This window comes from Trachurus japonicus, chromosome 12 (genome assembly GCF_045865225.1).
Source record: "Trachurus japonicus isolate A0001 chromosome 12, Traja_1.0".
Lineage (NCBI taxonomy): Eukaryota > Metazoa > Chordata > Actinopteri > Carangiformes > Carangidae > Trachurus > Trachurus japonicus.
Genome location: NC_140918.1, coordinates 11,238,246 through 11,359,931, shown reverse-complemented (window position 1 = coordinate 11,359,931; position 121,686 = coordinate 11,238,246). Strand labels below are relative to the sequence as shown.

General features: G+C 41.8%; 5 protein-coding genes and 3 non-coding genes across 9 annotated transcripts; 6 read left to right on the top strand and 2 right to left on the bottom strand.

Annotated features, from left to right (window-relative positions):
- Positions 1-19,655: 19,655 nt before the first annotated feature.
- On the bottom strand, positions 19,656-42,978 carry LOC146977158 (uncharacterized). Of its 2 annotated transcripts, XM_085793137.1 has the most exons (12): positions 42,567-42,978; positions 38,836-39,014; positions 28,865-28,977; positions 28,681-28,770; positions 28,446-28,566; positions 27,338-27,477; positions 26,976-27,178; positions 25,799-25,908; positions 25,553-25,694; positions 23,680-24,763; positions 23,203-23,628; positions 19,656-20,545 (listed from the first exon to the last, which is right to left on the bottom strand). In XM_085793137.1, exons 1-12 carry the CDS (start codon positions 42,623-42,625, stop codon positions 20,450-20,452), a joined length of 2,763 nt encoding a protein of 920 aa, XP_085649263.1. In that variant the 5' UTR covers positions 42,626-42,978; the 3' UTR covers positions 19,656-20,449. The 2 variants fall into 2 exon arrangements, with proteins under 2 accessions (XP_085649263.1, XP_085649262.1); XM_085793136.1 differs by having other exon boundaries at positions 23,203-24,763.
- A 2,610-nt stretch (positions 42,979-45,588) lies between these two features.
- LOC146977157 (small nucleolar RNA SNORD58) lies at positions 45,589-45,655 on the top strand. The gene has a single exon (XR_015037322.1). It is a non-coding gene; the product is annotated as a small nucleolar RNA SNORD58 (small nucleolar RNA).
- Positions 45,656-45,774: 119 nt separating this feature from the next.
- Positions 45,775-49,909, top strand: LOC146977154 (large ribosomal subunit protein uL22-like). The gene is made up of 4 exons (XM_085793135.1): positions 45,775-45,883; positions 46,676-46,774; positions 48,266-48,457; positions 49,828-49,909. The coding sequence occupies exons 1-4, from the start codon at positions 45,782-45,784 to the stop codon at positions 49,873-49,875; spliced, it is 441 nt and encodes a 146-aa protein (XP_085649261.1). The 5' UTR covers positions 45,775-45,781; the 3' UTR covers positions 49,876-49,909.
- On the top strand, positions 47,237-47,304 carry LOC146977156 (small nucleolar RNA SNORD58). Its single transcript, XR_015037319.1, has one exon. It is a non-coding gene; the product is annotated as a small nucleolar RNA SNORD58 (small nucleolar RNA).
- Positions 49,624-49,690, top strand: LOC146977155 (small nucleolar RNA SNORD58). The gene has a single exon (XR_015037313.1). It is a non-coding gene; the product is annotated as a small nucleolar RNA SNORD58 (small nucleolar RNA).
- A 3,353-nt stretch (positions 49,910-53,262) lies between the features above and the next one.
- Positions 53,263-56,870, bottom strand: LOC146977153 (betaine--homocysteine S-methyltransferase 1). The gene is made up of 8 exons (XM_085793134.1): positions 56,568-56,870; positions 56,220-56,352; positions 55,993-56,105; positions 55,586-55,777; positions 54,584-54,731; positions 53,980-54,162; positions 53,657-53,885; positions 53,263-53,567 (listed from the first exon to the last, which is right to left on the bottom strand). The coding sequence occupies exons 1-8, from the start codon at positions 56,667-56,669 to the stop codon at positions 53,387-53,389; spliced, it is 1,281 nt and encodes a 426-aa protein (XP_085649260.1). The 5' UTR covers positions 56,670-56,870; the 3' UTR covers positions 53,263-53,386.
- Positions 56,871-60,786: 3,916 nt separating this feature from the next.
- dmgdh (dimethylglycine dehydrogenase) lies at positions 60,787-80,434 on the top strand. The gene is made up of 16 exons (XM_085793132.1): positions 60,787-61,016; positions 61,580-61,748; positions 63,096-63,194; positions 63,290-63,454; positions 64,118-64,322; positions 71,860-72,108; positions 72,195-72,393; positions 73,554-73,723; positions 73,823-73,976; positions 75,884-76,049; positions 76,675-76,805; positions 77,866-78,083; positions 78,548-78,705; positions 78,799-78,858; positions 79,197-79,331; positions 80,110-80,434. Exons 1-16 carry the CDS (start codon positions 60,895-60,897, stop codon positions 80,320-80,322), a joined length of 2,613 nt encoding a protein of 870 aa, XP_085649258.1. The 5' UTR covers positions 60,787-60,894; the 3' UTR covers positions 80,323-80,434.
- A 2,477-nt stretch (positions 80,435-82,911) lies between these two features.
- arsb (arylsulfatase B) lies at positions 82,912-102,280 on the top strand. The gene is made up of 8 exons (XM_085793133.1): positions 82,912-83,342; positions 85,586-85,772; positions 86,451-86,641; positions 88,267-88,474; positions 92,242-92,494; positions 93,742-93,812; positions 100,018-100,149; positions 101,437-102,280. The coding sequence occupies exons 1-8, from the start codon at positions 83,061-83,063 to the stop codon at positions 101,700-101,702; spliced, it is 1,590 nt and encodes a 529-aa protein (XP_085649259.1). The 5' UTR covers positions 82,912-83,060; the 3' UTR covers positions 101,703-102,280.
- Positions 102,281-121,686: the final 19,406 nt, after the last annotated feature.

Sequence of the window (121,686 nt, the reverse complement as noted above, 5' to 3'; positions counted from 1 at the left end):
CAGCTGCTTAATGGTGTTCACCTGCACTTCCAGGTATTAACCTATGACCAAATAGATGGGTGCAGTCGAAACAATAGAGTCAGTATGATTTTTTTTTTTTTGCAGTTGAACTGTTGTGAAAACAGTTTGCTAATGTTTGCGGTGTAATATTGTCACAGTGACACAGAGACGTCTCTTCATGTTGCCAGTTTCTGTTTTAACTTTATTCACTCGGGTAGGCCACAGTTTCAGGTGGTTGTGTTCCACTTGTTTTTTCTATTTCTGTAGCCTACTACTTTACAATGCATGCAATTGGCAGATTTGTGATCCGAGTATCCAAGTAGTGAAATGGCACTGGGGGGGGAGGAGGGGTTGTTGCCACTACTTAAAAAAACCCTAGAGGAAACACTGCACATAATATTGTTTGCACTTGAAAAAAAGAAATAAATATTTAATTTTATTTAATTTATATTAACTTTTATAAGTTTTAGTTTTAGTTTCAATTTGTGGTAGAAGAAATGTATTTAAAGCTCATGCTTACATCATGCATGTAAATAGTTACAATAAAACATTTCAAAATGCATGTGCAACTCGGTTAAATAAAAGTCTGTTGGTCCAGTCATATTTTGTCATTGTAGCTTTCTTAAAATCTCGTCTCGATCTCGTGAGATGAGTGTATCGTCACACCCCTATATTTCATTATTAGTCCTTTTACATAGGTACCCAAGGAGCTGGGTGTTGATTACATGGGGCTGGTTCAATCAGAGCCAATCTAAGAAATATTGATTTCTGGGGGCTTTAAGAAAAGTGGTACTAATCTGGTCTCACCTGTGTTCAGTAACCTGAAAGTGAAGTGATATGTGTGTGTGTTGTTTGGGCAGTGAATCAGTTTGGTCTTGGGGGCATTATGCAGGGGCCCTTGAATGATTCAGGAGGCCCCTGAAGACCTGAGACTTGCCTACATATTTATTATGTCAAAGCTGTTGTTGAGCTATAGGTCTGGAAGCTTCTTGCCATATAGCTGCAGGGTTTGAGAAACTTGAGAGACTGCAGCATTAGTTGTTTCAGAAAAGCCCCCTTAAAAACAACATTTACGTTCAAGTGACCATAAGCTGTGGGAAATATGATTCTCATCTATTCAGAGTGAAGGAATCAGCAGTGCCCCAAAACCTATAGCAAAGTTGGATTCAAACTCTTAACACAAAAGTTTTACTGGATAAACCATAACACAACCAGCCTGTCGTTATGTTGAATGAAGACTAATCTTCTTGCCTCATTTATTTAAATCTTCTCAACTTTTTACATTTTTTCAGGCTTGATCCAACCAGACGTCAGCCACGGCTGTGCCAGATCACAAAACACTTTTATATTTGCCAGATGAACTTGGAAGCCACAGACAAATTTCACTTACATGCATTTTGCGGGATGTGCAGACAGATTATTACAGCTAGAAAACACAAACTATGAGCATGATCACTTTTTCCCATACAGAGCCAAAGAATGTGGTCTGATATCAGCTTTTGATCAGCACCGGGGGAACATTTCAGACCTGATTTTAAACAGTCTTATTCGTGCATAAACACGCTGTTTGTCAATGTAATGAGCTTATCTGTCTCTTTTTCTTCCCATTATTTTCCAGTTACAGTACCACCTGCTGCTCCTGCAGGCCAGCGTTATCAGCAGCCTCATTTCAGCACACTCGCTCCATGCTGTGTAAATGATTTAAGCCCCCGGTTGAAAATCTTTACTATTGTCTCATTTTACCCTGCAGACAGCGCAGCAGAAGCAAAGTAATGACTGAGCCTATTCACTCAGTATGGTGGTAACAGTAGGTGGGCTGCGAGAGGAAGACATTGACACACTCGACACATACACACACACACACGGCGCACACTCGCAACAACATACTGTCTTCTATAAGATAGAGCCATCTTCCAAAAACAGAGCTTGTGTTCATTGTTTAGGCATTTCACCTTCACTTTCACTGTATTGAATTTAAATCTAAAATGCTTATTATGGTAATAAGGTTCTCATCCTCTTTTCCACTGGGAGCATGAAGAGTACATTTCGTCAAAACTGCCCATTTACAGTAATACACCAGGATGCCGTCTTTAGGCCGGCTTCATGATGGCAACATCAGTCTTTGACACAAACATCTGCAGCAACTATTTGATGGATTGTTACCAGATTTTGTGCTGATATTCGTGATGCCCAGAGGATGAACCACATCCACAGTTACTCTAAAGATGCTCTGAGCTCACATGATTTTATATAAAGTTCCTTTGAAAGGATTGCTATGAAGTGCAGACATGCACTTTGGTCATCTACTGACTTTTCATAGAGCTCCATCATCAAGTGAAAATCCCTAGGCTAACCCTTATTGACCAAATACCTGCAAAATTAATGATTAGCCTATCGGTATGTCACTGTCTGTTATGCTCTAGCATTTTTAAAACACTGTGAACAGTATAAACAGTGCAATACTTGGACACTGAGGCTACATCCAAACTGAAGTTTTCATTTTAAAACAAAATGAAAATGTCTGATCTGGCGACCATTGGCTTTGCATAAGAAACAACCTCCACCAATCAGTACAACACACCTGAAAATGCATACAGACATACATAGATGACCATTCATCTGCGCTGGGTATGTGCTAAACTGTGAAAATGGAAAGCATTGTCTAGTCCGCATAAATGATTAGTTGCAGTTCCTACAAACGACGGAGAGCAAAAGCAGTTTTAGGACAACATGGTCAGAAACACTTGGAAAGCTTCATCCATGTTTCTTTTCGAGCAGTGAGTGTTGGCACCAGGTAAAGGGCACTATGTTATTGAAAAATTCATAATGTGATGTTTATGTACAAGCTGCAGTTTCACAGCAGGCCACAGTCGACCTTTAGACCTATTGGCAACAAACATGGATAAACTGGATTTTCTCTTCGCACATCAAACAGCTAAAGAATGCAAATTGAGAGTGAGATTGAGAGTGATTCATTTACATTTGATATCAATTGATATTACAATGAATTTTAAAGCCGATTTACACTGTTCTTTGCATTATGCTTCAAATATTTTAGTTGGTGATGAAATCCCTGCACAGCTAATTACATTTCCATCTGCTTCTGATATTTAATGCTAATTCGATAATGTTAGCATGCTAACAAATCTTCATGCACACACGGAGCTCAAACAGGAATTAATATTGTGCTAACTGCATATTCAGCTTATCGCTGAATATTTAAAGCTCATTAACATACTATTTCTGTCTTTTGTCCACAACACACGGTGTGACTGCAAATCTCCCAGCACTCAAGCTAAAGCGAGCTAATTTCAACTTTTGCAGTTTGTATTATTGTTTTTTGTTGTGCTGAATAAAGCCCATGTAGCATCCCTTGCAGCACAGTGCATCATATGTTATATACAATTCAGTTATCAGGGCATAAAGAATGCTTTAGGACTCCCATTAACATGATTTCTATGGATGGACTCTCTCCGCTCTGCTAAGATGGCTACTGCTGCTGATAATGACACTCGAGGCTCACTCCTGGGGATAATCAGACGCACACATGCACACACACACACACACATGCACAACACAAACCATAGTATCCTTTCACACTGGGCTCATTTACATTCTCATCAGTATGCATGAAATTTGTCACTGAACTTTAATACCCTAACTGCTGCATAATACACTTTAATGAGCATAAAAGTGAGCATGACAATTAAAACTCGCATTAATCACTAAACGCTGAGGGGTGGGGACGTTGGGATGAGATGAGAGAAGGAGGGAGGGAGGGAGGATACTGAGGACTGGGGGATAAAGAGCACTCCAGAGAGGAGGGCGGAGGGGGGAAGAGAAAAGAAATTGAAGTGAAGAGCGAAGAAAGGATGGTGCAAGTGGATGGCAAAGAAAGAAAGAAAGAAAGAAGCCCACTTTTTCCTTTATTTCTCACTTTCTCCCTTTGTTCCACTTTGAAAACTGACACGATGGATTGTTCACCAGAGATTCACTACATTTTCTTTTACACCTTCCTTCCCCCCTTCACACTCTTCCTGACACACATGATGATTTTGTGAGGTTATGAATATTCAGATGAAAGAAACAGAACTCCTTTGGATTTCTCGTTTCTCTGAGAAAAAGCAAACAAACAAAAAAACAACAGTGACAGGCTCAGCTGTAAATTTTATTCCCCCTCTTTTTTTTTTTCAAAATTTTGGGTCGTGTTGCATGTGATTCCATATTTTCGGTGCCAAGATAAGCAGTGCCGGCGGGCGTGCATGAAATCTTACTATCACAACCGAGTCGTGCAGATGTCTGCTTGTGCAAACACAAATATGGAAGATCACAAACAAGTGCTCACACACAGAAACCAGGGTTGGAAAAAAACCTACATTTACTTTAGCATTTCAGTTTCTATTTGATTGATTGAATAAACTTTATTAAAGCTGGTCGCAGCACATAAGAGGGAGGAAGAGGTTCACACAGAGGACATTCACCCCAGAACGAGTGCTTTTATTTTGACACAGTAAGAAGAGATCATCATCTGAACACCACTGCAGGAAACACATGAATACAAACACTGGTATTACACAACACAAAATAACCAACCACATTCAGACGACACACTGACCTGAGCATGAATTATATGCTGCCTACTAAAATGTTGTATAATTCATTGTGTCCTTAAAACATGTTAATTACACCAACTAAATACCAGGCTGTCCTAGAATTATGCCAGGACCTGACACATTCACACACGCACACACATACTGTATCTAGGCTTCACACACACATTTACACTACTGGATTATGTTAAAGGAAGGACAAAGAGGGTCAAACACTGTAAGAAATGTGTCAACGCTGCACCAGAAATGATGATTAGATTAGTGTGCGTGTGTGTGTGTGTGTGTGAGGAGGAGGAGGCATAATAAAATCTCCATCTGCATTTACATAAATCAGAGAGGCAGGTTTGTTGTCACCCAATTGAGGGGCCTGAGAGCAAGGCCCCGGGGCCCGTAGGGATTAGAAGACATGCAATTCAGGCATGTGTGTGTGTCTGTGTGTGTGTGTGTTTTTGCATGTGTGTATGTGTGTACACAAAAAACACATTTTTTGGTCACGGTACCCACAACTCATCATCTGTGCTGCAGACAGTCAATGTTTAAAACATATATTTTCTGGTCTCTGTTTATGTCTGTGTCTCCGTCCACCTGCTGTTATGCAGATTCCTCTCTCTCTCTCCCTCTCTCTACATCTCTCTCTTCCTCTTCTTCTTCCTCTTCTTTCTTCTCTGAAAAGAGATACAACTCCAAGCCATATGTGAAAACTAAATAAAGTATTTCAGGTTCATATCTCAGTTTATTCAACTCTATTCAACAAAGAAATTAAAAAGAAAAAATCATCTGGTGTTTTGAGAGTATCACACATGTCAAGTTTGCACTGGTTTATTCTGCCTGACACTGTCAAACACTGACAAAAGCTTTCCCCTTCTCCTCCTTTTTTGACTTTAATACGCTGCCAAACTGATAATCGCACACACAAATTAAGTAATTACAATGTTTCACGGTGTTAACTCCTCACCTGAGTGCTGTTTGACAAAGTTTAGCTTGAAGCAGCGCAGGCGGTGATTGAAGCAGGTTTACCCTGCAGTGCAACAAACCTGTACAAACTTGTACGCTCGACTCAACTCGACTCAACTCGACTCGACTCGACTCGATGCGGATACAGATACAGATACAGATACCAGCTGTTGATACCAGCTTCTCCTACACAGTCTCGCTGCCATCAGACCCGACGTTTCAGGATTTGCTGCATTCATTCATGTGAAGTCACAGCAGCTTGTTAGCCTGTGGACACTCTGATGTTATTCTTGCCGGCTGCCAAGTTATACCTCCTGCTGGACAAACCTTCAGGAGATCCAGATGTTTGAAGAGGACCCCAGCACCTGTCCACATGTGAGATGATTGGATGCAAAAAAAAAAAACACAAAATAAACCACATTCATCTAAATCATGCTGCTGTAGTTCATGCAGCGAGTGCTCTTAACATCTGCTGCTCCACATGCTTTATTATAAGCACGAGGTTAACCTTATTTAACTCCAATTCTCCCCCAGTTGGTTACATTAAGATAAGGATCTGAATATTTCCTCCACATCTGGGTAAAACAGGGGCAGACGAGGAGATGGAGGTGGGGGAAGAAAAACTGACCCAGAACCTCTGGGCATGTCACAGAGCAATTTAAATTAATTTGAGACTCAAATGTGTCTCTGAGCCCATCATTTAACTCTCATCATCATTTATGTTCTTTTCAATTACACAGAAGAGTTTAAACTGTTATTAAACCGCAACCTCCTCTCTAGAAAAGTTCATTGGAAAGTTTCAAAAAGAGTTTTTCCTGATCATTTTTTTTTCTTTTAGAAAATCGTCTCGTCTCAGTGTGAAGAAAGCCCCCCCCCCCCACCCTCTCTGAAGATTTCACCCCGGTCCTCAGAGGCCCCTCTACACCCACCACAGCCAAAGAACAGCGTGGGCGTTTAAATGCCCCGTCTGATCTGATCCAGTGGGTTTGCAGTTGGTGAAATTGATCCCTGTGGTGGATACACTGACAGGCCTGAGGAGCCGGTGTTCAAATGAATTAGGAAGAGGAGAAGAAGACGGCGGCGAGGGCTTTCTGTTTGTTCTGCCTCTAAATAATACAGCACAATGACAGCCAGCAAACAAAAGCATTTGTGTAGTGAAGAGAGATACCAGGGATAGGATATAACACAGAGGAATGCTTAAATTACAGATGAGAATAGACGCATCCTTTTTTTTTTTTCTTGTTATGTTGTGTGTTAGACGTTGATGGGTGGGGGAAACCAGCAGGGGCGGAGACAGCGACGACTGTGACCAGTTAAAGCACTTGAAACCTGGAGCACGGGGCTGAACGTGCTCCCACATGGACACAACTTATTTTATTATTAACTTTTTTTTCTTTTTTTTGTTGCACTTGATTGCATTGCTTCAGGGTGAAACAAAGAAACAAAAAAACAAATGGCACGCCACGTGACTGTATCTAAATTCCCTGAATGTGATTAAACATAAATGTGTAAAGTGTCGGCGGGGAGATTTGGCCCTGAATAATTGACAACGCTGTATTATATTGCTGTAGGAATTATTCTGCCTTAAAATGCTCATTTCATGATGCATGTGTTTTTTAACATTCATGCATCTGAGGAGTAATTGAAGGGCCTGCGCGCTGCTGAATATTTCATCTCCCTCCACCTCCTTTTCCCAAATTTTCACAGGCTGAACGATGGCTTTTGCACCCAAAAAAAGAAGGGTATGAATTTTTCAGGCATTTTAAATAATTAAGACCAAAGTGTTTGGGGCGGCAAAGCCCTGATAAACTAATCTGAGACGGAGGAGAGAGGCAGAAAAGGTCTGAGAGGGACATTAGAAATTTATTATTTTATCAGCAGCTATTTATTATTAACATAGAGAGATCCCATTAGCATTCATAGACAAAGGGACTCCAGGGAGGATGCCCTGTGGATTTCAAGGTGATACATTAAAACGGAGAAGTTAAAGGAGGGGTAGGTATCTGCTCCGGCCCCTGATCCGCACGTTGGTTAGCCGACATCTTTCAGTCGGCGCCGTCACAGGGATTTCTCGGGGTGGATTTTGTGAGCGGGTTTGGCAGATTTAGGACGTGAAAATTAATCATTCTGACTTCACAAAGTCACGTACCGAATGAATGCTTGATGTAAGAGTCTCACAAGAAATGCCGTTTCAGGGACATGGATAACAACTGAGGACGCTGAGGTCAATGTTCTTTAAGGGGGTTTAGGTTTGGCAGCTCCCTGCAAGAGGTTCACATTTGAATTCCAGTATGAACTGTAATTTAAAGCTGCTTTGATCCATATTTTTAAACATCATATAGCATCACGGCTCTGCGTCTGTCAGTCCACCACTTTGGTCCAGACTGAAATATCTCAGCAACTGCTGGATGATGGATTAGGGTGAAAATTTGTGCAGAAGTTCGTGCTCCTCGGAGGATAACTCCAACTCCAGCCAGACGTTTTCTTTAGGCTGACTTCTGTGGTTTTGGATGGATTCATGTACAATTTAGTCAACATTTACATGCCTTTGAATCATTATTGCACTATCATTATTGCTGCTAGAAATTCTGGGCCCATTAATACTCAGGAAACTTTTGGTTTTCTATAATGTCATATGTGAAAATATAGTGTAACAGTATTGATTTAGTAAGGGACAGTGCATTTTATTCTTCAGTATAGGACAATCTTGTATTATACGGGATGATCCAGTGTAATTATCACTTTATTCATCATGTGAAATCATGTTTTTGGCAATTCCTGTGTAATGACTGTGCTATGTCTATTCGCCACGCGGCCTCAGTGCTCTTTGAGGGAGACTGGGGCCAGTGTGAGGCCCATGCGTGTGGCCAAGCCCAAGGCTATGTATTGTTTTGATGTTTTGTGGCTCTGTTTTGATGCTGATATGAGTATTAGTTGGTTATATGGAGAATCATTTGTTACAGAAAGATTCTGGGGGCTACTGGGGTTTTTTGGGGGGCCCTACTGGGCTGTGGACCCCTTTCTCCCCTGTGCAACGGCCCTGTCTTCAGGACCAACAAACAGACTGTTTATTACTACAACAATGATCACACAGCCCCACCTGACCCTCACAAACTACTATTTTTTAACCCAAACCCACTTTCCAAAACTCTTGCGACGTCATTTATGCCAAACCCCAACCAGAGTTTGAGCATAAAGCTTTCAAATCATTAATTTTGTTGATTTTTCCAGCAGGGCTTTTTAGTGATTCTGGTGTTCACATACACATAGCCTATGTCACATGACTCCAAATAAATGACTTGTGGATACGCATACAACTATGGACACAAATTCACCTTGATAATCTAATAAGGTGATTAAAAACATATTACATAGTTGGATATTTGGTTAATTCCAGTTATAAACTCAAGATATAGCAATCATTTGAGCACTATTACATGACTGTTTCCCAATCAAACTTTCTAGGTTTTTTATCAAGCTGAATCTAAATGCTAAATAACTTATGAATCATAAACTTTTCTTGTCACATTTTGCTGCAGTGGTGAAGGTGGTGGGCTGTATAGTATTGGATGATGTTTCAGGGCGGGGGGTGGGGGTTGTACTCATGACCTCAGTAGTTTAAAGCTGCAGCCCTGAACACTAAATGAAGCACATTCACACACCTGAAGAAGACACCTGTCAAAACGTACAAAGACAGAGTAAAGTCAAGCGTGACCAGACAGAGAGATGTGTAAGACAAAAAAAAAAATCCAATATCTGTCTGTCTGCTTGATGTAAGAGAGCACCTGCATTGATGGGTGAAGGAGCCGACCCCCCCCTTCCTTTGTCAAATCGCACACGAGATGAAGAGAACGGCTGAGAGAAAAAGAAAGAGAGGAAGGGAGTGAAACCCCCGCCCCCCCACCACCTCAACCCCCGCATGGCCTTTATGAAAATCTCCTAAATTCAATCAGGATCTGCAAGTTTCATGAGCCGGCCGTCCTCCTCCTGAATTTCTTAACATGGTGTCAAAACAATCTCGGCGGTGACATGTGACACTCTGAGCGCTGAATCAGAAAATCAGCTATTCCAGACTGAAACCGTCTTCACTCTGTTATTAATCTGTTCTTATCTCACACCCTCACAGCCTCATGCGGTAACCTCTCCCTCTCACTCTGTGTCCAGCTCCAAAATCTCATTATACTTCATATTTGAGGGGGAAAATGTGACACCGTAGGATTGACTACTGCCGTGTGAGACTTGGAGAGAAATCCAGCAGAGAGAGAAAAAAAAAAAACAAGTCTAGGATGATGCCAGCAGCAGCTCTCAGAGTATGACTAACGCAGCGTGTTGCTTTGAGGTAAAAGCTAACAGTAGCATGATATAGGTGCTCACAAAGACAAATGGTGATTTCCATTATAACTCCCAAGTTGGATTTTCAGAGTTTGCAGTTGGCTACGTCATCGTAAAAAGTCGCAAAACAACTTGAAGGAACTTCAGTTTGCAATCCAAGATGGCTGCTTTCACAAGTAAACTATCACATACAATGTTGTTAGGGTTAGTTAAAGGTCCAGTGTGTGATGTGGCAAGGTTTATTGGCAATCTCATGAATATATTTGTGCAAATGTATAATCATTATGAAATAAAATTTGTAGCCTTATAATTATTCTTTTATATATAGCAGGGGTCTTGTTTTAGAGAGTGTCGCCATCTTGTGCCGCCATGTTTGTATGGTAGCCCGAATGGAAAATCCAAGAGGGCAAAAGGAAAGAAGAAGGAGGAGGAAAAAGCAGAGAGAGTGAGTTAGTAGTTAGTCGGTAGTGAGAGGTTTTTGAGTTATAAACCTGAAAGTTTCCAAATGTGTTTGTCCTTGGAGGCCACCGTCACTTTGCCTACGGGAGGGGTAAGCGTGAGCAAGAGTGAGCAAGTGAGCGCTGCAATCTAGAATCTGAAAGCTATAGATGTCACGGTTTTCCCCTCCATTTTACAGACTGGACCTTTAACAACGCTTACAACAACAATATCTAGCAAAAGGGCTGCTTTTCTGACTCGTTACCAACTTGTAATGATAATTTGGACGTGATCAACATTCTGTCAAACACACTAAAAGCTAACATGCTAATGAACAGAGAAATTGGCAGATTGTTAAAATCCATCCAGATCAGGATGTTAATTTTAAAGGGATAGTTCAACATTTTGGCAAATTGGCCCATTGCCATAATCGCTATAGTCATAGCAGGAGGTACCTTTAATTGTAGGTGTAAGCTATTTTCAGTACGGCGGAGCGCAGCAGCTGGCTGCTCAGAGCTACGCTATGGAGGCTAAGGGAATTTCTTGGTTTCCCTCATTAAACTCATCAAATTCAACATCCCAAAACTCCACAGCGCTTTTGTAGATATGACGGAACGATACGAAACGGAGCCGTTTTCGAGGTAAATACAGGGTAAATACGGAGACTGCTTGCTGAAAAACTGTCCCTGAACGCAACGCGCATCAGCGGTTTTGTATGAATTTACCTCGAAAACGGCTCCGTTTCGTATCGTTCCGTCATTATCTCATAGCGTGGTGGTTGTGCAGGTCACAACTTGTCTACAAAAGCGCTGTGGAGTTTTGGGATGTTGAATTTGATGAGTTTAATGAGGGAAACCAAGAAATTCCCTTAGCCTCCATAGCGTAGCTCTGAGCAGCCAGCTGCTGCGCTCCGCCGTACTGAAAATAGCTTACACCTACAATTAAAGGTAATGAACCTACTGCTATGACTATAGCGATTATGGCAATGGGCCAATTTGCCAAAATGTTGAACTATCCCTTTAAAATTAACATCCTGATCTGGATGGATTTTAACAATCTGCCAATCTGCTTTGTGGTGCTAGAGAATAAGTCAAGCTTGATCACAAAATGCTTCAAGGGGTTCATCCTCTGGGAACCTTGAATATTTTTTTTACATTATACTGTAAACATTCATCATACAAATAAGTGAAAATATTGACCTGCATGTTGTGTGAGCTAGAGTGAAAGAAATGGGATCAATTCAATCTTTAAATCTCTGGTGTGGTGTCAATCCTCTGGAAACCATGAGTGTTGAACTAAAAGGTCCAGTCCATCCAACAGATGCTATAGTAGGCTATTTCAGTCTTTGTACAATTTGAATCTGAAAACACACGAGCCAGTCGAGCCGAAAACAGGATGAGGAATACTAAATCTGAATCTGGACAAAAGTAGAAGAAACTCAATTTGATAGGCAAATGTTCCTGTTACCGTGACAACGTATATATGTTCTTCACTGGATGGGATATGGACAAGATTAACTGAGGACATTGGATTTCATGAAAATCACGATTTGCAATTATAATTTTGAGGAAACACGTTCACGACACATTAAAGGATTTACTTAAGCTCTTCTCTGCATGTTCAAAGAATCCATTTTCTTGTCTTTCAAAAAAAAAAAAAAAAAAAAAAAGGTCTGAAGACTCCTTCCTTTGACCTGTGCCGAGGATGCTGGGATATACGCCTGGAGTGGTGGAGCTCCTCTGTGACCAAATGCTCATCTCCTCTCTCATCCAAAAGAACCCATTAATATTTCAAATTAATGCAAATAACCTTAAATGATGAATAATTGCCCCATATCAAAATTCAATTACTGTTAAACACTGACGAATCACTGATTGAAAATTATGAATAATTTCTTTGACAGAATAAGTCCCACAAAAAAAAATGTGGCTCTTATCAAGAAGGGCTGAGCAGTAAAATGTGAGAACAAAAGGAGGATTTCACAATAAAAGCACACTGTCCTACAGACCCGTACCTTTGCATGTTAAATGTGTTTCATAGGAAGTATATTGTAGCTGGAATATTATTTGATTAAAGTTGGGAAATCTCAGTGTTGTATGTGTGTGCACCAGATATGTGACTGTATAAAAGAAACCACATGTGTTCACAAATCTGCAGATGCCAATAAGATTTGTACACGTGTAAAAATCTAAAGTATGGACCCAATAATCTGAATGTAAATGCACTTTTATGATGAGTGAAAACTGTAATAATATTGCTGCAATAATACCCCTCCAGTATGAACACTTCATCGTGGTAAATCTAATGTCTCTCGTAAGACAGAAGATCTTTTCATCGTTTTAATAGACAATTAAAACTTTTTAATGTTTTTCTCAGAAAAAAAGGGATGACTTTAAATCTAACGCAATGAAAAAAAAAAAACTGTGGAGCAGGTCTGTGTTGTACGGCACATTTATACATAAAGTGAGATTAATAAAATAGTCTTTCATTGTACAGACAATAGAATTAAAGAAGAATTACTTTTCCAATTTTCACAGAAAATCTGACAAAAAAATATTCATTAACTAATTTTACCGCTTCCAAGTTATTCCATCTTTATCTTCCAGGATTTTTTGATTCAGAATAATATTCCTTTATGTTTGGCTCTCAAACTTCAATCATGTTATTTTTTCCTCTTCATTTTCTTATCTCATCTCGTCCATATCGTCTTGTTTGCATTCTGCATTTATGGACCAATATCAATATTTCATATTCGTGGCACATTTCTTTTTCCTTATTTTTTGTACGTTTCCACATACATATTTATTTTTCATTCAAATGTGTTGCATTAATTTTTTATATATTCTCCACGAGTGTGCATATAGAGAGTGTGTGTGGGTGTGTATGAGTGTGTGTGTGGGTGGGTCAACACACCGCCAGGCCACTGGAGCATATTGAATTTTATTGATCCAACTCAGAAACTTTATATAAGGAAATTTGAGGAGGATATTCACAACATTGAGTTTTATATCTTCCCACTCTTTTTTTTACCATAATGTCTTCAGTCGTCTCTCTGTCACTGTGACCACAGTCAGTCGTGCAAAGAGTTGGTTACACAATGCAACTCTGTTCTCCGGTAACATAATGAACTTCCCAGCACCAGTCTGTTCTTTCCATTTGACACATGCTTGATAAATAATGCTGCACTGTGGATTACTGTGGCTTATATACAGTGTGTTGTGTGTGTTGTAGTGTGGCTGTTGGGTTCCTGTTGATGTGCAAACTTGAAACCACGTGTGCTTTCACACCTCAGCTCACCTGGCCTCTACATCTTCATCTTCCTCCTCTAGCTACTCAGAGAATAAACAGCTATAAACGATGAAAAAGGAAACAGGAAGTTCATTCACCGTCTTGATTTTATTGGACCAAACCTAAAACTGTTTTATGTTAGAAACTAGCTGCATGGTAGAATATCAAAATTGCTGTGGGGGTTTTGAATTGTATTCAAGGCCAGGGTCCACACTGCAGAGTTTCATCAGATTGCCCCCTCTGGATGGAAACATGAGGACATGCTGATATTATTCATCGTCCTCCACGCTGCAGTTTCTTGGAAACAGCTGATGTAACTGCTCAGTCAGTAGGTGCGTGTCATGTTTTTTTTGCCCTGCCTGTGAAAAAAGAATTTCCTCTTGGGGATATTACTCACTCAGCACAGTTAACCACAAGGCTGGACCTGCGGTGCAGGATCACAGTGATACGACAGCGCCATCTCCAGGTGGAGTCTGTGCAAAGAAAGGTTCACGATTTGGGTTTTTATCACAATGATAAAAGCTGCTCAGCAAGAATCAGAAGTTATTGTTATGTGGTGAGGACAAAGAAAGTGAAGATTTTATTATTGTTTAAGATTTATATACTGAATTAAAGGGAGACAGAAATAGAGAGGTATACGAAAAATATGTTTATTTTTCATATTTGGGCTGATAAACAGAGCGATATCACATAGTTATCATCACATAGTAATCTATATGTACTGTCTAGAGCTAAACTTCAGCTCTGTATACTACCTACTGCTGTAACATGTTATGTCAAAATGTCATAAGTATAAGAATGTTATATCAAAATGTAAAAAAGCAAAAAACAAAAGAAAATATTATGATATGATCTGTATACTACCTACTGCTGTAACATGTTATAAGTAAAAGAATGTTATGTCAAAATGTAAAAAAAAAAGAAGGCAAAAAGAAAAATTAAGATTTTTATTTTGATTTGATTTGATTTTTATTCTGTGGTAATGGGGGCGGGACTAGATAAGCTTTTGCTTCTCCCGCTTTCCCTTTCGGCCATGTGTATTGTATTATTTGAACTAAGACGAAGTGTGATGATGATGATTTAAATTGACATGCCCGAAATAAACAAATTGATTGATTGATTGATTGATAGTTTGATTTCAGTTTTATACCAAGAAACACCTGGGCCAAGGTACCAATGCTATATTGATAATTTTCATAGTTTAAAGCAGCTGATGAGGTTATTATTTATGAATACAATGAATACGTTCACATACAAGATGGCATTTCATGATAGTTAAATGTCTGATTGTCTGAATTGTTCTATAATGTGATGGACCTACATTAGTCCTCACTCTGATGTCACACTGGCTGCAGGTGAGAATTCATATTTTGACTTTCTTACCTGCAGGACTGTTTATGACCACATGGTGGCATCAAAGTGGCAATGTGGTGTTGGGTTGCAGAGTGGTCAGACTTTTTTCTGCCAGTGCCAGGTCAAATAATGTGGTGGAAGTTGTATTTAAAACTTTACTCAAGTAAAAGCAATAGTAAGCAATAGTAAGCAGTCAGTAAATAGTAAAGTTAAAGTAGCAGCAGAACAGTGTATTGGTCGTCTCGTCCATGTACTTGGTTGCAAGTAAACGTTGCTGCACATAAGTTAGGGTACAAATGTTTTATGAATGAAATGCACTCAATTCTGTTCTATGAGACTATTTGAATGTTAATACAGATGTTACTGCACATCATGAGTGGCATCCTATCAATATGTCTGCTTTTACTCAATATACAGTTTGTTTGATTGGTTTTCAACCCAGGGGTCGGGGCCCCAGCAAAGGGTCGCATGACAAAGGTCATGAGATGATAGATGGAAAAAGGAAACAAGAAAATCTGCTAAAAAGTTTTAATTTAAATTGAACCTATTCATCTGAAACACAGGCGACTTCTGGTAAATATTAACATAACTACAGGAAGTTCAAAGGTTCGTTTAAGTCGCTGCCATTTCTATCCCCCTCTGGTTTTATTTTTTACCTTCAGTCGTGTCCAATCTCTGTTGTTGGCTGAAGCTGAACTCTTCTGTCTGTAGCTTTTATGAACCAACTCCCAGAGCAGTCATTTGTTTTTAGAGCCGCTTCCTCCCTCCCTCCCTCCTCCATCTCTCCTTTTCTCACAAGCCGTCTTCCTCTCTTTCTCTTTCTTAATGCAGCATCAGATTCCTCGCGTGAGAACGTCGTATTGGGTCCGGTTGATTGTGATATTGGGTTACTTTATTTTTCTTGGTGTTTAATCCCTCATTCAGACGGACCAGTCAGCCTTTTCTTCAGGGACAGATAGGATTTCAGAGCTGGACTGAAGCGCTCTGTTTAAGAAAACAGCCAAAAAATACAGGTCTTAAGAATTATTTTCCAAAAGCAAAATAATAGTTTAGCATTGCATTAGGTGATTGCTCACTTGGACAGGATGGTTTTGTTGAGGGAAAAACCCGCTAAGCGCAACACAATCTGAGGACTCAAACAGGATGCATTAACCTCTGTGTTGACAAGGACCGGGTTTGTTGAATGGCTTCAGGCCACAAGAGAACAAGGGAGGGAAGGAAATCCCCTCTATTATTAATCAACTTTGATTTGGAAAGTAATCAATAGTCAACATCCTCAATAAGCACAGTGCTGTCATATAAAAAAAATGCTAAAGAATCAGCCATCAGGGCCACCAAAGAAGTTAGGAGCAACACTGATGAATAGCAGGGGTACCGGACTCAGGCCCCTAGGAGCCCAAAGAGTCTTCAGGGGCCCCACATGCAAAATGACCACAAAGGGACACAAAATAATTATGATAAGGTGCAAAATTATCTCAAAAAGACAACAAAAAAAGAGAGCACTGTTGCAAAATGACCACAGAGAGATGCAAAATAATCACAAGCAGACCCGACATGCACAAAGAGAGCCACAAAATGATCATGAAGAGATGCAAAATAATCAGAGACACAAAACACGACCACATGCAACGCGACCACGGAGCCGTGGAGCGATCGCAGATGACACAAAATGTCCTGGGAGACTCAGAACAACCACAGAGACATAAAATGTCCTTAAAAAAGAGAGACGCACAAAATGAGCAAGGAGGAGACACAAAACAACCACAGACACACAAAACAATACAAACCACAACAAAGACGCACTCATTCTCATCATAATCCTCATTTCTCACAACTCCTAGTATCAAAAATATTAAACTATTGCGATATTTTTTCGAATAACTCAAACTTAGAAAGAGTATAGCAGAACATCCATCACAATAACTTGCGCTGAAAACTCCCAGAGTACAAAAGTAGCTCTTGTTAAAGTCGCACTCCATCAAGTTTAGACACAAAAATCATGTAGAGGCGAGCCAGAGAAAACAGCTGTGTAAGCACTGCTCTCCTATGACACTGTTGGACTCAAAACGGACAGTGTTAGTGTTACTTTAAAAAGGGCCCCTGAGCCCCTTGGGACCCCGGGCCTGTGCAGAACAAGAACAACAGGAAAAACACCTGTTAATCCAAAACCCTGGGAGTGTTTGTTCATTATTCCAATGAGGTTAGGTTAGCCCGAGCGCTAACACACGTAAACACTTTCCATTCTAATTCAAAAGCCTGTTTTTCTTTTGGATAGACTTTACGTCCAATTAAAGACTCGAGTCCTGCACAGACTCAGAGACTCTGAGGAGGGCCGAGGGGGAATATGCTGTGTAAGGCCAGACAGAGGAGGAGGGGGGAGGAGGAAGGGAAGGAGGGGGGAGGAGGTTACGTAACGGCTTGTGGGAACACATATCTCAGAGGAGCGTTGATGTGGGAGCAGGAAGGCTGGAACAAAAACATTAAATGTGCCATCATGCCCGCAGATAACAATACAAGTCGGCACCGGAGCCGCTCGGTCCTTATTGGCTTTAACCTGATACCTGTTCACGTCTGAGGTCGGCAGATGACCCAGTTTGAAAACAAGCACACACTGTCCTCACACAAACCCCTCCAGGGGCAACAACAACTCATGTGGGAAATAATGCATAAGACCAACTGACGGGGATACAACTCTGTCTTTAATGGCAAAAAAAAAAAAAAAAAATTAAATAAATTAGACTTGTCCCCAGTGGTTATATTTTTGCACAGGGGGGGGATACAAAGCAGCTACAGATACAGAGGCAGAATAACATGGCAGTAAGTAAGTAATGTCCTACAGGTACAAATGCATAAATGTGCATGTTCTTACTTAATCAATGTGATGAACAAGAAACAAACAAAGCTCTTCTTTGATACAGCTGAGATGTATATGTGACAGTATACAGTAGGTTTTACAGGTCTCTCCCACATTAGGAATATAATGCTGCCATTACTCTTTCCAACATTATCATGCCACGAGTCCAACATATTGTGCAAAATCTAAGAGCTTTGCAAGGATAATAGTTTGCTCTTATATTTAACTACGATTTAGCATTTGGAAGCAGTGAACTAACAATTAATAAATGGTTTATAGGACACTATGATGTAGTTGTGAGCAGATATTAGGACACAGAAATAATAGCTCTACTGTGAAGCATCTGTAACAGTTTGTGTTACATTCGAACACAGATGTAATTATTTATTTTTAACATTAAATAAGTTATTTTTTGTTTAGCATGCCTTTTCAAGGTCAATAATGAACAGTAAAACTTAACATGTACAAAATATATATAGATATATAACTATTATATTATTATATTTATCATATAGGTACATATATAACATATTGCTTTATCAATCGTTCAGTAAAACACAGAAACAACATGTACAAATGATTCACTGGAAACATTATTGTTGCTGACAAATGCATTGAAAATTAATGCTTACATCTGTATACCTGCCTCAAACTAAGTCCCAATTACTTAAAAGAATGTTTAAGTAATAAATTGTTATTGGCTGATATACCCTGATGAGATTTTTTCAAACTCTCCAATATTGATTTTTGAGCAGCCCCAAGAATCCGGTATCAGTTTGCCAATGAAATACACGTTGTAGTTTTGTTCATGTGCATATTGTAATATTGTTAAAGGTCCCATTATTGTCTTTTTTTCTATATAAATCAGGGCTAGGTTTTATAGTAATACTGTGAAAATATCAAAGCTTCAGTCCACAGAGAAATGCACATAGGAAACTGGGCCTTAAAACAAGCCGTCAGGACTTCCTGTAACTTTGTGATGTCACAAAGCAGTCCCTCATCCAAAAATATATCTTCATATATATCAAAACGCAGGATAAGAGCCAAATGTGGGACCTTTAAATACAATTACAGCCATTTTATACTGTATAAAAGTATACAACAAAACCTTCATGGCAAGACTTACAGTTGGAGATCCGCTTACAACCACATCATAGTGTGTTAAAAACCTTTTATTTAATATTTATATACTTCTACTGTAGCAAACGCCAAATAGGTGGAAAAGGTTAAGTGTTACCGTTGGGATTTAAGTGTCTTGAAGTGAAATGTATTTTACAGTATTTTAACACTGCATTGTGTGCGTTTATATAATACAAAAAAAAGGAAAGAATAATTGTAGTTCATTTAAAGTAATTGGACACCTGCCAGATAATTGGCAGGTGTGAATGGTAACTGTGACTTTAAAAATGGTCACAATATGTCTCCAACAAAGCTGCGTCAGTGTCGGGAAACGATGTCATTGTTTGAGTAAAATCTAAATAAGCTGCTTTTACTATACAACCAAACGTTAGAGGGATCTTTGATTTTAAAGCCAAAGAAGCAACGAGTGATTTTTACACAAATACATAGAGAGACGTCTTAAGTCGTTGGCTCGCTTCATAATGTTTTCATAAAGATGGTAGCTTTTGAAAAGTTATCTAATATAGTATACCATTCAGTATAAAAGCTCCTTAGCTGCCTTTAATGAACACCATTTCCCATAAGCCAAGAGTCAGTTCAGACACATCTGTAACACGGTGCTCCTGCCCCCTGGAGATTAGGATCATATAAAACTTATCAGCGACAACAGCACTGATGTTTGGAAACAAACACAAAGCTGAAAAGGTGGTTCACAGTGACTTTAAGTGTTTTTGTTAACTGGACCTCGGGATGGGGCTTCACAGTTAGAGCGAGAAAATACAACGTGACTGGGAAAATAATTTAGTATATAGCCTACGTCTGGAACCTCAAGGAAACGGGGCTGATTTAAGTAAAGGCAACGTCTGTAGTACTCTTTGTTTAAAGTTTGTTTCAGTCTCTTGAAACCAACTGTTTTGTGGAGCTGATTCATCTTGAAACTCCAGGAACGTGATTCATTTCCTCGGGAAGGACAAATGAAAGAAACTCTGAATGATGGGCACGATGATACGACTTCAACTCTTCAACCACACTCATAAAAAAAAAGACTGCATATAAACTGGATATACATGGATATTCACAGGAAGCAGATGTTAAGATATGATCTGCGATGTTACAGTAGGCTCTGGTCCAGATTTCTTCTGTTCTCTACAGAAACATCCACTTTGTGTTAAACCCCCGTTGTTTCCTGCTTCCTCTCCGCTGACAGGACACTTCAGCTGTCGGTTACTTTCCATATACTGAATATATGTAAAAAGATCATTAAATAAAGTCGTTTGATAAATATTTCATGAGTCAAAACCTCAATAAAAAAAGAAAAGATGAAGACTGAGAGGTTTTTCAGTTTGAAATGTGAAGGTCCAAGGTTTCACTACATTGGTGAAATAATAATCACCTCTTATTTTGTCTGCAGGAATGAGCTCACAAGTGCTTTCTGAGTCACTGATGACCTCACACACACACAGATCAGTCCAGTCAATGTGTGTGTGCGGTGCTGAAGCAATTATGGTGCCGTGTTCCGGGAAAGGTTGATGCTCCCAGTAGGACGGGCCGGGAAGGCGAACGGGTCGATGGCGCCGTTCAGGGGAATTTTAGGAATCTGTGGAATAAGCAGTCGGAGAGGAGAGGCTGTGATTAGTTAATTAAAACCTTGAGCTGCTCCAGACCAGCCCCGTTTATCACTGTGGTCAAGTTAAAGCCACAACCCACACAGACATTCAATAAAAATGATGAATCAGCTTCATTTTTTCCTATCATCTAGTGTTTCAATCAATCAGACACAGTAAATCGGTGTCTGAAAATGTGCTGATTTATTGAAATTTTGCAGAAACTCCCAATAAACTAACACAATATGCAACGAACATCATATTGCAATTGTGACTTCAGTGTAAATGCTCATGTTAGTTTGTTATTCAAAAAATGCTGAAAAAAATGCTAAAAAAAAAAAAAAAACCTTTATCAAAAGAAAAAATTGCAGCCCCTATTTCACTTTTTACCCTCTACAACAGACCAATTTAAAATGCTTGGTTAACTTCAAGGTGCTATTTGAAAGTTTTTGCTAACATGGGAGTGTGCCTATGTTCCCACAGCCCTATGTTTCCTAAGCCCTATGTTCCCTCAGCCTTATGTTCCCTCATTTCTAAGTTTTTTTCTTTCCAAAATTAAGCCCAATGATCCCACATTTCCTTTATGAACAATTTGCATCAGATTTTATCCCCCATTTCTCCCAATCTGGTAGTCAATTACACCCAACCTATTAACCAGTAGCAGTTGACTACAGATGTAATGTAGCTTTTAGCTAAATCTGGGAACATAGGGCCCTGGGAACATAGGGCTGACCCCTTCCAACACCGCTACTCCAACATAGGGAGTGACGAACCCTTATACCGAAATTAAACTCACCTCCATGAGTTAGTGCAATTTAGACAACAAACTTCTACAGTAGTACAAATAGTGTTAGTAGTAGTAAACGAAGCATTATAAAGTTTGTACAGTAAGTACACCAGGAATTCCGGACAACAAAGAGAAACCTGGTTATTCATATCCCTGTTTACAAGATAAATGCCACTCTCCCGGTTTCTGACACTTGCAATCAATCCAAAAGTATGAACGGTTTGCCACCGCCATGTTTGTTTTGCTGATACGTCACTTGGCTGCGCCTATATAGTTACAGCTGTCAGAGACCGGGATAAGGCGTTTACATGCCACAGTATCAAATCTTCTTTAAGAGTTCTCCTGGTAGCAAAACTGGGTTTCTCAAAACTATCCTGGTTTCTGAAATCGGGATATGATGTTCACATGATGCACAAACACAAAAACGGGATACTCAAAAATCCGCTGACTTTATCCATACTGATCTTTTGTCTCGTAAATGCAACATGTCTGATCTTCTCCTCCTTGGGAGTTAAACTAATTAATCTCTCTCCTTCATTTTTCTTGTACAGTCTGTCTTTCGATCAAAGGACCAGATGTTTTCTAACAGCTGCTCATCTTTTGCACTCATGATTACATCCAGGGAGTTTCATTCTCATCCCAGCTATCAGTCCTTCAGTTGTGAAGTTAAAGGATAATTTCCATTTTTTACAACCTGGACCTTATTTCTAGCATAAAATAAGATCATTTTACTCACCCAGACAACTTTGGTGTCATTTGGAGTTGTTTTGACGAAATTAGCCCCAGTGGAGCGGCGCGTGTATCCGTATAATGCGAGAACACGGGGCACGCAATGCAGCCTCTAAATTACACATTATCCGCCGCAAAACTCGTTCATTTCGCCAATATTTAGTTATGATACACTAGTGCTATTCCCCTCCGAGCCCGTGTGGCATGTTATCAACATCCGGGGTCTCTAGGTTGACTACTAACCTCTTACCTGGATGATGTCATCTCCGACCGCTGCCCGGCACGGCTAACTTGCTACAGCTAATGCTATGGTTCGTTTCTGCGTGTTTCTGACTTGTCAGAACAAAATGAGCAGCTGGATGAAGTTCAGCTTCCACAGGCTTCCTCTCCGCAGCCTGGACTCACTAAAGCTCCGGCTAGTTGAGCTAAAAATGGACCTGAATGCCGAAGCAGAATGATTATTATCAGAATGAGCCGGGCAGCGGTCGGAGATGACATCATCCAGGTCAGAGGTCAGTAGGTCAACCTACAGACCCCAGATGTTGATAACATGCCACCACGGGCTCGGAGGGGAATAGCACTAGTGTATCATAACAAAATATTGGCGAAATGAACGAGTTTTGGGGCAGATAATGTGTCATTTAGAGGCTGCATTGCGTGCCCCGTGTTCTCGCATTATACGGATATACGCGGCTCTCCACTGGGGCTAATTTCATCAAAACAACTCCAAATGACACCAAAGTTGTCTGGGTGAGTAAAATGATCTTATTTTATGCTAGAAATAAGGTCCAGGTTGTAAAAAACGGAAATTATCCTTTAAGACAAGTCATTTTAGGACTGTTGAAGTAAAAAGTGTCAGTGTGTGTTTGCTGGATATACTGAGGTGGAGGAGAAGCTCTTCAAAACACGACAGGAACCACCCGGGGCCTTCACGATGTGTTTTCCAAGAGGAATCATAACCATCTGGACAAATAGCTGGGAAACACTCAGACCAGTGATCTTGAAATCTGAGCCAGACCTTCAGTTAATGAATACATTTTCAATTGTTTTTCTTCCCCCCCCACCCCCCTCTCTCTTTTCCTTTTCCTCACAATAAACCTGATTGTTTCTCACAGCAAAGCTCGATCATCTCACCTGAGCGTTGCCGTTCCAGCAGAAGAACGAAGACTGCAGCGACGACGACGAGTTCTCTGCGGGAAACTCCGACGGTCGAAACGTTCCCACGTCGGCGCCCACGTCTGTGCACATCGGCCCCTGGTTGATGACGCCCGGATGGGACAGGGCGAAGGTCGGAGCGTTTCTGGAGGCCCCGGCGCCATGTGCGCTGGGTCCCGTGGAGCACGCGGGCCCCAGGAGAGGCCCGTTGTGTCTGGTCAGAACGGGAGGAACGGCGTTCGGCATGTGACCTTCTCTGTTTTCATACATGCAGCTGCCAGATAATCGCTGTGTTTGCGGGTGGAACGGCTGAGCTGCTGAGTTCACGCTGCCTGGCGTGTGTGAGGAATGTGAAAGTGTGTGATGGTGAAAACTTTGTGGCAGCTGCTGTTGCTGTTGCTGTTGCTGTTGCTGTCGCTGTCCTTGTTGTTGTTGTTGTTGTTGCCGTTGCCACACTGGAGGGCCTCGAGGCTGTGGCCCCACGAAAGTCTGCTGTGAACCAGCGTGGTTTTGAGAATATTGCGCACTTTGGTTCATTAGCTCCAACCCAGATTGATGGCGGGTGTGAATATTGTCGCCGTTGTGTGTCGATGGAAGCCAAGGCTGATGTGTCACGCAGGATTGTGTTGAAAGCTCGTTACCACAGTGGTGACTGCCCCGGAGAGTCTTACGACACTGCGTGGGTGTTAGCGTGCTCGTCAACCTGTGAGAAACAACTTCAGCGGCACCTTTCAGCCCGGTCGGATTACCAACATCAACAAGAATATTTCCCAACTGAGCCTCGTCTCCAAATCCACTCCGGCTTGTTGTCGTTTCTGCTACTGGCTGCCACCGTGGCTCGCTAGTATTTGAAAACCCCGGATGCCCGGCTTGAGCGGATAAACTCCCAGAAACATGACGTCCAGTCTGATCTGAACTCTGGACCACAAACCCCCCGGTCTCTCTCCTCAGACACTCCTCCACATACGAGAACACATCATTAGCCAGGCTGCTGTTCAGCTCCCTCTCTACATCCTCCCTCTCTTTATTCATCCTGACCAGGGTGTGTTCCCAGTCCCTCAGCTCCATCTCCTCCACCTCCAGACCCTCTATCCCTCCGTCACTGAAATCCCCCAAAATCTGCTCCAAGGACTCGATCATGGCGTCTGATGTGAGGTCCATTGTTGTGACCGGGCTCTTCTGTGAAGTCTGCATCTGACCCGGCACACTGAGCAGAGCGTGGCTGTCCAGAAAAGCTTGCTCCAAGGCCGGCTGGAGTTGTTCACAATCGCCGGCGTCCTCCGTCTCGGAGAAGATGGGGAGCTGCGGGCCGGGCTTCTCCGACTGGGTGTAAATGGAGTGGTCCTGCCGGCTAAGGCATCCCAGGAGCGAGGCGGGGTCCAGGGGTTTCTCCGTCGTGGGCTCGGCGGGGCCCGGGGGGCCGGCGCCGGGGGGCCCGGGGAAGGAGAGAGAGACGTCGTACAGGACGCCTTCACCGGTGGCGAGGTTGAAGGGCAGCTGCTGCCTCCTCTGCCGCAAGTGTTCCTCACCTTCTTCATTTCTACCAAAAAACAGCAGAAATTCTTACAATTAAAAACAATTACTCCAAAAGTAACTCTAATTCTAACATAAAAAACTAGCACAATGTCTTGTAATAGAAAAAACTTGGCAAATTTAAGAAAACAAAGTTCATGGCTGCATTTTCTCACCAACAGTAAGATTTGCACTGCTTTAGCTAACAAGCTAATTAAGCTAACATTAGGTTGCTCACCTAGCATTGATTAAAAACATTTTGTCTGCCTAAAATGAGTCTTTAATGATGACTACATACATGCATACATCAGATAGCATCCAGGAAGGTTTTCACTAGATAATGGATGTGCTGGTTATAGACTACAACACATTACATGCCTGTTCACACACAAAGGTGGTTTTATGTGACTTATTTTGATTGAATTGTTGTTTTTTTACAGCTGTATCAGAGCGTACTGTTAATGCTAACACTGGGTTAGTTTATTTATGTTTTTACCTCTACTGTCTGCTTCACAATAAAAGCGTTCGCCTGGCAAAATATGGGCTGGCTTTTATTGTGAAGCAGCTCTCTAGGGGCATACAGTTTGTCTGGCTATACTGTAAACACACACACACACACACACACACACACACACACACACACACACACACACACGGTTGCTCATCATCTGCTGCTGTGTCTCTGACAAAGCAGTGTGTTTGCTGTTGCTGCTGTGAATTTGCCATTGCCGTGGTAACCCCAGGGTGTTATTGACAAAACAACCTGGCCTGAGATGTTAAATGAAGATAAAGACGGCAATGACGGTCGGACGCTTACGTGAGGGCTTTCTGGCGGGCGATGATGAAGTCCGGCCTCCCTCCCTTGAAGACGATCCTGGCCGAGGCCTGGACCCACAGCCAGTGTCCGGTTTTAGTCAACAGCCTGAAGAAGGAGAAGCCGCTGTCTCCGGTTTTAATCACTGAGGAGCGAGAGAGAGAGCAGGAGAAGATGAGACTGATGATAATAATACACAAGAGGCAAAAAAAACAAACAACTGAAGAAGATGCTGAGAGAGTAACTCACTCCTCAGGTGGTTGTCGGCGCAGTACATCATGTCGGCAGCGTGGATGAACTGATAACCAGACCCTGTTGTGACCAGCTCCACCTCGGTATAACCCAAAACCAGCTTCCCTCTGAAAAGACAAAAATACACAAAGGACAGATTGTTAGAGGAAGAAAAAAGTGGACTGGAGGAGGATAATATCAGTTTTTGAAAAAAGATGTATGTTAGAGAAACTTATTATGACATTACAAAAATACATTTCTGTTATATTAGGACTTTTTCCCCCACATAATTTCATGATCTATTCTCATCATATAACTTTTTTCCTTGAAATATTATATATTTTTTCGAAATACTTAACTTTTCTTGAAATATTATGACTTTATTCTCATAATATTAAAAAAAATCTTTTCTTGAAATATTAAGACTTTATCCCTATAATGTGACTATTCTTGTAATATTCTTTTTTTTTTCTCTTGGAATATTATGACTTTATTCTCATTTTTTTTCCCATAATGTGGTCCTAATATTCCATCATACATTTGATCTAATAAAATATAAATATTAAAGCAGAAGTAAGCGATATTTTTGTGTTAATATAAGTCTTAAATAGTTATATCTTCCGACAGCAATCACTTCTATAGAGTGTTTGGTCTGAAACACGGGTCTGTCAGTCACTCTGCTCTGCTCTGAGCCGAGGAGAAAACTTTTCTTGTATCCTACAAGTTTTATCCAATGAGGAGAGAGAACGGCATAAAGGGCTGTGTGTGCAGCCAAGGGATGCGCCTGAATGTGGTGACGTAGGGACGAGGACCAATAGATCCATGACGAGGGCGGGGGCTGCTAACTCCATCGGCTGACAAGAAGTTATGGTGCGTTCAAGGCAACCCGTAACTCGTGTTTTTCCGACCTGTGAAGTCGTACCAGTTCGATCTGGTGCGAGTTCACGGGTCAGAAGTTACGAGTGGCCGTTATAGTGACTTTCACAGGTAAAACAGGTCGGAAAAACACGAGTGGGTTGCCTGGAACGCTACAAAGTCGTAAGTCGTGACTTGAAGCTGTAATTTACGGTTTCAAAAGCCTGCCTGGAACGCAGCATTAGCCAAAACGACCGGATCGCTTACTTCTGCTTCAAAATCAAAATGGAATTGGAAGTTGCATTTTTCCTTTTTTTTATATTGGAAATAAAAGTCCTACCTGGTGTCTATGCCCACAGGAGCAAAGTCCAATCTGTGTTTGGTCTGGAAGATGAGGGTCTTGGTGCGGATCTCCATGACCGAAGGAGCCTGCACGGGCGTGGCGATGGCGAACAGAGCGAGCTGAGGAGGAGCCGCAGTCCCATCAGCCCCGGTGTTTCCCTGTAAATGCAGGTACTTCAGACGCCCGTTGAAGTTCAGAGCCTGGAGTGGAGCAGAGACAGTAAAGTTACAGGTCAGGTTTTTGGTTTTTTTGGTATGTATAATTACCACAAATACTAAAAAGTCTGCCTAAAGTGCAGTAATGTAATCTCTCAGTCGCTGCTAAAACTGCTGTGGACATAAGTGCGTCAATCACGTTACCAGGAATCCAGACGTGTTGTCCAGGAGGCAGCGCAGGCGACAGCAGAAGCTTCTTTCCAGGAAGGATGAGTTTTCTGGAGGGATGTACTGAGGCAGGAGGCTCTGAGAGCTGCTCAGAGATTTACCGCCAGTCTGCCCATCTGCAGACAGACAGCGTCCAACTTAAACCAAATCTAACACTGTCTGCAAGATTTCCTACACAGACACACAGACACTACATCATATAAAAAGGTCTAATCAAAGAGTAAAACTACCAACTACTGACATTTTTAACTGATTTCTGATTATTTTCTCAATAATAAAAATCATAATAATCAATAATTTATTTATATAGCATCTTTAATAGCACCAACCAGTTGCAAATCTACTGTATGCTACTAAACAATATACATAGAACACCAGTATAAATAAAAACAATTGAAAAAAGTAGAAACATACAATAAAATAATACAATAACAGCTAAAAAACTCGTATGTATAGTTTGTTCTTTATATTTTTATACTATATGTTGTTATTGTCGCTATGTGTAATGTAAAATGAAAAAAATTTTGGACACATGTGCAGACACACACGTAATCCTTATGCTCTATCTAGAGCTGGACTTCAATTTCTTCAACTCTACATACTGCCTAATGCTGCAACACATTATGTCAAAATGTCAAATGTTGAAAAAAAAAAAAAAAGTGAGAAATGTCATGTCAAAAAAAAAAAAAAATGTTATGTCAAATTGTTACATTTTGAAAATACTGGAAGAATGTTATGTCAAAAATGTAACATGCAGAAAAAATGAATATGTGAGTATTGGGGGCGGGACTAGATAAGCTTTTGCTTCTCCCGCTTTCCCTTTCGGTCATGTGTATTGTATTATTGGATTGAGATGATGTGTGATGATGATGACTAATTGACATGCCCGAAATGAACCAAATAAAAAAATAAAAAAATAAAAAAATAAATGCTGCTGTTGCACTGTCATTTCCCAGCTTGGGATCAATAAAGTATATCTATCTATCTATCTATCTATCTATCTATCTATCTATCTATCTAAAAGGACGATTAAAAAATAACATTAGAAGGTAGAGATTGATCAGTTTTATTGATGAGTGTTTACCCTCTGCTCTGACGTGTGTGTTGGTCTCACTGTGGTCGAAGGCGAAGTGCAGCTGACACTTGAACATCTCTCTGTCGTCCATGTGAACCAGATCAAACACGCTCTGGTGGACGACGTCCGACTGGCGACACAGAGAGGAAGAAGAGGAGGAGGAGGAGGAGTTTGTTGAACTTTTTCTAATAAACACAGTGAACACAGAAATGTCTTAACGCTGTGTTTAGCGTCAGAGTTTCACCTGATGGAAGCCCAGGAAGTCCTGGATGGTCGGGGACGTGTAGAAGACGGTGCCGTCTGTCGTAACGACCAGCACGAAGCCGTGAAGAGCCTGCAGACACACAGGAGGGCATAGGGAACACATGTACATGACTCCTACCAACACTGCTGCCCACACACTCCTCCTGTTTGTCCAGTTACTGCACCTGCAGCAGGAGATCTCCCTCTGAGAAGCTGACTCCGTCCAGAGACACCGACTGTCCGTTTCTGCCGTTTGCAGGGACGACGGGAGCGGACCTGGCATTTTTCTGGAGCGCCGCTGCAGCAAAGAAAAAGAAAAAGAAGCAAACTATTCAGTCAAGAGCCACTCATACACACAACACTGAGGTTCTGCACGGATTAACTAAGTATCAGTTCATCCAAATTACTAATAACATGTTTTGTTTTTGCAAAAACTGAGGTAAAAAACAAAAAACCACTGGATTTTTCCAGTCAACACATTACAAAAAGTGCCAATTTAAAACCTACAGTACCAACATCATACCAGCCATGAAAACCTACCCTGTGGCTACGTCTGGCATGTTAACAGTCATGTTTATTAATGTGGATCGTGCCTGAGAAATAAACAGATATAAAATGAGAGACCTGTCTGTACACGTTGCGGTGCTCCGGGAAACAAGAAACTCTTCTATTCATAGTGAACAAAGGCTCCGTCAGGTATCCAACACATGCATGTGCCCTTGCTCCGTCGCCACTAATGTTTCACTGGTTTATTTGTGGAACAGACTAAACACTGTGACATGAGAGCATGTGTTTCTTTACGCACAACAACATCTGCACGGTGGAAAAAGCCGGTGGTTTGTGCAGGAGAGAAACGTCCAGATTCAGAATCAGGTGCAAAATGAAGCGTTTAAATGTTGTATCTGCAGAAACGCCACAACCGGGAGCTGTGCAGACAGACAATCTCAGTTTTTTTCACTTTGTTCTAAAAAGACGTGATTTTTTTTTTAGCAAAATGTGGTGTAATCTAATCTGTGATCGTTGGCGTTCAGTCAGCAAAGCAATACCTCCTTTCCTTTCCCCTACAGTAATGACTCTGTGGCACGCCAACAAACTTCCCTCACCTCCCACCTCCTCCCTCACCCTTTTTTTTAAAACAAACCCACTGGATCTGCCTCTCGTCTCCACCCCGCAAACCCGAGGAATTTGCCCTGACGTCTCAGTCAAGAGCAGCTTTCGACAAACTCCGGCGACCGACTGAAATCCCAGAGTTTGTTATTATTTGATGAAACTGTGGCCAAACTCCGGAGGGGGGGGATCAGCGTGCTCAGATCGGTGTAAATACAGTACATCAGTGTGTCGTCGAGCGTTAAGCTCAGCACACACACACACAAACCGGACACGATGTGCAACATGCGAGGAAGACATGACAGACTAAACAGATGAGACACTTCTACCGAGGTCGACTTGTCTGTTTGATGAATGGTTGAACCTGAAGACGACCTCAGTCACAGTGAACGACACTCAAACAGCTAAATTTACTTTTACAGCTGACTGTTAACTGTATGCTGATGCTGTGTAGGCATAATGTTAACAATGTCCAACATCTTCCTGAGGCTGCATCTATTCATTATTTTCATCATTCATTTACTGTTTGTTTTCTATATCATGTCAGAAAATGTAAAGATAACATCCTCAAACAACCATGTTCAGTTTACTGTAATCTTTATATCTGAGAGGCTAGAAGCTGATTATTTTTCTATTAGTAGATCAATGGAGTAACTCTAATAACGTCTAGTTTTCTCTTGGTTAAAGAACATTTGTCTCTCTTGTTGAGAGGAAGCATCAGTTCCCTAAAAACCCGTTACACAAAGATAAGATCGCATGACACTCAATCCATCTTCAGCACACTGACACTAATTTCCAGAAAGCTCCAGAGAGGAGAAGATGGATGTTTTTTTTCTGCTTGTTTGAGATGGATGTTGAGTGTAAGAGGCGACGTGGCATCGACCATCTGTTGTCGGCTCCGAGGTGTGTGGTCTCTGCGAGGGGCCCCACGGGGTAGTCACAGTGCAAATACACTCAGAGTGCACTACAACACACATATACACACATTGTACATATACACATTATTATATACACTTTAAGATGACCTCAGTACAGTGCTGCAAAAAGACTCAAAAAAAGACATATTCTGATTTAAAGTAACAGGACTTTGTTACAAGCACAGGCTCTGCATTTAGAGTGATGCATACTAGTTTAAGTGTGCAAATATAATCTAGAAATAGTACATTAAAGGGATAGTTCACCCTAGAATGATATTTCGCTCATTATCTACTCACCCTCATGTTGACTAAGGGCTGGAAGAAGTTTCAGAGTCCACCGTCCCTTCTCTGAGTTACAGGGGGTCTTGGAGTAGCAGTGCATGTCCATATAACGGTTGCAAAGGGACACCAGAGCTCTTCGTAAAAAAACACACACCAAAAAACATCCAAATACCTCCATGATGCTCGTATGTAATGTCCGTCTTGTGCTGAAGCCCCAAATTGCGTAATTGTCCCGAAAAAAATTAAATAAGTCTATATTTTAAGCTTGTTTGTAGTCGAAGCTCCTCTTCCTGGTCTGTCCAAATCTCGCGTGATTTGCGCCGGCGTCAGTGCGGTTACTGCGAATCACGCGAGATTTGGACGGTCCAGGAAGAGGAGCTTCGAGAAGCTTCCGCTACAAACAAGCTTAAAATATAGACTTATTTAATTTTTTTCGGGACAATTACGCAATTTGGGGCTTCAGCACAAGACGGACATTACATACGAGCATCATGGAGGTATTTGGATGTTTTTTGGTGTGTGTTTTTTTACGAAGAGCTCTTTTACCCCCTGTAACTCAGAGAAGGGACGGTGGACTCTGAAACTTCTTCCAGCCCTTAGTCAACATGAGGGTGAGTAGATAATGAGCGAAATATCATTCTAGGGTGAACTATCCCTTTAAGTATCACAAGTACTCAATGCAGATGTGTCCAATCAACAATCTAAATTATTAAAAGATGCATTTTCATTATTATTTCTTGTAGGATTAAGTGGAGGCTGCTGGATTTACAATCATCTACTTTCATCTAGACTGATGTAAACAGCTGTTAATTGTAACATTTATGACCCGAGGACATGGACACTATCAAATTTGAAAGTCAGGAACTAAAATATAAAATCGAGACAAACTCCGTTCATGTCTGCTTTTGATTTTCAGCCTCTTAAAGAGACTTAAATGTGCGGAGATGAAGCAGCAGACGATGTGCTGCTGCGTCCAGGCCTCTCTCGGTATCTCTGCTGTGTTTATGACTCGGCGGCGCGCGCACAGATTTATCTCGCAGGAAAATGCAGCTGGAGGCCGGGAGTTAATGGCGGCCCTGACCTCGCCGCGACCTCCCTCACCCCTCGATGCAAACACAGGAAGCAGACGTGAACAATCAGCTCCACTGCCAAAACAAGACAAACCTGCCTCTGCCTCCCTCTGCCCCCGCCACCTGCCCCTTCACCCCTCCCCTTACTCTACCCCTCGGTGGCAGGCCAGGCGTCCTGAGCTGCTCAGACTCAGTTGCCGTGGTGACAAAAGTTCACCATGGTAACCCCCCCCACACCTGGTGATGGCGATGGCAGCAGCAGCAGCAGCATCACCTGGGACTCACTCAGAGCAGGAAGCAACACACAGGTTGTGCTGGGCGCTGACGGGTTTGTTGACACTGCTGCAGTTTGTGTGTGCACACATAAAGCCATTATTTAGAATAAACTATGTGAACTGATTGATGCATTCATGTAAACATCACTTTAATGTTGTGGTTGGTGAACACAGGGGTCAGTTCAATCACTTTGTGTGAATGAATGACATTTTTTATGCCATTTTTTATGAGATCATAGCACAACATTAAGTCATACAGGTGTTGCCTGTGGATTTGCAGGCAGCAGATGAGAGGAAGTCCATGTGGCACATCTTTATTTTATACGCTTCTTTCTTTTTTTTTATTTAGTTCACTGATTGTGATTAAGTTGTTTTTTTTTTAGTTTAGTTGAATAAGATATTCCCTGCCTTCAACTTTTTTTTGTCATTTTTTTTCTTCGAAACTAAATGTATATCCCTCATCCGCAAAACCTTCAATAAACCTTGCAAAAAAAAACAATTTTATGCTTTATGCTATTTTATTATTTCACTTCTTCAGCTATAGTTGTTAGAAAATGGGTGTCATAAGAGGTTTGGCCCAGTTGGGTGTTAGGGTTCTCATGCAGATACAGACAACCATCACTGAAACTAAAGAAAACGTATAGATAATTGGCATGTTTTTGAAGCTATAAAAGTTTTTTTATTTTTTTATTTAGGTATTTGCTTTGTCACGGACATCAGTGATTGTGTGTTTACTAGAAAGTGTGAGTTCAACTGAGTCTGTATGTTCAGATTCATCCAGTCCTCTGGATACATCCTTGTACCCAGATGTTCACCAGTTTAAAGGGATAGTTCAACATTTTGGCAAATTGGCCCATTGCCATAATCCCTATAGTCATAGCAGTAGGTTCGTTACTTTTATTTGTCGGTGCAAGCTATTTTTAGAACGGCAGAGCAGAGCCGCGAGCTGCTCAGAGCTACACTACGGATCATAATGAGACAGAGTTGTTTTCGAGGCAAATGCAGAGACTGGGAATAGGCCAAAATGTTGAACTATCCCTTTAACTACTCAGCACATTCATGCGCCACAGAGGATGAACTGGACAACGTCTCCCTGAACTTTTCTCCCCATGTCTGTTACAGGAATTAAAAACAGTGTTTGCAAAAGCCTTGTGGAAAAAGGAAGTAAAAGGAAGCGTCACATTTCAAAGCTATGATATCATTTGTCTGAATAAGAAATAAAGTCTTTGATATTCTTTTGTTTATCGCTCTCTCCAGGTGACACATAATGGCCGCCGCTGAAACTGTGTCATGTTTCGGAGTCAAACAAGAGATTTGTTTTCATCCCACACAACTTGAACCCAAACAAGGAACATCCCACAGCGCCAGCTCTTCCCTGTTTTTTGTTCCTGCTTCGTCACGTAAAATCTGAAATCAAAGCATCTGAACACGCTCCAATGATCAATAAGAAAAGAAAAGAAAAAAAGACATCAATGATCGCGTGAGGACCGTATCAAAGTCTGGTGTTATTCTTAAGGCTTTTGTCGGACATAAGGCCTCAACATCACTTCCACGATTCGGCCCTGAACAAACATCCTCCACAATCAGAGGAAGCTGCTGTGGGAGATTAGATGGAGAAGTCGCAGAGATTCAGGAGGCCACAGAGAGGTCTGTTCTCTGGAAACCACTCTCATCCTCTTATTGGTTTGTCCGTTAATGACTTCTATAATGGTCAAAGATCAATAAATACAAGAAAACATGGATAAAGTCAATTGTAGGTCATTGTAAGATGAGTGACGACGCAGGAATTTCAGAGCATTTCTCATTTTTAAAGCATAATAACCAGTTTTGTGCTGATACAAGAGCTTGTTGCTCCACTGAGGACGGACTGGAGGAGCTCAAAGACGAGAGTGAAGAACAAGTGAAGATGCTTCGTTGGGTTCACGGCTGCAGGCTCGGGTTATGTAACGTTAAATAAGACAACGGCGGTGTCGGTCTGGACGCACATCAAAGCGGAGAGGAGATAACGTGTTTGCGGCACGATGTGCGACAGCAGGTCTTCATCTGATTGGCCCTCAACCAGCTCGACTTCAACATTTTCACTCTCCTCGTTATCACGGACTCATCCTCCCCTCATCACCTCAGAGATCAGCTCGCTCTCTCGTTTTACGTTTCTTACACGTCTATTTTTTTTTTTATTGTTGGACAGTCTCGGCTCAGTCGTTGCCCGGTGAACCGAGCTGTGTGGGAAAATAAACAGCGGCAGAGTGTGAAGCTGCAGCGAGACGCCGTTCAAACGTCTCCATTCACAAACGCTCCTATCTCTCTGCACGGCCTCGTCAGGAGCCCTCATGTCGTGCGACTGTGCTTCAGAGCCTCTCTCCCTCCGCCCTCTGCAGCCCCCTTCTTCTCCATCAGCAGCAGCGATCGCAGAGATAGCACAGCCACAAAGAGAGAGGGAGAGGGAGAAAGAGAGAGAGAGAGAAAGGAAAGGCTTCGAGAAGTCTGGTGTAAAATCTGTGACCACAGCAGCAGCAGTTTGTTAAAAATGAACCAATATGGTATTGGTTTATTTCAGTAAAAGTGATTTGACTTAAGTCGACATATCTTTGTGAAGTCTGACCAGTAACCTGAGTGATGTCACAGCGAGGGCTTATCTCAGTTTGGGCTGCTGCCATGTTCACATCATATGGGATGGATGGTAGAGATGGGACAGACGCCCAGGTCAACGACCTGCAGTAACTTTTTTTTTTTTAGGTGGAAAAAAAAATAGTGCAGCAGCAGAAGAAAGAGAAGAAACTGTGTTTGCTCTGCAGATCCCAGGTCTGCGTTCTGCTTACATGTCAGATAATCGACGTGTCTGCAGAAAGAAATCATGAAGGAAGCTCCTTGGTAACTTAGGTCACCCCCATGTAGAGGCCTGATAATCAATCAATTCATTTCCTAGTGTATTTCCACAGTGTATAAATGCAGAGTTTGTCACATGAGGATTAAAACTGTGGTTGGTCAATAGAACAGGCTCCAGGTTTCAGGGTCTCTTGGATTTAGATGTTAATATAAATTTCAATTAACATCTGTCCCAGCGTTGCTGACTGACATTGAGATGTTTAACAGCCGTTATAATTAGAAAATCTGTATCTAATGCGTCACGACGCAGCTGGAAGGAGACGTTCAGAAGATGTTGGACTTGGACTGGATACTCAACTTATTGCAAAAACAAATGTGAGTGACTGAGACTTTTGCGGTGGCGTCTCCCAGGCTCTGGAACAATCTTCCCTTATTTATAAAGGCTGCTGAAAACATCCAGTAATTGAAGTCATTGCGAAAGAAAGACACACCTCTTCTCCTTGGCCTTTAACTCTTCAGTTGTGTTTGTGTATGGAACTGGAGCATGAATTAGGGATGTCACGATTATACATTTTCTTGGTGCGATTATTGTCAGATAAATAATCACAGTGTTACAATTATCACGATTACACTGCAAAAACTCAAAATCTTACCAAGAATATTTGTCTTATTTCTAGTCAAAACAAATCTCATTATACCTAAAATATGTATATTTATACATATACATACACATACATCGTTTATACATAAAAAAGTAGCTTGTTTTTAGACACTTTTTTACAGATTTTTCTACTTATTTCAAGTGGAAATTTGTTTGAAACATGTGAAAATTATCTAAAAGCAAGTTAATTTTTAGTGGAAAGAGATTCGTTTTGACTAGAAATGAGACATTTTGACAAGAAATAAGACAAATATTCTTGGAAAGATTTTGAGTTTTTGCAGTGTATTATGCATTTATCAATTTCACAACACTATGAATGTGTAAAATCAAAAAGAGTCTAAATATAATTACATTACTCATTGTTTACACTAAATATTTAATGTATCTATTGATATATGACCAATTATTAATCCCCCAGGGTAAGTGTTTGAAATAAATTGTCATCTATACCAAATGTTTACGTTTATTTTAATCGTTTTTTGTTTGACAGGCTAACATTTAATTTCCTACAATTCAGTGTTACGTTAGTTAAATGGACCAGTATCTAAGCATTTACCGTTATTTTGGTGCACCGATATGGTTCTGACATAGGCTAATCTTTTTCGGGAAGTGACGGTATTTAGGAATCTTTACGATAATTAATTGTGGCTTTTAATACCACGATTAAAGCAGATATCAGTGGAATGTTTTTGTTAATATAAGTCCTAAATAGTCCTATTTTCCGTCAGCAATCACTTACATGAAGTATTTCAGCCTAAACACGAGTCTCTCCGTCACTCTGCTCTGCTGTAACCCGAGGAGAAAATTTTCCTTGTGGGATACAAGTGTTATCCAATGAGGGGAGAGAACGGCATGAAGGGCTGTGTGTGCAGCCAAGGGATGCGCGTGAATGTGGTGACGTAGCACGAGGACCAATTGATGCCTGACAAGGGCGGGGGCTGCTAACTCATGGTGCGTTCAAGGAAACTCGTACTTTGTGTTTTTCCTTCCTGTGAAGTCATACCAGTTCGATCTGGTACGAGTTCACGGGTCGGAAGTTACGAGTGGCCGTTATAGGAAACTTTCACAGACAACAGGACGGTAAAAACACGAGCTACGGGTTACCTGGAACGCTACCAAGTCGTAGTTGTGACTTGAAGCTGTAACTTACGGTTTCAAAAGCCTGCCTTGAACACAGCATTAGCCGAAACGGCCGTGCCGATGATATCTGCTTTAATTGTGAAAACGAGTAATTGTGACATCCCTAGCTGAACTGTTTTAATTTGTTTAGATTGCATCGTCTGTTCAGGCATCAACAGCACTATGGTGTTTTTAAATGTCCTATACAAATAAATTTGACTTACTGACCTAAAATTGATAAAATTTCAACATCAGCCGTCGCCGGTGGTTGGTTAATTTCAGTCTCCTGACATCACAAACTAGTTTCAGTATCAATATTAATATGGCAAGGCAACGCAACTTCATAACATCATCCTCTGCTCTTAGACCCTCAGGGTGAGCAACAGAGGAGGGATGATGTCATCGACCAGCTGCACACCTACAGGAGACATTTAGGTTTATTTACATTGACTGTCAAGACTTTCTGATCTTTGCTGATCTAACAAAGTAAAGAGAGAAAGTTTCCCTTGTGGGCGTTCAGGGGTCACATTGTTCATATGTTCCACTGGTTGTTGTCCGAGGCTCAGTGTGTGTTTTTCCTCCTTCATCGACATCATTACTGATATGGATCAACAGCCACCATGACAACAAACAGTACATCCTCAGGCATACCATCACCGACAATTACATAACAGTATTGCACATACAGTATCCCATAACATAACACATACATACACTTTTCATAAATAACACATGCTAAAAGATCACCATAATAAAAGCACTATAAAAATGATTGCACAAACTTTGGCATCAAGCAACATTGTTAAAGGGATAGTTCAACATTTTGGCAAATTGGCCCATTGCCATAATCCCTATAGTTTTAGGAGTAGGTTCGTTACCTTTAATTGTCGGTGCAAGCTATTTTTAGAACGGCGAAGCAGAGCCGTGAGCTGCTCAGAGCTACGCTACGGAGGCTCATGGGATTTCTTGGTTTCCCTCATCAAACTCATCAAATACACAATCCAACAACTCCACAACGCTCTGGTGGACAAGTTGTGACCTGCACATTCACCACGCTATGAGATAATAACACAACGTTATGAGACAGCGTTGTTTTAGAGGTAAATTCATGAAAAACCGATGCACCTTCCCATCGGGAGCAGTTTTTCAGCAAGCAGTCTCTGTATTTGCCTCTAAAACAACTCTGTCTCGTACGTTCTGTTATTATCTCATAGCGTGGTGAATGTGCAGGTCACAACTTGTCCACGAGAGCGTTTTGGAGTTTATTGTGTATTTGATGAGTTTAATGAGGGAAACCTCTGGGCTTGCCTAAGAACAGTTTGTTCATAAATAAACTTCAAGGTGTGATAGTAACTTTTTCCCATCACCTTCATGGCCGTGCGCACCAGACGAACGAGTTTAGTTTTTAGTGTGTTTGCTTCTTTCCTCACAAAGAAAATCAACACAACTGTTTTCCCAGAGGTGCTCGGACTTTCAGCAAACAACGGCGGCTGCTCAGAGGCAGCGAGCGGCCCGAGCTCCACCGTTCAACTGTGTGTGTGTGTGTGTGTTTGTTTGATCAGCCTCAGAATAAGGACCTACTGTTCTCCAGGCTGCCTTGTCTCATGTTGCTCTGCCCTCAGCCTCCATCTGCCCCGGGGGCTCAGCTCTCCTGTTTCCCTCCCAGCAGGGACACGATTCATTACTCACAGTGTCGAGTTCCCGCTCCGACACTCAGAGCCACAGAAATGTCTGGAGCAGAGCTGCATGTTTGCACACTTGACTCACACTGTCCCACACATGCTGCTGCATATACTATCGCGCACTTTCAAAATTTTCCCACACATGTGACCTTTTAGTTACCACAGCTACGAGTGTGTAGGTGTGTGTTTGTGTGTGTTTTCATGAGACGTCACTGACCGTGGAAGTAACTCTGAACCTTGAGGTATCCCACACTGAGCCGCAGCACCGACAGCTTGTCCAGACGACCTCGGACGTCCTCGGAGAACGGCAGCAGGCCGGTCAGGCGGTCCAGCTCCATGTTCAGACGGTCCCGGTGCCGTTTGGACGGGTTGGTCTTCGCCGGTGGAGGCTTCGCACTAAAAAAAAAAAAAAACACACAAACAAGACATGGAAGTCAGGAAGAGGATTTATTAAAAAAAAAAAAAAGAAAAAAAACCACAACACACTCACTGTGCTTGACATCCTACAGAACACAGTGGAATTTCCATCTACAAGTTCAAGTGGGTGTTTGGGGTTCAAGGTGCATTTTTCACATCCTGTAAAGAGCGTCAGCGTGTGTGTGTGTGTGTGTGTGTGTGTGTGTGTGTGTGTGTGGGGGGGGGTTGCTCAGGAGACAGGGGTGTCTTACTGACACACTGACTGTTACTGTTCCTGAAAACGTAAGAGAAAGAAGAAAAAAATCCTGTGTTGAATCTCTAAGACACAATGTCCCCAATAAACCACATCAAACGAGGAGCTGAGACTCTGGCTCATACTTTTGTTATTACACGACTGGAAGAGTCAGCGGCGTAGCAGCACAAACACACAGGATGCAGCCTCGGCCGGGCCCCCTTCCTCTTTCTGATACATCCATCCTCACACTGCTCATGGTGGTGAACTTCAGAGGAAACACACAACCAACCAACCTGGAAATGTCATGGTTAAGCCATCATGGGAAGCTTTCACTACTTGAGGATTTCACAGCATCATACACTATTTCTGGGCGCCCACTCCTATGGATGGATGTTCACGTCAAAACCTTTTTCATGATGACTACACTAGAAACGACAACTTTCCAAGAAAGAACGCATTGGATGTACCAGCAATCGACAAAACATTTTATGTCACATTCAGTCTTGTGTCTTTATATCACAACCCTGTTCTTCATGGAAAAGTTTTTCAGAATAAAATGACTTCTAGTATAATATTCCTGCTGGATTTTCATATATTTTCATTTCCGATGCAGCATATGATCTGAGATTTAACTGAAGTCCATCAGTAGCTGCAAATTGGTTTCACTTTTTTTTACTGCTTATCTGATAGTGATGCATTTTGTTGCAGATGATAACAGTAAAGTAGTCATGTCTTATTCCATATGGGAAATGGAAATGGAAAAGTAGTAGTACAATAGTCCTGCTGTATTCTCATATATATTCATGTCTGATGCAGCAGATGATATGAAATGTAACTTAAGTCCTGCAGCAGCAAATTAGCTGACCTTTTTTTTTTTTTTACTGCTTGTCTGATATCAATGCATTTTGTTGCAGATGATAACAGCAAAGTAGCCATGCCTTATTTCACAGGGGAATATTATTTCTACCTCTAACCTTTGCCACTCTATTCTAAGCAGTAGGAGTATGAATGTCAAATGTAATCAGGCCTCCATGCTAACAGCAGCGACCCCCGACCCATTGCCCTTTGCTGTGTGTCATCTTCCCTCAGCTAACCTTCATCTTTCACTGTCTCTCCACAATAAAAGTCCTAAAAAGTAAAAGAAAATAGGAGCATAGGTGTCATCTTCTTATGCTCAAATGGTTTTCCACATGTGCTGGTCTGCCAGTCTGTAGCAACAACAATGAAAAAACTTTCAGCCTTAAGTTTAAAACACAAATCACAAGATTAGAAACGACAATAACTATTGAACATATTATAACATAACTGTGAGGACTGTGTGTCATGGCTTTCCATCAAACAATTGTGAAATCTCTCTCAAAACCACTGCTGTCAACATCATTGTGTTACTGAAGGAAACTTCAGAGGATCAGCAGAGTTATTAGGATTCATCCTCTGGGGGATTACTGTATAAACGTCTGTGTGTCATTTCATGTCAAAACCATCTGAGCGGCTGTTGAGATGTCGATGTTTCAGTCTGGACCAACGAGGAGATAGAAGATATCCGAAGTGGAACAAAACAAATCAGTCCAAATAAAGTCAAAAGTTACATCATTTACGCTTGAGACGGCATGTGTGTCTGTTGATCTTCCACTGGTACTACAAATTACCACAACAGTAATTCCTCTCCCCCAACGTGTCGGGACTTGTAAAGAAGGAGCCGAGAGCCGGCCCTCGCTGACAAAACACACAGATCCAAGACAAGAGAGGCATGGAGGGAGCGACACAGGCAGGAATGAAGGAGATTAAAGACGAGCAGAGAAGAAACAAAAGGATAAAAACTCGCAGCACCGGACCCACAAAAGTCAGCGGTTTCATTTTCAAAATGTAAGAAGTCGACTCTGGTTAGAACAAACACAGTTAAAGCAGTGTGTTTGGGAAAACAGTGACAGCAAAGATGCCTAAAGGTAGTAAACAGTTAAAGTTGGCGTATCCATGACAAATCCTGGAGATAAACAGTGTTTTACAAAGCTGCAGGAAACTGATCTGCAAAGTGCAAACTCTGTTGCTTACTGATCAATCAGTTTTAGCTTTTCAAGTGTGAATATCGTCTGTTTTCTTGTCTCCAATTAGGAAATAATGGATGAACAGAGCAAAAGAGAGAATCAATTAAGATTTTAAAAGTTGTTTTAAAGCTGAAAAGTCCCTAAAACATCATAATTTGATGCTATTCTTCACCTTACATGACATTATACAACTGAATATTTTTGGACTGTTGTGTGGGGATGCCACTGTGGGAAAATTTAGGGTAAAATAATTCAGATTTATTCATACACTGGGGCAGCTGTGGCCCAGGATGTAGTGTGGGTGGGTGCACTAATCTGAAGGTTGGTGGTTCCTTCAGCTTTCACTCATCAAACATTTGGACAAAGTCATGCTGGGAAACCTTTGCTACATCTCTAGAACTGAGTCAAACCTCCCCCTTATTGATCGTCACCTTCACTGTGGTATATAAGCAAAGTTTGACTTGGCTCTGGAGCCAGAAGTGTCTCAGCTGAGTCAGGTTACCTGTGCAGATTCATTGTGTGAAGTGGAAACGTGGCAACGCTACTCTTTCACACAGTGCCAAGAGGGTGACATGTGGTGGTGGGAGACACGAAGAGCGAGACTTGATGAGTTCATGTGTGAAAGTGTGGCCTAAAGCAGCTTATTGTTGTGGTGCTGAACACTAAAAGATGCAACCCAGCTTCAACACAGTGGATCTGCAGCATCAGTCACATCCCCACTGACTAAACTAGACAACATGGGGAGGCTGCAGAGGCTGCTGCACCATCCTCATGACTCCATTCAGCCATTAGATCTATGGACCAGGTGATGAGTCTGGAAAAGTGCATGTGAAAAAGTTTAATCTGCAGCTAATTTGTTTAAAATGCAAAAACTAACCCTAAAGTAAAAGGCTAATAATTGCATTTTATAGCCTAACATTGAATTCCTGAACTGTTTTATCTGATTTAGCTAAAATTATTTTCCTTTTCCGACCATTTTCTCACTATATTCAACAACATTTTTAAAATATATATTCCATTAATAATCTGAATCTGTAAAATAAACCTTACAATTAAAGTGATGTGACGCACTTTATTAAATGCATTTTTAAACTGACTCTGCACAGCCACCAGTCGCCTTAACCCCGCCCCCGCAGCTCCGGCCTGTTGTTAGGCTACAATGTACACCATGTCTTTGTCCTGCAGAAGGAAAAATATTAATTACAATAATAATAATAATAAAAAAAAACTCTTTAAAACATTTCCACTCACTTTTTCTGAACGGGCCTCCTCCTACTCTTCACCGCGTACACTCCACCGTTTCCCTGCATGATGGCGCTGAGGTTTTAGGACAAACTTTCCTCTTTCTTCCCTCTCACTTCTCAACAAAAACAAAAACTTTAAAAACCAAAGAGTTCGGGATTTCTTTCTTTTAAAAAACCTCCGGACAAGACACGCCCCACGAGTTTTCTCCCTCTTCTTTCTCCCTGTCTCTTCCAGGTTTCTTTCAGAGGTTGTACAGTTGTTTCAGCAGTTCCCTGTGGGTCCAGGCGACAGGTAATAGTCCAGGTGTGTGAGCTGCAGGTGAAGGTGAAGCAGCATTTTGCAGCTCGTGAGTCAGTCGCGTTGTCCTGAAGTGAAGGAAACTTTTTTTTTTCCGCGAGGGAAGTCGTGCAGCTCTCACACACACACCGCAGCCAGTCAGCCAGTCAGCCCCCTCCCTCTGTCCGCTCCTTCAGCCAATCAGCGCCTCCGTGACATCACCGCTTCCGTCTCACGCTCTGTGATTGGTCCAAAACATTCGCCTTTGTTTATCTTCCTCGTTCTCTTCTATAAAACTACTAGTGACTAGTGACACGCGCGCTGCAGGTGAGGATCTCTCGCGCAGATTTTAATTTAGAGGAAAAACTGCATATTAGTGTTGCGTCTTTTTTTTTTTTTTAATTATTATTTCTCGTTGTGTCTGTAAACTTTGACATGAAGCGGTCATGGCTTCAACCTTCACCCACCTGGGGGGGGGAAAAAAAGGAAAGAAAAATGTTACGCAACCCTGCATCGCCATCTAGTGGCGGCAGCAGTTATCGCAGGTTGGGACGAATAAACAGTGATGGAGGAAGCAAGTAGTGATTGATTTCACAGAATACTTTTTGAATAGCCTACGTAAACTACTAGTCAAAAGGTTGAACCCTTTTCTTTATCTTTATGCATTTCTACATTGTAAATTAAAACTGAAGACATCAAAACTATGAAGGAACACATGTGGAATGTAGAAAACACGTGAAAGTAGGATATGTTTTAGATTTTAGATTTTTCTAAGTAGCGACCTTTTGATTTGATGACAGCTTTGCACACTCTTAATTCTGTCCTCAGCTTCATGAGGTCGTCAAATAGATAGATAGATAGATAGATAGATAGATAGATAGATAGATAGATAGATAGATAGATAGATAGATAGATAGATTGATAGATTGATAGATTGATTGATTGTCTTTTATTGTCATTCAATTCAAAATAACCTGAATAAATAGGCCTAGATAAATCTAAAAGTAGAGATACTGAAAGGAAAGTGCTAAGTGCAGAATAAAAACATAGGTTGAAATATTGGTAGGTACAAATAAAATAGAAAATATTGCACAGGAGACAAAACCAGGACAGGATCAAAGGCCGGGAATAAAGGAGAGACCGGGAGTTCAGCAGTCCGATCTTGTTGGAAAAGAAGCTATTGCAGAATCTGGTGGTTGTGCACCTGATGCTGCGGTAGCTACTTCCTGCCAGAGCTGTTGGCTTTTTTGCCTTCACTCTGCGGTCCAACTCATCCCAAACCATAATTCCATGTGTTCCTTCATAGTTTTGATATCTTGAATCTACAATGTAGAAAGTCATTAAAACCATTGAATGGGAAGGTGTGTCCAAACCTTTGACAGGTAGCCTGTGTGTGTGTGTGTGTGTGTGTGTGTGTGTGTGTGTGTGTGTGTGTGTGTGTGTGTGTGTGTGTGTGTGTGTGTTTTGTTTTTTTTGTAATACTAGTATGTTAAAAGAGAAGTCCTGCAACTTTGGCGTGCCATAATTTTTAAATGTAAAGTTGACACAAAACAAACTGTAAGACGAAAACCATGGTTGATGAGAGCAGAAATGTTGTTGTTGTTATTGTTGTTGTTGTTGTTGTTGTTGTGAAAATGGGCGAGCTCGTGAAGATGCGAATTTACACAAAATGGTCACGAGTCAAAACGAGCGTCAAATCGCGTATCTCGCGTTTGGTCGCGCGTCAGAACTCGAGCGAAAAAAAAGCGTTGAAATAGACGAAGACGCGATGGTCCCGTCGCCCAAAAAAAATCGGGTGTATTGCGTCGCAAAAAAAAAAAAGTCGCGTCTACCGCGTCTCGCGCCTAATCGCGTCTGTTGGGAGACGATACGTGTTCATCCGCCGCTCGAAATAGTTCCCTACAGCTTCAGCCTCCAGTTAAATGCAGCTAAGTTAATGTGCTGGTGTTGTGTTCAGGTGTCGAGGGGGGAAATAGGACTGATGTAGCGTTCAGGTGCAGCCAGGTGAACCTCCTTAATGTATTGATGCTGGATCACGTAGGTGAAGATCTTGATAACGACATCATTATTGGAAATATTAGTGTTTTCTAAAACTCCCAGCTGCATGTGAACACAACCTGCTGATAGATAATCAATGGTTAATATTTGAATAATCAAATATAAGTCAATTAAAGCAGCAATAATTAAGTTTAAGTAGTTTTTTAAGTGGGGAAAAAAGTCCAAATTCTCTGATTACAGCTACTTAAATGTGAAAAAGAAGAGTTCCTGCACACATGGCCAACTTGCAGAATTTATTGTATTGCAACGTTTCGGTGCTAGACCCTTAGGTCAATACAATAAATTCTGCAAGTTGGCCATGTGTGCAGGAACTCTTCTTTTTCTAATTTGGACTTAATTGTCACCCTCCGACGCACCTGCCTAAGAAATAGATGTGCTAAGATTTTTGTTTTTTCCAGCTTCTTAAATGTGAATATTTCTAGTTTCTTTGTTCCTTTATGACAATTAACTGAGTCTCTCTTTGGTTTATGGTCCAAACAAGACATTTGAGGACAATGTCTGGTGGTTTAGGAAACACATTTTGACATTTTAAACATTTTATTGACCAAACAACTGTCCGATTAATCCTTTATATAATCAATAATGAGAATAATACATTAGTTGCAGCCCTGAAGTTGATCAGTGAAGTTTGAACTGAACGTGATAAATGAACTGATGTCACTTTGTGTGTGTGAGAGAGTGAAACCTGCTCAGGTGGCGATGATGACATCTTAGGACACCTTTGGATTAAAACATGAAAACACTCAACAAATCTGAGCCACCTGTCGATCACAGAGTGTGTGTGTGTGTGTGTACGTTCCTGTGTGTTAAATGTGTACATGCACTAACGTTTACCCCCCCACCCCCCCCACCAGAACACCCGTGAGACAGCCCAGGCCATCAAGGGCATGCACATCCGTAAGGCCAACAAGTACCTGAGGGACGTGGTCGTCAAGCACCAGTGCGTCCCGTTCCGCCGCTACAACGGAGGCGTCGGCCGCTGCGCTCAGGTCAGTGTCGCACCGAGAGATCGATCCACCGATGATTAGATTTCTTTGGTACTTATTACTCTTACTTGAATACATTTCCAAGACAAATTATTACTAGTTAATTTCTAGGAAGGCTGAAAAGTACTCGTTACTTTCAGGTCTTTTTCTAAAATCCTATTGAACACAAGCTGTTTGTCAAAGAAGGAAACCCTAACCCCTAAAAGCAGCACATCACTGCAGCTGCTTTCAAAGAGTTCATTCTCACAAACAAGAGTTAAAAGGTCTTTAAATTCATTTAGAAAAAATTATAGTAATTCATTGATGTGAAAAATAAGAAATTTACTCTTACTCTTCTTATTTTTACTTAAAGTAAATTTAAAAGCATGTACTTTTGGATACTTAAGTACCTTTTAAAAGCAAGTACTCTTTTACTCTTACTCGAGTAACATGTCGACTGAGCTACTTTTACTTGTAACAGAGTAAATTTTGACCAGTAGTATTTGTACTCTTACTCAAGTACTGGGGTCGAGTACTCTGTCCATCTCTGCCGATACCGATACTACTGTTGAATGAATGAATGAACCGTATAGTACCTTTACTTGCCATGTGAGTGAAGGAATCAGGCTTGACAATCATCAAACATCAACATTTAGCCTTGTTTAAAAAAAAAAAAAGGTAACACATTAACAGATATATGTACTTAATATTATTTATTAACAAATAACAAAGTGTACATTAGCAGCAAAAAGAAATGAAAACCACTAGCTGGCTGTAACTGTGTTGCTGTAACTGTGTTGCTGTTTGTGTCTTCAGGCCAAACAGTTCGGCTGGACTCAGGGTCGTTGGCCCAAGAAAAGCGCCGAGTTCCTTCTGCACATGCTGAAGAACGCCGAGAGCAACGCTGAGCTCAAGGTGAGTTCACTACAGAGAGTGAGTGTGTGTGAATAAGCTTTAAAGGGACAGTTCAACATTTTAGTCAGATTCTCCTCTCACCATAATCCCTATAGTCACAGCAGTAGGTTCATTATACCGTTAATTATTGGTGCATGTTTTGAGATCAGCGGGGCAGAGACGTGAGCTGCTCAGTGAATTAAACTCCACAACGCTCTGGACAAGTTGTGACCTGCACGTTCACCACGCTATGAGATAATCATGTAACATTAGAGACAGTTGTTAGAGGCAAATGCAGCCGGAACTACTTTCCAGACACGGCTGCTGGGCGGAGGGAGTTCAGAGTATTTGCTTCATGTGTCGTAATGTTACATAACTATAGGGATTATGGTGAGAGGAGAATCTGACAAAATGTTGAACTATCCCTTTAACTGCATGAACTCAGGTGTGTGTTGGTTGATCTCAGTGATTGAGCTGTACAGGTGGCAATGATGACATCTTAGGACACCTTTGGATTTAAAGATGAAAATAACTAAACGAATCTGAGCCACCTGTCGATCACTGAGTTATGACGTCACTAATGGAGTCGATGATTTACTATTGATTATTGTCATTGAAGAGTTGACGTTTGCCTGAAAACATATTGATAATCTATTGACCTGATCAGTATTTGATCTCAGGTAGAGCCGCAACGATTAATCTAACAATAACTGACTATTAAATGAATCGTCAACCATTTTGATAATCTAATAATCAGTTTGGGTAGTTAAGAAAAAGTCCAAATTCTCTGGTTTCAGCTTCTTAAATGTGAATATTTCTGGTTTCTTTGTTCCTTATGACAATAAACTGAGTCTCTCTTTGGTTTGTGGACAAAACAAGACATTTGAGGATGTCAACTGGTGGTTTGAGAAACACTGATTGACATTTTACAACATTTTATTGACCAAACTAATCAATTATTTGTTTTATCGATTAAACTGTTTGTTTAAATGATTAATCGATTAGTTGTTTGGTCAATAAAATGTTGAAAAATATCAATCTGTGTTTCCCAAATGACTTGTTTTGTCCACCAACCAAAGAGAGACTCAGTTTATTGTCATAAAGGAACAAAGAAACCAGAAATATTCACATTTAACAAGCTGAAACCAGAGAATTTTGACTTTTTTTTCCCCTTAAACTATCTAATCCTTAACTTATACAAACCAATTATTCTATAATCGAAAAAGTTTACGATCTATTGTTCAATTAATTGTTACAGCTCTAATCTCAGGTGTCATTTTGTCGCTACACTAAGGAAACTGATCAGCAGCTGATTGATTATTGACTTTTTGTTTAGTTTCCTGTTGAATCTAAAGACACTGGAACAGGAACTGATCAGTTGATGATTTTTTCTGTCCTGTTGATCAATAATCTCATCTATTTATCTGGAGTTAGTGAAGAGGAAGTGATGTCAGAGTGTGTGTCTATAACCCTGTGCTGTGATTGGCCGGCCGGCTGTCTGTCTGCCCTCAGGGTCTGGACGTGGACTCTCTGGTGATCGAACACATCCAGGTGAACAAGGCGCCCAAGATGCGGCGGCGTACGTACCGCGCCCACGGCCGCATCAACCCCTACATGAGCTCGCCCTGCCACATCGAGATGATCCTCACGGAGAAGGAGCAGATCGTCCCCAAGCCGGAGGAGGAGGTCGCTCAGAAGAAGAAGGTGGGTCACATGGTCACAGGGTCACATGGTCGGAGGGGGCGGGGCCAAGACGACACCTGACACTAGAGACGTCACGATTACAGGCGTTCTTAGTACAATTATTTCCAAAAATAATCAGTGTTAGAATTAATGTGCATTAACTTCACAACAATATGAATATGTAAAATCAAATGTAGTCAAAATATAATTACGTTACTAATTCTAAACACAATATATTAAGTATCAATTGATATATGACCAGTTATTAATCCTATACCTAATGTTTTTACGTTTATTTTAATCTTTTTTCTTACAAATGACGTGCAAACATTTCAATTCCTACCAATTCAGCGTGACGTTGGGTAAATTAACATTAATGTAATTTAACCCAGTTACTGTGTGTATATCAATCAATTTGTTTATTTCGGGCATGTCAATTTAAATCATCATCACACTTCATCTTAGTTCAAATAATGCACATGGCCGAAAGGGAAAGCGGGAGAAGCAAAATACAATACATATTTATTTATATAGCACATTTAAATGTACAACCCAGGTAGACCAAAGTGCTCTATATAATATATAAACACAAGTAAAACATAACAATAAAACTAAATTGGATACAGGTAATGTTATAGTAAAAACATGCAATAAAACAATAAAGCAGAAGTTAATATATATCTCAAACGTTACTAAAATGCTGATCCCTCAGGTGCTGATGGATATTGGATGTTTTTCCTCCTTTAGCTGCTACTTTTTCACAGCTGACGAGCCGCTCAAGCACTGTTGTGGAGCATTTTGGAAGTGTAATTTAAAGTGACAATCAATCATTGTCGTTATCAAAGCATCTGATATTGAAATTCTTGAATAGATGACTCTTTATTTAGTGAATAAAAAGTCAACAAATAGTCAAAAAATATATCGGATATCAGAGAAATAACCCATCAATTATCAGCAAATAGTGAAAACAAATGTAATGTACTCAACAGTCTTTTTAATCTGTCGATATAAGTTCAGACAATCTTTTATGGAAAGTTACAGTACTTAGGAATCTTTACGATAAATGAATTAATTTGCTGTTCTAATACTGTAATTAATTGTGAAACCAAGTAATCGTGACGTCCCAAAGTGTCTGAGTGTCAGTGAACGCACCGCGACTCCTCCACCTGTTGTTGTTGTTTCTGTGGCTGCAGTGATGACTTCTTAGGACACCTTTGGATTCACCATGAAAACAAACTCTAAACTCTGAGCAGCCTCACCTGTCCCCTCACCTGTTCCCTCACCTGTTCCCTCACCTGTTCCCTCATCTGTTCCCTCACCTGTTCCCTCACCTGTGTGATGATGATGATTGGATGATTGACAGCTGACCATCTGTGTGTTTGTCTCCTCAGGTGTCACAGAAGAAGCTGAAGAAGCAGAAGCTCATGGCTCGGGAGTAAAGATGACAATAAAACTGATGCTTGTTTCCACTCAGCTCTGAGTCTCTGTGTCGTTGTTGATGATGATGATGAAGAACTCAGGTGTTCACAGCTGTGACCTCACCTGGCCCCTCGACACTCAGCCAATAGGATTCTTCTCTAGTGTAGAAAAAGAAGTTTAAAAGGTAAAAAGCTTCACTATGGGTCACATGACATAAACAGGAGGGTTAAAGGTCCAGTGATGCGTTCACTGACTTAACATCAAAGGTTGAAAAGTTTAATTGTCAGACAAAAACTTTAAAAAGAAAAAAAGTGAATCAACAGGTTGAATCTGTTTGTTCAGAAACTGGAAAGTTTCAGCTCAGGGTTAAAAACATAAAATCTATTTATTCAGTTTGCTGTGACTTCATTCCATTAAACATTAAACTGAATTTAAGCCAATCCGAGGCAGTGTTCAGTTTGTACACAAACCACCCAGTTTAGTTTGCAGTTTAGCCTCACACACACAAACTAGCAGAGGGAAGCTGCCGAGTTCGGAGGGAAAGTTGGCGTTTTCAAAGTGGAAACAGACACTACTTTAATCTCCTTGAGGTAAAAGACAAGAACATACACACACTTTCTCTCTGAGCGTCTCCGCCTGCAGACAATATTTGACACATGAAGTAAATACATTGGCCTTTGGTCACCCCTATATATTATGGTATTAAACTACATCTTTTTATTTAACTAGGCTAGTTAAATCACAGTAGCATATACTGATGTGTTGAACTTATAGGCTTGTTACTAAGTATGTATTAATCATGATAAATAAAACTCAACCTGTCACACAGCTCCATGTTGTCTCTGTGTGGTGTTCAGGGACAGTCTGAGGACAGAGTTTATATTAATGCACCGTGACACTGTGGCAGGTCTCTGTACGTCTTCACCACAGATCAGATGTTCAGCTGGAGGAGGAAAACTCAGCTGTTCTCTCCACCGCGACGTGCGCCTGGCGGGTTTTTTTTTTTTTTTTTACATATCAAGCTCCGGTAGCACAGCAGGACGCTGTGCAGCTTCTGCTCACCTGACGCTGTGCAGCTTCTGCTCACCTGACGCTGTGCAGCTTCTTCATTAAATCCAAACAGTCCGACACAGCGACGCTCTGCTCCTCTTTGACTCTAAAGTCTCTGTAGCTCATCAGCCCGGAACTCGTGTCTCGGACCAGAAGCGACGGACTTCCAGAGCAGCTACAGCGCAGCGTTGTGACCTCAACCATGGTTGATGAGAGCAGAAATGTTGTTGTTGTAGTGGTGCGTCGCGTGGCGTAGTGGTTAGAGCCATTTAGGTACTGCGTGTCATTCCCCCTCTCTCTGCCTTCCCGTTTCCTGTCTACTGTAGCCTACTATCCATAAAGGCATAAATGCCCGAAAAAAATAAAAATAAATGTTGTTGTAGTGAAAATGGGCGGGCTCGTTAATTTTTTGACATTTAAAAAAAAAAAAAAAAAAAAGTGAATTTTTTTGAGACGAGTCAAAACGAGCGATAAATCGCATTTCTCGCGTATCTCGCGTTTGGTCGCGCGTCAAAGCTCGAGCGAAAAAAAAGCGTTCCTCGTGTTTGGTGGGAAGCCCCTTGTGGGTCTTCCCACCAAACACGATGAAATAGACGAAGACGCGAAGGTCCCGTCGCCATAAAAGAATCGGGTGTAGCGTCGCAAAAAAAAAAAGAGTCGCGTTTACCGCGTCTCGCGCCTAATCGCGTCTCGCGCCTAATCGCGTCTTTGCGTCACGGCCTTTTACACCGCGGACGTAACGAATAAACGGTGACGGTGTGAACGAACAACATAGAACAGGACCAGACGTGGCGCTGTTTCCTCTTTTCACCGACAGCTCCACTCTCCCTTACTTACACTAACTACTGTTATTGTTGAGGCCAGAGAATTGTGGGATTTGTAGTTTTTGACCAATCGCAGGTTGTGCTCTTTCTTTTTTGTGATTTTCCCGGTTCACACATGTTTGTTTTTTTTTAGGGGCAAATGCGAGTGAAATGCTCGCCCATGGTGGGCATAAGAAAATGTAAGACCTGTCTAAAATTATTTAAGACTTGAACACAATAATTCAACAAATTTAAGACATTTTAAGACCTAAAATTTAGATTTTCACATTTTAGACATTTTAAGACCCCGCGGATACCCTGTTATTTCATATAAAAGTTTAAGCGCATACATATTTTATGATGCTGTGTATTATATATTATATATTTAAGACCGTCTTAGAATTTTCTAATAAATGTAATACTTTTTAAGGCCTTAATTTTAGATACATGAATTTAAGACATTTTAAGGATACCCTGAGAAGTTGTGCGCTCGCAGCAGGACAGATAATCAGATGGATAATCGGTAAAGTTAATAATTTCACTTAATGTGGCCATGAATAAATTAATTTTGATGTTTCGCCTGTTATTAAACGCAAATCTTGAATAGGTCTCCGCTGTTTTCACATTTAAAAAGGTCTTTGTTGTCTTTGTACAGAGACAATATGAGATTTGCTTGTAGCCACAGCACTTAAAAAACCCACTGTAACCTATTTTCATAGGCACACCAGCCTCGCTTTCAATAAAACACACACTCGCGTTCCATAATTGCAATCAGTGAAATATATGAAAACAATAAAATACAATTTAAAAATGAGAGAAAAAAAATCCAAATTCAACATATTTAAACTTAAAAAAAAGAAAGAAAAAGTAACACAATAGTTACTTTCCCTGGTAACTAATTACTATTATAGTGAAGTAGTGGAGTTACTAACTCAGTTACTTTTTGGGAGAAGTAATTAGTAACTATAACTAATTACTTTTTAAAAGTAACATTCCCAACACTGCTGACAATAGATGTTACTAGACCTAACTCCCACCAGAACTTTTTCCTTTTTAATTAACCTGTTTGTGTCCTTTGTTTTTAACCTTTGCTGCGAGTACTCGTACTTATGTGTGGTTGTAGGAATGTGTATTATTGTGTTGGGTATGGCTGTGGTATGTATGTGTGGATCGTTGTTTTGCACCTGCACTTTTGATGTCCTTCCGGAATAATAAAGTACTTTTGAGTTTGAGTTGCTCTGTTCATGTGAAGTATTAACTTAACATTTTCTTGAACATCTTTGGTTGGAAGGTAAGGAGAGGAAATAAATCCCATTCACACAGACTGGTTTTGTTCAACTGGAACTTTATTGCCACACATGATTCAATTCTTTTATAAGACAAAGCACTTTTGGAGTGTTAAGGGATCAGGTGTGTTCACAGCTGCTCTTTTTTGAGCTTTGTAGTCACAGTAATTTCACAGGGCTCATGGTACTGAAAGGCAATCATTGCTAGCTAAGGCTGGAAAAGCTTATTGAAATGTGAGTAAATAAATGGTCCTTAAAGAGACAGAAATAACTTCAGCATTTCGATTTTATTTTTGGTATGTAAAACTGAAGGGAATGTGTGAGTTGGCCTCTCACGCCACCCCCCTCGGCTTCTTCCTTCCAGGCAGATGCATCGGAGGAGGAGGAGGAGCTCAGTTGCCTTTGTTGGCCTTGTCAAAGAGAGCCTTCAGCTGCTCCTGGGAGGTGGCCTCCTTCTGCTGCATCAGGTCCACGTGGCCTTTGGTGATGCCCCAGCCGTCAGGTGTGGCCATGGAGGGGCAGAGAGGACGACCAGACGCTGGCTTCAGTGTCTCCCAGTAGTCACGACGGGCCCTGCGGAGTGGAAGAAGATCCACTTAGATCCAAACGGTAGACACACCATGAGAGGAAAGGAGATGCAGAAAAAAGAAAAATCAATCTACCTTGCTCTGACCCAAGGCTTTGTGTGCATCTCCAGGCCACTGCCCCAGGTGCCATGCTTCTCCGAACCAGTTGGCAAGGTGCCCCTCTCAGGCGCCAGCTCTTCAGCCAGGGCACGGACGTGATAGGGTTCAAATCCACAGCAGCCGCCGATGTAACGGATCCCAACGTTGTACGCTTCACGGGCATATTTCTGCATGTCCCATCTGGTCAGGATCCTCGGCTCCAGACCTGTTGGATGAATTTATAGATTATGACGACAAACCAAATTAGAGACTAAAGGTGAGAAACATTAGTTTTTGTCAGTGTGGGGTTGATTACGAACCGAAGGGGAACTCTGGCAGGTCGATGAAACCCTGGCGGTTGCAGTCCGGGGTGTGGTAGGCCAAAGGCTGGCACATGTAGTGAGCCTTAAGCCCGGCCTTGTCCACTCCCTCCTTCATCATCTTGACAGTCTTCACACAGGTCTCTGGGTCGAAGTGGCAGTTAATGCCCACAATCTGAGCTCCTACAGGGAGAAAGGACACAAAAAAACCTTGATTAGGCTCATTTGTGTTCATATTAGACCAGTAGTGCATTTCTTCACATGACCACTAGATGGCACCAAATGTTAGATTTACAAAAAAGGCGCATGAAATCACAAGCACTAGGAGAAAACCATAGCACATTACTTTTGAGTTTGAAATATGCATTAACTAGGGAGGGTTTAATGAAATTGCTTCACGTGAAGCATAGGAACCAGCTTTTCCTTTGACCTCCACCTCTCAGCCTCTATCGTGTGATCTATATGATGTTTAAACAGGGTCAGAGGTTCATGGGAACTCTGACGAGGCAGTTTGACACATACTGACAGGCCTGGATATTATCTTATCCCTCTCATTGACATATACTACACACACACACACACATAACATCCAGATCTGCCATACCAGCTTTGACCAGTCTGACAGCACAGTCTCCGGGGCCGACTCCGTTCAGGTCTCCGTCAGGTCCAATGCACATAGTCGCAGCCACTGGCTTGCCGGTGGCCTTCAAAGCCTGGACTGCCCACTCAGCCTCTTCCACGTGCTCGAAGTACTGCAAACAAGCAGAAAAGCCCAGGTTAGAGGTAAACAGATAAACTCATTCAGCTACTGAATGAATATAGATTTTCATTCATTGTTTTCTGGTCAAAAGATCAGAACATTAAGACTGATGCCACCTTTTCCCGAAGCTGTTCGAAAGAATCATAACAAGAGGGTAAAATGACACATTCGAGAGCCATTATTGTACAAAGATGTTTCCAACATCTTGAGTTTCTGGTTTTTGTTAGAGACCCATCATCTCACTGTTTCAAAGAAATAGCCGCAGGTGCTGCCCAAATGCTGCCGCAGTTGCCATGTGTGGAAACACCCTGTTCTTGCATGTTGGTTGTAATCACCTTCTGGTAGTAACCAGGAACACGCATTTGATTCTGGCAGGAGCCACTGCAGAAGGCATGATGGAAGTTTCTTCCCATTAAAACACAGAATTGTGTGCCAGATACCTGTGGTGCACTGAACAAGCCAAGATGGCATCTGGCCAATGAATCTGCTCCATACTAAAAAAGAAACAGTGGCATCTTGCTGGGTGTGTATACTTGGTGTTAATGTGCGTTACAGGAGATTTACTTTAAGACTTTGCCAATGGGTTTTAATGAAGGTACACATGTTGCCTTGGGAGGAGGCTAAAGCCAGGGAACTGAAATGCAGTCAACACCACGGATTAAAAGGAAAAGTAACCTGATTGCATGCAGCCTTGCTCAGGAAGACATGGACTGATATGCATCAACGGCTATTTTTAGGTGGGTATAAAGTGACTCCACCAGCCCAGAGGTGCAGTTCCACACCGCTACAGTCAGGACCCGGTTCCCGTTTGGACTTCTCAGAACATCTCGGGTGTCGATTACATACCTCTGCGATCAAGAAGTCTACGTTTTTCTGGACGAAGACCTCGAGCTGCTTCTTGAAGATGGCCTTAACGTCATCCTCACTCTTGCAGCTGAGGTAAGAGGGGGTCTGGGAGACTCCTCCGGCCACCAGAGCATCACCCTCGTTGGCCACCTCGCGGGCCAGGTCACAAGCCGCTTCGTTTATCTGCTGCCCCTGCAAGTTCACAGGAGAAAACAAAAAGAATTAACACACTTTTAAATGCAACAAACTCCACCAGGTGCCAGGTTTTCCATGTTGAAGGCACTTGGGGTTCTGTGCCAACCCTGCAACTACTACTACTACTACTAGGCTACTGCCAAGCTGCCATCCCCTCTCCATGACTGGAGCTGAGAGCTGCCAGCAGCTGCAGTCACTCAGCCTGAACTCACGGTGAAGCGCTGAGTGTGGCCTCGGTTCACCAGTTTGTCGTCACTGGCGTAGAAGGTGAACGTTTGCATGACATTGGAGCCTGCTCTCAGGAACTCCCTGTGCAGCTGCCGCACTGAAAGAAGAAAAGGAAGATACAAGTTCACTTCACAGAGCTGGATTCACAGGTTTGGAGGTAATTTATGGAGAAACAAACAAACAAACAAACAAAAGGGAGTTGCATAACGACCTGCTTCAGGGTGCTCGGCAGCAGCTTCAGGTGTCCACGGCCCAGCCTTCACGTAGCCTCTCTTCTCCAGGGCGAAGACAAAGCCTCCGTCCCCGATCACGACCTCTCCTGCATCCAGACGCTCCAAAATCCCCTGCGTTAAAAGTTAAAGCGCGCATCAAGCGGGATACAGACAAAGACAAAGACATAATGCACACAAGTCTGTTAACATATATATTTCTCTGTGCTGGTAGTTGGCAGTGTGCAAAACCACTTCCTTCTGCGAAAAGACAAAAAAAAAAAAAAAGTGCGCACACGCAGCTGAAGTGTAAAAAGCTGCAGCTTCTTCTACTTGCAGCTTCTTCTTACCTTCTTTGCTCCAGCTGGTGCCATGATTGTTGCAGCAGTGACCGGCCCACTCTTCTCAGCTACAGAGTCCTTCTGAGGTTGGAAAGGGGTTTGTTCAGGCATCCATGCCGAATTTATAATCCAGGAGGGTGCGGTGGTCCTGATGTCACTCGGAGGAACCGCCTGCCTCTCACACAGCAAGTTTTTTTTTTTTTTTTTTTACCCCTCCTCTTCTATCACTGCACACTGCACAAGTTTGCACAAGGCTGCCTATTGTTCTTGTTAACAGCAGCAATGAAACACTCCCAGCTCCAATAATAGCTTGGACATTGGGACATTTTGTTTTGGTGTTTACTTTGGATGAAACATGATGAATTTTAAATAGGTGAGAACAGAATATAACTTATCAGTGATTCATGCAGATAGGAATGTGGTTCATCAGCCATTTTGTGATATGAGCACAGGCTGCAGAGGAGAAGTTACAGATACGATAACATGGAGATTATTTTATATAAAGCTTAGAGAACCACTGTGCAGAAAATCTAGCATAGAGAAGCCATTATGTTGATGGTAAAAAATAAAAGTTCAGACACATAGACCATATAGGCAGGTTTACTCTGCAGCAGTGATGTGATATTAGTGTGTTTCATGTGTTGTTCATCCAGAAACATAAAGTCACACATGCTTATTCACTTGGGAGCTTGACATTAACGGGCTGTTTATCACCAAGCATCTGCTAAAGGAGGGAAGTGGGTGTAATACTTCAACTTAGAGCCAATTTGGAAAACCAGTTTGGAAACTGATCCAATGTGCAATTAACAGAAGTGTAAAGTTGCAACTTGTAGCCTCCTGTGAGAAAGGCCTTCATAATATTCACACATTCAGAGGTGTAGTTGAATCAATTTGAGTAATTTTAATGAGTTCAATTAATGTTTTGTTATCAGACAAACACAAACATGCTGAGTTTGCTGAGTCTTCAAACATGTTCGTTGTTCATTTAAAATACCAAAAATCAATGAATTTACCATCACATCACATCACAAAATGACAATAATTCATAATAATGACAGGTACTGTATCTCCTGCTGCCCAGAAGACATGGCAAACAGGCTGCGGGAGGAGCATTTTAATCAGATTAGTTTATGTTTGCATGGAGCTAAACTAATAGTCTTCTTGACCTCTTGACCTCCAGATTGGGAACCAATGCAGGAGAGATAGGCTACTTTTTTGCCATGACCACACATACATATCACTGATTAACGTGGCCTCTCCACACACCTTGTCATTCCAGGCCTGTCCACCAGCTGGCCTCATAGAGTCTCCTCCCTCCCTGCCTGCACTCACCTGAACCTGCTCCTCCCTGCACACCTGACTCTCATTGGCCCTCGTCAGCACGGTCGAACACAAATGTCCAAATGTCTTGTTGGAGAGAAAATGATGCTTGGGAAAAAGTGTTTGAGGTCATTTAGTCCTCTAATTCTCTAGTAAAAAGTCTTGTAGATACGTAACATAATATTTTATCCCTCATCCTTTTTTCATACAAGATACTAAATGAATCATTAGAGGTCAAAACTTAAAGTTTACGCCACAGAACCCTCTGTTTTCTCTCAGTCTGGTTACCATGGTAACGACACCCCCACCTCACCCCCAGGGTAATCAAACCAAGATTAACACAGCACACATAGTCCAGGCAACCAGTGGTATGTTGGACTGAGACGGGACAAGAGATGGCTGTTGTCCATGAAATGAAGATAACACAGTTTTTTTTTTTTTTTTTTTTAATAAATTCCTCCTTTTTAAAAAAATATAAATTATAGATTCCTCACCCCGTTGTTCGGTTCAAATGAAAAAGCAGAAGATGAAACACATTGATGTCTTGGATCTTTTCTCCACAGCTCTATATATTGTGACTCTGTGACAGGACATAACGCATAGATGCCACATTTGTTGCGGATATCTCACATCAAGAGGGCTCAAATAATAATATTAACTTAGTTTATTCTCATCCAGCTCACTTGTACGGTGGTCCCAGAGTGAATAACACGCTGCACATGGAAAAAATACATCAACAAATAGATAAAACACAAACATATGAAGAAAACATCTTTATTAACTTAAAAACATATGCAAAACATTCACAAAGAAGAGAAAATAAAACCAAATACAGAGAAGAGTTTGACTTGGTTCTCACAGAAGCTGCAGATTTTTACCTTAAGGATTAGTTCCAGATAAATATTTCCAAACTGAAGAAATCCAGTCTAGAAAAATAAAACAATCAGTCACACATGTACAAAGACCAGGACCCAAATCTGTCAGTAATTCTTTGTAATTTAATAGTGATGTCACTTATCATCATATATATCGGCCATAGGGTTTTCCCCTTTTTATTGATGCTATGATATATTTCCCAAACCAAACTGTGGAGGAATCAGTCCTCATTTCCTTGGGAGGAATAAAACTCTTTGCAGAAAGCAGTCCTCATAATAAACACATACTTATATAACACCATCTCACCTTTAACCTTTGGCTCTAAAGTCTTTGCTGCAGTCGTCTAATGCAGTTCTGCACCGTCACAGCAGTACAAACACTGCTACATAACTCACTATCAACTATGACACTGATTGGCATTGACGTATGGGATATCTGAAGGTTCTCTCCAGGTTAAAACAACACAAAATGACCACAGAGATGCAAAGAATGATCACAATGCACAATGTTACATGTCTGCATTACCTTATTTTGATGTGAAGATGGTGCTGGGAGAGGTTTAAAGGTTAATGTGCTCCATCCTCTGGAGAATATAGCCTATGTTTAGCTTAAATTCAATCAAAAACATCCAGTAATTTTCATTAAAAAAAAGTAAAAACATGAACCTTATGAATGGATACAGTCAGTCTCTGGGATTCATCCTCTGGGGAACATGAATATCTGTACAAAAATTCATGATCAAACATCCAATAGTGAAATTTCAAAAGAACAAACAACTATTATTGGTCTGTTACTTTGTATAGTTACTGAACTCATGTGGGCTATTTTTAAGGCACTGCATCCCTGGTCATCTGATCATCCCAAAAATCATGTGATTAATTCTGCAGATCAAATAGAAATCATATGGTCTCAGTTTCAACACAGATCTCAGTTTCCCTGCATTTCTCTGTGTTTATATAAACGTCCTATCAGGATAAATGTCCGGTTCAAACCTGTTGCGGCTGTTCCAGGTGGTCAGAGGCTCAAGGACCAATCAGAGATAAATGTTTTTGTATGGAAACTTCCAGGTCAATTCTCTTGATGTTTTTTTTCTTTCCTCAACTAACATGAAGCAGACACAGAAAGGAAAATGGAAATCACTCATTAGTTTATGTGTTAACTTATCAAAACTGTAAATACTACATTGAATTACATGTTATGTGTATTTTGGGTGGTAATTATTTTCATAGCCATGCAGCCATGGTTCAGTTAGGATGACAAATCAAACACTGTATGGACAATTTACATTTATGTTCCCCAGAAACACCTTCATTTCGACCCCTGTGATTTACAGTGAAACATTTCAACAAGTATTGAATGGATTACTATCAGATTTGGCTCTAATGTTCATGTTCCCTTGAGGATAAACTATAGTAACTTAGTGATCCTGTAACTTTTCATCTCAGGTCAAAATCTCAATCTCAGTTGATTTGGTTTGTAAATGAATACCTGAAAACCTAAACACAATGCAATGCAAAATAATGCAAAGCAGAAAGCAAAATCATGTTGTGAATAATAATGTTAGTATTCAGCTCAATGTACATGTATGCTGTAATGTTATGTTCAGGATGGTTTCAAATAAAAATAAAGAAAAATATACTGAAATCAATCACTGATATTTGTATTGAGGTTACGTAACCTACATTTAAAGACACTTAAATACTCAGAATAAATGTAAATGTACTTTATTTATACAGCCCTTTAAAACAAACCTTTCGGTGTACCAAAGTGCTTTACAGTGGGTCATAAAAGAGAACTAAAAACAATTTTTAAAAAAAGGCAATAAAATGCAGCAAAATAATAAACATCAGTCTAATCGATAAATTAATGCAACTTGATGTTCAGGGGCAGTGTGACCTACATTTGGAGCCTCTGGCACACAAAGCGTTAACTTGGCGGAGGTGGCTCTGGGTAAAGTTTCTAACTGACTTGGTAGTCGACCTGTGGGCGTGCCAATACGGCTGTCAGTGCAAAAGCAGGATATTTGTAACTTACACACGGCAGTGTAGGGGTCCACTGTGAGGGGGGCCGGTTATGCTTTGAGCTGCAGAATATAGTTGTTGTTATTTTATTTTTTTTGTATTAAGATATTTCCTCGACCATGTCTCGGATATTAAACCTAATCAAGGTCCAGTTGCGGAGAGATGTAGCCGCGTGTGGAGGAGCTGCGCGGCTTCCACTGAGGACCATCTGCTGCACTGCAAGAAAACAGGCTGGGGAGAGGTTGGAGAGTTCACATTTACGCAGAAAACCACGTGTGACATGCAATTTTCCATTAAACACGTATTAGTGAACGTATTAATCACATACAACGGTATAAAATAGCCACAAAAACCCTTCAGTGCTGTATTTGTGCGCGTAAAGTTGCGCAACTGGTCGATTCATGCAGCCAAACTGACAACTGTTGCACTGTTAACAGTCGGTGTGCACCACAGTTAAAATATCATGGTGACTTCTCTGGTTGCACATCAAGTTTTGACCCAATGTTAAGTGACCACTTGTTCCTTGATGTATGCTGCAGCAGCTGTAATTATTCACCTGCAGAGCTGCAGCCATTAGTCGATTAATAATTAATTGATAAGTCACTTCACAGAAAGTGAAGTGGCAACTATTTTTAGAGTCAAATTAACTTTACTGGTAATTTTTTATTAATAAAAATGAAAAACTATTTGCTGGTGTTACGTTTTTAAATGTTTTTCTTGTGTTTTTCTTTTTAAAACATGGTGGAAAATTGAGCATAAAGTTCAAATATTCCAGTAAACTCTTTCTGTATTTCCTTTCTTCAGTGATGCATCCACAGTTTTGGGGAAGCGGTGGAAGGACACGGCTGAAACGGTCATCATCGGCGGTGGATGTGTGGGGACCAGCTTGACCTACCACCTGGCCAAAGCTGGCATGAAGGACGTGGTGCTGCTGGAGAAGTCTGAGCTGACGGCTGGATCCACCTGGCACGCTGTACGTCCTCTAACGTCTGCATGATTCCTCAGGTTCATGAACATGGTGAACGGGAAGTTTTGTAAAACAGCAAAATGAGCTTTTTCATGGAAAATCTGGTTGTCTGTCACAAAGTATATTCACGTTTTCCACACACTGTCTCACTGACTCAACTTATCACTGCAACTAATGATAATTTCACCATCAGTTAAACTCTTGATTATTTTCTTGATCAATTGTTTGAATGCAAAATTGTCATAAAATAGTGATAAATGTCCATCACACCCAAATTTATGGCATCAAATAGCCTTTTTGTCAGAGCAGCAATTGATTAGTCTATTGGTTATTCTCTTTATTGAATAGTTTGTTGATAAAATGTCTAAAAGAAGTTTCCAAAACAATGGACAGAATGGATGAGAATTGGATATTCATTCATTCATTCATATTAATTAATTACTGCCTCTTGTGTTTTTGTCGTTCAGTAGTAGCGTCGTATCGATAACCAGCAGCTGTCACCTTCTAGGTTTTCAAGGCTTGCGAGGTCGTGACCCACTTTTCACTGTCCCTCATTCATTTACAGACACTTCACTGTAATTCTATAAATACATGTTTGACGTGTCAGAGGGGGAACTCACTCTTATTCAGTTACTCTCTTCTTAAGGAGAGTCTATCCCAGCATGCACTGGACGGAGGAGCAGAGTAAACACTGGGCATGTTGCCAGGTTGTCCCTACTGTATGGACATAAAATGCAAGAAGAGGTGGAAAAGAAGATAAAGTGACGAATCCATTAGAAATAATTGTACCTTTAGGTTTAATTAATGTTGTTTATAGCAGTGGATCACAACATTTTTGGAAAATCTCAAAAATACCAGACCCCATTGCACCAACAACTCAAACGTAACTGCTTTAGCTCAATGTTTTGGTTTGTGGTTCGCAATCTAAATGTTTTTTTTTTTCACTCTTGCTGTTGTTTTTGGCTGCAGCAGCAGCTTGACCACCATTAAACTACAGACACATACACAGTTTGAGGTTACTTGGTGAACTTGGTGGCACATTTAGCTAAAAACCAAATGGAGTTTCCTTCAGGAGTTGGTGGAGACCAAAAATGGAGCTAAAAAAGAACGTTGCTATTGGACTTACAGTAAATTCATCCACTGGACACAAACGTTGTCATACTATTGCACTAGATTTGCTTTAATAAGTAATTTTCTAACATGTTCAAATATGAAAAAAAGGGTAAATAATATGTTAGTATGTCTGCTGCCCCCCAAGTGGCCAAAAATGTGTAAATGCAGCTTTAAGTTGGAGTCTATGAACGGCTAATTTCTCATCATCCATCATGGTTAATCGTGTGTTTTCTATTTCAGGCTGGTTTGACAACATATTACCATCCAGGCATCAACCTCAAGAAAGTCCACTATGACAGCATCAAATTATACGAGAAGCTGGAGGCTGAGACGGGACAGGTGAGGGGAGCTCGCTCGTCTTCTATTGTGCTGATGTGAAGCAGCCAGGTGTGTTTGTTGTAGGTCGCTCATGTCATGTTCTTCTTCCTCTGCAGGCTGTGGGCTTTCACCAGCCGGGCAGTGTCCGTATCGCTTCGACGGCGGCTCGAGTGGACGAGATGAGGTACCAGATGACCCGCACGCACTGGCACGTGACCGAACAGTACTTCATCGGACCGGAGAAAGTCCACGAACTTTTCCCTTTGCTCAACATCGACAAGGTCTGTAAGAGCCACAGATGGGACGCTGATCAATTGATGATGGATTATCGGTGATGAGTAGGGGTGGGCGATATGGCAAAAATATCATATCACGATTTTTTAAAAATGAAGTCACGATTTCGATTTCATCACGATCTTAAATCGAAAAAAGAAAAACAGACAATTTAGGCCAAAGAACCTTTCTGAACAGATTTTAATCTAAATAGTTGCAGTTTTGCCAACATGTGCAAACAACATAGTAAAAGGTAAACAACAACACTAAATAAGTGGACTCTTGCAACATAAAAGGTATAGCTTTCAATAAACATGAAAGTAAAATATTAATGAAGACATTACTGTTTGTTTTATTCAACACAGTCATTTTTAACAGGATTTTAAGTGTATCAAAACACTAAATAGCTGATTGAAAAGGGTCAAATAAAAATACAAACTAAAGTAACTGTTGTTATCTCTTTTAACAAACTTTGCAAATGTCCTTTGTTTGCGCTTTGCAGCATAGAACTGCAGTTTATAGAATGAGCCCCAGACGATCCTACGATCTCTGCACTTTGGCAGATCGTCTACACACTCTAATCCTTCACCATCTAATATCGCCATATCGCCCAGCCCTAGTGATGAGGCCGTTTATGTGCTGTTATCTGAAGGTGTCTGTATATTGTCTAGGTGTTGGCAGGTCTGTATACGCCAGGCGACGGCCACATCGACCCCTACTCCCTGACGATGGCCCTGGCCGCCGGGGCTCGTATGTACGGCGCCCAGATCTACAACCCCGCCCCGGTCACCGGCCTCACCCCGACCGCCGACGGCAAGTGGGACGTCCAGACTCCTCACGGAACGATCCGCGCCAATCGCATCGTCAACGCTTCAGGTTTGTGTTTCGTACTCGTATCCGGGCTCAAACCAGAGACAACGTTATGTTTTTTTTTTTTTGAGAAACATGGAGATGGATCATCTGAGTGTCCACCACTACTATCAGGAACCTGACCAGACCCAAAAAAATGAGCAGATATTGACCATGTTGTTAATAATGATGATAAGTTACAATAGATCTGCCACAATATTTAAATACTTTCTACCAGAAAGAGTCAACAATAAGACACCATGTCAAATCAGAGATGGAATTTACTTAATCTAGTGCAGAAATTAGATTAGATTATAGCTGCTGCGCAGCGATGGGTCGGGTCCGGGCTACTTTTGGGCAAATTTAGGCAATTCTGAGCAACAAACAGGAGAATAGGAAGACAGGACAGTTGACCTTATAATGTTCAATTTGCATTAGTTGAGGATTGAACCCACAACCTCGGGAACCAAAGACTGTTGTCTATCGCACTGAGCTACTTGACAAGTGGCATTCAACAGTGGCTTCACAAATTGAGTAAGCCATTCACTGTCGTGTGGGCAGATTTGAAACCACAGTAAAAAGAAAAATCAGTTTTTGAGGTAAAATAATGACATGTATTTGTCAAACATCTACTATGAGTCTAAGATGTTAAGAGCTTTCGCACATGGTCCAGTCCAAGCTATTTGGATCATCATCGTCATCATCTCCCTTGCTGGGTCTCGAACTCACAACCTCTGACACCAAGAACCAGCTCTTAACTCGCTGAGCTAATTGGCTGTTAGTGAGACCTGCTGTGTAGCTTCATTTATCCACTCAGGTGAGTCAGTGCCCGGGCAGCTGTTGTCAAGGCAGATTTCAAAAAGTATCTAAACAAAAATCTGTTAATACATAAATTGCATTTAGACAGCAAAACAGCTTGAGGACATGTGACATCTTGATCTGTCATCATCATCATCCTTGTTGGGTCTCGAACTCACAACCTCTGACACCAAGAACCAGCTCCTAACTCGCTGAGCTAATTAGCTGGTAGTGAGACTTGCTGTGTAGCTTCATTTATCCACTCAGGTGAGCCAGTGCCCGGGCAGCTGTTGTGATGAAATGGTCAAAATGTCAATAATTCAGTCATCTAAACAAAAATCTGATAATACATAAATTGCATCTTGACAGCATGGAAATGTTGGTGATTTGTTTTTAATGATAAGTGTTTTGCTTCATAAGAGAAAATATGATGTTTATAAATTCCACTCTCACATTGACTGCAGTTGTTCCCATGAGAGCAGAATTCAAAATGTTCTCAAAAATTCAGTTTTTGAATTACAATTCTGATATTTGCTAAACTTCATCAACCATGACTCCAGAATATTGTCATTTTTTTTCAGGAAGTTTGAAAATGTATTTAGCAAGAATTTGATGGTATATGTTTATAGTACTGTTTACAGTCAAACGTTTTCATGCGCTGTAGGCTCAATTTTTGCTTAATCAAAAATCCGAGAAACAAGTTTTATGGAGGACGGTCTGGAGATGCTCTGTAGCAAGTTTGGTGACAATTGAGCAAAAATTGTGGGAGGAGATACATTTTAAAAGTTTTACAGTTATTGAAAAAAACAGAGTGATGGACTTCATAATTTGTAATAAGTTTAAGTGGACAAAAGTTTCAGCAGTATTGAGGCTACATTGTGGTGAAGTTTCAACACTGTAGCATCTACCGTTGGTTTGGTAGGAATTTTTAAAGTTTTTAAATTTAAACGCTTATTGTGCCCCCCCTAGGAGGGGGGGGCACATGTCCTTGGAGTTGAGTGAATCTGGCATGGGACTGAACCTTTGTGCAAAGTTTGGTGAGTTTTCGCCCATGGGAAGTATGACTTCCTTGGAAGAAGAAGAAAGAAAGAAAGAAGAAGAAGAAGAAGAAGAAGAATTCCTAGGAATACAATAGTGTCCCGGCAGCTTAGCTGCCCGGACCCTAATTAGAAAACTTTATTGATCCCCAATGCCACCCAATAAAAACACATACATCCACTTAACAAACAATACTAGTTCCATACCATTGCACAAAACAGCTGTATCAACATGATTGAATACTTCATACGACAGAGTAGGCTACTCAAAGCAAGTGAATTAAATTGATACAGGCAAGGATAATATACACCTCCAGAAATTGGGGAAGGGAGAGAAAAATAATAATAGTAGACCTACCGGTATATATGCTTTTTTTAAAATCTTTTTTTTAGAAAAGTTAACCTGGGAGATCCAATAACTTCACCAAGGCCACTTGTCAAACAAAGTACACCAGACTTCAGAGGTAAATAACTCAAATTCACAGTAAATCAATAGATCGACCCTTGATCTAACTGAAAATAAATGTATGAGGAAATTGGTTAATGCCAGGAAAATATCTTCATTGAGAGTCATTGATAAAAAAAACAAACATGCATCCCATAGTCACTGCTCTCTAAACTGTGTTATCTGCGGACACCGGGCCATGTGCAGCAGGAGACCTTTGCCCACGCAGCCCCACCGTTTGCAGGGTTCAGGGGGAAAAAGGAGCTTTTGGCTCGAACTGGGTCATTCCAGTTCTGGGGGGATTTTGTCGGCAGCGACTCCCCCTCATCCCTGCTGCTGCTGCTGCTGCTGCTGTTGCTTGTTTATCTGGTGAAGGTCAGGAATTCACTTCAGTCTCTTTGCCCAGTTTGTCCTGCTTTGTGTTGTGTAACATGTAGCAATATATAGGTCATATTTCTCATTTGTTGCCTCTTTTTTTGTAGCAGCGCATTCATTTAGAAATGAACTGGAGGGTAAAGAGAGACAAAGTTGGATTTTAATTTATTTTTTCAGCATTTTCAGCTTTCGTGTGTGTGATTTTACCTAAAACAAGCTGGAAAGTCCCAAGTTTGAGACGTTTAAAAGTTGTTTCAGTTGCTTATTCAAGTCTAGGTCATATTTAATGGCCAGTTAATCATATTATGCAGAGTTATTGTTGGGAAATACTTATATAAATATCAATAAATACACTTTAATTATGTGTTTTAATACAAAGTCTTGCAGAAATCCAGATGCACAATTAAAATAGTGCACAAACAGTCTCTACACTGCAAAAACCATCCCTGAATGTGTCCTAGTTCACACAGCAGCATCGTCCAGCAGGTCACAGTATATCAGTTTTGCAGAACAAATCGTCTGCAGCTCTTTCACATCCGCCAACTCTGTATTTTCTCCCTAAATTTGCACATACTGTTCTCTGGTTGGAGCCAGTTACTGTATCTCGTAGGACTCGACTGGCCCTTTGCCCTCACACTGTCTCTCTGACAGCCAATCCAAGTAGGCCAGCAGTTCACATTTCATCCAATCTTGAGGCAGCAGCTCCTGCACACCTCCTCCTGACAGACGCTCTTTCAGCTTTCTCTCCTTTTTTTAAACATCAAACTAACGTTCATGAGTTTGCAGATTAGCTGGACCTGGTAGAGTTGTAATTTCAGTATAATCACACCCGTGTGTCTGCTTGTTTGCGTGCATTCTTGTCCCACAGTGAGCTAAATTCACACATAAGTGGTCAAATATACCAATTTCCAGTCTTGGCATTATGTGTTTTTAAATGTAGAAGTAACTCAGAGTCACTGCGTTTCTCCTTTCTGATATGCAACAACAGATTCTTTATGGGCTGCACACGTAACCCCAAGGGTGAAGCAGCTAGTTTAAGATTTCATTCTTAAACGCACCACATAGCGACGCGACGCAGACAGCTCCCAATAAACAACGGCAACCTCAGTCTTTTTCCAATGCATTGTGCTCCCATATCGCTGCAAACCCAGAACCACAGGCAGCTGTTTTCTCCAGCTTACATAACACCATCAATCTTTTTTTTTCTTTCTTACGTTCATTGCATATTTTTTGTTCTGCTGCTGCCGCCCCCACGGAGCCTCGTCCAGAACCACCTCTTTTCCTTTTTCTTTTTTGATAGCCAACAAGTTTCCCTCCCCCACATCTTATTTACACGACTTCTACTTCACCTCAAACTCTGGGGTCATCTGGATGCGCACCCCCTCCTCCCGACCACAGAGCCTAGATAAAGGTCAAAGGTCATGTTCCTTAGAATGTGACCTCCCCTCCAAAGGATCAGTTTCAATGTCTCATCTGTGTAATTCAAGGAGGAAGGTCGTAATTTAACCATTGTATAAACAGTAGCCCGCCCTTTATTCTGCAAAAAACAGATCTATTTTATTGATAATATACCTCAGCCTAGTGGTTCCCACTGTTTCTGTCTGATGCACCAGACAGTTTTAGGTCACAAGACATTGTAACACCACAGAAAAGAGCAGAAACTTTATCTTTCAACCATTTTATCCATTATTTATCCATTCATTTTGACTGTTTAATCAATTAATTCTGATAGTTTACCCATCACTTTTTGCTTTTTCAATCCTTATCCAGTTTAACTACCTATTTGAGCTGTTTATTTATTACTATCAGTTTTGGACCTTTACTTTTAACTATTTGAATTGTCTAGTCATTACTTTTAACAATTTGGACTATTTGTGCATCGTATTCAGTTGACTATTTCAACTTCTGCTTTCTTACTAACAAGTTTTAACTATATCTGTAACTATATATTTTTTAAATGGAGCTTTTTTAACATCTCTCCATGCACCCCAATGACCTGCAGAACTACCCTCCCCCCTGCCCCCAGGGTACAGTTATAATAAATGCTGGGAATCTGCTGTTTCAGCCTGTGAGCATCTGAACACATTTTGAACTGATTATTCTAAGTTTAGATCCGTAAACATCGGGGCAGCTGACGTGGACATGGCAGAGCTTCACAGGTTGTTTTTATTTTGTCGGGGCATGTTGACTCCATCCATCACTGCACTATTCCTGTGTGACCCCGTGAATCGGCCCAGTGTGCAGCCACCTGGTAAACAGGCTCCTGCCTAAACTGCCTGGGACCTTTATCAAGATGTTGCTTTAATGCAAACCCCCCCACCCCCACCCCCACCCACACCCTTCACCATGGGATAAGGCTCATGTGCAGAACATGAATAGATACTGCATTTTAATGAGCAGCAGACCTGGCATGCAATTACAAAGTGACATAATTTAATTATAATTAAACTCTGAAAATGAAGATGAATTTGTAGAGAGTTTGTTAATGAGACTAAGTGTTGCGACACAGAGCTGAAGATAGCAGCAGAGGTGAACAGGTCTCAGAGCTCCAGCTGGCTCTGGTCTCAGCAGTTGAGTCTGCACAAGGTCCACATTGATTTTTTTTTTTTTTTTTTTAAGTTCACATGTCCCACTTAGACACTCAAAACACAGGATATTTGTTTTGTGGCTGTTACTTTATGAACCAGGTCGTGTTGTAAGTCAGGGGGCAAACTTTTCTAAACGCTTCTCTTAAGACTCCAAAATAAATTGAATCTAAATAAAACAGACTAAAGATAAAAACATAAATTACATTACTCCGACCAGGACGTTCAGTCTGAGGATTCATTTAAAACAAACATCAACAAAAATCTGGTGCATATTTCAGTCAGCTGACTTTTATTCCAGCCTGATATAAGATAGTCTGATCTTTGATGTATTTCACCAAAGCTTTGTGCTGCAACAACATGAGGGAAATTCCAGCAAATGAACAATTGTCGTCGTTGCATAATGAAGGCTACACAACTGAACAATCCTGAGAGCAACAGCTGTGAAACTGTATGACACACACACAGACAGCTGTGCATCTTTTTGGCACAATGTTTTGAAACTGCCGAAGATGCTGTGACGGTAAAATCCAGATCCACTTGTTCATCTAGTTAAAAAACTGAACATTTACCCACACGTATTCTCTTGTGCTGTCTAAAAACGAAGGTGTTGTTGGTACAGGTTGGCACCCTGAAGGTATTTGTTCTTTTTCTGACATGATGCTGCATGTGCCCCGCCCTGCACGATTGTTGGTGATCCAATAAAACTCTGCACATTTAATTGTTTTCAAGAACCTCCTCAATAACCCCTGATCACATCAGGCCTCGCACATAATTTTAATTCAGTTTGCTCTTGTTTTGAATCTCAGAGATTTCATGCCTCCATCCCAGGGCAATGGAGGGGAATTAAATCTTGATTCCTTGATGAAATTAACAACACGCTCTTCAGCTAAGTGTCTTTCCATAAACAGGCTTCCTATTACTCTGGATAATCCCCAAACTTTTTTTTCCCTCTGTAATTTAGGTGAAATTGCCTTTTTAATCACTTTAAAGTAGATAAGACAGGCTTATTTGGACCCAGTTGAAAGTGTAGCTAATAAACTAAAAGCTATTGCTGGACATTAAAGTCTTACATTCAAATGAATGCATAAATCAGCAGCACTAGTACTACAAGGTACTTGCACACTTGAAAATCTTATTTACAGGTGCATCAGAGTTCAAGTGCAGGATTTTTCTGGGCGGTGTCACACGTATAGTTTCAGTCCTTGTGTGTTTGCAATGATATGTCTATGAGTGTAGTTGAGGTTGGGAGAGTGTGTGATCATGGCCTGTGAAGGAAGCAGCTGTAGCTCAAGCCGTGCAGCTGGTTGTCCATTAATCATCCACATGCGATGTGAGGACACTGACTGAAGTCCAGACCTTTCCAGATGAGTGTGGGTGTGTGTTTGTTTGTATGTGAATGAGGCACTGTAAAGCTTTTTGTCCCTTTTCTATATTAAGTGGAAACAGTGGATTCACTTTACCTAACAAATGGTAGAAGAGGGGCGTAGCAGGAGGTGTGACTCCTCACTCACAATCGCTTTCATTCATCGAACATTCATGTGTCCACAAGGAGAAATAAACTGTGTTTTCACCCAATAAAACACAGAGATCGTGATGTAACAGTCCTGCAACGTTTCCAAAAAGCTGTGACCAATGGAGGCAAAGCAGCTGTAAAGGATTGACACTTTGTGAACCCTGCTTAAGTGTACTTTCTTGATGAAAAAATCAATACCACTAGAGCCACAGGGGAGCGTGCCTATGTTCCCACAGCCCTATGTTCCCTCAGCCCTATGTTCCCACTGGACTCTCTTTACCTATCTGGACTCTATCTATCTGGCCTGTCTAGCCTCTACCGGGTCTTTTTACTGAACTTAACCAACCCCTTTGTTCATTGCCAAAACCCAACCAATGGTGGGACCAAAGGGCTGTGGGAACATAGGCTAGGGCCTAATTTTCAGTGACAACAAAAGTTAGAAATGTGGGAACATAGGGATGACCCCAGCCAGGGCAGCCACAGCTGTATCATAGCTTCGCATAAAGACTGTGGAAACAGTGGAAAACAGCTAGCTTGGCTCTGTCTAAAGATAAAGGTCTACCTACGTATATCTTGTTTATTTAATTTTGCATTTTGGTTTTTGATGGAAAAATAAAGTAATAGAGCTATAGAGGTGTCTGTTCCCTTTGCAGCAGGGCCAAGCTAGCTGTTTCCCTCTGTTTCCAGTATCTATGCTAAGCTAAGCTAAATAATTGCCTCCTATAGCTCCAGCTGGAACCACATTTTTAAAGCTGCCTTAATATACATAAAATACATACATTTTAATGCCATCTATGTTCGTTTCCAGGTTTCTGGGCCAGGGAAGTGGGCCAGATGATCGGGTTCGATCACCCGACCATCCCGGTGCATCACCAGTACGTTGTCACGGCGACAGTCCCAGAGGTGAAGGCCCTGAAGAAGGAGCTGGCCGTCATCCGGGACCTGGAGGGCTCTTACTACTTGCGTCAGGAGAGAGACGGTCTGCTGTTTGGCCCGTATGAAAAGATGGAGAAGATGGTGCTGCAGGACTCCTGGGTCAGAGACGGAGTCCCTCCAGGTCTGTCCGCCGCAGCCGCTGAAGCTTTGTTGATCCGTTAAAAACATCTCCTGTTTGGTGACACTTTGTGTTTTTTTTTGCTGCAGGTTTCGGGAAGGAGCTGTTTGAGTCGGACCTGGACAGGATAATGGAGCACGTTGAGATGGCCATGGACATGGTGCCCGTGCTGAAGAAGGCTGACATCATCAACATCGTGTCTGGACCAATCACGTACACCCCCGACCTGCTGCCCATGGTGGGACCACACCACGGAGTTCCCAACTACTGGGCCGCCATCGGCTTTGGGTAGGCTATGTGAGGAGGAACAGTGGTTGGATAGTTCAGTCCTCTGACCAAGAAGGTTTAATATAATTTCTAGTCATTTGATTTGAGACATTTAAGACTTTTATCCGTTTAAACACACTTTTCCCCCGTCACTCTCTTCATCCAGCTCCACAGCTGCAACTAATTATCCGGGAGCTAATTCAGCGTCTTGTTCACTAAAACACTGTTCACAGTCTGGGTTATGTTTGAGGAGACAGAGAGTGAAACTTCACATTGTGCAGGGCAATTTAATTAGCCATCATCAACCCTGTAATAACGGCGCTGCATTAGCTGACCTTTTTATAAAGGCCTGCATGTCTTTGAAGTTTCACTCGTGCCTCTTGTCAGATTTCTACTTGAGATGTTTGGGCAAAAGGTTTAAACTGTTTTATGAGTCAGGAGATGCAGTGTGTGTGTGTTTCTGCAGATGCATGGTAAGATATATCATTTAAAGGGATAGTTTAACATTTTGGCATCATTGCCATAATTCCTATAGTCTTAGAAGTAGGTTTATTACCTTTAATTGTCGGTGCAAGATATTTTTAGAACGGCAGAGCAGAGCCGCGAGCTGCTCAGAGCTGCGCTACGGAGGCTCATGGGATTTCTTGGTTTCCCTCATTGAGTTTGATGAGGGAAACCAAGAAATTTCGAGGTAAATTCAGAGACTGCTTGATGAAAAACTGCCCCTCACAGGAACGCCATCAGCAGTTTTGCATGAATTTACCTCGAAAACAACTCTGTCTTGTAATGTTCTGTTATTATCTCATAGCGTGGTGAATGTGCAGGTCACAACTTGCCCACCAGAGCGTTTTGGAGTTGTTGGATTGTGTATTTGATGAGTTTGATGAGGGAAACCAAGAAATCCCATTAGCCTCCGTAGCGTAGCTCTGAGCAGCTCATGGCTCTGCTCTGCCGTTCTAAAAATAGCTTGCACCAACAATTAGAGGTAAAACCTACTCCTAAAACTATAGGGATTATGGCAATGGGCCAATTTGCCAAAATTGTGAACTATCCCTTTAAACAATGCAAAAATGTTGCATTTTAGATTTGAGAGTTTTTGTCTCACTTTGATCAATAGAACTTGACATTAGCTATAGTTATTTGATTGTCCTTTATTCACAGTCTGGACTTTCTGTGTTCAGGTACGGAGTCATCCACGCCGGTGGTATCGGTAAGTTCCTGAGTGACTGGATTGTGAACGGGGAACCTCCTTACGACCTGATCGAATGTGACCCCAACCGCTACAGCAAGTGGACAGACGTGCCTTTCATGTGCGCCAAAGCCAGAGAGTCCTATGGCTTCAACAATGTGGGTAAGAAAAACATTAAGACGATCATCCAAACATTCATCAGGCAAAATCAGGCAAAAACTAAACTTTGCTGTCTCTCCGTTACTTGGTCGGTCTCGGCAGTCGGTTACCCCAAGGAGGAGCGATTCGCCGGCCGCCCAACCATCCGAACCAGCGGTGTGTACGAGCTCCTGAAGGACAAGGCATCCATGGGCTTTCACGCCGGCTGGGAACAACCTCACTGGTTCTACAAACCTGGAGATGACACTGGATACAAGTAAGACTTCCTCATGATCAGTGGTGATTGATAGAGAGGGTTATTCTCAATAGCATTCAAAAGAAGTGCTGAGCTGAGCAGACCATAATGAGCCGTTTATTATGTCACTGTCACTGGCAAGATGCCTTGACCATAACAATAGTCATTATTTCCATAAGTCAACACTTCAACAAAATATTCCCTGCTTTAAATTTTACAGCCAAATGTCGTCGCTGTCCTCTAATTAGCCACATCGTAGCTACATTCCTGCACTAGATCCTCCACACAGCACCACATCCGCCATCCCAGTTTAAAACACCCTGTCATCACTGTGGTAAAGGGAGGGAGCAGCTATGATGCTCTCTGTGCAGATCAACAGTTAAACTCTTTGCAACGCAATGCAAAAGCATACATTCAAATATACTAAATGCTGGTTTTCTGCGTGAGAGGAACCTGCATGTGTGTGAATAGGATAAATATTGGAGGACACAGTGTTCCCGGTAGAGATGGGAGGAACAGACTCCTCTCCAGCTTCTTTCAGCTCCACATCATCATCATCGTCGTCATCATCCAATGGTCTGAAAGGCCACTCTGAAAGAACAGGACAGCTGCTAATGTTCAGCCACACATGTACACAAGTGAATAACACCACAAGACTCTGGCTTCACCACAGTCTCTTTAAGTATGCACCATGACCTAAGAAAAAACAACAAATGCACAGTCACAGATGCTTGAGAGAATGTGTCGAGTGTTTGGACTCGCTCCAAACCTTCATAAAGTGTAGAAACCAGCTGACGCTCTCAGTAGCTGCATAGTTGGCTCATGTCTGTGACACAGAGACATTTTTTTGCCTCGCAGTCACAATCTGGTTATGCTGCAAACTTCCCCCAATTTCCACTAGAGTGTATTTATAGGCACACTTGCGGTGCAGCTCGAGGGACGGCAGGGTCAGGCGGTTCACAGAGTTTCTCCAGATTTAAATATCTCAACAACTTTGAGGTGGACTGACACAACACTGGATATTAAAATTCAGGGTCCACAGAGGATGAATCCTAATTAAACCCAGCAGGGTGACGTTTTAGTTGTTCCGTCAAGTATCTCAACAACTATTTGACGGATTGGCATAAAATTTGATACAAATATTCATGTTCCCCTGAGGATGCATTGTCATAATACTGATGATTCTTTAGCTTTTCATCTGGCACCATGCACCTGTAAAACTGATGACATTAATCAGCACTAATTAGCAACAACCTAAACAAAACATGGTGAACTTCACAGCTGCTACAGTAAACATCTGTATTTTACAGAACATCTGCAGATTTTGAAAAGTCTTGAAACATTAGACTTGGAAAAATTAAGAATTTGTACATATTTATGATATTTGTATCTGATAACTGATCACTGTTACACAGTTGTGCAATCGTGCATTGAACTGAAATGATTGATTTATTTCTAATTGGTGAATCCATTCATCCATTTTCTGCAGCTCATCCAAGTCGGGATTGTGTTAATTATATTAATTGTACCTTCAGTAATTACTGTTAAATCCCATTCAGTAGTAAATAATGTCATTACATTATCTTCCCGTATTAACATGAACTGACTGAAAGGTTTTAATGTTTTAATAATCAACTTGTTGAAGTCTGCAGAAACTCATCTGTGAGGAGATTAACCTGCTGCTGACGTTAGCAAAGCTTCGCTCAAAGCACCGCTCAGTCTTCTACGCCCTCACAGAGCCAGCAGCACCTTGTTTGGTCTTAACAATACTTTTATTATTCTGTCCCTCTGATAGAACAATGTTCATCCATTATACTCATGCATCAGTTTTGCATTTTACAAACCAATAAAAAAGGCTTATAAAAAAAAAAAAAAAAAAAAAGTGGCTCCTCGTTTAGATAATGGATTCGTTTTGTGGTTGAACCCAGGCCCAGTTTCCGTCGCACCAACTGGTTCGGACCGGTCGGCAGAGAGTGCAGGCTGGTGATGGAGAAAGTGGGAGTGATCGACCTGACGCCTTTTGGCAAATTCATAGTGAAGGGGAAGGACTCGCAGAAGCTGCTGGACCGGCTCTTTGCCAACACCATGCCCAAGGTAGTAGAGCACATGTGTAGGCTACTTCCTGTTTGTAGCTGTGACTGATGGGTAGATTTGGGATTGGTACAGTACATCATCTAACTGTTTCAGTCAGCGGGGTGAGACGATGGAACAAGTTCACTATGGAGTTGAAGCAGTGTCCAAACATGAAACAGTTTAAAATGAGGTACAAAGAGTCTATTTTTCAGTGGTACAGGGATGAGGAAGATGTTGGGCAGCACCAAGTATTATGAAGTTACTGTGCTTATTTATTTTTATCTTTTTATACTGGTCATTATCTTGTGTTGTTGGTTCGTTTCCTTTTGTATGTATGTGCGCGTGTGTTTGTGTATGTATCTGTATGTGGGCATGTGTATGTTTGTATGTATGTATGTATAATTAGTGTGTATAAGTAAATTATATTCATGATTTCGTAACATAAGATGTGTTTAGACAAGGATCTTAGTTAGTCATATATAAGGAGAGGGGGTGGGAGTTTATAAGTTTTACTTCTTCTCACTCCTTTTCGACTATGTATTCTATATCTCATGTTTAAATGTTTTGTCTTATTCTTTTTTTATTATTTTATTTTCATATTCGAAATAAACACTTCAATCAATCAATCAATCAACTGTGTTTCCAGGTGGGCCTCACTAATATCAGCCACATGTTGACGCCCGCTGGGAGAGTCTTCGCCGAGGTCACCATCACCCAGCTGTCACCTGGAGAGTTCCTGCTCATCACTGGCTCGGGGTCGGAGCTGCACGACCTCAGGTGACCTGCATAATCACACTCAGGTTGATCGGTCTTCACGCCACTGCTACATGATCCCAGCACCAAAAACAAAAGACAAGACAACATGGCTCATGAGAGAAGTAGAGTTTTTAGAGACCAAAGGTTTTTATTTTTATTGTAACGAGGATGTTTTACATAAAGAAACTGTTCAGCTCTTCTAGAAGACAAAACACTTCCTTCCTTCTGGGGTGAACTGAGCTGAGCGGTTTGACGCAGTCCCTCAGCAACTACAAAAACTGCATCCGTCTGATCTTTCTAAAGTTGGAGTATTTGTTAAATCTAAGCCAAAGTCAAGGTCTGTCTTTGGTCGGACTTCTTCCCGTTATGTAAAATAAGCCTGGCAGCTACAATAAAGCCTGTTGCTCAGCTTCAGTAAACCCTGCTGTGATGACAGATTTGCCCCTGAACAGACACAGCTGTTGGATTCGGGCTGTTTGAGCCACTTCTCCTGTGTTTTTTACTGCCTCTTTCCAAAAAGATAATATCATGGGAAAGTCTAGTAGAGCTTGTAGAGATATATCCACTTACTTATTGCATTTCTAACATGTATTTACCTAATTTTAAAACATTTTAAGGTGTGCAAATCGATGATTTTGAGATCACAATGTCGATATTTCAGTTTCCCTGCGCATGATGCTGACGGAGAAGCTCCCGGTCGCAGTCCCACGCTGTGCTGAATAAAAACTCTCAGCCTGTTTTATATGTCAGAAATCCAAAACCCCTCAGCAGCTGTTAACACAACGCCTCTCCCTTTGCTCCAATCAGAAGGCAGCGTATTAAACCATTCATTCCCTGCTCCCTCGCTGTAACTAACGCCCCGCTGCAGCCTGATGGAGGCGAGGACAGTTTTGTGCTCTGTAGCGACCTCTAGTGGCGACACGGCGGGACTACAAACGAGGAGTTCATGGAGTTCTGTGAAATCAAAAACATGAGATGTGAAATATTTCCAGACAACAAGCTGACACATGCATGTGGTTAAATGTGCAAAGATGCTGGAATGACGGCGCTGAATGAAATATTAAAAAAAAAATGCTTTCAGGTGGATGGAGGCGGAGGTTGCAAACGGAGGATATGATGTCGACATCAGCAACGTGACGGAAGACATCGGCGTGCTGGGTATCGCCGGACCAAACTCACGCAAGGTTCTCCAGAAACTGACAGACGAGGACATGAGCGACGCCGGGTTCAAGTTTCTCCACTGCAAGTCCATCAAACTGTCCGGCATCCCTCTCCGGGCCATCAGGATCTCCTACACCGGTATCTATCCTGTTAATCAGCCTCTTAGATGAGTTAGTCCATGTCAGAGAAATAGGAAACATCAGAAATGCAACAGAAGACTGCAGTCTTCACATATGGTCCACACTGAATTACTAAATGACTCGTTCTGTGCAGCGATGTAGGTAAAAGATGAGATTAGTCACAGCTGGGTGGATGCAAAAAGTATAGTTTGCTCATAAAACCTCTGACGACTTCGTTTCTGTGATTATTTATTTCTCTAAATCATTTAATATTCATGTCTTAAGGGGTAAATTTAGAAAAAAAAATCCTTTTTGGTGGAGGGAGCTCACTAACACCCTCCTAAAACCTGCCCTGTAAATATTATTCCTATATTCAGTTGCAAACCAGCCACAAATAATCATAAGCACACAAGAGTCTGTGTAAGATGTCATAGACCGATGCTGTTTATTTATGTGTGTGTGTGTGTGTGTGTGTGTGTGTAGGTGAGCTCGGTTGGGAGATGTACATCGACCAGAAGAACATGGCCGCCGTGTACCAGGCCATTATGGAGGCCGGGAAAGACGAAGGCATCGACAATTTCGGCACCTACGCCATGTCCTCCCTCAGACTGGAGAAAGGCTTTAGAGGCTGGGGAGCTGAGGTATGTACACATGCACACAAACACACATACTTACACACACACACACATTTACAGCATTGTGTATTGAAGACATGAACCTGTTGACCTTTACAGATGAACTGTGACACCAATCCTCTGGAGGCCGGGCTGGAGTATTTCATTAAACTGAACAAGGTAACTGTGACTACACAGCTGAAATGAGACAAACTATGAATAATCAAAACATGGAAAACCACATCAATAGGTGAAACTTTTGTCTATATTTAAAAGTTTAAAGGAGGTCTGTAGGTAAAAGCATGCCAAAGCAGTGGATGTTTGAAAACATCCAATAGTTTTTCACCTCCTCCCATTCATTTTCTATGGAAAATATTTCATAGTTTTTACTTACGTCACAGAAAATCAATTGTTGTTACAAACAAAATGTAAGACCTGAGATATGAGGATTCCACATGAATTTTCCATGATCTATTTCTTTCAATCTGAATGTGCACTCTTTGTGTGTGTGTGTGCAGCCTGCAGACTTCATTGGCAAAGCAGCTCTTCAGGAGATCAAAGCCAAAGGCCTGAAGAGGAAGCTGTCCTACCTCACGCTGGACACGGACGACATCGACCCCGAGGGCAACGAGACCGTGTGGTACAACGGAAAGGTCAGCAGCAGCAGCAGCAGCAGCAGCAGTCTCTCTGAAGCCCTCAGCTTTGACTCACTCTGTTGTGTTTGGTTCATTTAAAGGGATAGTTCAACATTTTGGCAAATTGGCCCATTGCCATAATCCCTATAGTCATAGCAGTAGGTTCGTTACCTTTAATTGTCGGTGCAAGCTATTTTTAGAACGGCGGAGCAGAGCCGTGAGCTGCTCAGAGCTACGCAACGGAGGCTAATGGGATTTCTTGGTTTCCCTCATCAAATTCATCAAATACACAATCAAATCCAACAACTCCAAAACGCTCTGGTGGACAAGTTGTGACCTGCACATTCACCACGCTATGAGATAATAACAGAACATTATGAGACGGAGTTGTTTCAGAGGTAAATTCATGCAAAACCGCTGATGCCGTTCCTGTGAGGGGCAGTTTTTCATCAAGCAGTCTCTGAATTTACCTCGAAAACAACTTGGTCTCGTAACGGTCCGTTATTATCTCATAGCGTGGTGAATGTGCAGGTCACAACTTGTCCACCAGAGCGTTTTGGAGTTGTTGGATTGTGTATTTGATGAGTTTGATGATGGAAACCAAGAAATCCCATGAGCCTCCGTATCGTAGCTCTGAGCAGCTCGCCACTCTGCTCCACCTTTCTAAAAATTAGCTTGCACCGACAATTAAAGGTAACAAACCTACTCCTAAAACTATAGGGATTATGGCAGCAGTGGTCCAATTTGCCCCAAAAATGTTGAACTATCCCTTCAAACATCTGGTGTCTTTCTTCAGGTGGTCGGCAACACCACGTCCGGAGCGTACAGCTACAGCAGCCAGCAGAGCCTGGCGTTCGCCTACCTGCCGGTGGACCTGTGCTCCGTGGGCCAGAAGGTGGAGGTGGAGCTGCTGGGGAGGAAATACCCGGCCATGGTCATCCAGGAGCCGCTAGTCCTCACCGAGCCCACGCGGACCAGGCTGCAGAAGAAGGCAAAGGGAAAAGCATAAATGTATAAACTGTAACAACCTCTCATCAGTTTAGTTTATCATCATCAGCAGCTAATGAAGAACAACCCCACTGTGAATTATAAATGAAAGGTGAAGCTGTTAGTCTACTTGCCAGCCCATAGGGCCCCATTGTGAACCCGGAAATGTTGAGTACCCCAAAGTTTTATGTTAGAAATATATAGTATGGGTCCCCAGTATTCAGAAACTGCCGGATGCTAACTTATATATATTGGGCAATTAGCACAATTGGCATAATTAGCATAAATTTGCATATTTTGCCTATATGGGCAATACTTCAACAAAATTGACTTGGCTGATCTGGGCAATATTGGAGTGGTTTTAGGGGTTATTGATGATGCTGAATCCATTTCTGACATTTTCAAAATTCAAAATGGCTGTCTAAATTGGAAGTGACCAGATTTTAACCGCCAGTGGGCCGATTTTGATGGATTTCAAATGTCATCAAATGTGAAAATGTGAAAATGTCAGAAATGGATTCAGCATCATCAATAACCCCTAAAACCACTCCAATATTGCCCAGATCAGCCAAGTCAATTTTGTTGAAATATTGCCCATATAGGCAAAATATGCTAATTTATGCTAATTATGTCAATTGTGCTAATTGCCCAATATATATAAGTTAGCATCCGGCAGTTTCTGAATACTGGGGACCCATACTATATATTTCTAACATAAAACTTTGGGGTACTCAACATTTCCGGGTACTCATTGTTGGCAAGTAGACTATGTAGCGGAAAAGAAATCATGATGTGCCAGGCCCCATGAACCGATGTTTGTGTTTGTGTTTGTGGCCACTTCAGGGAAAAAAAAAAAGAGGTGCGTTCTCATCACTCACGACTTCCTCCTCTTCCCGTCCCGTCCTGTCGAGGTTCAGCCTGTGAGGATGCTCAGTGCAGCCACATACAACAATGTATCTGCACCACAATGTCTTAAAGTGTTGGAACAGAGTAATTGACTTTTTTTTTGTAATTCCATGAATGGATGTTAATGGTTTGTGGGGTCAATACTTGAGAATACCGGTTTGTTGTGAAGAATTAACACATTTCAGACATGAAGGGCTCAAATGAAATCAGCTTCTTAGTGTTTATTTGAAGGTCTGAGATGATATCGCTGCTTTTTCCATAACGCTCAACAGCTGTTACCAATAACCAAAAGAAACAGAATGTTTGCAAACTTGTACAAAGATTGTTTTATAAATCTGTTTTTTTTTTTTTTACTAATGTGTAATGAAGTCGGTGTACATTAATACCTTGATAATTAAAACAATGCACTCACTGCCCTGTATTGGTCGTTTGACTGTGTTCCTGCTCTTTTTCTTTGCCATACAATCTCAGAGTTTCCTTTCCTTGATATGTTTGACTCATTTTAGCTGAATCCTCACTGTAAGGGAAAATTTTGGTTTTAGTCTGTTTAATCATTTTGGAAACAAAGGAATAATCATTTAATCAATAAGGATCAGCTGCTACTCTGAATTGTAGCTGATGTCGGCAGTCACTTTGGACTGTCTTTTTAGACAATGGTATATGTACCTTGAACTGTTAAGGCTCAGTCATTCTGACAGTAGGTGTCCAGACTCTTTACCTTTGTGGTTGAGAGACGCTGCACCCTATTCGGCCGAATAGTATGACTCTGTCTTTATTTTGATGATCATTATTTACTGGCTGTTCCCTTTGGTTAGACAAAGGGTTGTAATAAATCCCCAAACCCTAGGTCTTTGGTGTTTTTTATTCCTCGGCAGAGGGCAATGTTTTTGCCCCCACACTCACTGCCAACAGAATATGTTTAGAGAAGTTCACTATCATTGTTTAAAAACAAAAAAAAAAACTTCTATTTTATTGCCTTGGAATAAATAACCCACAGCTAATTATTGGCTGTTCATTTCTAACCAACGTTTAGAGAGGATATGGATCATATTACACAATAAAAACAAGAGCTCATAAAACACTGACTTTATGTAGCTACTTTATGGTATACACAGTGATTTGTAGTGTCTGTCTCACTCTTGGCTTTGATAGGAGGCCACAGTAGCTTATTTGTTCAGTCAGCTGCCTCTAACTCTTCTCAATCTGTGTCTCAAAAAAAAAAAAAATCCTTGCTCAACTTAAACCTGTGTTTTTCAAAGACACAAAAAAAACATCAGCAACAACAACAAAAATACAAACAAGATAATAAAACTTACAACAAATCCCCCAATCCATAGAAAAATCAAAGAAAAGACAAACTAAAGCCACAAAACAAACAAATAAACGACAAACTATATATAGGCTATATATATTTATATTTATATGCAAATGACAACAAACAATAGGTCTACTCCAAATCAATAAATAAATGATTAAATCAATCAAACAAATGAACAAATACACAAACCAACCTGATAATTTTGACCAGACTGGGCTTCCGTAGGCTACACTCACGTGATTGGTGGTTTTTCCAGTCCTCTGATTGGCTGCTGCAGCTGAGGCAGTGCTGTGTTTTCAATTTGCGGAACAGGGAAGTGGCTGGATGGTGCAAGATTATATGACTTCAGTTTCGACTTTAATTTGAATTATTGATTAAAAAAAAAAAAACACCACCACCACCACCAACAAAAACACCGACCTCCTCCAGCCGAGACGCCCGGCGACCTGCAGCGCTGCCCGGCTTCCTCTCAGCCATGGCCCGCTCCCTGTGACTGTCGGTCGGACTGAGGCGGATGTTTACATGAGGAACTAACGATGGCAGCGGACGGACTCGTCTCACTCTTGCTGCTGCAGTTTGTTGTTGTCGTTAATGTTGTGTTGTTTCCCGCCGGCGGTGTGTCGTCAGCCGCTCGGCAGCCGCACATCGTCTTCATCCTGGCCGATGACTTCGGCTGGGACGATGTGGGGTACCACGGCTCCGAGATCAGGACCCCGAACCTGGACAAGATGTCAGCCGGAGGAGTCCGCCTGGAGAACTACTACGTGCAGCCGCTGTGCACCCCGTCCAGGAACCAGCTGATGACCGGCCGGTACCAGGTGAGGGCCCGGGACCCTGCAGCCTGGTTCAGTTATTAAAGGTTGAATATGTAAGATTACCAGAACAACAACAGAAAAAGAATTCCAGCAGTCGATTGCCAGACCGTTGCTAGGTAAAACGGGCCGTTGCTAGGGACTCCGCTCTGATCAGAGGACAACAGAGGAGGAGAACTATGCAGGATATTTACCTTATGTTTCATTTTTACCGTCATTAACAGCATAATAAATGACTTGTAGCTTGTTACAGGAAGAGTGGAGGCTCTCTGCCTTCCACACCGCTGCTGCTCAGAGCCTCCGCTGTCACTGCTCTCGTCAAGTTGAGAAAAAAAAAAGGAGCTCGGTGGCCCCGAGAGTCCGCGACAGTGTTTATGACAGATACGACTACACAAATACACCCATCCTAACATGTATATGATAATCCATTGATCCACCGATTGATTATTAAAAAGGCTTGGTTGGAAACAAACGCATCCGACCGGGAGGAGGCAGGAAAACAGCAGAGAATTGAGCCACATGTTGGCTATGGGCGGGTACGAATGTAAACAGAACGTTGACAGAAAGTCGAGCCCGTCAAAAAAATTAAAAATAATAATTCAGACTAAAAAAAATTTTTTCATGGAAAAGCAATACTTTCATTCTGTACCCCTCTAAACACCCCTGGATGTATTATTTTTGAAAAAATATAGCTTTTAATAAATATTCTACATATTCAACCTTTAAGATAAGATAAGATAATACTTTATTGTCAGATCTCTCTGAAATTTGTCTTACGTCCCATGACGTCCAAAGTTTCACACAAATAATAACAAAATACAAAAAACATACGTTTACAAAAAGCATTTATGTTACCCTCAAAGGTCACATTTAAAGAAAGACACAAACTACCTCCTAACTCCATTCACAACATAAATCCAACATTACAGTGTGTCTTTGGTGCAACACCCAGTGCTCAGTCTGTACATGAACCTTAGGGTCGACTGTACTTAGAGACCAAACTCTGATTTAACAGTTTGACAGACTGAGGGACAAAAGAGTTCCTCAGCCTGTTCAGTCGAGCTTGTGGAACTCTAAACCTTCTATCTGATGGCAGAAGCTGATATTCCTCGAATAACACATGAGAGGGGTCAGATGAGAATAGATATTAGGCTACTTGCAAGAGACAACATTCTTTTAGTGTATGCTGCTTGAAAATGTAACTCCAAAGTTTGACCCACAATCTTTGAACAGATATGTAGCAGTCTGGTTAGTTTGGTCTTAAGTTGGACAGACAAACAATTAAACCAGGCACTAATTGCGTTCTGCATAACACTCTGCACTATAGATTGAAAAAATAATAACAGGATGTGTTTGTTTGCTCCAAATGACCTCAATCTTCTCAAAAAATAAATACGTTGTTGTACTTTGCAACAAATAAAGTCTACATGTACACTCCAGGACAAAGTAGCGTCCACGTAGATGCCCAGATATTTATAGGAGGAAACTTGTTCAATCTCAGCATTATGTACAGTAACTGGTGGAGGGTATGAACCAAGTCACACAATTAATTCAAAGTGACTTATTCCCAAACAAAAGCACATATAAAGACTAACAAAACTATCCTAAAGCATTGCAATCTGCATTAGATGATAATAACACCACCCTACAACTATGACTTACTGCAAATGTAACTTAAATGTTTTATATTTTTGCACAATTAATGTATAATGAATTTGCAGAAATAAAACTTCCAGGAAGTGAACAGGATATTTGTTTTCCACCAAAGCATGATGATGTCAGTTTCATATTTACCTTTGAGGTGACTATACAAAGGAATCACAAACATAACCAGACTCAAAACAAACTGTAGGATTTATAAGAAGTTTTCTATAATCAGACTATTAGAGAAGAAGTGTAGCACATTATAATAATCAGCAGCATCATGAGGTGAGGAGAAGCTTTTGTAAATTATGCGTGAAAGGTGTAAAAATGAGCAGTTGATTTGAGGATTTATTATTTCAATTTGCAGTCATAATGAGGAAGTTATCCTGTTGTAGACTTTAGGGAAGAACTTGAACTTTCCAGGGTGGAAATAAAATCAAACATGGACTCTAACGGAGGACAGAGTCGCACCACATCAGGACGTTTTATTTTGAAACTTCTCCCTCTGTCATCACTGTTGCCACAGAGCCTGTTAGTTGGTTAGTTCCCTCTTTGTGACTCTTTTTTGTGTACCTTGTTTTATCCTTTAACCCTTTCCCCCACAGATTCACACGGGCATGCAGCACCAGATCATCTGGCCCTGTCAGCCGTACTGCGTGCCCCTGGACGAGAAGCTGCTGCCCCAGCTGATGAAGGAGGCCGGCTACGCCACGCACATGGTGGGCAAGTGGCACCTGGGCATGTACAAGAAGGACTGTCTGCCCACACGCCGCGGCTTTGACACATACTTTGGTCTGTATTTGGTTGAATAATAAACATCCACTTTAGTTTTTACTGTATTTCAGCAAACATGGAATTTTTCTTCATTTATGTTAAATTTTATCTTCAAACAACAGGGATCAGATTTGTTATAAAGCTTTACACAAAGTTAGTATACAGAAGAAATAACACAGTATACAAACTAACCCAGTCAGTTATGTTTTCCTCTATAGAGGCCTTAGACCTTTTGATCAATATTGTTACAGTCATATACAAAAAAAATTCAAGCCATCTACATTATTAACAGTAAGCCTCTCATCTCACTTATTATTTATTTATTTATTTTACTTTAGGACCTGTTCTTAACAACCTTATCTTAAACTGATAATCAGAATACTTAATAGATAAATAAAAACAAATTATTTTCATCCCAAAAATGCAGTTGCAGGGGAACCTTTTGATGATTTATATTATTTATTCTATAGGTGCCATATTTGTCTGGATACTTTTCATAAAGATTTCCTCATCATTTCTCAAAAATGTGATTTATTTAAGTGTAATGACAAGGATGTTTCAAAATGATGGTCTGCACAGTTTGGTGCTAATTATAAGAGACATGGAAAAGTTGTTTGCTTTGTCCATTTCTAGTATTTTGCAAAAATAAAGTAGGACATTCTGTGATTGGTAAGTGTCTTTTCTATCTGTGTTCAGGCTACCTGACGGGCAGTGAGGATTATTACACTCACGTGCGCTGCAGCCCCATCGCCGCCCTGAACGCGACTCGCTGTGCGTTGGACCTGAGGGAGGGAGAGGAGGTCGCCACCGCCTACACAGGAGCCTATTCAACAGAGCTGTTCAGCCAGAGGGCCGTCAGTGTCATCCAGAAACACAACCCAGACAAGGTCTCACACACACACACACACACACACACATACGCATGCATTCACTATGCACAGCTCTAATAAATCTAATAAAGGTCCAGCAAACCGTAGTGAAGACCTAGGAATGGAAGACAACGAGTTACTTGTGTGCCACTTGAAAGCAACACACTAATACTACACAGTATGTACATACTTTTTTTCATGGGATACTGTTTATACTGTTAGTAAACAAGAAACATGTTGTACAAGCAGGAAATGACAGAATGTGAATGGCAGAGTGAATACTAAGCAAAGAGGAATTAAGACGAATGAAATTATATGATTGACAAGAAAGATTAAAACTGTTGATTGACAGCAGAAACCTGCTCCTGCACCTTTTGAGTTGATCTGCATGTGTCAATCTCACAATAATCCGTCCAGCAGTCTGATGTTTATTTAAACAGACAAATAAATGGCCAAATATGGGAATTCATAATTTGTTTTATAAAACAAAAAGCTCTCTGTCATCGGAATAATTAAAGGATTTTGGCTTTGTTGACTTTATAAACACAAGATGTTTTATTATTAAACCTTTATTTTAAAAAAAACAAGAGGCGATCGAGCCTTTGCGGTCACCGCTCCTAAACTTTGGAACAACTTACCATTTACCATTTTTCATTAGAACAGCTCCAAATGTAGAACATTTTAAATCCCTACTGAAAACCCACCTCTTCTCCCTGGCTTTTAACCCCTGACTGATTGTTTTAGCATTACAGTTTTTATTGTTTCCTATATTTTATGCTTGTATGTTAATTTATTGTGCTTTTATCTGATGTTTAAACTGTAATTGTAATTGTTTTAATTGTAAAGCACGCTGGTTCAAGGTGCTATATAAATAAACCTGACCTTGACCTTGACCTTTATTTAATCAATGGGATTGAGATCTCATTTGCAAGGGCGACCTGGTCGAGAGGTCAGCAACACACATCACCATCATTTATTACAGTACAAAAGACAAATTATAAGCAGAAAATTAGTAGAATAAACAATGAATTACAAATGGCAATGGATTCTCATTGTCCATTATTTAATAAGGGATGGGATCATTTGTGTTAATATAAGTCTTAAATAGTTGTATCTTCTGACAGCAATCACTTACATAGAGTGTTTGGACCGAAACACGGGTCTGTCAGTCACTCTGCTCTGCTCTGAGCCCAGGAGAAAACTTTTATTGTATCCTACAGTTTTTATCCAATGAGGAGAGAGAACGGCATGCAGGGCTGTGTGTGCAGACGCCGTGAATGTGGTGACGTAGGGACGAGGACTGTTATGGTGCGTTCAAGGAAACTCGTAACTTGTGTTTTTCCAACCTGTGAAGTCGTACCAGTTCGATCTGGTACGAGTTCACGGGTCGGATGTCACGAGTGGCCGTTATAGTGACTTTCACAGGTAAAACAGGTCGGAAAAACACGAGTGGGTTGCCTGGAATGCTACAAAGTCGTAAGTTGTGACTTGAAGCTGTAATTTACGGTTTCAAAAGCCTGCCTGGAACGCAGCATTAGCCAAAACGACCGGATCGCTTACTTCTGCTTTAATAAGGGATGGGATCATTTGTGTGTTTAAGTGTATAATAATAAGTCACACATGTCGTCCTCTTCGTCTTTCAGCCGCTCTTCCTCTACGTGGCGCTGCAGGCCGTCCACGCGCCGCTGCAGGTGCCAGAGCGCTACACGGCCCCTTACAGCTTCATCAAAGACCACCACCGCAGGCTCTACGCCGGCATGGTGTCGGCCATGGACGAGGCGGTGGGAAACATCAGCCTGGCCTTGCAGCAGCGGGGGCTCTGGGACAACACGGTGCTCGTGTTTTCAACAGGTTTGAAACGCACTGCACGTCATTAAGCAAATAAACATCTACAGTATCATATTTTTCTGATTCGTTATAAACACCTTGTTTGTCAAAGGAAGAATCTGTGCTGTAATGTAGCGGATAACACTCAGCTGAGGTTAAAGGTCAAAAGGTCAAACCAGGCCAGTGGGTGGTTTACACAGCCTTTGTTTCGACAAAGAGAGATCAGGTTTTACACACAGATAGGATAATCAGGTGAACAGCTCTGGGAATGCTAATATGTTTTCCACAGCTTTTATTTTTCCAGTGGATTCTTTCATAGTCTGCCAGAGTGGAAACCAAATCAGTGGATGCTAAGTAAAGAGCAATTACATTTTATGTTTGCAGACAGAAAAACACATGTTGTGTGAGCAGAGCATCAAAGCCAGTTGTTTTTTTGTGTTGTTTCTTTAGAGGGTTAAGGGGAGTTCAGGTGACAGCTTAGTGGCAGCTTTATTGGATTAATGCAGCAGAGGGTTAGATAACACATTTTACTGCACAATATAATCAAGAACGATAAAGAGATATAACAGATGTTCTGGCATCAGAGGGAGCAGGAATCTGATTGATCACTCGTGGTTCCCCTTGAAGATCCAGAGTCAGAAGGTGAGAGAGGTCGTCTTAGTATCACGGACAGGCCAGCTGAGTGTAAACCAAGGGAACCTGGACCAAAACCAAGTGACACATAGTGCAACATAGTCAGGGGACAGATCAAAACAAGCACAAAGAGACACAAAATGAGCTTAAAGACTTCAAAAAAACACAAGATGACCTCAAAGAGACTCAAAATGACCTCCAAAGACACAAAATGACCTTTAAGAGGAATGAAATAACCACAAGGAGACTCAAAATGACTTAAAAAACATTAAAAATTATCTCAATGAACTGCCAATGATGCTAAGAAGACAAACCGTATTCATAAAAAGACACAAAAGGTATCAAAAAAACTCGAGCTGCAACAATTAATCGATTAATCGAGCAATAATCGACAACAACTATTTTGATAATCAAATAATCGGTTTGAGTAGTTTTTTTTAAAGAAAAAAAAATCTAAATTCTCTGATTTCAGCTTCTTAAATGTGAATATTTCTGGTTTCTTTGTTCCTTTGTGACAATAAACTGAGTATCTATTTGGTTTGTGGACAACACAAGATATTTGAGGACGTGATCTTATGGTTTGGGAAACACTAATTGACATTTTTAAACATTTTTTAAACATTTTATTGACCAAACAACTATTAGATTAATCATTTACAATTGCATAATCCACACATAATGAAAATAATCGTTAGTTGCCGCTTTAAAAAACAGCAGAAAAATGGCCACAGTCACAAAACAGCGACGAGTGGCCATAAGTTGATATTATTGTTCTTTTAGATCATTTAAAGTTGCCTATTCCATATGTGCTTATTACAGTGAATAAACAGTGTAACTTAATCTAACGGTATATAGGCTAGTGTCATCACCAAGAACCAGAGCTTTACTGAAATGATGATTCTCCACATACAGTGCAGACGGCCACTGTAATACTCTGTCTCTCCACTAGGTGGCAGTGTTTTCTTGTATTTGCTGCAGCAGAGGTTTTTGTTTAGTCTCAGGATGTGGAGGTTTACAGAGAGAAGGTAGACTGGAGTTGGCTCACATCTTCACCTAGACCACTGGAGTCTCGGTTCTGTTGAATGTTGAAAAAAAAAAACTCATCTTATAAACCTTCGGTGGAGAACATAATAAGGCCGGGACGAGGCTTTAAAACCGCCATCTAAACAACATGTGCCTACTTGCTGGTTTCCACATGTGGAACCTCTAATGAATTGCATCTGAAGTAGGTAACTCCTTTGAGGGTTATTTTTAGTGGGTTTTTTTTGGGGGGGAGGGGGTTTTAAAAGGGGTAATTAGAAGACAGGAACAATGCTGTGAAAGTAAAGTGAGAGGTTTTTTATGCCTGTGGTGGGCTGCGGTAGGTTGCCTGTTTCATTGTTCTTGCACACATTTTGGTTGGAGGATCGAGCCAGCCATGTGCTGCGCAGACACCGACTCTGCTGATTCGACGACGCTGGAGCAGAAAGACTCACCGTGCTGCTTCTGTGTGGATGTTATGTAATCTCTGGTGGTGTGAGAGGAATATATAGTTGATAAATGAATATTCAATATGAGGCCAATCAGTGGGGTTATATTATTATTATTAGTTATTATTATTCCTGCTTTTTATAACTAGGATATTAATGTTGACCCATATGTGTCAGGATTAACAGGAAGGAAATGAGCCCTGAAGTTGTTCCTATATGACGACACTTTCTGCAAACTGACTGCCTCACTGGGGCTTTACTGTAAAATAGATAGACAGGGGGGAGAGTGTGCAGGGGTTGGTGTGTGTGTGTGTGTGGGGGTGGGAGTGGGAGAGGTGGGGGCCAGAGAGGAGAGTATACTGGCCTACATAGAGCCAAGGAAGGCAGCTTGAAAAGGCATTAAGGAACAGACGGGTCTTTTCCAGAACAGTTCGGGAATCGGCACAGACTACTTCCTGGACTTGCATGACACTCCGGTGCTGAAAGGGGAGACCTGGCTGGACGTGATTGGTCAAGTGTGTTTGTACTGGACCGACCGACTGGGATGATGACAGTCGACCTAACTGCCTGTGTGTGTGTGTGAGAGCACTTGTGTAATGGTTGGACGTTGTGCAGGAGTATTTGTCCATCGGGGGAACAAATGGATGAACATTAGCTGGATTTGAGTCTGGCTACACTCTAGACGATATGCAAGTCTTAACTCATTTTAAAAACGTGGGAGAAGACACAACTGTAATCCTCCAAACACACACACACACACACACACATACAGTATTAGACGATTCAGACCACACACACCTGCCATTTGTAGAAACAGGAGATCTCACAGAGACTTGTGGGATCATAATGATGTCAGAAGAAAAACAAATATGACGCCATGTCGACACCATTACGATGTGTTTTTGCTTTAAACTTTATTACATCAGTTGTGTTGTTGCCATAATTTCAACCAGCTACCCTTATTTTTGTGTGTTCAACTTGGCTTCAATGAGCCGCCATGTTTGTTGAGGTGAAGAAGTTCACCACATCCAATTGGTGACACCTCCTGGAGAGGCTCGCTCTCATTGGCTGTTGGGGATATATATACATAAATGATCATGTTTGATATTAATGATTGAAAATCAGGGGAGCTTCGACTTCTATCGACACACTTGAGGATTATTTGGGCTAATAATCGATTGGCACGAACCTTGATCGTTGTCACAACATCTTCTTAACAACTGTTTGGTTGGTTGCCATCATGACCTTTAATACAAGTTCATGGTCCCCAAAGGATCAATTGTAATGACTTTTGCTGATCCTCCACTTTTTTAAGTGTATAAATATTAGCCTAAGTATGTGAATTGGACCAAATGTAGTGCAGACGTTCATTGTTCCCAGAGGAAAAGCCCTAATGACTGCGGTCAGCCGTTGACTTTTATTAATAAAAGCTACCAAGAGGATCTTTCCAGCTTTTGGATAGTTAGTTTGCCAACGGTTTTTCATGATCTCAGAGTTTTGCTGCGGTGGGTACTTCAGATTCTTCCATTAATTGAATTACTTGAGTGTTTTTACAGTTTATTCTCTTAAGTGCTTTGTTCTGTGTGGAGCGACTGTGGTTGTTGACTCCTCCGACCTCTCAATCTTAACATTTACTTTGAATCTGAAACCCCCTGATCCATCTCTGTCCCCCTCTGCTTGTCGGACTAGATAACGGAGGTCAGACGCTGGCCGGCGGCAGCAACTGGCCGCTGCGAGGGAGGAAGTGGTCGCTGTGGGAGGGTGGGGTCCGCGGGGTCGGATTCGTCGCCAGCCCGCTCCTCAAACGGCCCGGAATCGTGAACCGCGAACTGATCCACATCTCCGATTGGCTGCCGACGCTGGTTGGCCTGGCAGCGGCAGGAGGAGGGAGCACCAACACCACAAAGCCCCTGGACGGATTCAACGTCTGGAACACAATCAGGTGAGGTTTTTTTTTTTTCTTCACAGATCTGAGGCTTTTGAACTTCCAGCTGAGAGCGGCGGTTCTTGGGTGGCGGGTCGGCCTGTGGCCTGCGTTTACTGCGTGAGCGATACCAGCCCTCGAGTTTGACAGCCTGCCCTCTCTTTGTGCCTCTTTCCGATCCTCTTCCTCCTCCCCACACACACACACACACACACAGACACACACACACACACACACACACGCTCCTCGCTCCAGCTCCCTCTGCCTTGTCTCCCTCACCCGGCGTCTTTTTCTTGTAGGAGCTCCTGCTCCTTCAATAAGCCCTTTGTTACTGTGGCAATGAGAGCTCAAAGAGAAGGAAATTCCATCAGTCATTCTCACACAAATCAGTGGTCCCTCCATCCCTCTTGTCCCCACCCCTCCACCCCCCTCTCATCTCTTCTTCATCCTCCACCTCTTTGCCTCTCACAGTTATCAAAGCCTGCTTTTGGATCGGCTAATTAGTTTTGCTGCAAATCCTTTTATGTTGCAAACATTCCCGGGATGTTGTAATTATCCTATTTGTGATTTATTGAACCACGTGCGGCTGAATTTCTTGTGTTTTGGTTCGATCCAGTCAGTTTTCCAGGTCGTCGCTGCAGCTGTCAGTGAGTCCGGTTTGACTGACACATTATATTTGTAAACTAAATGTGGACACAATGAAGGAGGTGAAATTGAGGGCTACAGCAGAGCCCCAGCAGAAAATCAAGGCTTAGCCCTGGACCACAAACTACTACTCACAGCCTCCACTTGACTCCATTGGCTGACGCAAATCAGCTGACCGCCGGCTGCTGGCGTTGCCGTGTGAGCGACGCAACAACACTGGGCACAAACTGCTGTTTGTTTGCGCTTATACGGTTTCATTTTGTGTTTAATTGGGCCCTCCCGTTGCAGAAAAGCAGCGGCCTGACAGCTCGGGCTTGGTTGGAAATAAAAATGAAACCAGAACAGTAGGCAGCGAGAGAGAGTGAGAGTTATTTTAGTTGTGTTATCAGACACTGTGGTCGCAGAGAGCAGTGCGTTTTCTCTGTGGTGGAGTGTGGTCAGAGCACATGACCGCCTGGTGAACACCGGCCAGCTGGTTCACATTTACAGATCCCAGTGGATTTTACAGTGCATGAGTCACACACATCGTGGTGGTGTGTGCGCATGGCGTGTGTGTGTGTGTGTGTGTATGTTGGTTGTGTATCCATGTATTTAAGGGTAACATTGCTTTTATGTTACAGCAAAGGGTTCGCCTCACCCAGAGTGGAGCTGCTGCACAACATCGACCCTCTGTACTATGACATCGCCCCATGTAAGTTCACGTTTACACCACACACAATAAATCATCTAACGATTATTGCATCTCATTTCTCTTAATTAGTCAGATAATTGTTCAGGCTCACCACAAAAACCAGAATGAGCTAGGTTTTCCAACCGATAATCAGGTTGAAGTGATATTAAACTGTAAAAAAACAAACAAAAAAAACAACTGCAGGAGCTGCAGCGAGAGAATATTTGGAATTTTTGCTTGAAAAAAGACGACACGTCTCGGCTCTGCTCATAAGATCAAGAGCTAAGAACCTCCTCTTTGCACAAAGATGAAACCCCCTTCGACTGCCCTGTGTTGTTTTGAGTGTGTATTTATGTAGAGTGTATACGCTCTCATCCAGAACCCGGTGAGGAGAGGATTTTGACGTGGATTTTGAAATACGAGCTTGTGAAATACAAACATTGGCTGACCCGAGCTGCAGAGATCCCATCGCTTCACTGTTAAACATATTCAGAGCTGTGAACCCTGCCAATAAGTCTGAGATCATTTCACTTCTTTTATGTAAATCAACTTGCTCTTGGAAAACCTAGTTTGCGGTTTTGATACGCGTCTTGTGTTTCTTGTGTTTCAAACTGCAAACGAAACTGCAAACTCATCCCCAGATCCCACCAAAAGTGTCACTTGTTCAGAGAAACTGTAAATTCAAAGTCCAGATATGAGGTTAGGGAGCTTCTCTCTCGGTCCAGACCAAAATATCATAACAACTGACGGGATGGATTGCCATGAAATTTTCATGATCTCTAATGGATGAATCCCAGTGACTGTGCTGATGCTCAGACTTTTCCTGCAGCCACAATCATATCACATTTATCATCATTTTCATAGCCTTAAAAATTTACTCAACGGCAGGATTTAATTAGTGAAATGTCATAACCGTTATTCGATGAAGAGACATCCAAAAGTCATTGACTCTGCAAGGGGGATCTAGTCTTTAACTGGTTGTACAGACAATCTTGGTCTCCAGAGGATGAATCCCAATAACTTTTAATATTCTCAGATGTTTCCTGTGGCCAAAAACAGGTTACAATTTCCACCATATCTTGAGAAATATCTCAAAATGTGCTTGATGCATTCTCACCACATGTTATGAGGGATAATCATGTTCCCCAGAGGATGAATCTCAATAATTTTGGCAATCTCCAAAACTGAACTATAGACACATCCGAAAGCCATTGACCCTGCAAGAGTGAACTAATCAGTTCAATTCAGTAACATCATACTTTGAGAAATATCTCAAAAATGCATGGTGCATTCCCATCACATGTTATAGGGGATATTCATGTTCCCCAAAGGATGAATCCTAATAATTTTGGCAATCCCCAAAAGTGAATTGTCTCTGCTGGTATTGGATGTAGAGGCATCCAAAAGTCATTGACTCTGCAAGAGTGATCTATATTTTGACTGGTTGTACAGACATTCTTGGTCTCCAGAGGATGAATCTCAGTAACATTTGTTCTTCTTCAGACGTTTCTTGTGGCCACAAACAGGTTGCAATTTTCATAATTTCTTGAGAAATATCTCAAAATGTACTTGATGCATTCCCAGCACATGTTATGAGGGACATTCATGTTCCCCAAAGGATGAATCCTAATAATTTTGGCAATCCTCAAAAGTGAACTATTGGATATAGACACATCCAAAAGTCATTGACTGTGCAAGAGTGATGTTATATTTACTCTAAATGCGTTGGCGTGAACTGTTGTACTGACATTCATGGTTCCCAGAGGATGAGACTCAGTGTCTATAGTATGTCCTCTTGACCGTAGACTATACGTTCTTTTTAATTATGTGTTGACCTCTCCCCGGGTTGGGACCCACTAGTTTAAATCCCATCCATCTACCCATTATCTATGTATGTAGATGGACGCTGGGCGCTGCAGCCTCCCAGCTCACACTGGGGGCGAGAGGAGGCGTACACACACTGGGAAGGTCAGCAATCTGTCACACAGGGTTGGAAAAAAATATAGTCAGACATAAAAGCAATTTAAAGTCACCAGTTAACCTAAGCTGCATGTGTCTGGAGACCGTGGGAGGAAACCTGCGCAGACACGTGCAATCTCCTGGACGGTTTTAAAACCCTCTGAGCCATAATTTCATCTGCAAAGTGAAGGCAACAATTTGATAAAGGATGTTGAGGCGATGGAAACCTTGTGTTACCTCTCCTCCTCCTCCTTCTCGGTGCTTTATGGGATGTGTGTTCCCTCTCTCTCTCTTTCTCTCTTTTCCCAACGAGGGCCAACAAGTATGAAGGCTTCATTGTTTGAGCCGGTATTCACAAACACCAGACATCGTGAATCCAATTGACGCAAGTTAAAACAGACTGGGGCCTAAGAATAGCATGTTATGTAACATTTGACTAAACTCACATTAGCTTATTTGAAATCCTCATTATGTTTATTATGTGTGCTTGAAATTTGTGAGTGTAGTGATTGTGTTAGTGGCTGATCTCACATGGTGTCTAGACTTTCACCAGTGGAAGTCCAATTAAAACCACATTTCATCAATATTAACTGCCTCAAATTAAAATGACACTTCTTCCACTTATTGATCAATGAAAGTTTTTTTTTTTGTTTGTGCATTTTAGTTTTGCCCTGGTGGCCTCTGAATCTCCTAATGTGTTGTTCTGTTTTCTTCTGAGGAGCGCCGATAGCACAAGGTTGATAATGTAATCAGTCACTGTTGAAACTGTAATCAGTCGACAGTGTTGAAATCGGAGATCGTTGACGTTCGAGGGCAGTGTGTGTGTGTGTGTGTCCAGTTTAAACTCTGTGATTGCAGGGAGGTTTCCAGGAAATGGGTCTTGTGACTGCCTTTTCTTTTTCAGTTTTTTTTGTTGGTGCTTTAAGACACAGTGAGGTCTCATTCTTGTCTAAACCACTTCATATTAGGTGAACCAAACCACCATCTGCCACCATCTCTGAGGAGGTGCTGGTGGTTCTGGTCTTAAAAAAAAACCACACTATTTTCTGACCCTGTGGAGGATGCTGCACCTTGTGCGTTCAAAAATAGCGGAGGTATAGGAGGAGTACATTTTTCTACTTGAAATGTTTCACAGATGTACCGCAATCGGCACGTGATGGGTCCTCGAGAGAGCAGATGTTGTAGCTTTTGATCCGCCATAAAGGTCCTGTCAAGGCCTCTCTCATACACACATACTGTACATACACCCTTTTACATTTATCTAAAGGCAATTTAAAATGTTGCTGTCACATAGGGACAATGAGTGAGACGGAAATGATAGGAAAGAGAGCACAGATGAGATCCATCCAGCAAAGGGCCTGAGTCAGATTTGAACCCGTTGGGGGTAATCACAGAGCTTTAACCGTTTACACTCTACAATAGATTTCAGTTCTTACCCGTCCAGACTATAAGTTACTCTGGTGTTTAAGACTAAAACGAAGCTGGCAGTTTGAGGCGTTATATGAGCCATCACAGCTGTTTGTTTCATTTTAACTAACTAAAATATTATAAAACAACACGGTAAAGAAATCGATACAGTCATTACTGCCGTGATGTTTGATATAATTGAAGAGCTCGAGTTCAATATATACGTTTGAAAGTGAACTTGACCATTTATGTATATTGACATGAAACTATCAGACAGTGAGTTTGTCTGACAGCCAAACAAGAGGCTTGGTCAGGGAAGTCCATGTCTGATTGGGTTTCCAGTAAGACACTGACCTCCCATATTTATTTTTCTGCATATATAGATGTCTAATAAGATATTTTATTTAATATTGAAATGACTGAGAATGCCCATCCCCTGTGGACGTGACCTTTACAGATTGTAAAACCAAAACGATGAGCTGAAAGACGCTAAAACAAACAGAGGAACCTCTGAGTCAGGTCTCCTATGGGATCGTCTTTACTAGAAATGGTTTTTATCTTAAAATGAACTGAAAATGAAAATGAAATTAGATGAATGCAAGGTTACTTTCTCTTTCTTTTAACGTCTAATAAGTAACCAAGACCCACTGGGGGAAAAAAATCCACACAGCCTCTGTTTTTTTTTGATGAATAAGTCTGTGGAAAGTCCAGTCACCGATTTATCGTATCTCTGAGACCCGTCTGTTTATCCAGCTCCGACCAGCGGTCCTCAGGCTCTGCTCGGCGATCGCTGCTGCCGGTCATTACCATGTAAATCACTGGGACGGTAAGACGACCCGGTGAGGAACAACACGGCCGCTTTACAAGCCTTCACCCCTCTCACCGTGTTTTATATCTGAATCCCCATTGTCGGCCGCTGCAGTGACAACCGGCCTCCTTTAGTGCATTCCTCTCCTCTCCTCTTCCTTTCTTCCCCTCTTTCCCCATTAACCCGGCCGCTCTTTGGAAACTCGCTCTCCATGTTCCTTCTCTGGGTTTCTCTCTATTTAGCTCATCAAAAGACAAACCCCAACCCCCCGCCCCCCTCTCTCTCTTTTTCTTTTTTTAATACATAGCCTACTCTTTCCTTTCAAGTTGCTTTTCAAAATCCCTCCTCTTTGCTGAAGAGAAGAGGGATCCGAACTGAAATGGGTCACAGAGGGGGCCCTGAAGTTCTCACTTGTTGAGTAAGAAAGAGAGAGAGAGAGAAAGAGAAAGATACCCTGGACTTGGCCCAAACCTTAAATCACCCCCGAATTTCCCCTCCGCACTCCCCTGCTCTCCTTCTAGCAATTTCTCTCTCTCAGGGTCTCTTCCCACTGTTCCCCCCTTCTCCTCCTCCTCCTCCTCCCTCCTGTTTGAGGATCCTCCTGCTGTGGTGTCCAGATGAGCAGGGCAGGAGGAGGAGGAGGAGGAGGAAGAGGAGAGGAGGACGTAAAGAAATGGACGGCGTTTCTCTCGGGGGATAGAAGCCCCTTTGCCTTAAAGAACCGAATAAATCAAACCCCGATGTTTCCAAAACCCGACTCATTTGTTATCCCACCTGCTTACATAACAGTGTGAACACCTGAATCTGGCGCCATGTCAGCAGCAGCAGCAGCAGCAGCAGCAGCAGCGACCCCCCTCCCCCACCTCCACCCCCACCCCCCACCACCCCACCACGGCTGCATCATCTTATGTAAGGATTTTGGGTTTCGCAGCCTGATGCATGTGAGAGCGATTAAGATACCCACATGTCATTTGTGCAATCATCAGCGACGAATTCAATGTCGCAGCTTTTGTCATGTGGTTGGCAAAAAAAAGGAAAAAAAAGGCAAAAAGAAAAACCCTGGGATGGGAAATGTTTTAATTCTTTCGTCATGTCGCGTCGCTGCGGAGGAATCGACTCTATAAAAGCAGCTCCGATGGGGAACGTACGGGGGATTCGTCTATATGCGAAGAATGTGTTAAGGGGAAATACTTTTTGTTTTTGACAGCGTCAGGAGGCCGAAATCACTTGGCAAATCTGTCTAATCAGGACCATATTGTCGGGGTCAACCGCGGCGTGAACCCCTCTCAATACTCTCAAGGCCAAACGTAGACATGTGTGCTGCTGCTGCTCGACTTCTGGGAGACATTTTCCTTTTCCGTAAGAGCAGAAATAGCTCATGGCAGGAGGCTGCAGAGATTTCTGGACACCATCAGAACAAGGATGAATTATTTACTCTCGCCTTGTGCAACTGGTAGAATCAGGCCAATTGGTAACTGTGACCCTTGTTCCTCCTTTTTTCCTTTTTTTTTGCTCTACTGTCTTCAAGTCTGCCCCAAGTGCTGCAATGGGCAAATTATTCATTGTGCTTGGCAGACACCGAAGACTGGTGCTGAGTCGACCACATTACCGCTGTATTTGTCACATTCTTCCCAAACCCCCAAAGTACCATGTGTTTTAGGAAATTCATATGTAAAACAATTTCTGATCTTAAAAAAAGGAGGAGGATTGTTTTTGGATGTGTTTTGTTTTCAGCAATTTTTCAAACCACTTAATTCCAGCTGTTTCTCTGCTGATTTGGCAGCGCAAAATGAAGTCTTTCTTTACTGATGTATTTATTTTCACTTGACACCGACTGTAATTTCCAGGTATGTGCCGAGATGCGGTGCCAGTCTACCAACTGGTATCATTTACACAGGGGCGGCGGCGGCGTTCTGTACCCAGCGGTAGTCTAATATCATCTTGATCAGCTATTTCTCCTTTCTTTTTGTGTGTTTTTTTTTTTTTTTTTTAAACATGGATGACCTCCACCGTCCGTCCACCGGCTCCTCCGTCCCGTGCTCTCCTCCGCAGGCCCTGGCAGGGAGCGCCAGTTAACTTTGGCTCAGGTGGTCAACGGAGACTCCTGGGCCAAGTCCGGCTTCAATGTGTCCATTCACGCCGCCATCCGATCCTCCAACTGGAAGCTGCTGACTGGCTACCCAGGTCAGTATCTTCTGTCGCCCCATAATGACATGTTTAGTCTGAAAGGGGGGGAAGTGGAGAATGAAGCACATGTATATGCACAGACAGACAGACACAGCGACTTCTTATCTCTGCTAATCAGCCGTGGAAGGAGGTTAAGTAGGAGAAGTAAAGCACCTTTTATCCGCTGAAGTGAAAGGACTTAAAGTATCAAAGGAGACGAGGTGAATCTCAGAGGTTGCGAGATGATTAATGAGAGAAGAAAGAAGGAAAATAAAGCTCTGATGCCCGATCTGTAGTTCACTTTTTTTGTTTTTTGTGAAATATTTTTAGTTTTGAAACTTCAGGCCTCAATCATTTTTTTGTTTTAACTAAACCATCTGAGAAGTTTAGAGGAGGAAATGTCTCCGAGCTGCAGCTGCAACAATTCATCGATCAATCAGCAGCTATTTTCATAATCAAAGCCAAAATACCAAACATTTGTTCGTCCCAGTTTCTCAGATGTGAAGATTTGCTGCTTTTCTTTATGTTACTGGAGAAATAATGAAATATATTTTTGGGGGTTTTGGACTGTTGGTCGGTCCAAACCGGTATTTTCAAGACGTCACTACACTACTGTGACTAAAACTCATTAAAAGCTTGTTTTTAAAGTTATTTTAGGGGGATTTTTTTTTTTTTTGCCTTAATTACACAGGAAAGCTAGAAAGAGGAATGATATCATGCCAAGGGTCACAGGTTAGACAAGCTCAAATGGTGCATGCTGCACCAGATGAAAAGTGTTTTTCAAAGTAAAGGTAAAAAAGCATAAAGGCAGTGAAGGAAGAAAAAAGCAGTCGCTCAACTCATAGCCTTGATGTAGAAAAAATATATATAATTTATTAAAAAGGACCGACGTTTCGACCTCACACAGGTCTTCCTCAGGGTGTACTGGCACAGAACACGGATGAGGGGATAAGTAGGTACAGGTGTGTGGGGCTCGAGGGGGGCGTGTCCATCCACAGTCGAGCCAAGACAACATCAATATAAACAGGATAACCTCATCACATATTGTCACAATGCATGCCACAAACAATAATACAAAAAATATATAGAAAATCTTATGGACACCACCATAATGCGGTGCCAAAAAAATACAAAAAGTACAGCCACAACACGAAATACATAGAAAAATTTGTTTGCAAAAATGTCTATGTAGGCTACGAGACCCAATCAAATGAAAGGGATGAATAACAATTAGTAGGAAAAAAGCATAAAGGAACATAAAATGCAAATACTCACTGTCCACTGTCTTCATCTCATCTCCTCCAGGATGTGACGTCTGGTTCCCGCGGCCCGGCCACAACGGCTCAGAGTCGAGTCCCTCCGGTCGGGATCCTCTAAAGTCTGTGATGCTGTTTAATATCGCGAAGGATCCGGAGGAGAGGGTGGAGGTGTCTGCTCAGTTCCCCAAGATGGTGGATTATCTCCTCAGCCGGCTCCGCCACCACCAGAAAAACGCCTTGCCCATAAACTTTCCGGACGAGGACCCCAAATGTGACCCGGGCCCCACGGGAGCCTGGGGACCCTGGGCTTAGACGGAGGTTACAGCACTTTGTTTACTGCAGGAATCTCCTCTGCAGAGGAAAATCAGATTTTCGAAACATTTTTGTTTTAGTCTTTGATGATTTAATTTAATGCCGCTCAATCTAAAAGACATCTTATTCCATCATCCAATAACGTCAAGCCTCTAAATCAAATCACGCAGGTTTTTAAAGGAACATATTTCAGTCGCTCTTTTTTTTTTTTATCAGCAGCCAAAGCCGAAACTCAGCGGGACTTGTCATTCACAGACCGACTGACGGGCTGATCTGATCTCTGTGTCCCAGGACTATGGCGATTGCGTAAAACGGTGTTTAGCTACACATGCTGCTGATTTGTAAAGACCACGTCCCTGCTGCTTCAGGTATTTGCACTTCGCTTATCTGCTGTTGAGAAGCTGCAGGCGTCAAAAAGCTGGACAGAGATATCAGAGAAACACACTTCACCCACCGAACTGAGGTGGAGATGTTTTTATAGAGGAGACAGGAAAACTTGCACATTTTTAAATTCAAAGCTGCACTCATCAATATTTTTATATTGACAATCGCAGAAGTATTAGTGCCATTGTAAGTAAGGGTTTAGTTTGAGGTAAAAACAGATGTTCTCAGACAAATTTGGAAGAAAAAACCTTGAACATTTGTGGGTTTTTAATCCATTTTAATCACTTCCGTGACTTTTTAATGTCTGAGAACTTCTGAATTTTTTAGTGACCTTAACTCACCCACCTCAAAGTTCACATATGAGATTTGTGTATGGAGTGATGAGGTGAATGGAGACAGAAACAGAGTTAAAAGAAAAGAAAATGTCTGATTCACATTAACCAGCTTATTAAAAACACAACTTGAAATGAAAACTAACATCAGAAGTCAAAAAAATGCCAAAAAATGCATATCATATCTAAAATGTTAAAGGGACAACGAGGAGTTTTGGAAAAGCGAAGCGTTTTCACACTACCTTTATGAGCCTCCGCGCGCACCGTAAAATTCTTTTGACCGGCGCAAGACGGACTCATGTTTTCATTCATCAATAATTAAAGTCAGAGGTTCAAAGAGGTTCACATACCACCATAGTTCCGACCATAAACGGCGATTCAGCTACGTTATTCTCATGACTCGTTGCGAAACTGAAAGTAAAGAAACGCTGGTCGGCTCGACAAGCATCTCCGCCACCACTAATAATAACAAAATAACGATAGAGACAGAACGATATATTTATCGAAAATGGAGCCATTAACAAGTGTGGGTAGCGGAGATTCATCCACATTAACGTGAGACTTTTTTATAACCGATTAGAAACTCCTCGTTGTCCCTTTAATATATGCTTTTAATGAACTGTGCTCTATTGTTTGCAAACCACTGTTTGTATGTGCAGAAACGTTGATGCTTATTGTTTTGTTCCAGAAAACAAAAGCTACTGAATAAAGAGCTTAAGATGCTCGAGATACATTTTAACAGCTAGTGCTCGTTTCTCTCATTGTTGCCTTAAAGTTAATAATAATGAGTTGGTGCTAAATGAGTTGAGAGTGTATTTCTGAGGCTGAAAATGCGAGGAATTTCTTGCGGACTTGAGGCATCTCTTATGTCATGGCTTCAGAAATAACTCCCACATGCCACTCATTCATGGATGTACTGTTCTCATGGATTTGATGAAGTTATTTAAGGTCACGTTTCCTCTGTGCTGCTGACTTTGTTTCATGCATCGAGGTCAAACCAGGACAGAGGAACGAGTATATTAGGCGGTAAAAAACACCAAAAATCAGTTACCTCCAAATGGATCATTTACATATTTGGAGTCTGAGTGGGAAAAACTAATTTCCTTAATACATACACCCTGTTTGACATCTGACCCCTTGGTGTTTGACCTCCCACTGGCAGCAGCATGCAGACTACCACAGGAAATGCTCCCTGCAGAGAGTGGGCGGCCCCGGCCTAATGTGGGCTCTGACCCTTAACCCGCCTCTGTGAATTGATTGGCAGCCGAGCAACACAAACACAACGGCTGGTTACAGAGGAGAGGTGGAGCTGCAGAGTTTAACATCAGCAGGTCAGTTATGTCACTGTGCGTTTGACTCCTGTATGGATGGGTTTGTGTTAATAGACATTATGTTATTGGGCCCTTTGTACCTTTATTACAGCAGCAGTTGCTACTTTTAGATGTACAGTTATAGCTCAGCCAGGCCATTCAATTGTCTGTCCGTGTCCCAGTGCATAAGCAGTATGTTTTTTTGGCCAAATTGTGTTGGGCTCCATTTGGCTTGTTAGCATTGTGCAGAGCACCTCGGCTATTTTGTGTCCAATCAAAGTAAACACTGCAGGAGTAACACATTATATAGGTGTGTTAGTTTGACCTTGAGAAATTCAATTAAGCACAATTTCAGTCAGACAAACATGTTCGGATGTATCTCAAAAGTTCAACACAACAACATCAGCTGTTGAGAGATGGAGAGACATGACGAATAATTTGGCACAATTTTATTCATGTCACGCATTTAATCATGAGCTTTAGAGGTTTTATTCTTAGCTAACAGCCAAATTCTAACACTTATTTCCTATATTGTTGAACTTATCCTTTAAAGATGTTTGGAAAACTATCAATCAAACAATCAATTGAAGAGAAAGTGCTAATGAGCACTGTGACAAATTAATCTTAATTTGAAAATCCATTTCCTTCATCAGTGGAGGATTTTGCTCAGTAGCAGCTAAGATTTGGGGGAAAAAATGAAGTAAGTAGACCTTTAGTGAGGATTATTTTGTGTCCAAGACCCAGATTGAACTCTGATGCTTAATTGATGAGATGGAGATTTTTAGGCTGTGTTCACCTGAATTATTTATTTATACCCCGTCGTAACCATATGGTCGGCCCAAGGCGACTGCACGGTGCCAGTTATTTGCTTAAATTTTAAAAACCTACCGTAATCTTGGTCTTTTGTAACTTATTCTGCTGTTTTAAGAATATTTGGTTTCTAATTTCACCCAGAGTGACTGTATGAACTCATACAAGTGTATATGTGCTTTATATAAAACAAAAAAGACTATTTTCTACCAGAGTGGCTGTTAAATGGAATTTAAACTGGGATTTTGGTAATGGATGATGACCAGTGCACCGCATGATTACTTTATGTTTCTGAGAAAACACTTCCAACTCTGCTGAGGCTATAAATTTGTCGCTCGCTTGTACTGTTAGTTTACTCTGCAATCAAAACTCTGCACTTCGGGATGATGGGATTGCACATTTAATTAGACGCTGCCAACGCTTGGCATTCACCTAAAACCGAGGCCTGCGAGTTTCTCAGCTGCAGGGCTGCAGAGCTGCAGACCGCGTTTACACTTCTCATACTCGGGGTTGTGGTGAAGTGAACTAGCCTCCCCCTCCTCCTCCTCCTCCTCCTCCTCCTCCCTGACAAGTTATTCCATCTCCTCCTCCTCCTCCTCCTCCTCCTCTACTCTCTCTGTCATTATGAGCCGTGGTGTCATGACTCCTCTTCTCCTTGTACTTTTTCAAAGGTGGTTTTTGGTGTGTTTTTCACACTTAATCCCGCCCGCCCTGTGAAGTCTGCCTCACACAGTGACAAACACACTCTTCTCCTCTCTGCTGAATCAACACAGCGGCTTCACCGTCGCTCTGACGTCGCCCCGACCCTCTCGCTCTGTTTTCTCAGCTGTGGAGAAGCAGCAGCGTGAGCCTCCAGAGAGATATGACAGTGTGAAGATATGACAACATGTCACCAGGCTGCAGGGCTCGTCTGCTACAAGTTAAAAACTCTGGGCTTCAGTTTAAGATTAAAAATAGAAAAGCTGTCATTTAAGAACTTAAGTATAAAAACTATTTGTCAAACTTCTTTTGACGTTAAGAGTCTCTTAAAAGTCGGAGAGCTGCAGAGGTCTGTGAAGATGGTTAAGAATAGATCCTTGATGGCTGCGATCTGCTTCTGTTCTCATCTGATGATGATAAAAATACCACAACATTAGCTCCAGCTGTATAATTCAGTTATTTCAATCTATGATTTGCATTTGACAGGACGTAACACAAACTATATTTTCTTTCTCACACATTTCATCTTTACTGGTACGTTATAAATACACAAGATCGCACATGCTCAATAGTCTGGATCTGTGTCAGGAACTAAAGATGATGTAATCCAGACTTCAACATAACCTGACCCAGTATACAACTCATGCAATTACCTCATCACCCCACTGTCAGGCCAGTAGCCTCACTTAGCCAGCTATTTCCTACAAATGTGAAATGGCACGTTATTCACCGTGCACATTGTGAAAAGAGGTCAAATGTAAACAGATGTGCCCATTTTTAATTATTGTTGCATGACAAGATTTGAGGTAAGAATACGCTTCCTAAACATCAGCACTTTAAGGGCTGGAGGATTGGAGGCTACACCGGGGCTAGCTGGTTAGCAACTTAACTTTAATAGAAGGTAGCCTAATAAGAAAACATTGATATTGCTTCATATCTCTGGAGACTGGTGAGTTAAAGAGGAACTATGCAAGATTTGTAGCTTAACTATGCTACATTTTTACCTTAGTTTTGGAGTGATGGTTTAATAAATGCCTTAACTTGTTACATGGGAATGGAGGCTCTTTGCTTTCCATGTGTCACTTGCGTCTCTTGGCTGAAAAACAACTTGCAAGATCGGGGTGTCCGAGCTCTCTTCTCTGCGTACTGCAACACAAACGCGCCACGTAACCCGTAATCAGGGGTGGAAAGAGTACCAAAAAAATCTACTCAAGTAAAAGTACTGTTACCTTGATGACATTTTACTCAAGTAAAAGTAAAAGTACTGGTGTAAAAATCTACTCAAGTAAAAGTAAAAAGTAGTTCATTTAAAATTTACTCAGAGTAAAAGTTACTTAGTTACTTTTTTTTGGCAGGGCGCTATAATGGCCAGAGATTGGCCTAACATTCTCCGTGCATGTCTCTATGTTTCAAATGTGTCCCTTCTCCATCGATACACTGGTCTCCATCATCTTTTAGCTCCTGTGGCACCAACTTGATTCTGACCTTCTGACACTGCAGTTGTCCAGAGCCAATCAGATGGACAGTTACAGTTACTGGCCTAAGGTTGTCACGATCATGATCATGATTGCCTACTAAAATTTTCAACTCAATATCGATATTAAGGAAAATATTCGATACTCAATACCATTTTCAATACGGATAAAAAAAGAAAAGAAAAATCTCTCTCTCCCTCTTTCACTCACACACACCTGTTTTTTTTTTTTACTGTCTTTACTGTCTGCTCTCAAGGAAGGGGGGAGGGGTATTTTACTGTAGGTTCTCTCTCTCTCACTCACACACACACACACACACACACACTTACTTGCCTCTTTACTGTAACTGCTCTGAAGCAGTGGGCTGCTTGTCTGTTTCTCTGAGCATGGCCATGGATCTGACTGGGCTCCTACATTTAACTCAACGGACCGCCGGTCCGGCCTTCAGCCCCGGTGTGTCTAGTCATTTAATCTGGCAGGGTCAGCGGTCCCGTTACCGAACACAGCCGGTCGGACATGTTCATGAGTTCATAAAAAAAAAAAGCTGCAGGACGTGAGAAGTGGACATGTCCGGGCAAAAGAGGACGTTTGGTCACTGTAAACGTAGCCGAATAGATGGACATGCCTGATAACGTTGTCTTTAATCATTATAACGTCAGCTTTTAACCGCTAGCTGTGGCTAATGGCTAATATTAAGACGACAACATAGCGACGAGCCCTGTTGCACAAACTCACGTAGCGCCGGTGAGGGGGAGAGAGGTGTGTAGCCTACAGTACCTGCTGCTGCTGTGTGCGTCTGTGAAGGGACACACAGAGAGAGAGAGAGAGAGAGAGAGAGAGGCGGCAGCGGCGTAGCTACTTTTGACAACCCACACAGACGCAGTGCAAGTTCATATATTTTTTACTTTGTAACGGAAGCTATTTAAAATGTAACTAAGTAAATTTCTTCCAACAATATGTACTCAAGTAAAAGTAAAAGTACTGATTTTAAAAATTACTCAAAAAAGTACAAGTACACAAAAAAGCTACTTAATTACAGTAACTTGAGTAAATGTAACTCGTTACTTTCCACCCCTGCCCGTAATCTATTGTTTATGACAGATTAAACTACACAAATAGGCTATACACGTCGTAGCATTGTATATGATATAGAACGGTATCTACCACTCTTTGATTGATTTTTCGCCAGCTTCGTTGTAAACAAATGCACATGGCCAGGATGAGGGTTAGCAAAACAGCGGAAAAGCGACCTGACTTAGTTCCTCTTTAAGAAATTAAGTTTGATGATGTAGGATGTCATCATCATCAAACTTCATTAGCATTGTTAGCATTAATAGTGGATGAACAGCTGCTAATGCTAACGATGGCTGTGTTGCAAAAACTTTCATATATCACCTTTAATTTCCTTTTTTAAATTATTCCTGGAGATATTAAGCTTTAAAATGAACTTTGATACAGATATTTTATAGAGATAAAGTAGGAGTAGGTTCTTCTGTCTAACAGCATTTTTTATGTTTGATAAATTCGGCCCACATGTTTTGACGGTGAGCACATGTGGGACACAGAGGCCGATGCCACCCTTGATTTTCCTCTCGGCTACGTCCACAAGGAGAGACTGAAGGTCTCTGCCGGTGAAGTGGGACAGGAATTCCAAACACGATTGTGTCTGAGCGTCTGCGTCTGCGCTGCTTGTGAAAACAGATTAAAATCATACTGACCAGTGCAGCCAGGAATGTGTTGAACCTTGAGCCTGAAGGGGGGGAAATCCGACAGCTCATCACACCTAACAAAAAAAAAAAAAGAAAAGTCCCTCATGGTGCAGGGAGAGACCACCACAGAGCATGACGTGATTAAAAAAGAAAAAAAAAGAAAAAGTGGTGCAGATGACTTGAACAAAGCTGAGGAAGCTGTCTGTCTGAATAACAAAACAATGACGCTATAACAGAGGTGGAAGGAGTAAAAGTTCACAAGAATTAACAGTAAAATGTTATTAAATGATCAAAAATACTCATAAGTAGAATGAATTTTCACCTGTACATGCAAGCAGCCTTTTCATGATAGCTCATCAATGTGGAGCTTGAACTGAATTACATAGGCCTGCAACAAATCCTCCTTTATTGAGGTTTTAATGTTCAATTTGTGTTGAAACTGTTTCAGAGAGATGTTGATTCAACTACAATATAATTTAAAACACTTGTGACTGTTTTATAGTTGTCTCTCTAAAGATGAATTAATTATTGAGTATCTGTATTGAGAGCCTATCCCACTTGATACTTGGTGGACGGTCGGTGGCACCAAATCATCTTTATTGATCGCTATTGGTTTCCTTCAGTACAGAATCTAAAGGAAAATGTGTCCTGCAGGGTTTGCAAAGATCTTTGGTGAATTTGTGTTTATGTGTTTCTTTTAAAGGTGTCCTAACGCTGCATCGGTGGTGACCCGTATCTCTGAATTTTCATTTTTCAAAAGGAAATGAAAACAAAGACATGAACACTGATGAATTCAATCACTCTAGATCTAGTGAGTCATTTTTATTTATATAACTCCAACACCAACTCAACAGAAGTGAACTTACGGCACTTCTCAAATCAAACAGAGGAGGTTGAGACTTTCTCTTTCTAATGAGCCCCATCAACACTTTCATCCTGTCTCTGCACGATCTATGTATAAATAAAGTTGTGTTACTGTAAATAAAACATGCTCGCTTAAGTACACGACCACCAGAGATTTAAAGTCAGATCTCAAATGCATCATCTATGACCTCTGTAGCTCAGACTCGGTTTATTAGAGTAATCAGCCACGTATTAGAGGTAACTGGAGAATTTCTTCTGCACACTATTGTTCTTTCAGTCTGACCATCAACCCAAAGGTCACCGGGAGTAACAATGATCCCAGGAACTGGGTGGATAACATCAGGGCTGTTATTATTGTCAATAACTGCGGAGTTGTTTAGCCAGAAACTCCCCGACCAAGTCATGAGACTCCCCTTGTGTTTTCACTCCATTCAAGTCTCATTTGACTGACCAAGGAGCACAAATAAGAGGGCACCGAGCGAGGTCCTGGCACCAGTTGTTCGCCTCCCAGTCACAACACTCTCAAAATAGTCCATTCACGCTCGCTCAACTGTCGTGCAAACCCTACACGAACCATACAAAAAGTTGTTGTTCGGCACTTGTTTCTGCACCTCCGCCTCACGCTGTCCTCTGCAACCAGGCGCCATGTATTTCAATGGAGTTTAGGTTACAATAGAAGACTTCAGTTCTGACTGAGAATTGGGGAGATGGTGCATGCACAGACCCATGGACACAGGTCTGGAAATAATGCTAAGTATGGCTTTCTGCTGTGCATAGCATATAGACAAACGTGTTGGACCTGAATAGACTGAGTCTTCAGTATGTGAGCAATCTGCAGCGGGTCTGTGGCTCAGCTGTTAACCCCCCCAAGGAAAAGGTTAAGACTCAGATCCAGAGAGAATTAGACGTGTAGGGAGCTCAAATGATCATGTAACACTCGACTTTACAGAGGGAGTGTGGTAGTCATACATACTGCTTGGCACCAGCTGCAGAATTTGCAGTGGTTGTGTTTTTTTTTTTGTTATTACATAGTGACATATGAGTGAGGAACATGACCAAAGCTTCAGTGCAGTACGAGACCTTTTACAATAATAATAGTGTATTTGAAAGGAATTGATGATTTTCTGTTAAATAAGAGAAAAGTTAAGGGTCCCCCTTTCCCATTATCACAAAAATACAATTTTCGCCTAATTTACAACTATGTTTTCAGGTTCATTTTTCATGATTTTTTGAAAGTGAATTCATTTCTGACTGCCTGGTGATGTGGGACAGATACCTGGTTCATAGCTCAGCAAATATGAATGGGAAAAGAGTGAGCATTCTCAAGTTTTTGTCATCTTTCCATTAGGCAGACTGGCCTAATTTGTCTGTTTTACTGAGATTGGGGTAGTTCTAAATAATACCCCCAAAAACAAATTTTGCCCCAAAATAAAAGTTCACAACATTCAATTTCATGAATAGGAGACCCTAAAGATAAAAAAAAAACACGGTTGTGTTTTGTTCTACCTCGGGTAGGGGTACCTCAAAATCTGAGGGCCCTTCCTGCTACTGTAGTCTATTTATAGACAAAGCTTAAGGAGATCAGGTGAGTTTGCAGGAGGAGCTTTAAGAAGAGATGATATGAGGTGATGAAGATAGAGAGGGTAGGCCTAACATCTGGTGGCTGGTTTCACCATCGAGGAACCAGAGTCTAGACTAAGACGGTCTGGATCGGCAGCGATGCTAATGCCTGACGGTGCTGCACAAACAAATACAGCAGCTGAGAAGGGTCAAACTTCATCAACATTTTTCAGTCCTTGTGTGCATCAGGCTTGAATTACTTGACTGTTTATCTTTGGACAGTCTTAGACCTCATCCCGTTTCTGCCCTTTAGCCCCCCTCTCCCGTAGCCCCGCCCCTCAGCGTCATGGCTGCACAAGCAACAGGAGAGTCACATTATCTGAAGTTGAACTTAAATCCACCAGCAGCAATTAGTTTTTCACTGTTTCACTGTTTGTTTCTAATATTAAGTGCAGATAATGATGTATGACGGCATCGTAGTGGTAATTGCCACCCTGTTGCAGGGTCATTTAAAGCTCTTTGTTTACCCTAATCCATATTAAAGGTGCTATTCAAACAAAGTGAAACCCCCGGTAGTCTTGTGTGAAATGCCACTGTGGAGGTCCAGAGGTTTCTCAAATGTGTGACACGAAGTAGGCTATTCATTCTTGAGTTTATGCTTTTTCTTTTGTCTTTAATCTTTCTCCATTTTTTTCTGCTTGACGATGAGATCTCTGAATGAATCTCTAATTAGAAAAGTCCCAGCTCTCCACTTCAGCTACACCCAATTAAACGCTTCTGAAATCAAACAAATTCCCATGATGTTCACATGGGAACCGTTCAGTTTGAGAAATACAGCCTTTCAAAGGCTTTTAATTTCTTTACGCCAACTCAAAATGGGCATTGCATTTCCAAAACTCAGCTCTTTTGGTGAAGTTAAAGTGCTAAAATACTGAAGGTTTGAGGATAAACAAACATATAGTATATTATTGAACACTGAGGTTTTAATTTGGATGCATGTGCCAAAGTGGAGCAGCTTAATCCATCCTATCATAATGCCTTATGTCTGAGAAGTTATGTCAGAGTAACTACTGCCTCCAGATGTTGGGTAACTGACTGTGTTATTGATTATGCAGATGTGGTGTGTGACGCAGCAGCACAAACTGTATTGAACTTTATTTTAATTCACCTTCTTCTGCTCACCCACGTGCTATCTGAGCGCACATAAAAGTGTCATTAAATAAATAATTTAGTCTCGTGCGTGCAGCAGGGGCAGGGCAGTGATTGGTGGGGTGGGGGAGGGAGCTACCGGAGCGCAGTCACTCCCATCCCAACAGTAGTTAGGCTGCGTCTGGGCGGAGGAGGAGGAGGAGGAGGAGGAGGAGGGGACGGAGCCAGAAGCCTGCAGCCGGAGTCAAAGCCAGAGCCAGCCATTCATTCTTCTGCGGTCCCGGGGAAAACGTGGAGGATGAAGAAGAGACACTGAGGAGGGAGGAAGAAAAACCAAAGTCCGGATCGAGTCCGACAGCTTCAGCCTCCTCAACCGCACAGAGCTCCGAGAGAAGACGCAGGAAGATCCGGCAGAAAAAAGAAGAACAAGAAGAAGGAGGAAAAAACTTGGTGGATTTCAGAGGCGTCGCTTCTAAATCGCACAGCCAGCATTTACACGTAAGTAGCTGCGGCTCCACAACGACACTGAAAGAAATCACCTCCTCTCTCTTTCTTTCTAAAGCTGTTACTGTACAGATTTCCCGACTGTGTTGCTGATCTGCGCTGCAGAAACTTTCACTAAGAGTTATGAGACTTTCATCCACTTTTCTCTTGAGTTGTGGGGTTTTTCTCCCCGGTGCTCTGAGGGGGGAAAACTCGTGGCAGGGAAGCCGAGCAGACTGATGCTCTGCCTGGGCAAAGCAGCACACTGTGACCCCTTATGTGTTAGCAGCACTCATTAGTGCAGCGTTTTAAACCCAATTCCTCCTTAAAAGCAAGTTCAATTCATATGCATGGTGACTTAAATTCAATGCACGTGGTGTAAGTTGGACTCATGTAACCATCAGTCCAACACACAGTCAATACAACATGATGATAGGAGGAAACATGTTAGAGGCTTATAAATGAGTAATTAATACTAGAAACAGTTTAATCTTCACTAAGCATCAGTTGTAGTCTTTATTTCTGTACAATATCCAACCCACCTTCTTTCTTTTATATATCTATTTTCTTATACCATGTGTAAGAAGTCATTTTAAAGTGGAAAAGTTACTCTTATCAAACATTACATCTCTTATATTGTCAATTAATTGGCAGATAAAGGTGAAAAATGTGCAACCAAGTTTCCCACAGCTCAGTTTAGTGTTTTCACATGTGTTCTTATGCACAGCTAAAGCTCCAACACCTTGTTTGCTATCACATAAAGTGGCAGTAATTCTCACAGTTGACGAGGTGTTGTTCTGTATATTTTTTTCCCTCATGACTCATTTAACATTTTCTCCCAAGTTAAATTTTCCATAAAGACGCCTCATTAACCCCCGAACACCTGCTGATTTGTCAGTCGACACGTTGAAGTTTCTGAGGTCTCTGTGGTCGTGACAAAAAAGGGGGGGCAACACGACACAGATTCTTGTCTTTTGTTTTTTCGTGTTGTGTTTCAGCAGTAAACCTGAGAACTGGTCTCACCTGTAAACCACTGTTTGTGTGTATGTGTGTGTGAGAGAAAGAGAAAGGTCTCCTGAGGGCAAACACCTTTTTCTAAGTGAAGCCCCATTGGACCACTGTGTAACCAGAGTCAGGGTCAGTGTGGTGTATTTTTTGCATGAGGAAAGCCCTACTTTGCTCCCCCCCCCCCCCTCTCCCCTCCTCCTAACAATCAGTGATTTATTATTTTTTCCACGCGTGATTCTCTTTATTGCTGCAGATTTCATAGAAAGTGTTCACGAGAAAGAGAGAGGGATGCTCGACGTTGTTCCAAACCTCAGTCACTGATTCATTGTGGTAGGAAACATCAGAGCCATACGATCTGTCTTTTTCCACGTGGATTCAGCTCCCGTTTTTCTGGTGCATTAACACTATACATGTCGCTATAGCTTCAGTCTGAATGTGCTAAAGTGTTGTCAACCATCGTATTGTTGTCACTTAATTACCAGCTGTGGAGCAGCAGCAGCAGCAGCAGCAGCAGCCACTGTGTGGTCTCGGTTATGAGTCTATATTCTGTAATTAGCTTGAGCCAATTTTGTAATTTCTCTGTTTTCCCTTTTTTTTTTTTTAAAGGGCACGCAACTGAGCTTCAGATGTTTAATGATGCTTATGTCATCACCGGGTGAGTGGCTGCATGGGGATTAAAGATGGCGGTCGGCTCGGTTCTTGGTGGAGTCCACTGTCAAAGGGTTTGCCAGTGGTTTGAGCTAATGTGCCAGTGCACGTGGTCCCTCAGGGCTCCGTGTTTGGCCCATTTAAGAAAAAAAAAAAAAAAAAAAGGGTTCATTCATTACGACCCTGCAGAGCGCTCCTCTTCCTCCGTTCAGGCCACAAGAAACGCAAAAGACTCTCTCTCTCCCTTGGCAGCCGGGCGGCGCAGATGCTTTGGAAAACTGCTTTAATGTCTCCCTAAACAGAATGGTAAACTTTTCAAAGCATGGAAAAAATATTACCAGCCTCCCCCAACTTTTTTTGCAGCCCGGTGGAAGCTGATGCAGCTGGCGATAGCTTTTAAAAATAAAATAAAACAAAAGTTTCTTAGCTGCTGCTGCTGCTGCTAACCCGTTCATGCTGACCACATCATCTGCCTTTTCGTGCTTTCTCCGGGCTTTGATGGGCTGCTGCGCTTTTGTCATTAATCCAGGATCCAGTTTATGGGATGGGTCAGTGTATTTCTCCTGGAGTGAGCGCTGTTTTCAGTGGACGATTTGATCTACATCTTCTCTCCGTGCGTTCGGATCCTAAATAAACACTCGCCTTTTATGAGTCTGTGAGCGTAAATATCGCTGAGTGGTCGTCTTGTGCTGATGGAAATCAGACCTGGGCACTATCAGTGTGCGTCTGAAACTGAAGCCGGGTCCGTAGTGTCACCATGACCGGAGTGTGAAATCCACTAATTGAACTGCTGCTCCCGTGTCAGAGGTTAAACCCGACGACTCCGGCCGGCTGCGACCAACATCTGGAATACAGTTTGTTACAGCGAAAGCCCCCACTGTGGATTTCCTCTGTTGTAGATGTTCCCTGATAACAAGACTGGTTTATTTGCACCATATTTCTTCAGACTACTGTAACTGTTGCACTTGTACACGAAGCAGCAACATCTGTTTTTGACCATCAGCGTTTTTTTTTTCCTCCTCTACCTTCTTCCTCTTCTCTGGCACTATTCCGGCCCCACAGTGTTTCTTTTGTCTCTCTGTGTGTGAGTGTGGTCAATAAAAACCTTCAACAGGAGCATCCAGGAAGTGCTCTAATGAAACCAACACATCAATTTTTTTTTGTTTTTTTTTAAGGAATACGCGTCTAGTTGCACTAAAGATTGTTTATTTGGCCATAAAATTGACGTAATGCGAGGAAGGACAGTCTTAAAATTCAGACAAATCTTAACTGGGTCACATTACGTTATAAGGTTTTTCCGTTCCAAGCTTCTAAAAGCAGAGTTTCTGAGTGAATTAAAAGCAGCCGTGTGTCCGAGCTGGTTCTCGTTTATGAAGCTGCTGATCTGGGGAGGGCTTATTGTTCATGAACGCTTTCCTTTTTGTTTGTATGAATCAGGGATGTCACTTTAAAGGAAGAACAAAAAAAATTATGTTCAAATAACTCGAAGCTAACCCGTAATTAGGTCAGATGAATTCAAACCCAGCCCCACGTAGCCAGCTGCGTCCTCTGAAACGACATTGTTGAATTCATGTTGTTTCGTTTATTTGCGGTGCCTCCGCTGCCTCTACATCAGAGTCGGAGTCAGCAAACAGTCTTAAAACTCTTTATCCGCAATTATTCATCCGCAAAGCTTCCACACTAGTTTTCTTAATGTTCCATCAGCAAAGAAAACAGCAGTAGCCTATAGCGCAGCAGTCAGCTGACGGTGCACGAAGCATTTAACCCTCGTCACTGCTACTAATCTGAACAGATCATTACAGACTTTACAACTCTTTCAATCAAAAGATAAAAGTTTGAATGGAAAGTGACAACATCTGGAGAGCTTTGTGGAGCATATATTGTGATTAATTGAAGGATCTCTGTTGCAGAGAGACAGGAAGTTGAGACAGAGGAGAAAAAGTTACATAACATGGGGTAGGACTCAGAATCTGGACCACTGCTGTAAAGATGGTTCAGTAGGTCAGCCAGTCGTATTCGTATTTACCAATAAACAATAAATAACGGATTACGACTGATTTAATGTTTAACAAAGCTTTAAATGTCTGTTTGTTAAAGATTAATCTGGCTGTAATGAGGCTGTTTCTCTTCTGCTGCTTCACTCTGACATCTGCTCTCAACCACAGCTGCAGATCTTCATCATGTTAGTGTCTGAGACTGAGGCCTAATCCAACGGTTAGGGACGGACATTCAAGTACGAAATGAGACACAACTAGTAAACCATTATACGACATCAACTGAATCATAATTCACTGATATCGGGCACCAGTTAAATATGTAAAAATTAGGGCTGTCAGAGTTAACGCGTTAATCGCGATTAGATTAATTAAAAAAATTAACGCGATTAAATTTTTTAATCGCGGCCCATTTTGTCCTCTGTCTGCTGGACTGGAGGACTGGAGTGTGGGACCTCCAGTCCAGTAGGTGGCGGTAAGCCACCTTCAAGTTGGTTGCTACACAAATATACACAGTCTAACATATATCCACAGCTCCATCCATTGATTTTTTGACGGCTTCTGTTGTCAACAAATGCACATGGCCAGGCAGAGGCGTAGCAAAGTAAAGGGCAATTTCCACTGGATGCAATTCGTTTCAATTCTGTGTGAGTTTCATGCATCATGTGTTATGATCAGGTACTAGGCCTGCTAGGTCTGGTCTAAAAGTTGTTTGTCTAGAGATGACAACACTTTGGAGGGTTGAAAGTCCAAAGCGCCATATATAATATTTTTAATAGAGATTAATCGCGAGTTAACTATGGAAAAAATGCGATTAATCGCGATTAAAAAAATTAATCGTTTGACAGCCCTAGTAAAAATGTAAAAACATGACACCCGTGCAAATCAGCAACAATGATGTGATGTTGGCGAATGCTGGAGATGTTTTATGAAAACTTTATTATGAAGGACAGGGTCGTAATATACGGGAACAAGATTGAATTTAGCATAAAATGACTCTTCACTGTCTCTTTGGTTGTTTGTTGCTTGTGCAGCCATCTCGCTGGTGTATTCTGGGAAAATTGTCACAACCCTTCGTTTGTAGTGTGGTAATGGAAAAACTTTGTTTAAAGGGCTGTTACAACAGAATCAGGATGCTCCTACCCCTGATGTGAAGTTGTAGAAATGGGAACAGACCTCAGCTTAGCTCTTCACCTGTTGCATTCTGGGACCAACTTAAGATGTTTCATGTTGCTGCTCAAAGTTAAAGGGATAGTTCAACATTTTGGCAAATTGGCCCATTGCCATAATCGCTATAGTTTTAGCAGTAGGTTCGTTACCTTTATTTGTCGGTGCAAGCTGTTTTTAGAACGGCGGAGAAGAGCCGCGAGCTGCTCAGAGCTACGCTACGGAGGCTCATGGGATTTCTTGGTTTCCCTCATCAAACTCATCAAATACACAATCCAACAACTCCAAAACACTCTGGTGGACAAGTTGTGACCTAAAGTTGATCGAGGCCTGAGCTGCGTCACCTCCATGTGAAATGTGACAGCGTCCAGCAGCCTTTACACACACCCTCACCCTGACCTTTCCCATGTGACCTCCTGGTTCTGGTCTCCTCTGCAAGTCTCCGATTGATTGATACACTATACACAGCTAAAACCTTCTTGGTCTCTCTCTCTGTGCCCCCCCCCCCCCCTCCCTCCCACCCTGCCCCTCCATGCCACAGTGTGGGGTAGTCATGCACGCTGATTAGATTAGGCAGCGCTGGAGCTAATCACCCCTCACTCCTCTCTCCTGCTATTCTTCACTTGCCTGCTGCATTTTAACTCCAGCTTTCTCCGTCCTGGGGGCCAACTGCCCCCCCCTCCTCTACTCCCCCCCCACTCCACTCCCACCCTGTGCCTCCCAGGGATGAGCCCTCTCCTGGGGAGGGGAGGGGGGGTTACATCTCTCTCCAGCAGCTCTCCATCCTGCTCTGTACTCAGAAACCCCAGCAGGGTGGGGTCCTGGGGCAGTAACAAAGCCCTCGGCCCACACTTGCCCCCTCTGTCAATAGAGGCCTGACTGTCGGCCTGTGTGGAACGTAACCCCCCCTCCCCAGCCCCCCTCCCCGTGGAAGAAAGAGACGTCCAGAGGGAGTGAATGACTTGTGGAGGGCCAGGAGAGGAGAGGAGAGGAGAGGAGAGGAGTGGGGGGTCAGGACAGGACCCTCCTGTCGGGTGAAATGAGGAGAAAGAATCTGCAGTGGGTTTTGTTCCTTTGTGGCGAGCTTTAGTTTTTTTTTGTGGGGTGGAGGGGGTGAAGGGGGGGGGTCAGTCTCGGGGGAATGCGCGGCAGACAGACAGACGGACGGAGGGCTCTGCAGCTGCATGGCCTCCAGCGCTTCATCTCGTCCCTCAGCAACTACAGGCTCATTAAACTCTGACGGTCGTGTCCAACTCTCCGAGACATCTCCTGTTTACCTCCCTGCCCACCTCCCCTCTTTCTCTTTTACTGGCAAACATTACATCAGACATGTTTGAATATTGATTGAGTTGGAAGTGGAGTCGCTCAGGGACTTAGACCCCCCCTCACACACACACACACACACACAGCTGTATGTTAATGATGAAAGGTTACGACCCGCCACAATAGGCCGTCTGTGTGTGTGTAACGTGCGATAAGGCGGTATCATATGCTCAGTTTTGGCTGAGGTCATGGAACAGGCTTTAAGCTATATGAGTGAGATTGCATTGTGTTTGTGTCGCAGCTGAAAGTCATAATTCGCTTTCGCATTCCACGTCATATCAGTGAGAGAGAGAGAAAACAATGACTACAAAGAGACGGAGACCGGAGATTTATCACCAGGGGCTGCAACTAATTATTATATCCTCCATTAATCAGTATGTTTATTTATATATTCACCACTCAGGAGAATGCTCACTAATTGGCGTGTCATATCTTGTTTGTTGAAGCTGAGCACACTCATAAATGTGGAAATTAGACACTCAGAGAGTTTGATGTGTCCATAGAGCAGTTTAACACCAATTGTAGGTTGATACACGGTGACATAAAACTGAGTAAAACAGTGAATTCTCATGTTAAAGAAAGGGATAGTTCAACATTTTGGCAAATTGGCCCATTGCCATAATCCCTATAGTCTTAGGAGTAGGTTCATTATCTTTAATTGTCGGTGCAAGCTATTTTTAAAACGGCGGAGCAGAGCCGCAAGCCGCTCAGAGCTACGCTACGGAGGCTAATGGGATTTCTTGGTTTCCCTCATCAAACTCATCAAATACACAATCCAACAACTCCAAAACGCTCTGGTGGACAAGTTGTGACCTGCACATTCACCACGCTATGAGATAATAACAGAACGTTACGAGACAGAGTTGTTTTAGAGGTAAATACAGAGACTGCTTGATGAAAAACTGTCCCTGAAGGCAACACGCATCAGCGCTTTTGCATGAATTTACCTCGAAAACAACTCTGTCTCGTAATGTTCCATTATTATCTCATAGCGTGGTGAATGTGCAGGTCACAACTTGTCCACCAGAGTGTTTTGGAGTTGTTGGATTGTGTATTTGATGAGTATGATGAGGGAAACCAAGAAATCCCAGTAACTCTGCTCCGCTGATCTAAAAATAGCTTGCACCAACAATTAAAGGTAACACACCTACTCCTAAAACTATAGGGATTATGGCAATGGGCCAATTTGCCAAAATGTTGAACTATCCCTTCAAACAAAGTGGAATCAGTATTTTATATTGCAACTTGGGAAAACTGGATTTGTAGTTAGATAACATAAGGTTTAATGTAATTTAGGTATATGTTCCTCTATATATCTGTTACATATTGTAGCAGGCAGCTGATTCTCCATCTAGTGCTACCTGATCTAAAATCAATCAACCCACCAAGTCCCGTCTATTCCGTGGGAACGTTCGATCATCTTGTTCCATTCAGTCAGAAAAATCCCAGTCTGGCTCCAGTCACACTGGTCAAACTGAACCATTCCAGTTTCCCTTTCCCTTTCCCTCTGTTCTCGTGCAGCAGAGAAACCCTCCAGCTGCTCCAGAGTCCAGAGTCCCAGATTACTCACCACCAGAGATGTGATTCCCCATGTTTGGGTTCTGGTTTCACCAGTACCATGGAAACCCTATTTTGGTTTGGACTGGCAGAGCGTCACCGGTCATTATCACCGCTGCAGCGCAGTAACCCGGAGCTGCCGCGGGACCGGCAGCCATAAGGCTCTCTCTGTCTTTGTCCACTTCCTGCATGGGCAGACCTAGTCTTAATAAAGGTGACTCACTCTAAATATAAGGCAGCAGGTCACTTTGCTTTGACTTTGTCCCGACTGTACTCGCACTAAATGACCGTTTGCCTTCCTGTCGCTTTTCCGCTCGCACATGTTACATCTGCAGCCTGTGCTGACAGCCGGCGGTCAAAGAGGTTTTCAGATCCTTTTATTTAAAGAAAACGACCAACACCACACCCTAAAAATAAACCGCTGCAGTGAAAGTGAAAGGTTTGAATTGGAAATTTTACTGAAGTTAAATTATTATAATCTGGAAAATTGACTTTTAGTATTAATGCAGAACAAATGTCCCCTGTGACAGCTTAAGTTTATGATGTTATGTGTGTTGTAACTTTAGATTATTAGTCATTCAAATTCAACAGTGTGATTATTGATGATGTCATTCTAGATCAATGTCCTGTTTTTTCATGATTTAGCTGCAGTTGTCTCAAATAGATTCACTTGAAAGTAACTTATAATAATGGGAATAGAGGTTAAAGCTGATGCATCCCAGGCCAGAAGTCAGCATCTTCATCCTGTGATGATCCGGTGTAGATCTAGTTAGATCTGGATAAAATCTAAGTTTAGGCTTTTGTTAACACAACCCAGTTTGGCTCCTGACTCCTGAGCTTATAGACCAGGGTGTCAAACGTGCAGCTCGTGGGCCAAAACTGGCCTGGCAGGGGGTCCAATCTGGCCCTCAGAATGAATCTGCCAAGTGTGAAAATTACATACAGAAGGCAGAAGAGGCATAATATTGTTGAAATTGCACATGTATTTTTATCAAGAAATTTCAGATTGTTCATAATATGTCATAATAGTTTATTAACTGTGAACATCTTATAATACAAAGGGAACAAGTTCTTCTTTTTATTTATAGCTTATCATGCTATTATTTTACTGGTCCAGCCCACTTAAGATCCAATTGTGCTGTTTGTGACCCCTGTACTAAAATGAGTTTGACACCCCTGTAATATAGATGATCAAGCAAATTCGTGGCTGTATCTATACATACCGGTATATTTTAGGGGCCATATTGCCATTTTAGGGTCGGAGTTTATTGTTGACTGAACATCTCCATTAATCTTCAGTGTGAAAGTCCGGGGTCACTGAGGTGGATGGACCAGGTGAGGATGACTGCTCAGCTAAGACATACTCACTGGGATAATGTTTCACCACCTGTGGGACCACACGGTGGTCCGGCTACTACGACCCAGCCCCCCCCCCCCCCCCCACCCACCCACCCACTTTCAAAAGAAAAAAAGCTCCAGACGAGCTGATTCTAACGCGGGTTAATTGAATTT

Bases quoted from the DNA above. Each gene is read 5' to 3' on its own strand.
- LOC146977158 (XM_085793136.1), bottom strand. From the start codon at position 42,625: ATGCAGGGAAACGGTGGAGTGTACGCGGTGAAGAGTAGGAGGAGGCCC. The intron at 27,478-28,445 runs GTAAACACTCAT...GTCTGTCTGCAG, and splicing joins CACACACGTCAGAGCAGAGG to ATGGGCAGACTGGCGGTAAA. The intron at 20,546-23,202 runs GTGAGATGATCG...CTTATTCCACAG, and splicing joins GCTGGAACGGCAACGCTCAG to ATTCCTAAAATTCCCCTGAA.
- LOC146977154 (XM_085793135.1), top strand. From the start codon at position 45,782: ATGCACATCCGTAAGGCCAACAAGTACCTGAGGGACGTGGTCGTCAAG. The intron at 45,884-46,675 runs GTCAGTGTCGCA...TTGTGTCTTCAG, and splicing joins GCGTCGGCCGCTGCGCTCAG to GCCAAACAGTTCGGCTGGAC. The intron at 46,775-48,265 runs GTGAGTTCACTA...GTCTGCCCTCAG, and splicing joins AGAGCAACGCTGAGCTCAAG to GGTCTGGACGTGGACTCTCT.
- LOC146977153 (XM_085793134.1), bottom strand. From the start codon at position 56,669: ATGCCTGAACAAACCCCTTTCCAACCTCAGAAGGACTCTGTAGCTGAG. The intron at 56,353-56,567 runs GTAAGAAGAAGC...CTTTTAACGCAG, and splicing joins CACCAGCTGGAGCAAAGAAG to GGGATTTTGGAGCGTCTGGA. The intron at 56,106-56,219 runs GTCGTTATGCAA...TTCTTCTTTCAG, and splicing joins TGCCGAGCACCCTGAAGCAG to TGCGGCAGCTGCACAGGGAG.
- dmgdh (XM_085793132.1), top strand. From the start codon at position 60,895: ATGTCTCGGATATTAAACCTAATCAAGGTCCAGTTGCGGAGAGATGTA. The intron at 72,109-72,194 runs GTCTGTCCGCCG...TTTTTGCTGCAG, and splicing joins CAGAGACGGAGTCCCTCCAG to GTTTCGGGAAGGAGCTGTTT. The intron at 73,724-73,822 runs GTAAGAAAAACA...CGGTCTCGGCAG, and splicing joins CTATGGCTTCAACAATGTGG to TCGGTTACCCCAAGGAGGAG.
- arsb (XM_085793133.1), top strand. From the start codon at position 83,061: ATGGCAGCGGACGGACTCGTCTCACTCTTGCTGCTGCAGTTTGTTGTT. The intron at 85,773-86,450 runs GTCTGTATTTGG...ATCTGTGTTCAG, and splicing joins CGGCTTTGACACATACTTTG to GCTACCTGACGGGCAGTGAG. The intron at 92,495-93,741 runs GTGAGGTTTTTT...TTTATGTTACAG, and splicing joins AACGTCTGGAACACAATCAG to CAAAGGGTTCGCCTCACCCA.